The sequence below is a fragment of the Phymastichus coffea genome, unplaced genomic scaffold (assembly GCF_024137745.1).
Source record: "Phymastichus coffea isolate CEN01 unplaced genomic scaffold, Cenicafe_Pcof_1.1 PCOF00016, whole genome shotgun sequence".
NCBI classification, from domain to species: Eukaryota; Metazoa; Arthropoda; class Insecta; order Hymenoptera; family Eulophidae; genus Phymastichus; species Phymastichus coffea.
In genome coordinates this window covers 1,875,442-2,019,620 of record NW_026706827.1, presented here as the reverse complement: position 1 = coordinate 2,019,620, position 144,179 = coordinate 1,875,442, and the positions used below count along the sequence as shown (strand labels likewise).

At 43.0% G+C, this 144,179-nt stretch overlaps 4 protein-coding genes and 1 long non-coding RNA gene across 17 annotated transcripts; 3 read left to right on the top strand and 2 right to left on the bottom strand.

Annotated features, from left to right (window-relative positions):
* Positions 1 to 48,965: 48,965 nt before the first annotated feature.
* LOC131675072 (protein pangolin, isoforms A/H/I/S) lies at positions 48,966 to 109,784 on the top strand. 6 transcript variants are annotated; one of them, XM_058953913.1, is made up of 12 exons: positions 48,966 to 49,684; positions 49,988 to 50,063; positions 60,280 to 60,383; positions 92,783 to 92,930; positions 95,353 to 95,443; positions 95,792 to 95,887; positions 95,969 to 96,106; positions 98,752 to 98,834; positions 99,231 to 99,361; positions 99,920 to 100,085; positions 103,784 to 103,853; positions 105,819 to 109,784. In XM_058953913.1, exons 1-12 carry the CDS (start codon positions 49,535 to 49,537, stop codon positions 106,315 to 106,317), a joined length of 1,752 nt encoding a protein of 583 aa, XP_058809896.1. In that variant the 5' UTR covers positions 48,966 to 49,534; the 3' UTR covers positions 106,318 to 109,784. The 6 variants fall into 6 exon arrangements, with proteins under 6 accessions (XP_058809896.1, XP_058809894.1, XP_058809893.1 ...); XM_058953911.1 differs by lacking the exons at positions 48,966 to 49,684; positions 49,988 to 50,063; positions 60,280 to 60,383; positions 99,920 to 100,085 and adding exons at positions 90,962 to 92,248; positions 101,638 to 101,800; positions 104,077 to 104,416 and having other exon boundaries at positions 105,819 to 105,956; XM_058953910.1 differs by lacking the exons at positions 48,966 to 49,684; positions 49,988 to 50,063; positions 60,280 to 60,383 and adding exons at positions 90,962 to 92,248; positions 104,077 to 104,416 and having other exon boundaries at positions 105,819 to 105,956.
* Positions 109,785 to 109,834: 50 nt separating this feature from the next.
* LOC131675113 (uncharacterized) lies at positions 109,835 to 116,538 on the bottom strand. Its single transcript, XM_058953957.1, has 10 exons — positions 116,525 to 116,538; positions 115,246 to 116,455; positions 114,926 to 115,169; positions 114,440 to 114,867; positions 112,725 to 113,684; positions 112,266 to 112,628; positions 111,663 to 112,200; positions 111,291 to 111,596; positions 110,937 to 111,236; positions 109,835 to 110,628 (listed from the first exon to the last, which is right to left on the bottom strand). Exons 1-10 carry the CDS (start codon positions 116,536 to 116,538, stop codon positions 109,835 to 109,837), a joined length of 5,157 nt encoding a protein of 1,718 aa, XP_058809940.1.
* A 2,653-nt stretch (positions 116,539 to 119,191) lies between these two features.
* On the top strand, positions 119,192 to 125,173 carry LOC131675160 (uncharacterized). 2 transcript variants are annotated; one of them, XR_009303007.1, is made up of 4 exons: positions 119,192 to 119,344; positions 124,602 to 124,712; positions 124,857 to 124,886; positions 125,046 to 125,173. It is a non-coding gene; the product is annotated as an uncharacterized LOC131675160 (long non-coding RNA). The 2 variants fall into 2 exon arrangements; XR_009303008.1 differs by lacking the exon at positions 119,192 to 119,344 and adding an exon at positions 122,292 to 122,412.
* LOC131675159 (phosphatidylcholine:ceramide cholinephosphotransferase 2-like) lies at positions 122,405 to 128,539 on the bottom strand. Of its 7 annotated transcripts, XM_058954026.1 has the most exons (7): positions 127,903 to 128,539; positions 127,129 to 127,239; positions 124,830 to 125,209; positions 124,545 to 124,746; positions 124,195 to 124,469; positions 123,948 to 124,123; positions 122,405 to 123,885 (listed from the first exon to the last, which is right to left on the bottom strand). In XM_058954026.1, the coding sequence occupies exons 2-7, from the start codon at positions 127,236 to 127,238 to the stop codon at positions 123,730 to 123,732; spliced, it is 1,299 nt and encodes a 432-aa protein (XP_058810009.1). In that variant the 5' UTR covers position 127,239; positions 127,903 to 128,539; the 3' UTR covers positions 122,405 to 123,729. The 7 variants fall into 7 exon arrangements, with proteins under 7 accessions (XP_058810009.1, XP_058810012.1, XP_058810013.1 ...); XM_058954029.1 differs by lacking the exon at positions 127,129 to 127,239 and having other exon boundaries at positions 128,277 to 128,539; XM_058954030.1 differs by lacking the exon at positions 127,129 to 127,239 and having other exon boundaries at positions 128,302 to 128,539.
* A 7,725-nt stretch (positions 128,540 to 136,264) lies between these two features.
* On the top strand, positions 136,265 to 137,705 carry LOC131675111 (uncharacterized). The gene is made up of 5 exons (XM_058953956.1): positions 136,265 to 136,381; positions 136,462 to 136,585; positions 136,660 to 136,841; positions 136,961 to 137,500; positions 137,572 to 137,705. Exons 1-4 carry the CDS (start codon positions 136,265 to 136,267, stop codon positions 137,156 to 137,158), a joined length of 621 nt encoding a protein of 206 aa, XP_058809939.1. The 3' UTR covers positions 137,159 to 137,500; positions 137,572 to 137,705.
* The last annotated feature ends 6,474 nt before the right edge of the window (positions 137,706 to 144,179 follow it).

Sequence of the window (144,179 nt, the reverse complement as noted above, 5' to 3'; positions counted from 1 at the left end):
CTGATGGAGCTGCGAGTCATTTTAAAAACCGCTTTCAAATGCACGAATTCAAAAATTCAAAAATATTTAAGAAATGGTTATTTTCTGCGACTGGACATGGTAAAGGTGCTGTTGATGGTATAGGAGGTTTGGTGAAGCACTATGCCACAGTGCATAATTTACGTAGTTCTGAACTTGAAGCCATTCAAGATGCGAAGTGCTTCGTTGAACATGTTCAAAAGTACACTACGTCGATTAAATTGATTTATATGGAAGCATTTGAGGTTCAAAACTTTCGTAATCAGAAAATGGCAGAACGAATGGTGTCAAACAAATTCGAAGGCATTCAACGATGTCATATGTGGAAGTCAGTGATATCTGAAGGTAAATCGACATCGTTCATAGCTCGCACTGCTGTTCACTCTTGAGTAAAAATAGAAGAAAATAAAAAGAAAAAAAATCAAAGGAAACGTAAAACAAAGAAAGTTTCGGTTAAAGCTGGAAAAATGTCTAAGAAACCTAAGAATGTCAAGAAGGCTAAAAAGAAAAAGAATGTAAAAAGAAACAAGACAAACAATAAAAAAATGTGATATAATCAATAAAAAGCTGTTGTACTTCTTTATTCATAAGCTTGCGAGTATGAGTGCATGATTGTCAACACAAAAATTTTTCTAGTTGAAAAATTTTTTTTTTCTCAGTAACGAAGTAGAAACCGAAAATGGGACCTATACTAGATTGAAGGTAGCGTATCAGAGAATCTCCATAAAAATTATGAGCGCAAAAAAAAGTGGGGTTTTTTAAATAAATCGAGTTTTTTATGAGATGTATTTTTTTGGAAAAAGTGCATAATCTTCTCGGAAATGCATTAGTGCATTTATTTTAATGCATAGATTTGAAGGCTCTGTATTTCTCTATCGTATAAAAAAAGATTTATTCGATTCCGATGATAAATAAGCATGCGCAAATCGATTGAAATTGAATACGATATTTTTTTTTTGTTAGTCTGTTTTCTGAAAGTGCATCTTTCAAGTACGTTGTTGATGCACCTATGCATCTTGGGGGGAAAAGAAAAAATAGGGGTCGTCTTATTTTGGGCCTAGAACATTATCCAAGTATTTTGATGTTGTTTCGTTACCGGTCACCCGGTGCCCTGCATGATTTGAGGTGGAATCAGCCAAAATATGACTAGTGTTGTTGATTATGAAATATTCATTCTATTATTTTGACACTATCTTATCGATATAAAAAAAAAATTAAAATTTACAATTAAATTATTTTTTTTCTAAAATTTGTATTAATCCGTGCGAAATCCGTACATTTTCCGTATGTGTTCCGTGCGTTTTCCGTACGGAAACCGTATGGAATCCGTACGGAAAACGCACGAAAAACGTACGGTTTTTTTCGGACAAACACCGTACGGAATCCGTGCGTAAAACGCACGGAAGACGTACGGAAAATGTACGGATTTCGCACGGATTAATACAAATTTTAGAAAAAAAATAATTTAATTGTAAATTTTTATTTTTTTTTTATATCGATAATATAGTGTCAAAATAATAGAATGAATATTTCATAATCAACAACACTAGTCATATTTTATTTATTTTACTTATGTTAAGTTGTACATATATTGTGATAAATTTTGCATGTCTGTAAAAACATGTCCTACATCGCTAACAATGATAAGATGAACAGTCGTCGTCATTTAACATAAACGATATTATTATTAAAAGTTATGCAACGTTTACTCTAATCGCAACAGTAAGAAAAAGTGAATATGAATACCTTATTCAGCCTCACGTACTATCTCGCAAAAAATATTTTTTTCAATTTTTTATTTCACTAGGATTCCATTCCATTCTCGACACAATATAAACGGCAAAAGTATGATCTGTTTTAATTCCACAACTAGAATTTGATGCAAGACATGTGATTGCAGGTTCGTTTTCTATTTGAGTTTTTCAACAAAGTTAAAATGATTGTTAAAATAATGAAAATACATATCTAATAAAATGATTAAGAAGTCGCACTGAAAACATATTTTTCATCAAAACTAACATTATTTTTTTACTTTTAAATAGAATTAGTTGTAATAATCTTGAATTTCTTCTTCAACTAGTATAATATTACGTCAATATTAGCTAAGTATACATATTGTGATAAGTTTTCAGTATCTTTTTAAAATCTATTAATAAACAGTAATTAGAACTATGCGGCGATGAAAAATTAGAACTACAAACAGTTTCAATTATACAGGGTGTCCAAAAAGTAACGATACACCTGAGAAATTTTCTAAGCCGGTTATTTTTTTAACCGGGTGAAGGTTGTTCTTGAAGTAACTTTTTACGAGGAATCCGATGGTAAGCTTGGATTTGACCTTGAACCTCATTTTCAAGGTTATTTTGAGGTCAACCTCATTTTTTTAAATGGAAACCCCTATTTTTTATGGCGGAATCGGAAAGAGCGGAAAATTTTACGTCCAGATATGTATTGAGGTATGAGGTTGAGGTAACCCCTAGAGGTCAACTGGAGGTCAAAGTATGAATTCTTAAAAATCTCGCGAATTCAGTGGTTAAACAAAACAAACAAAAGGATAACCCCAGGTAACTTTCAACGGTGCTCTTTAATTTGTCCTTGAACCTCATTTTCAAGGTTATTTTGAGGTCAACCTCATTTTTTTTAATGGGTACCCCTATTTTTTATGGCGGAATTGAAAAAAGTGAAGACTCTCACGTATGGATGAGTTGAGGTTTGAGATTAATGTGACCTCTAGGGGTCAGATGAAGGTCGAACTGTGGCTTTGTAATAGTACCGGGATTTTAGTGGTACAAGGAAGCAAATAAAGGTCATGGAAACCCCCATTTTCGACAACGGCAATCGAAAGAGCGGAAAATTTCACATCCAAATATCTACTTAGATCATAAGTCAAGGGCGAACTTAAAGTTTAAGGTCAGTCGAAGGTCATCCAAACTTAAAGACGCCCTAAAATTTTTTAAAGTTTTTTTCATAATGGAGAAGGGTATTTATTTAGTAATTGCCCATCGGAGATCCGTAACCTTGAATTTAACCTTCAACCTCATTATCAAGATTTTTTCAAGATCAATTTTTTTTACTTTTAGCGTTACCCAGGAACAACGACGTGGACGTCGTAAAATCTGTCCTCTTGGGGTGCTTGATTTTCGTGAGTTCCCCTCGCCTCTCACGATCGGGGTGCTTGATTTTCGTGAGTTCCCCTCGCCTCTCACGATCGGGGTGCTTGATTTTCGTGAGTTCCACTCGCCTCTCACGATCGGGGTGCTTGATTTTCGTCAGTTCCCCTCGCCTCTCACGATCAGGGTGCTTGATTTTCGTGAGTTCCCCTGGCCTCTCACGTATGATTTATCTTACATCAGCACATCTTATTTTAAGTGCTCGAATTGTTCACCGTTCACTTCTTGACAGTAAGTTAATCGGTGGTAAAAAGCATCAACAGCATTTTGGATCATTTCAGTGGGAATGAGAGCTGATTCGTCTATGATCCTTTGACGTAATTCGTCCAAGTTTTGGGGTTTAGTTTTGTATACCCGATCCTTTAGATAATCCCAATAGAAATAATCTAAAGGCGTCAAATCGGGGGACCTAGCTAGCCATTCAATTGTGCCTCTCCTTCCTATCCACCGATTATCAAACACCTCATCTAAGTAAATTCGAACGTCTCGTCCATAGTGAGCTGCAGCACCATCCTGCTGATACCATGTATTTTCGAAGTTGTCTCCGACTATTTCTCTAATTGCTGGAACTATTTGATTACGAAGCATCTCTTCATAATTTTGAGCGTTTAAGTTACCATCAATAAAGAATGGCTCTATGATTCGATTATTCACTATTCCAGCCCAAACATTCAACTTCTGCGGATATTGCGATTTATCTTCTCGCATCCAGTGTGGATTTTCCGCAGCCCAGTACCTGCAATTATGTCGATTTAATGTTCCGTCAAGTTGAAAAGTTGCTTCATCAAAGAAAACTATGTTTGATGGAAGATTTGGATTTTCAATTATGCGTGCCATAATATCTTCACAAAACTCAACACGACGATCGAAATCGTCTTCATTCAACTTGTGAACCAGGTGTACTTTAAACGGATGGAATTTTGCTGTTTTTAAAATGATATGTACGGACGATGTACTTATGTCATGCTCTTGAGCAACTCTGCGGATGGAATTATGTGGATTTTCAGTGAATGATAATAGAACATTTAATAAATTCTCTTCATTTGTTGCTGAGCGTGGTCTGCCTGACTTAGGTAGATTTCTGACATGGCCAAAATTTACAAACCTTGAAATAGTATTCTGAACAGTAGACACAGCAATTGGAGTTCTATTAACCTGAAATGTCTCATTAAAAAGATTTCTCACTGCCTTGTAAGATCTTTCTACTCCACCCCAGCCTCTCATCATAAGAAGTGATATTCTTTCTCGTTCAGTGAGGCGTTCCATTTTAAGTCAGCGAATCGAAATTTACTCAAAAATCAATCAGAATTAAAAACAAAAAGTTTGCAACCCAAATAAATGTTTTCAAAAAATGAAAATTATAATTTGAGTACTTTTACAAAAAAGTTCTACTACAGTCCGACTTATGCACTAATGCTTTATGGAGATTTTCGAATGGTAAAATCTTTTCAAATATGTTGCTTTTTTAAATATTAATTTTTGAAAATGCAATTGTCCCGAAGAATAAGCTCAAAACGATAAAGTTAGGCATAGTACATTTCCTAAGGATAGAACCAAGTGAAATTGTTAGTGGATTTTCAATGAATAGGTATGGGATAGTAACCTTAAAAAGTTTAACCGGCTAATCAAGTTATTAAGAAAATAAGCGTAAAAAATCATTGTTGATAGGCGAGGGGAACTCACGAAAATCAAGCACCCTGATCGTGAGAGGCGAGGGGAACTCACGAAAATAAAGCACCCCAAAGGGACAGATTTTACTACGTCCACGTCGTTGTTCCTGGGTAACGCTAAAAGTAAAAAAAATTGATCTTGAAAAAACCTTGATAATGAGGTTGAAAGTTAAATTCAAGGTCACGGATCTCCGATGGGCAATTACTAAATAAATACCCTTCTCCATTATTAAAAAAACTTTAAAAAATTTTAGGGCGTCTTTAAGTTTGGATGACCTTCGACTGACCTTAAACTTTAAGTTCGCCCTTGACTTATGATCTAAGTAGATATTTGGATGTGAAATTTTCCGCTCTTTCGATTGCCGCTATCGAAAATGGGGGTTTCCATGACCTTTATTTGCTTCCTTGTACCACTAAAATCCCGGTATTATTACAAAGTCACAGTTTGACCTTCATCTGACCCCTAGAGGTCACATTAACCTCAAACCTCAACTCATCCATACGTGAGAGTCTTCACTTTTTTCAATTCCGCCATAAAAAATAGGGGTACCCATTAAAAAAAATGAGGTTGACCTCAAAATAACCTTGAAAATGAGGTTCAAGGACAAATTAAAGAGCACCGTTGAAAGTTACCTGGGGTTATCCTTTTGTTTGTTTTGTTTAACCACTGAATTCGCGAGATTTTTAAGAATTCATACTTTGACCTCCAGTTGACCTCTAGGGGTTACCTCAACCTCATACCTCAATACATATCTGGACGTAAAATTTTCCGCTCTTTCCGATTCCGCCATAAAAAATAGGGGTTTCCATTTAAAAAAATGAGGTTGACCTCAAAATAACCTTGAAAATGAGGTTCAAGGTCAAATCCAAGCTTACCATCGGATTCCTCGTAAAAAGTTACTTCAAGAACAACCTTCACCCGGTTAAAAAAATAACCGGCTTAGAAAATTTCTCAGGTGTATCGTTACTTTTTGGACACCCTGTATACAATTATGAGCTACATACAATTATGAACAATTTCAATCAATATTTTTCAAGTTTTGTAACACATACATGATCGTGATAAGATACGGTGAAAGTAGCTAATTTCAGGATGTTGCTGAAAATAACAATAGCATTCGTAAAATTCGAACAAAATATGTAACAAAAATTGAAACTCGGCAAGGATACCTTTTTCATTTCCTTCTTCGTTATTTGGTTTTGCATTTTATATTTTGAATTTGTAATTGTAAAATGGAATTCAGGAAAGTAGAGATATCTACCTATTTGCTGGCAAGCATTGAAAAAAAAAATTACTATGTTTAAATTATTATCTTTTTATGCACGTACTTGTGCTGGGCCTAATATGAACTATACAACGACAGGCCCAGCACAAGTACGTGCATAAAAAGATAATAATTTAAACATAGTAATTTTTTTTTTTTTTTTAATGCTTGCCAACAAATAGGTAGATATCACTACTTTCCTGAATTCCATTTTACAATTACAAATTCAAATTATAAAATGCAAAACCAAATAACGAAGAAGGAAATGAAAAAGGCATACTTGCCGAGTTTAACTGTAGTACAGTAGGTTTCAGAGATATCACCAACATTCCTATAGTCATTGACTTTCTTATGAATAATTTTATAAATGACAAACATCAAAGTAAAATAGAGTAAAGTTCAATGTTTCCAAACCAAATCAGTGAGACGCAGTCTAGTTTATTAAACTATGGAGGTAGGTTTATTAAACTATCTTTATTAAACATATGGAGTGAACTAGCATGACACAATGAACAATAAACTTGTGGTGGAATCAAACTACTGAGCATTGCCAATTCTGGACTACGCTTAGAATTTTCTAAAGTGCACTCACTGTCAGTCACATTAGAAATCAACGGTGTATTGGAAAATTGTAAATGGAACATGGAACATGACAGAAACACAGCAACAATATAATGTGACAGAACAAGGTTAAAAGACTCGAATAGCTTTGTGAACACCTTTTTCAGTGACCGGTACATGAATTATGTGCACTCAATCAAAGTGAAAATCTGCATAATGATGACTACAACAAAATTATCTCATAGACCTTTATTGCTTTGATCGTAGACTAACTCCAGAAATCATGATTTTTCTCGTTGAATGGTCGTAACTGCTATATGTGTACAATTTTGTTGTAGACATCATTGTATATTGATAATAGTACACATAATTCATGTAGCGGTCACCGAATAAGGTATTCACAAGACTTGAAATTGACATAATTCATGTACCGGTCAGAAAAGCAGAAAACTGAGAACGCTGCAATACTTAATTCCTACAAATCTAGTCAGCTCTTCTGGTGAATCCTTTGAATGAAAATTTTGTCACAAAAAAACACAAAAACAGAAGTGGCAAAGTTCAAGGTGCACAAGTACATTCTTGCAGCTTAGTCATCATTATATATTGATTTCCACTTTGACAGAGTGCACATAATTCATGTACCTGTCAGTGAATCATTTATTTATCAATATTTACAAATATAATTATCAAAATTCAAAAAGTCTGCATGTTTTTTAAGTTTTTCGATACACACCGGAAAGATGTTATTATTTCTTGGATTATCTTAAAATTTCTCTTGAGAGATTTTGATAAAAATTCGTTTTGCGTAATTAATTACTATAAATTAAAGTAATGAAAGTAATTTTAGTAATTAATTAATTACTATTAATTTAAAGTTTTCTATGAGATCATTTAATTATACGATGTGCTTTCAATTAATTTTAACAGTTCTTATAAAAGATCTCAGAAAGAGAAGTCATCGGCCCTGAATCAACCAAGCTTTATGAGATTCCTTATGAGATTCATTATGACAACTCCTATGAGATGGAGGCCAATAAGGATGCATTACGTCTCATAAGAGTTCTCAAAACCCCACATTAAACAGGAATTTTTAATCATAAACTTTCCATAAGCGTGGTGCTTACAGTATACTTACAGTAGAGATACCAAGTCGAGTTTCCATAGATACTGGCATGTCATCGTCGCTCAAATCAAATTGATTATCTTCTGATGTACTTATAAACTGGACTGTTGAATGGCTGGCTTCATCACTATTTATAAACTGGCCTGCTGAATGTGTGTACAATTCCTTGCTGCTGTCTGGAATGATTGCCTCTTTATACCGGGTGTCCACAACCACCCGTCCACCCCTTTTATTTCTTTAGCAACACGTTTTTAGGAAATATGATATATACGAAAGTTTTAGCAAATCAATCAAGGATTTTAGCGGTGTCCTTTAGTTTGACCTTGAAGTTGATTTTCAAGGTCATTTCAAGGTCAAATTTCGTTTTTTAAATAGGAACCCCTATTTTTTATACTGGATTCTGAAAGAACACGAAATTTTGAGTAAAAAGTGTTTCCAGTATTTTTTTTATTAGACGCATATTTAGCGAGAAAAAAATTCAGAAAGAATCTTGCCATTGGTTTATTTTTATTTTTATTTTATTTTTATAATTTATTTTATAAAAAATTTTTATTTTTATAACAAATCAAATAAATAAACTGTAATCTGAATAAACATAATAAACTAGCTTTTTTATGAAAACATAAATAATGTCCCTTCTTGTTTCCCTAAATAAACTTTTTTTTTATTGGGTTATTTATTTTAGTGTTCGAAATGCGCTCCACCTTGCAAAATGCATGCCTGCACTCTAGCTTCAAAATTATCAACAGCTCTTCTAATTTCTGCTACTTCAAGCGAGCGGATTGCTTCTGTGATTCTGCGAATCATGTTAGCCCGCGTAGTTGGACGCTCACGGTAAACTAAATCTTTTACTCTTCCCCATAAATAATAATCTAATACTGAAAGGTCCGGGGATCGAGGTGGATAATTGACAGGACCGTACTTTCCAATCCACTTATTCGGAAATAAACGATTCAAAGCTCTTCGAATGATAAGCGCAGTGTGCGAAGGACATGCATCTTGCTGGAACCACATGTCACGACGTATCTCAAGATTAACATTTTCTAATAAAGGGGCTAATTCTCTTTCTACAAGATGGAGATATCTAAAGCTATTAAGGTTTCCTTCGAAAAAAATTGGGCCTATGATTTGGTTATCGATAATGCGCACCATACATTAACTTTCCAAACCCGTTGGTGGTCTTCCATTCTCAGCCAGTGCGGATTTTGCGCTGCCCAATAACGAAAATTCTGCGTATTAACTTCACCATCACTTTTGAAAGTACATTCATCCGAAAAGAGTACGATTCGATGAAAATTTTCTCTTTGGCCACTCGCCCAGTTGCAGAATGCAAGACGTTGTTCAATATCAACATTATTCAGATCTTGATGTATTTCCATTTTGTAGGGATGAAATTTATTGCTCCGAAGAATAACACTGATAGTGGATTTGCTTATACCAGAATCACGTTCCCGGCGCCTTACAGAATCATTTGGCTCAATGATTGCTGATGCGACGATATCCACAGACCGTTCATCTCTAATTCGTCGGCGAATTTTCCTTCCCTTATTGTGATGAGGTTGGACAAGTCCTTCATTCTTGATTCTTCTAGATAGACGCGAAAATACTTTACGAGAATGAGGAAATCTGTTGGGGTAACGCTCTTGCCACAACCTTTCAGCAGCAAGGAATGACCCAGCTTCAAATAAAACTTGCAACATGTCGTGCGCTTCTTCTTTGGAATACACCATAGGTACCTATTTGAAAAGAAAATAAATCTAATTTGTCATTTAGTAAGAGAAACGCAATAAAATGGTTCAAATTCTTTCCGAGTTAAAACTTACCTCTGAAAATGATGAATTTATAATTTATTTCTTTAATGATAGATAATTTCCAACGTCGGGTTTAATTACGAAATCACCTCTGACAAAGTAAACTTAATTTTGCATAGTATTCGTACCGAACATTGCATTTTGACTACTCGAATTTAAAAAGAAAATTTTCATTTTCTTTTATTTATAATTACTACTAGGTGGTACATTTTTACAATAAAGATTTTTAAACAAAAGTTTCATACCTAGATATTTTTTTATGTGGAATCGATGTAAAATCAAAATCCACGATAAAAAAGTACTACACCATTTAAAAAAAACTGACTTCCTGTCCCAGTAGGCTACTTTCGGCCGGAAGTGAATGTTAAAAGCATCACCAATCAATAGGCACAATGCACTTACTAGCACAAGACTTCGAATTTTACTATTCGCTGAATAGGTATTCTACCTAGATTTTAGAAGAATTAGACGGATGGTATGGACACCGGTATCACTGAATTTTTTTCTCGCTAAATATGCGTCTAATAAAAAAAATACTAAAAACACTTTTTACTCAAAATTTCGTGTTCTTTCAGAATCCAGTATAAAAAATAGGGGTTCCTATTTAAAAAACGAAATTTGACCTTGAAATGACCTTGAAAATCAACTTCAAGGTCAAACTAAAGGACACCGCTAAAATCCTTGATTGATTTGCTAAAACTTTCGTATATATCATATTTCCTAAAAACGTGTTGCTAAAGAAATAAAAGGGGTGGACGGGTGGTTGTGGACACCCGGTATATTGGTAGAGCACCAAATGACGTTTCATCGTCATAGTAGGTAGAATTACTTTTTCTGTCTGGAGATAAGTTGTTTCCAACTTCATGCAGTTTGATTTTCTGGTGGCGTCTACTATAGAACTCCTATCAAAACATTAATGACAATAAAATTATATAATTGCCTTTTGAAATATGACTATTATGTAAAACAAATTTCTGATATTTTCAGTTTTTGAATAGATTCAAATTGCATTTCATGTACACATAATTTACTATATCGATGAAGTAATTTGAGCAATGCTAATTATTATGTATTAGTTTGGTGAGAGAAGACATTTAGTGAAACCAACCTCCATATCATCTGTATCAGAACTGCTGCTACTTGACATCCGCCTTTTTTTCGCTGCATGATCATATTTTGTAGATCTTGGAGGACTATCTCCTGTATCTAGATATCGTTTATACCTTTTTGGCCTATTAGCCATGTTCTTATATCAATATGATAAAAATCAGTTTGATATGGCTGCTTCGTCAAAACGAAAGACAATGAGATTATTTTAAAAGCAATGTGAAAATCACAAGCTTCTTATGCCGACTGTACCTACAACGTGAATGAAGTTTTGATAATTCAATTTATTGTTATCGCTTTATAACTCAAATACTCAATCTATCACAACAGTACCTTTCGTATTCAGGACGTTAGATGAATTAATTTTTCGAAAATTCGAATGGCGTCATTGCGTCTAATTTTAATAGCATTGGTCGTTAGCGAGCAGCGAATTGTTGGCCTGAGGTGGCCCTAGTGCGTATATAGAGGTTGCGTTCGATTATCGCTCGGTGTACTGTTCGGTTCGTTCGTTTCAACTGTTCGCTCGTTCAAAAGTCATTTCGAGTCATCGTTCCAACCCATTAATAATGTAATTAATAAATATTTTGACACGTGTACCTTGTCCTATGCACTTATTGTCGAAGCAGAATGACAGCAAGGGGTTAATTACAGTGAAAAATGTCAAGTTCTCAAAAATAACCTGCCAAAATTGTAACCGGAATGAGCGAAAGGAGCGAACCGAAAAGTACACCGCAACCTCTCTCTCTCTCTTTCTCACTCATCTTTGCTGCTGTGGGTTCTCTCGAGTCTCAAGACTCAAGACTCAAGTCCCGAACAAAGAATAAAAACAAAGAGGGAAGCCGAAGAGAAAGTCAAAAATTGCCGGTGGTTGCCGGTGCTGGTGCGTGTATGTATTATGTACGCAAGTTTGTTTATAAATGCACGGTGATTAATAAATAACTTGTTCATGAATCAACAGTATCTGTGGAAATAAGTGTTGTTTTACACAAACATGGCTCAAACAGTATCGCATGCTTTCGTGTGGATCACAAAGGAGAAAATTCTTAAGTGGTCACTGTTGAAGAGTTATGCGATTTTCTAGTACCGGAAAATAAGAATGATCTTTTAAGAAATTTTGTTCAAATGCGTGCAGGAAAAAAATCAACTAAGGACGCTATCCTTTTAGATTTAGGAAGTAAGTAGGTTATGATCAGAACTTGCAGAATTTCTTATGAACACATCAAATCGGGTATCTTTAAACAAAATGAATAAAATGAACGTGATCTTATAATCTGATATAAACTTCCCGTGTGTGCAGCATTTTTAAATTAACAATAGCAGTAATTTGTAAGATCATCTTTTCTTATTATTTTCCAGGTCAAGATGAAATGATAGCTGCATCTATTGGTAGCGAGTTATCCACAATTACACATGCTGTAGTTAATTTCTTGAATAAGGAACAAATAGCAGTTATCGATGTTCAAAATGTTCAGCATTTTTGTGATACCCTACCAAAGCATGCACTTCAATTTTTAGAGTATACTACTTACCATGGTAAAGAGAAGGATGAAGATGATTACCTATGAAAAAATATACATCTTTGCGTTAGGAGGTAAGATCTTGGAAAATTGAGTTTTATTTAGTGCAATAAAATTACAATATTGTTATTCAATTTACAGATGATGAGAAAGTATCGATAGCATTCAATGAATTCAAGCACAACATTCATCATGCACTTGTACGTGTCATTGATGATGATTCATTACAAGTAGCGTCCATTGAAAAAATTGAGGGTCTTGAACCAGAGAATAGATCAGATTACAATCAGTGGAAAGTTTATGCTGGACTAGAAATTACCGCTGAAGAATATACCAATTATCAAATCTTAAGATTAGGATGTAAGTTACAATTATTTATATTTCAGTAACCTTTTTTAATAGTTTTTTCTTATTTGTTTCTTAAAGGTTTTCTAGAATGTTCAAGTTTTATTGATATGTATAATGGCTTCGCACATGCTTTGGTTATTTTCAAACCAAGTAATCAGAAGGAAGTCATTCCAATTGATTTTGTGTACGAGTTCAAAAGAAGCCCTCCTGAAACGGCACAAGACTTTGATAAGAATAAACCTTATTCAGGTCGTTTAACTTCTTCTAGCAGATACAGCGCTATACAAATATTTGAATTGAGCCGTAAGTACTGTTGTAGAAGTATAAATTTATAAAATAAACTTATATAATAAAGAATTGTATTTTAGATGAACAAATATTGAATTTCAAGAAAATGAACGAGAAAAAAAAATTGAACATGAAAAAGTTCAATTCAAACAAACTCTACCAGGACAGTTTACCGTGAAAAATATTACACAAACGATGGAAATCGATTTCATCTATCATCACAGGATTCTGACTCTGATGATGGGACCACGGAAGAGCGTGAAGTCTTCAAGCGTTTTGATGTCCAAAATCCAAATTCTGAAGAGGTTAGTTTCAAATCAAACGTTAAACCTTGAGTTTAAAAGTAAGAAATAATAATTAATTGTTCTACAGGCTGTGGGATACATTCATTTAGGTTGGAATATCAACATACTGTATTCTGATTGGAAAAGATGTAAAGTAGAGTCTACAGATGAGTATTCTTTTATATCAAATCTATCAGACACGATGTTTGGTAAAGGAATCCTCCAATTATTTTTATAAATCAAACCTTATATGAAAGTGGCTGATGGAAAGCCTAGAAGAGAAGTCACTGAAACCGAGTTGAAAGTTATAAAACGTAAGTAAGTTTCGCTCTTAATATTCGGTACTTTCTATTATTTATCGCACATCAAATAAATTTTTTTGTAGATTGTCTTAGATACTGAATAAATACTAAATGCCCAGTATTATTGACTGAAAGACCAATGAACATTATACTAAGTACCACAAGGGTGATATTATCAAACAAGATATCAGCTGAATTCAAGAAGTATGAGCAAAAAAAAACCAAAGAATGTTTCTTACATGAAATCTACAAATTTTATTAGAAATCCAATCACGTCGAAGTATACTGAAGACTGAGTCAATCTACTTTTATAAAAATAGTCAATTCTTGTCAATCCTTGTAGCTAATATTGACGTAATATTATACTAGTTGAAAAAGAAATTCAAGATTATTACAACTAATTCTATTTAAAAGTAAAAAAATAATGTTAGTTTTGATGAAAAATATGTTTTCAGTGCGACTTCTTAATCATTTTATTAGATATGTATTTTCATTATTTTAACAATCATTTTAACTTTGTTGAAAAACTCAAATAGAAAACGAACCTGCAATCACATGTCTTGCATCAAATTCTAGTTGTGGAATTAAAACAGATCATACTTTTGCCGTTTATATTGTGTCGAGAATGGTATGGAATCCTAGTGAAATAAAAAATTGAAAAAAAAATTTTTTGCGAGATAGTACGTGAGACTGAATAAGGCATTCATATTCACTTTTTCTTACTGTTGCGATTAGAGTAAACGTTGCATAACTTTTAATAATAATATCGTTTATGTTAAATGACGACGACTGTTCATCTTATCATTGTTAGCGATGTAGGACATGTTTTTACAGACATGCAAAATTTATCACAATATATGTACAACTTAACATAAGTAAAATAAATAAAATATGACTAGTGTTGTTGATTATGAAATATTCATTCTATTATTTTGACACTATATTATCGATATAAAAAAAAAATAAAAATTTACAATTAAATTATTTTTTTTCTAAAATTTGTATTAATCCGTGCGAAATCCGTACATTTTCCGTATGTTTTCCGTGCGTTTTCCGTACGAAAAACGTACGGTTTTTTTCGGACAAACACCGTACGGAATCCGTACGGAATCCGTACGGTTTCCGTACGGTTTCCGTTGTTACGTCTCGTGCATCAACTACGAATAGCTAATGAATGAGACGTTCCAATATGTTGACTAGTGGTCGGATATGTCTCACTTATAATAAATATATGTAGAAATGTATGTCTGATGATTGTACTACCTTGATAATTGTAGCTTTTAATTGTGGATAAAATGTAGCAGGCTCTAACTGCTTGTTGGATTGTATGAGTGTAGCAGGCTCTAACTGCTTGTTGAATTGAATAGGATAGGTTGTTGAATAATGCTTGCACGATATTACTTTGTAACAGTCGTGAGTTTATTAAGTAAAATGATCACCAATTGTCGGACCAGTGTGTACGGAGTTGAGTCTTACAGGTACTTATTGACTGACTGACTACTGATCAACTGATTCGTAATGATGTTCATTGCTTTTTATATGTTAATTTTCAGGTCAGTATTGAATTGTGACATTTTGTTTTTTGCTGAATATACATTCTTGTGCTCGGTGGCTTTATTTCGGAGTGCTATTTGTTTTGCGTTTTGTCAGCTTTCTGCTGACGTGTGAATATTTTAGCAGTTTTGAATTTGCTGAATATGCATTTGTTACAAAAGAGGATGTGTCGCAAGGTGTAACAACTTTATTTCGGAGTGTCATTTACCTCGCGTTTCGTCAGCTTTCTGCTGACGTGCGAATAGTTTTAGAAGCTTTGAATTTCACGAGTGTGCAGTTGTTACAAAAAGGATGCGTCGTAAGACGTAACACCCCAGGGCCTAAGACATTGCAATATGATTGCAATGTTTTGCATAAAAATACTCCTGAAATTCAAAGCTACTAGTTTGCGGTTTATACAGAGATTTTGTGGTATGTACATTTTATTTAGTATATAAGGAGTGCAGTTGCTCGACTTTGTACAGTTCAAGTTTTTCAGTTTACGATGTTCGGGTTCCCAAGGAAACGTTATTTCATGGTCTGTGTAAGTATTAAAGATTGATTGTACTTCTTATTGCCATGCTTTTTTTTTTTTTTTTTTTTTGTTGTTATTTTTATTATATATATATTTTTTTTTCTTTTTTAGTTTGCGGATTGGCAGCATTCACGTGCTGTGAAGAAAGCCAGACGAGAGGGCTTGCCCCTTCCTGCCGGGCCGAAACCCGGAACCCGGAAGTATGTGAGGATAGATGTAAGTATTTTGCAATGTATATTGGTATTTTTATATATATGGATTAATTTGTTTTCTGTTTGCTTTGTTAGTTTCAGAGATGGCAATTGGTGCGGACTCTACGGCATTGCGACCGAGTGACGCGCACGGCTTTCTTCCTGGGGGAGTATGGGCCAGACGAAGATACTTGGGGTCTTCGTGACTTATTTTTTTATGATTTGTTAGTTTATTGCAATGGTTTCCGTAGGGTATGCGTAGAAGTGTTTAGTGATTTTTATAATGTGATTGTAGGTCCAAGTGTGGACCACCGGTATGATTGCAATTGTATCTGAGTGTGATTATATTTGCGAATATGCTTGTAATTTTGTAAAAATAAATATATATTTTTTTCTGTTTTTAGATAAAAAGAACAAATCTTTGTTTTTTTATTTCAATTCCTTTGTCATCTCAGCCTAATATCCTAGAGCGAATATCTCGCTTCCCTCCCCGCTTAAAATGTGGCCATGACGTAAAGCATTTGGGGTACTGAACGACATGACAATTAGATTTTTGTTGAAAATAGGTCATGTTTGTATTTGATTATTGTTGTTTCGAGAGGTAAGTTTTGTTGAGGAATAGGACAGTGGGTATCAGGGTAGATTTGTATCTTGACGTCTGTGTCGTTCAGGTTTGTGTGTATTGTGTCTAGTTCAATTTCTGCATTTTGTTTATTAATTTTTGTCATACTGTTGTGGTTTTGTCGTCCTAGTGTCACTAACAGGTGGGTTATTGAGCTAAAGAAGGCCCATAGTAGGTTCATAGACCAGCCATAAACCATGTGCAGCGTATATCCTCTGATGATGGTGTCAATTGTCAATTTTGTTATTTGCAGTATTATTAATATCATGATGATTACTGATGAGATTGATCCGCACATGACTAGCTTGTTGAACATGTGATTCCATGTGCTTTCTGCCAATTTTGCAAGTGTATTTTCTGTAAAAATATTCCCTGTTGTTCCTTCTCCTGATATCTCTTTAGCTATAATATTTAGCAGAGATGCTTTTTCCATGGGGAACATTATTTGTTGTTGTAGTTGATCTAATTCTTGTTGTGAGTATATGCCGCTAGTTGCTAATGACTCTATGGATTCAAATTTCCAATTTATGTTTGTGTTTGGTTTGAGTGTTTGTGGTGATATTGTTTCCGTTGGTTTCGGTGTTAGTTTTATCCATTTGTTATTTACTTTGTAGTATGTAGGTATGATGGAGTTGCAGTTCATTGGAGTACCTCTTCTTTTGAGGATATGCGTTTTTGGAATAAGAAACCAGGTTTCATTGCCTGAAATTACTGGTAATTCGCTGTAGCATTCGCTAAGGTGCTGTGCCTTCACTACAGTAGGGATGCATTTTATGATATGAACTGCTTCTCCTGCGATCCTGGCAATGTATCCAGGTCTTTTCATGATATTGTATGCGAATTCGTCAGGGGAGAGGGTTGCAAGGGATAGGGAGTTTTGTAATGTTTTCCTCTCTACTTCACACCTATCTGTAATGATTTTACTGTAAAGATCGTTCAGTTGTCTGCCCAAATGTTTTTCGACATATACAAATTTAGAATTTACGTATGTGAATAAATCGATGTTAACCTTGCTTTTGCTAGTAACCGTATCTTTATCGAATTTGTATCTGTTGAAGTTATTATTTTCTTCCGCGATAAAGAGTTTTGGGTGTTCTGTTCTAGTGAACTCTCTGTAGCATTTCAATATTTTGTCTTTAGCTGTTAAAGCAAAGGTCGTGTCGCTAGTGTTTACCATGTATATTATGTCGTCAATGTGTGTGTTAAAGTATTTTGTTACTGGACCTTTATATAAAATATCGTAAATGTTAGTAAAACATTCTTCCTGAGGTAAAATGTCCCAAAATGTATAACCCCCGTCAGAGTCTACGCAAGTTGTGTCTGAAAATTTACTTATCGTTCCTGAGCTTAAATGTAATTTATCATTATTCAGACTAATTTTCGCATAGGCTTGTATTAATGTGATTTTAATTGTGCCTTGAACAAGTACCTTACTCCATGATCCGAACCTATCTGCGTAGGCTACGCCGCTGCAGCTTCCTGCATCGCCAGCGAAGTCTATGCCTTTGGTTGTTGTGGCGTTTATTTTTAAATCAGCAATCGTATGAAAATTGTCATACTTAAAAATTCTCGTTTCGTGGATAGTTTGGCATTGTTCATGGCTCAATTCATACAAGTATTCCTGTTCTCCATTTTGTTCAGGTTCGAGGCGTCCGAATAGTCCGCATTGGTATACTGTCCGATGGATTTCAATTTTGCATTGATGTACTGGAATATTTCTAAATTCGGCTGCTTGGATAAGTTCTATATTTGCTATTGTTGAGTTTATTGTTTCGGTTTTAAAGTCGCATTCGTCAGCGTCCAGTAGAGAGAATGTTGTGATGTTTGTGTTTGTGGTGCCGCAGTGATATCCAATGTATGCATAAGTAATTTGAAAAAATGTAATGAATAACGTTATTTTTGAATACATGATTTGTTTGTCCTAAAACAGAGAAAGGTTTATCATTTTATATACTTTTGTGTAATATTAATTTATTTGCATGAACTGTATTCGGTTTTCCACCCTTATTTATTGTTACATTATGTTTGTCTGTGATATTTAATATTTCAAAAGGACCCAGGTTTTGATTCTTTTCTAATTTTCCCGGTTTAGGTTCTTTAATGAGCCACACTTGATCTCCTATTTTGAAATTGCAAGGGTTTATGTGGCAATCATAATATTTTTTTGATCTTTCTTTAGCTATTATGAGGTTTTCCCGCGCTAAGCATGCAATATCCTGCATGTTTTGTATAAGTGTGGATAGATAATTATTAAATGTTGGCAATTGTTCTGAAGTTTTTAATGGTTCACTAGATGGTAATCGTGGTGGATAAGCGAAGACCAGTTCATGCGGAGTAAATCTATGTGTGTTGTGAATGCTTGTATTGTAATGAAATTGGGCTAATTCTAATAAATTATCCCATTCAATTTTTTTACTAGAAAAACTTTTTAAATATTCACAAAGGGGGTGATGTGCTCTTTCTAGGGAGCCATTTGATTGTGGTGAAAATGCGGTGGTTTCTATTTTTGCAAATTTAAATCTACGAGCAATGGCTTTTAAAATTTTACTTGTAAAGTTTGCTCCTCTGTCGGTGAGGACTACTTTTGGTGAACTGAAAATACATATAAATCTTTTAATTAGGGCATCTGCAATTGTTTCTGACGTTTGATCACTGAGTGGAACAACTATTATGAATTTTGAGAGGAGGTCTTGGATAGAAAGAATGTATTTATTTTGATTATTAGTAACGTTTAGAGGTCCTACTATGTCCATTGCGATTTTGTCGAATGTTTTCATGGGAGTATCCGTTATTATCATTGGTTGTCTAGTTTTTATTCTTTTTAGTTTGTTTCTTTGACAAATTTCACAATTTTTAATACGGTTCTCTATATCAGTTTTCAGATTTTCCCAATAGTATTTGTTCTTTATTCTATTCCATGTTCTGTTGATTCCCGAATGTCCTCCTAGTGCGCTTGAGTGATATTGGTCGAATATATTGTCTCGGTCTGTGAGTTTTACGTAGTCGATGTAATTTAGGCAAATGATAATTTTAGTTTTAGAGCTTTCGAATGTTGTCGCTAGAATGTTTTCTATTTCAGTCCAGTGTATGTTTTTTAATTGTAGGTCTTTTGAGATGCTGAATGTCTTTATTCTCTTGCGAATTATTAATGTTCTTAATAATTTGAAGAGACTTTTGAGAGTTTCCTTTATTCTCATAGCCGACTGTCTTGTGTCAAGACAGGCTATGAAGATGTTTTTTGTTCTTGACTGTTTTATTTCAATTTCTTGGGGCTGTAGATTTTTGTCTGGTTGTATATGTTTGATTTTCATTAGACTTTCTGTTGTGTTATCTAATGATTGATGTTTGTAATCGATAAAATGTATGATGTTGTCTTTTCTTGATTCGATGGGTTTTTTCGTAAATCTTATGTTATGTTGTTTCCGTGTTGTATTTTCGTCATCTATATGTACTTGTGTTTGTGTAATATTTTTATTTCTATTTCTTTTTTCTTTGTCTTGTTTTCTTATTATTTTGATTTGTTCCTCTTGCTTTTCTTGTTTATTTGTTACTATTTCTTTTGATTCTTGTTTTGCTTTTTGTGCTCTGGTAACTGCGTTTATTTTTATATTTTCTATCGGATTTCGTGAGAGTGCATCGGCATTTGTATTTATTTTGCCAGGTTTGTAGATAATGTCATAATCATAATCTGCCAGTTTTAGTCTCCATTTTTGTACTCTTGAATTGTTGTCTGCTGATTTAAAGGATAACAATGGTTTATGATCACTAACGACGGTAAATTTGTTTCCATATATGTAATTCTTAAATGTTTTTATTGCGAATACTATGCCAAGTGCTTCTTTTTCGTATGTATGGTATTTTTTCTCTGCTGATTTTAAGATTCTTGATGCGAATGCTATTGGTTTGTCGTCACCGATCTCTCCTTGAGAGAGTACACAACCCAGCGCGTAGTTTGAAGCGTCTGTTGTAATGATGAATGGTTTTTCCATATCTGGGTATTGAAGAACTGGAGTTGTGCATAGGGCGTTTTTTAATTTTTCAAAAGCTTCTTGTCTTTCTTCGGTCCAAATAAATGGTTGTTCTTTTTGTAGTAAATCTATGATAGGTTTTGCTATTTGTGAAAAGTGTCCAATAAAGCGTCTATAATAGCTTGTTAGGCCTAAAAATTCTCTGATATTTTTGATAGTTTTCGGGATAGGAAATTTCTTTATTGCTTCTATTTTCTTTGGGTCTGTTTTGATACCTTCTTCACTTATAATGTGGCCTAAGAATTCTACTTCCTTTTGGAAAAATTTGCATTTACTCGTTTCAATTTTTAATCCTGCTATTCTTAATTTTTCTGCTATGAGTTTGAATCTTTCATTATGTTCTTCAACCGTATTTGCAACGATAATTATATCATCGATGTATAGGTAGCAGAACCCTTTTTCCAATAGGTCTCCGAGTACTTTTGTTAGTGCTCTTTGGAAGACTCTAGGTGAATTTATTAGTCCGAAAGGTAATACTTTGAATTCAAAACGTCCCATGCCAGGGATACTAAATGCCGTTTTATGTATATCTGACTCTTTCATTTTTAGTTGATGAAATCCGGAAACCATATCGATAGTGGTAAAAACTTTGTTTTTTCCTATGCAGTCGAAAATTTCCAATATATTGGGTATAAGATATGGATCTGGAATAGTTTTTGCATTCAATTTTCGATAATCTATCACCATTCTCCATTTTTTCTTTCCGTCTTTTGTTAATCCCTTTTTTGGCACAATCCATACTGGCGCGTTAAATGCACTTGTTGAAGGTCTAATTAAGTTATTTGTAATTAGTTTTTTTGTCTCATCACATGCGATTTGCTTGAGTGTATATGGCAGAGGAAATTGTTTAACATATACTGGTTTATCATCAGTTAAATTAATTTCGTGTTCTTCTATGTTGCATTGGCCAAGTTTATCTCCTTCTAACCAGCATATGTCTTCAAATGACAGTATTAAATTTTTTATGTTTTCTTTTTTTCGTTGAGTCAGGTGTTCTAAATTTATTGTATCTATCAGTTGCTTTCGTCGTATTGTTATTTCATGTTCTTGTGTCTCTTTTTGTGTAATTTCGTTGTGCGTAGTTGTAAATATATGTGCTGGTTTTAAATTAGTTTCTTTAGGTGTGAATTTTTCATTGATGTTTTTGAAGTTATTTTCTATATCATTTATAATGTGAAGGTTCGTCATTTTGTCATATTTTCTATCGATCTCTCCTGTAACGTTATCTCTCAATGTGTCGCAAAAATTTGAATAATCATTAATAGTATAGTTCTCCTTGGTTTCATTAGATTCGTCTTCCAGGGGTTTATTAATGTTTCCAATAAATTGTGTTACGCTTGAGTTATAGTTAGGTTGAGATATTTTTGTTTCTGGGTTCCCATATATTTGATCATTCGTACTATTTTTCGTTTCTTCTTGTATGTCGCTTATTATATTTAGGATTTGAATTACATCTTTATGTATTGATACTTCTTTGCTGTGTGTAATCGTATTTATTTCAATATCATTTTTGCTTACTATGTATCTTTTATCAAATGCTATGGGTTTCCATGTGTCATGATGTTCATTAATTTCTTTTGAGGTTTGTACTGTAAATGTGTTTGTTTGATTTCTGCTAGTGATTTCTTTTAATGGCACTTTTTGATTATTTATTTCCAAGTATCCTCTGTCTAATCTTAATTTGTGTTTGGATAAGGCATTTATTCCTATTATTCCATCGTAAGGAATAGAGAAGTTATCCGGTGCTACATGGAAATCAAATGGTTCATCTGCAATATACATTTGTGTTGAACCTATTGTTCTTATTGCGTTTTCTGTGATTCCTGATATAGATATTTGTTCATTTCTGTTTAACTGCTTTTGTGGAATGCTGCTATTTTTGATAATATTTAGTTGTGCTCCACTGTCTACTAGTAGTTGCAGTTTATTATTCGAATTTGGTTCGGCTATTTCTATGTACTTCAGCAGGTTTTTTAGTTTAATAATGTATATTTTGGTACAGTCATTTGTAATTTGTTGGTTAATATCAGTGCTATTTTTAGCTATATCTGTCTGTAGCATGGTACTCTCTATTTCCTTTATATTTTCTTTGAATTTGCTGTATGTATCTATGTGATGTTTTGTTTGTGTTGGGAGAGTGAGTGTTTTGTCCTGGAACGTTTTTATTGTCTGCTCATTCTTTAGGCGTTCCTTCCCAAAGGAGCTCCAGAGTTTTCCGAGTTTGTTCCATGTTTGCGACATTGTTCTGTTGTATGACCGACACCTTTACAGATTCTGCAAAATATTCTTTCTTCTTGTAATCTTTTAATTTTTTCACAGTTATCTATGTTATGTCCAGTTTCGTTGCAACCTTCGCATATGATTGAAATATTTTGAGTTGGATAATTTTTTAGTGCTTGTAATTTCCTACATTCACTTGCTATGTGACCTATATTTTTGCAATAAGCGCAGAATTTTTTTCTTTGATCATTGTTAAAATTGTTTCTGTATCCGTTGTTGTGGTTTCTATTGTAAGTGTTATAGTTTTGCTGATTTTGCTGAGGGTTTGCAGATTGTTGTGTATTCGCGATTTGTCTGCAGTACTTTGCTGTGTGACCTAATTGATCACATAATTGGCATTTGTAACTTGATTTATTTCTTTGTTCTGTGAAATATATTCGCGCTTCTTCACAATCTTGTTCTTTGTGTCCCTGTTCTTGGCATAGGGTGCATATTCTATAAGGTGATCTATTTTTACCTGTTGTGCAAAATTTGATAGAGTGACCTTTTTTATTGCATTTTTTACAAAAGACCTCAGGGCATTCTTGCGTTGAATGACTTCCTTCGTCACAAATATCGCATTTTGTGTGATCTTATTTTTACACTTAATGGCTTCATGTCCTGTTTCTCCACATTTCCAGCATTTTATGTAGTCGGCAATGTAGGGGCATTGACCTACCTCATGTCCTAATTCTTGACAGTATTGGCAATGGATATTTCTTCGTTTATTCAGTGGGCAAGCGCTTATTGAGTGTCCTTTTTGGCTGCAGTATTTGCATATCAAATTGATTTTGTCTAATGAATTTTTACAATTATTAGAAAAGTGATCTGATCCCTTACAATAGACGCATGTTGCAGAATGGCAAAATAGTGCTTCGTGTTAGGGGTCATGGCAAATTTGACATATCATGATTTTTTTTGGTAATTCAGGTCTATAATAATCATTGTATTCTGCATATGTGTTATTAATTGTTATACTATCTGTTGTTTTTCTAATATTTATGTCATTTTCAATTTCTATGGCTTTTTTGGACATTTCTTGTAATGTTGTCTCATTACCCAGTTCGTATTTTATTTCCGTTCGCATTCCTTTTTTGAAACATTTTGCTGCGTCCGCGTCTAATTCTTCGTAGAAATTCTTCCTGGCTATTTCATTTGTTTCTTGTATTTTATATATTTCTTTTATTTCTAATACCAATTGACATAATCTATTTGTGTATTAGATAATTGATTCTGTAGTTCCTTGTGTTATTTTGCGTATCCTAGCACGCAGTTCGTGTATGTCTTCTTGAATTGGGTATAGACTTCGTATTGCTGTAATTAATTCGTCTATTGTTTCTACACAGCTGTTTCCTAAAGCTTCTTCTGCCTCTCCCTTCATTCTCACTTTCAATAGTTCTACTACATTATGTTCATCTTGGTCTTCTACTAAATTTTTTACTCGTCGTAATCTTCTGATGTACTTTGCGGGTGGCATATTTTTGCCATCGAAGTCCGGAACATAATTTACCAATTCTTTAAGTGATAATTTGATTGGGTGTGAATTTGCCATGTTTATTGGGTTTGTTGCTGGACTTGTGATACGTTGGTTTTCTTGAATTTGTCTTTGAATTTGCTGAGTGTTTCTTTCACTCTCCTTTTCGTTTATGTATTGTGTTTTGTTTGTTTTTCTAATGTCTTTTTTTGAATTTTCGATGTTCTGTTGTTGGTTAATAGGTTCGTCAGAGTTTTTTGGTAATGAGTATTTTGTGTAGACAGATTCTTCGTTTGTGTTTATGCTGAATAATATATCTTTTGGTGTCCCTAATATTAGGCTTTGTTCACCTAAAAATCCTCCAATGTCTGAATATCTATCGTGTTTTTCTGAGTCAAATGTGTCAAACGTCTGGTTTAATAGTGAATATTTGTCTGAATCAGTGTAGTCGGTTTTATTTGTTTGTTTTTCTGTTAAATCAACTAATTGGTCAACTGTTGGTATGATTTTCTTTATTGCTCCTGTGTTTTTCTCTTTTCTTACGATTTCTTCTTGGGTCTTGGTCTTAATAGGCGATCTTTGCAGCTTGTTACTCTTTTTGAAAGCTATCTCATCCAGTCCTTTTTCTAAAAGGTCTTCTAATTTTGGATTTTTGTCGATTTGTGATCGCGTAAGTTTCCTAATTATGGATGATGTGTCCTTCGTTGTGCTGGACTTCTTGCTCATTTATTGCACTTTCGTAATAAACGGGATAAACAAAGGGAATTCGACAAAATCAAAATAGATGAAGTAGGAAAAATATATAAAATAAGGTAAATTATTGTTAGCAAAAAATTATGGTAGAAGTATATGGAAACACAATTTCTTATTGAGATGACAAAAATAAAAGGGGAAAAAGAAAAAAGGAAATTCTATCTACGTATGGTATTTGACCTACTGTCTGAAAATTATTTTTCGGTCACTTGTTTCTGCTGTTGTCTTAGTTTCATAATTTTGCAAAATTGCAATTTTGAAATTCGGTTACTATGAAAGAAAGTGACGTGTGCTGCTTACTTCTGTAATACGACGCCTACTCGTATATCCGCGGTTTTCGAACTCTTTCTTTTATGTTTGATGCGTTAATTCATTAATAAGAACTAAGTTTTAATATGTATAAAAATAATTTCCTTTATCTCAATCGAATGTATTTTTCGTACCGGAACCAATTGTTACGTCTCGTGCATCAACTACGAATAGCTAATGAATGAGACGTTCCAATATGTTGACTAGTGGTCGGATATGTCTCACTTATAATAAATATATGTAGAAATGTATGTCTGATGATTGTACTACCTTGATAATTGTAGCTTTTAATTGTGGATAAAATGTAGCAGGCTCTAACTGCTTGTTGGATTGTATGAGTGTAGCAGGCTCTAACTGCTTGTTGAATTGAATAGGATAGGTTGTTGAATAATACTTGCACGATATTACTTTGTAACAGTCGTGAGTTTATTAAGTAAAATGATCACCAATTGTCGGACCAGTGTGTACGGAGTTGAGTCTTACAGGTACTTATTGACTGACTGACTACTGATCAACTGACTCGTAATGATGTTCATTGCTTTTTATATGTTAATTTTCAGGTCAGTATTGAATTGTGACATTTTGTTTTTTGTTGAATATACATTCTTGTGCTCGGTGGCTTTATTTCGGAGTACTATTTGTTTTGCGTTTTGTCAGCTTTCTGCTGACGTGTGAATATTTTAGCAGTTTTGAATTTCCTGAATATGCATTTGTTACAAAAGAGGATGTGTCGCAAGGTGTAACAACTTTATTTCGGAGTGTCATTTACCTCGCGTTTCGTCAGCATTCTGCTGACGTGCGAATAGTTTTAGAAGCTTTGAATTTCACGAGTGTGCAGTTGTTACAAAAAGGATGCGTCGTAAGACGTAACACCGTACGTATATTTCTGGCGGGGAATGAATCTTTAATGAAAAAATACTATTTTCAGATTTGTGATGCGCAACCGGACGTGATGGACCATTTAGATATTTATCGTTCAAACAACAAGATCGAGTCCTTGCCACGAGTGCCTAAAAAGATCGATGAGGAAATAAAGAAGAATAATTCATATAAGTATGTAAAATGTAAAAACTCATCAAAAAAACATGTACACGTAAGTATACCAAAAACAAACGGACAAAAACATAAGACTGATGACAAACCAATAACAAAAAATGAATTGCCAAAAATAATAAGTGATGTTAAAACGCATGTTATATCCAACAAACTTACAAATATGATTGAAGCGACAACAACAGACAAAAACGTGGACGAAAATGATAAAGCGAGCGCGAAAACCAAACTTCTATCGGATAATAGCTTTTTCATGTCCAAATGTTGGTGCAAAATATTATGTATCCGTTCGCTCGAGATGCCTACAGTACTAGCAATCTCACGCACTTTCACTCTTCTGTCAGTCATCACCATATCATGGATTTTATCAATGATTTCTGAAGTGGTAACCTCAACAGGGCGTCCAGAACGTTCAGCGTCTTTTGTGCTCATATGGCCACTCCGAAAATTTTGAAACCACTTATAAACCATTCTAATCGAATGTGCACAATCACCATAATGTTTATCAAGCTTCTGTTTAATCTCCTGAGGCGTTTTGCCTTTGAAAAAGGAATGTTTAATCAATACACGAAATTCTTTTTCGTCCATTTTTTTACAACCACTCGATTTCTTTGATTGAAACGAATGTAAAACGCAAAGTAATTGGCCGATCTGGCTGAAACTTGGTGTGTGCTCTTCCAAGATATGCCACTAACTGAAAATAACCTTGATACGCACTAGTAGCGCCATCTCTCTGACTTTGCACGGACTTTTAAACGACCCTCGTAGAAAATAATGATAAGAAATGCTTTATATGGGCAATCTTAGCAGCTTTATGTAAAATTGAATATACAAATCATCCTCAAAGAGTAATTCATTACATATCACACGAGAATAAACTTCATTTAAATGGTATATTATATCCAGTCTCTTTGAGTCAAATTTCAAAATTTGAAAAACAAAACAATATATCAATTAATGTGTTTGGTTTAGAGGGTAAAAAAATCGTTCCTTTTTATCATGCACGTGATAAAAAAATAAATCATGTCAATCTTTTATTGATAAATGATGAAATATCAAATAATGATGATTATATTTATATAAAAGACCTTGCAAGATTAGTAGGAAGCAGTTTATCGCGCTGTAAAACTAAAAAATTTATTTGTGATCAGAGTTTGCATTATTTTAACACCTCAGAGAAACTCGTTACACATGAAAGGAACTGTAAACAAATAAATAAGTGTAAGAAAAGGTCAAGATATGATTGAATTCAAGAACTACGGATTCAAATTAAAATCACTATTCATTATCTATAGAGACTGTGAATGCCTATTGAAAAAACCAAAAGTTGATGAGCAAGATGTTCATAAAAATACCATTATCATTCAACACCACGCAATGTTTATCATAGGCTACTACTTGAAATGTAGTTATGATGACAATTTATCGAGATATAATTCTTATCGCGGGCCTGAGCCATCGAAATGGTTCGCAGAAGAGTTAAAAAATATTTCTTATTGCATAAAAATATTTATGATGATCCAAAACCTATGAATGATCTTACGCCAGAGGAAATCACTCAATTCGAGACAACAAATGTATATCATATTTGTGAAAAATTAATTAACGAATAAATAAAAGTTCATGACCATTGTCACTTGACAAAAATATATCGAGGTGCAACCCACCAAAGTTGCAATCTGAACTATCAAGATTCTCGTATAGTACCTAAAGTTTTTCACAATCTTAGTGGTTATGATGCTCATTTTTTATTCATGATACGAAGGGGGGGGGGGTCAATAAGTCCTTAAAAAAAGAAGGAAAAAAGTTTTGCGTATGTAATTTTTTTTGTAGTTTTCAACATAATCTCCTTGAAGTTCGATACATTTTATTAAACAACCTACCAGTTCTTTTAAGCCATCAGAAAAATATGATTTCTAAAAACCCTCAAAATAGGCATTTGTTTCGGTGATGACTTCTTCATGCGACGTGAATCGTTGTCCGGCAAGCCATTTTTTGAGGTTATGAAATAAGAAAAAGTCACTGGGAGCCAAATCAGGCGAATATGGTGGATGGTCAATTAATTCGAACTTTAAATCGTTAATTTTTGCCATCGAAACTGCACACATGTGAACTTGAGCATTGTTTTGAAGAAAGAGGCATTTTTTTTGTTTAAATGAGGATGTTTTTCTCTGATTTTTTCTTTCAGCTGACCTAATAATGACGCATAATATTGTCCAGTGATCGTCTGGCCCTTTTTCAAGTAGTCGATGTAGATGGTTCCATAAGCATCCCAGAAAACCGTGGCCATAATCTTGCCAGCTGACTTTACTGTCTTTGCCTTCTTTGGGGCTGGTTCTCCTGCGGTAATCCATTGTTTGGACTATTCTTTGGTTTCAGGAGTGTAGTAGTGTACCCATATTTCGTCTACAGTCACGAATCGATGCCAAAAGTCCTCCGGATTCCGACGTATGCGTGCCAAAAGAGCCTCAGAGGTGACCACGCGGGTTCGTTTGTTTTCAACAGTGAGCAAACGCGGCACCCATCTTGCTGATATTTTTTTCATTCCCAATTTTTCATGCAAAATTGAAATGATTGTACCCTTTGATACCCCTGTTACGTCTCACGTAACGGCCGCGAATTGTCAAGAATTACTCAAACGCGACTGTCTCTTTTCGGTCAACGCGTAAGCGCTTTACCACGGGTGTGAGACTCAAACGAAAGCAGGCAACGTATCTAAAATACCTAGTGAATAAGTAATAATTAAATAATTTACCTGCAGTTTAACTGGTCCAGAAACTCGTACCTTAGAACCCAGAGATGGACGTGGATTAGGTATAACTCTCAAATAAGTTATTATAGAAATAGATTTATAATATTTATTGATCGAATTACAGAAGGTGCGTAGTGTCACAGAGTAGGATACAGAGTCTCTGTTACAATTGTTTTGTGTTCTCTTTTATAGCACAAAATACATAAAAACTAATCGATAAAGGGTTAATCCCAGAAGGGGTAAGTGCGTCACTGAGATTAAAGTCAGCTATTAAATGACTATTGCTTTTAATTACGGGAACTCCCCTTCCATAAAAAATTCAAATTTTACCGCCATAAAATAGTTTGACTCGTCCTCGACGTAACACCCCTGTGGCCTCAAATAATTCTCGCAATTTTAATCTTCTATCACTCAACACCATATCGTGGATTTTGTTGACCATTTCGGGCGTACTCACTTCTACGGAGCGTCCTGTACAAGGTTCATCTTTCGTTGTTGTACGGCCGCGTTTAAATTCATTTACCCAGTTATAAACAGTCTTAAACACAGGGACAGACTTGACTGCCATGAACGGCGTTCAACTCAACTGTGATTTCTTTTGGTGTACAGCCTGTAAAATGAAAATGTTTTATCACCTCTCGAAACTCTGTTTTTTCTATTTTTCAAATAAACCAATAACTTTTTGTTCAACCAACGCTCACAAAAAAACGACTTAATGAATCGAACTGAAATTTTGTACGATATCTAGTCAGTAGTATTGCTTGCCAAAAACATCATAATTTAAGCGTGACGAGCGCTATCTCTTGGATTTTGTAAAGACTTATTGACCCCCTCCCCGTATATCCCATCATTTTCTGAAAATATTGAAATTTTACCTTTGACGAAAGAAAAGTATATTTCATTCATAAAGTCTGTTGCAGACACTGAAATCAAATTACGATTCATTGATTCATTCAAGTTTATAGCTTCGTCACTTGACAAATTGACTTCTTATTTGAGTAGTTATAATTGTGAATACAGAATTTCAAGATACTGAAGAAGAAAACATAAATTTGTTGACGCGGAAAGGAGTGCTTCCATATAAATACATCGATTGCTAGGAAAATCTTGAAGAAATTAGCTTGCCTGAAAAAAAATACTTTTATAGTAGTCTCATTGATTCAGAAGTATCGGATGCTGATTTCGAGCAAGCCCTCCAAGTTTGGAAAGTATTCAACATAAAAAATTTAGGTGAATATTGCGATTTGTACATAAAAATCGATATTCTATTACTCGCAGAAGTTTTTGAACAGTTTCCTGAACAATGTTTAACAGCGTATGGTCTAGATCCAGCCCACTATTATACAACTCCAAGTTTTTCATGGGATGCAATGCTCAAGTTTACAAAGATATCATCAAGACTTTTGACGGATATAGATATGCATTTATTTATAGAATTAGGAATTCGTGGTGGTTTGAGTCAATGCTCAGGTCGATACGGCGCAGCTATATGAAAGAAAAATTTGATAGTAGCATAGAAGAGGGGTATCTTATTTATCTAGACGCTAATAACTTGTATGGATATGCGATGACACAATATTTGCCACAAGATAAAATGAAGTGTCAAGAAAATTTTGATAAAATTGACTTTCTCCAGGTTGCAGATGATGCTCCAACAGGATATATTTTATAAGTCGATTTAGATTATCCGCAATCGATTCATGATGAGCATAATGATTTTCCATTTTGCCCAGAGCACATCAAGCTTCATCGTTCTAATAATGAAAAATTATGTGCTAGTCTCATGAATAAGAAAAATTATGTAATACATTATCGAGCTCTTAAACAAGCTGTTGAACATAGACTCAAGCTTGTACAAATTTATAGAGTATTTAAATTCGAGCAATTTGCATGGCTAAAACCATACATCGATCTGAATAGTTCGATGAGGGCGAAAGCTAAAAATGAGTTTCAAAAAAATCTTTTCAAATTCATGAATAATAGTATATATGGTAAAACTGTGGAAAACGTTCGCAAACATGTTGATGTAAAACTTTTGACAAGATGGGATGGACGATATGGTGTGGAAGCTTTCGTTTCAAAACCTAACTTTCATAGTAGAACTATTTTTGATGAAAACTTGGTCGCTATTCAGTTGCGTAAAACTCAGGTATATTAGAATAAACCTATTTATGTTGGTCTTACAGTATTAGACGTATCCAAAACATTAATGTACAGCTTTCATTATGATTACATGAAAAGAATGTATGGAAAAAAAGTGTAAACTTCTCTATACAGATACTGATAGTTTCATATACTCTATAAAGTGTCAAGATATTGATGTTGATATGAAAGCTAACATAAATTATTTTGACATTTCTGGCTATTCTGTTGACAACGTATTCGATATGCCAAGGGTAAATAAGAAGGTAGTTGGTTTAATGAAGGAAGAGTACAATGGAAATATACTAACAGAATTTTTTGGTTTGCGGAGTAAAATGTAGACATTAAAAAAAGACTTTGATTTAAAACTCCCACGTCGTCTTTTAACAGATTGCGATATAAAAAAGTATGCTCATGAATTACGAATTCCAAGCTTTCGTGGTGTTTTTATGAGAAACTCTCTACCAACGCGACCATGCGTCAACAATTGTAAACCTTGATGATAATTCTGGACCAGCTACATATTGGGTGGCATACCGAAAAAATGGTGAAAATGTCTTCTACTTTGATAATTTTGGTGATTTACGACCACCTCTAGACCTCTTGAAATATTTCAAAGTTGATCAAATCAAGTACAATTATAACAAATATCAAATTTACAATACATACACCTGTGGCCATTTAAGTTTAAAATTTTATGTAATTTGTAAACCATCATGACAATTATTATTTGTATAAATAGTAAGAATTGCGAATAAAAAATTCAGTTTTGTACAATCACTCAACATGGTTAAATCATTAACCCTCAGTTTGTCTGGTACATCATCTGTACTAGAAACATACTATTTTCCACCTATACAGAGTATCCCATTTAAAAAGGAACCACCCCGAAATTTTCGACGGTCGGCGTTGTACAAAAAAGTTGTTCAGACAACAGTTGTTTGGGACAATGGGGGCAACCTTTCTGTGAAATCCGATTTGACCTTGAGATTCATTTTCAAGGTCATTTGTAGGTCAAAATCATTTTTTGAATAGGAACCCATATTTTTGATCCTGGATTCGGAAAAAGCCGAAAATTCTATGTTCAGATAACGTATTATATGTGGGGTGCGGTTACCCCCCCCCCCCCCCGCCTAAGGTCATGTAGGGGTCAAATTTATGATTTTCTTCATCTATGCACAGGGATGATCGGGCAAAAGTAAGGTTAATTGTAATAACCCAATAACTCGATAACCCAAATAACCCAATAATCCAATAACCCGATAACCCGAATAATTCAATAACCCCAATATCCCAAAAAAATTGTAGGGTCAAACAACAGTGACCTTGAGCTTAAACTTCAGGTTGATTTCAAAGTCGACTTCATGTATTCAAAGCCTTCATGAGAAATGTCATTTTCCATTTTATGGGATAACATGTTATTTCCATTCTTTTTTCTGGTGTGATTTCGGACAAGCCTACAAAGTTTCAACTAAATTGTTTAATAACACTTTTTTAGTATTGTTTATGACAATAATGATTCAGGAACAGTCCTTCTCAGGATAGTTCAAGTGTAATTTTCTTAGTCGACTGAAAAGGAGGGAATATGCCGGATTATTCGAGAAACGAAATTGTTCATATTCTGTTGTCTCTCGGGGCATGTCAAGGCCGATATCTTGCTGCGGCAAGGTATAACCGCCAAAATTACCCAGGGAGGTTTCACTACCCAAACCACGTGAGAATCCGAATCATCGAGCAAAGAGAGAGACGTCGACTCCGAATACGTAGAAATCGTCGTAGCATTATGATGCCGAACAACGATGATCCACGAATTCTCGTCGTTTTAGCAATGGTTGATTTGGATCATCATATCTCGTTGCGTGAAATTCAGAGACGTACTAGAATCCCAAGATCAACAGCCGCTAGATTTTTGCGGCTGTACAGATTTCATCCGTATCACATAACTTTGACTCAAGCTTTGATGCCAGATGATCTCCGCCGCAGACTCAAATTCTGCAATTGAGCACAAGCAAGGATTCGTGAAGATCCTGAATTTTTCAGATACGTCATGTTTTCGGACGAAGCTACATTTCATGGTAATGGGCAACTCAATCGCCATAATAGTTATTATTGGTCTATCCAGAACCCTCATTGGGTACGTCGTATTGATAATCAGTATAGATGGAGCCTCGTAGTTTGGTGCGGTATAATAAATGGTTATCTGATAAGACCTTATTATTTCGATGGGAATGTCAACGGCGAAGCATATCTTGATTTCCTGCAGAATAAATTACCAGAATTATTGGAAGATGTGGACTTGGACACCAGAAGACGATTATGGCTTCAACAGAATAGTGCACCGTGTCATCGCTCACTAATGGTTCGTCACTTCTTGAACCAACGATACCGAACACGATGGATAGGCATTGGTAGTGACATTACTGAGTGGTGTCCAAGATCACCAGATCTGACAAGTCCAGATTTCTTTTTATGGGGCTATTTGAAAAATGTCGTTTATGCACAGCAACCAACAACACGGCAAGATATGATGCAACGCATCATATAAGCTTACAGAGCTATTCCGCGTCACGTTTTGATGTCCACAGTTGAAAATTTTGAACGTAGAATTCAACACTGTATAAATTTGAACGGAGGTATTTTTGAACATCTTATGAGATAAATGTTTGTGTTACAATCTTGACCATAACTCTATCTGTAGTCAACGTCTTGTCTTGATCGGCTGAGCATTCCCACCTTGCCTTCATTAGCTGGGTAATCAATACCTTGCCTTCACTGGCTGGGTAATCAATACCTTGCCTTCATTGGCTGGGTAATCAATACCTTGCCTGCACTAGCTGGGTAATCAATTATTAACCTCACCCTTGCCCCGGTGGGATAGGGGCGGGGGGTGAACCGTTCCCTCAACATAATACTTTATCTAAACGTAGAATTTTCCGCTCTTTTCGAATCCGGGATAAAAAATGGGGGTCCTTATTCAAATTGGGGTTATCGAGTTATTGGGTTATCGAGTTATTGGGTTATTACAATTAACCTTACTTTTGCCCGATCATCCCTGTGCATAGATGAAGAAAATCATAAATTTGACACCTACATGACCTTAGGAGGGGGGGGGGGGGTACCCCACCCTACACATAATACGTTATCTAAACGTAGAATTTTCCGCTCTTTCCGAATCTGGGATCAAAAATGTGGGTTTCTAGTCAAAAAATGACTTTGACCTCCAAATAACCTTGAAAATAAATCTCAAGGTCAAATCGGATTTCACAGAAAGGTTGCCCCCATTGTCCTAAACAACTGTTGTCTGAACAACTTTTTTGTACAACGTCGACCGTCGAAAATTTCGGGGTGGTTCCTTTAAAATGGGACACCCTGTAGAACTGGATAAGGATAAAACTTATACTCTTGGTTTAGTAGAATTACTAACATTTAATTCGATACTAAATATTGATGTCGAACACAATAAGTTCAAAGTTGGTGACATTGAAATTGAACTACCTACAGGTAGTTATGAAATTGGGGACATAGATCGATATTTGAAAGAAAAGTTAAAATCAACAGATATAAAAATTGAAATAAAGTCTAATAACAATACTTTATGCAGTGAAATAATTTGCAATGAACTTGTCGATTTTCGACTAACTAACTCTATAGGACGTTGATTAGGCTTCACTAAACGATTGTTGCCAACCAATATAAATAATGTTTCTGATGTGCCTCTAACCATTCTCAAAGTAAACACTTCACGCGTTGAATATAACACCTGGAGCTTATATTAATCAAAATAGAGGTCATATCATTCAAAATTCTTTCCAGCTGTATACCACCAGGATATGAGATCATTGAAGTTCATAAACAGATTATATATTTACCTCTAACTGTCAGAGTTATTGATCATTTGCAGATACGACTAATTGACCAAGACGGTAATTTAATAAACTTTCGTGGAGAAGTAATCACGATTCGTTTACATACAAAGAGAGTATAATGGGAATAGTTTATAATGCTAAAGTAGGGAGTGGCTATATAACAACACCGTCAAGCGCTCAAAAAGTCAGTCATCGACGGATAGTCAAAGGTCTAACACGTCGAAACATTCAGTTCCTGAAAAGTCTCGGGCTGAACATCGTTCGAGACGTCGCAACAAAAAGAATAAAAAGAAACATCAACAGTTTGAAAAATTAACGTGTATATTTGTATGTTGCTGTCATTTCAAAGATGGAAGAAATACTCAGTGTGCAAGCACATATCATCTTTGATGAATCTATAGCTTACTATGAAGTTCATGCACATCAACCTTACAATTCACAAACATTTAACAATAGCAATGAAATTCGTATATATTAATACAACATCAAAATGTATGTCTCTTACCATCGAAAAGTTCTCTACACATTGTAGAAAAAATAAGAAGACGAGATGGTAATGCTGTTACTGGGACAAAGTTCGTACATAATGCTATATATGCCACCTATTCGAAGATATCCGCTATGAAATTACTGCCATTGAGATATACAGATGTAAAAATGTTGGATTGACAAGTATTATGAAAGGTTTGATTTCATTGAATCAAAATCAAAGTGCATTCCTCGAAAATGCCGGATGGCTTGATATTGAAGAAACTAAGACAATAATTGACAACAATGGTTACTTTGATGTGTTGATACCACTTGCCATAATTTTAGGATTCGTTGAAGGCTATCACAAAATTGTTGTGAATATAAAGCATAAACTTATTTTTACCCGGTCAAGAGATAATTTAAACGTAGTCATACAAAATTTGATGAGAATTAATGATACTGAGCAGTATAAACCTTTTAAAATAAAACTCATACGAATCGAATGGTTGATGCCTTATGTAATTACATCAGATAAATACAATTATTTAATTTCATTCAAAAAGATGTTCCTATTTCTATGAGTTTTCGATCGTGGAAAATTTATGAGTATCCAGCATTACCACAGACATCAAAACATCTTTGGACAGTAAAAACATCCAATCAATTAGAAAAACCAAGATATATTATATTAGGTTTTCAAACAAAACGCAAGTCTGATCAAATAAAAAATCCCAGCAGATTTAATCATTGTAGTGTAACCAATGTTAAACTTTTTCTCAATTCTCAGCAATATCCGTATGGAAATTTAAATCTTGATATAAGTAATAATCAATATTCTATGTTATATGACATGTATGCTAATTTTCAAGTGAACTATTACAACAGAGAGTGTATGTATAATCCACTTTTGGATTGAAAACAATTTATTACGCATGCACCTCTAATAATAATAGATTATTCTAAGCAAAATGAATCATTGAATCAAACTGCTGTAGATGTATGTCTAGAGTTTGAAACAAAAAATGATATACCTGCGGAAACAGCTGCATATTGTTTAATTTTACATGATTGTATAGTTAAGTATAATCCAATAAGCGGTCATATTACAAAACTTGTATAAGTATTATAATATAATAGCCATGTATACTTTTTTTATCAAATAAATGTGTTTAAAATTTTAAACGTATTCAAAATTTGGTGATTTTTTTTATTTTCCAATAAACCTTATCCCATGCGCACGAGTACGCCGGTAAATCCGAAACTTTCTACGAGATATACCAACTAGACATGCCAGTACGCCGTCGATATCATTAATCATATATTTTTTCAATCCGACTCATCAATTATCGGGAGCATGGGGCCGGCGGCATCCATCCACGTCGTTACAAGAGTCGGTAGCTACCGGCGGGGCCTGCATATTGGCACACACACACACACACACACAACGGTCGGCTACAATGCCGGTCAAACAAGTCCATCGTCGATAAAAAATCTGCTGATAAAACATCCCATAGGTCGGTAACATGGGATTGATGGTATTACCGACTGCTGGTAAGGAAGGAATAAAAACTTGCATGGTAAAAGTGGTTTAGAACCCTCATAGCCCTTACTACTTACAGCTGAAAGATGTTTTTATTAATAGGAACAGCATATTAAGATATAGTTATTTGAAGTGTTTAGTTGTGCGTATGTGAGAAGCTCATAGCGACGCGCTGCGCATGCGCCATGACCTATGTCAGCTGTTAAAAAACACTAATTTTATTTCTATTTCTAAACCACTGTTGTTTTATATAAAATAAAATTATTTTTTGCATAATTCGAAATAATATAATCGTTTGTAGTTCTTAAATAAAAAATAGATCCTGTCGATAATGAGAAAAAAATTGTTAAATGTCGTCCAGGCTAAATTGGTTTTTTAACAATATATCGGCGACTAAGGGACACGGTATTTTTTTAATAACAGATTTGTAACGAGCAGATCACGCGGAATTGCTTGATATATGGTACTGCCAAATCTTTTATATGAGTGTGCTAGAGTCACGAAGGTGTGATAGGAGTCGTTACTAAGTCTTAAAAGTTAGCACACAGGATCAGCTTTTTTTAGAAAATTGATAAATAAATTATGCCATTAAATAGACATAAAATAGAAGACAACTTTTGTTATTGTCATTCGTTATTTCATCCACAATTATTCATTTTAAATAAATAAAATGAGTCTTGGGTGCTAGGTTCAGCATCCAAGATTGAACCGGGTTAAATAATTATTACAATCGAGTCTAGAAAATGTAAGTTTAAATCAATCGTTAGTTCATGAGATTGTTATTTTGTTGTTTACTATTCAATAAACTATATTTAACGGCAGAATTTATTTATCAATTTTAAAAAAAAGCTGATCTTGTATGTTAACTTTTAAGACCTGTCGTCACTGTTGTCAGAGAGATCAAGCGAAAGAGTAGAGTTTTCAACGTTTCAAAGATTAGGGCGCAAGTCGTTTAAGTTTTATTGGCAATGTGCTGCGAATTAATAGAATTGTATTTCTATTTTAATAACTTACTGTAGTGTTGTATTTTTTATATTTATAGTTAAAATTTTATTTTAATTAAATATACAGTTCTTTGTAAATTTATTTGATTTCATCAGAAATATACGCACCAACAGTATACGTAAATAGTGCGGAAACGGTAAGAATGGTTGCACGAAAACTATACGACATCCATACATTTTCATAATGGTCACCGTACAGATTTTATCGAAAAAAATTCTTACAATTTCTGTAGGTTTTCTGTACGATATCCTAAAGAAAAAGAAAAGTTGTTTTTTAATGTAGAATAATTATTCACTATCAAAATTGCATGTTGTAAAAAAAAAAAATTTTTCCGTTTTTTTACCGTAGACAAAATACTTTCTATCGAATGACTACAAATAAATAATATAAATAATGCTTTTCCATCTTCGTTTATTTTTATTATAGCTTTACGGATCTGTAATTGCGTGCGTTTCGGCATCTTGTTAACGCACTACTAATAGGTAAATGACGATTTTCAAATTCAATAATATAGTAGAAATATAAATATACTATTGATTAACTCTTTCCTACCCAATATCCCTTGGGAGGGACATGGACTGAAAATGAACTTTTTGAAAAATCAAGCAGGTTTTCGAGAATTTTAGAAAATAAATATATCTGTAATATCAAATAAGCTTTACTTATGTTTATTATAGGCTATCTGGAATCTTTTAGTCTTTCAAATGTTCAAAAACTTAAATAAATGAAAACAAATTATGATTCAATTTTAATGCAAAAATGAGTTATTTATAGCTTGAATATTAGCCGAAAATAATTTTCTATGTAATAGCATGCTCCAAGAAAATGTAGGTAGGAAAGTGTTAAGTTATTGCTCTAAAGTTCACATGAGGTCGCGAAAGAAAATAAATTGTACATAATAACTTACTGTATTCGATGTACTGTGATAAAAATTATTGTAATTCTATGAAATGTAATTCTAAGTTATGAAAGTATATGTATAGAAAGAATATTGATAAAATATAACTGATAGAACATATTGTTAAAGCGAATTTTTTGCGGATTTTATTGTAGCGAAGTGGTTATGCGAAGATAGTTTTTTTTTTGTAAGCGTTTTTTTAGAATGTAAGAAATAATGTATAAGGAAATTTTGTAAAAGGCCGTGAAGGCTATACACGAGCAATAAAATACTACTACTACTATAACTGATAGAACTTAAATAATATTATTTATTTATAGTCATTCGATAGTAAGTATTTTACCCATAGTGAAAAGCCGGAAAATTTTTTTTTTTACAAGATGAAATTTTGATAGTGAATAATTATTCTACATTAAAAAAATAACCTTTTTTTCTTTTTGGAGTTTTTTTCTACGGTGCATAGTTTCCAAGATAATCAAAGATGAAAAAAAGGGAATTGTTTTACAAAAAACGTTATAATTTTTTATCGGCTCAATAACAATGGATCATGTTGCGCTCATTTTAAAGATAATAGAAATATATTACTTTTACACTTTCAATTTTTAAAATCTGCTGAATTGTACAAAAGTTATAACCGATTTAATGTAAAAAAAATTTTTTTTTAAGTAATTTGTTTTTTTCACTTGATAAACACAATTTTTAATTTAATTAAAAAATATCGGCAGGATATGAAGGGTATTGCTTTACTCTTCAAAATGAACCTACACACGTTCTTTTATGACCACTTTAGACGGAGCTGCAAAACTTTAAATTTTAAATGATTTTTTTTTGGCCAGCAATTTATGCACGCTACTGTATACTTCATCACTTTGTTATCGATAACTGTTAATACATAAACTATTTTACTTCGATACTCCGTGTATCTTGAAAATGTCGAATCAATGTTTTGATCATACTTTCCTTCCTAAAACAAGGACATTCAACCAGATTGAAAATCCGATCCACCTTGAGTCTATTTCTGAATCCTACAAATAACAATTGAATTCTTTAAAGTAGAATGAATCTCAATCCACTTTAATGTTTTTTACCCCAAAACTAATTTTACATATTTAAACAATTTAAATTTATTATTTAATTATTATAATATAATAATTAATTAATAATTTTAAATTATTATTTGTAGTATTCAGAGATAAACGCAAAGCAGATTGGATTTTTAATCCGGTTGAATTTCCTTGTTTTAGCAGGATTTCCTTATTATAACCATGAGTTTAGAGTTCAAAAGTAATTGTTTCGGATTTTTTCGAAAGCAAGATGTACGGATTTCGTACAGAAAACATGGAAACTGTATGAATTTTTTTAGACAAAAACTGTACTGACTGTTAAAAAACGTATGGATGTCGTACAGTTTTCGTGCGACAACCCATACAGTTTCGCACTATTTACGTATATTTGTGTGTATATTTCTGGTGGAGGACATATAAAATTAAGTTTTATTAAAATATCGACTTGTAATTTTATTTTCATTTGAGTCGTGAAAAATGTATATTTTCACAATAATGTTTCCAAATCTTACAAACTATCTATCTGGAATGTGTGTGTGTGTGTGTGTGTGTGTGTGTGTGTGTGTGTGTGTGTGTATAATGCCACACTCAGCTGGATAATTATTTGTTCTATAATACCGGTCGGGCTTACCGATTACCGTCGATAACTCTTGTTATGATATAGTGATTCCTTCGTAAGGTGTCGCGCTCAACTGTATCTGTATATACATATGGTGAATATAGATTGCATAGTTAACAAATAGCTCCGTTGACTTGGCATCAGAAATGTAACTTAATAAAAAAATGACGTATAGATCTGCCAATACACTTTAATTGTGATCATCATAAAATATGTTCTCTTTTCAAAGTTAACGAGAAATTAAATTAAATTGCATGCATGGCTAACGGTATTAGATTTTTTCTGCTTTAAATCAAAAGTAAAATAAATTTTTGCCTGTACCAATGGAATGCCTTTAATTTTCTCTTTTGATTGGTATCATAATTTTTCATCTACCTATAGTAACATTGTCAACTTTTATTTTCCAATATTTTCAATTCATTCCATTTCAGTCTTTTCACAGAACTGAACTGTATCACTGTTAGCAGCTAGACTAAAAAGACTACAGTTAGCGCATGCGTTAAATACTTAATATACATCTGTATCTATATACGTTATTATGGAAAACATTGAAAAATTTTTAAAATGTTCTTATAAATAATTAAAAAATGATGATAACATTCGAACGAAAAAAATTAAGAGCATTCGATTGGCATAGGTAAATTTATTTTACCTTCGATTTAGAGGAAGAAAATATCATACCCCTATTAATGTTTTTAATTTAAGTTAATTTCTCGTTAACGGCGAAGAGAAAAATTTTTTATGATAATAACATTAAAGAGTATTGGAAGACCTAAGTATTATATTGTTTTATTAATTTTCCCTTTTGGTGCCAAGTCAATGGAGCTGTCGAATACTGGCGGCTTGTACATTGCACGTATACTCGTATCTTGCGCAGACAGTCGCGTGCATGCACGCACATGCACACACGCAATAGATATAGTTTCCGTGATGCTGATACTTTTATATCTAGAAGGAATAGGACTGCTTCGTATCGCGTTGTAGTATCGACAGTTTAAACAAATTCACGATTTTTTTATTTTTGTGAAAAAATGCGTTATGGTATAAAAATAACGTTTTATTGGTGATAATCACGGCAAAACCTTAAAATCCTATGTGTTTAAATTTAAACGTTTTAAGTGTGAAATTGTTACGTCACCCATAAGAAATACATTGTCGCTGAATTTAAACGTTTAGAAGTGTTTAAAATTGAGGACAATGTATTTCTTATGGGTGACGTCATATTAAACGTTTAAATTTAAACACATGGGTTTACCGTGAATACTACAAATATTTTAAAAAATAACTTATTAAAAAATTATTTATTCCCTAATTAAGTAATATCTGGTTATTCCTGAGTAAGTAAATCGACAAATAGCGCAACGATTCCTCCTTTACCTCCGTTTGTTTCTCCACTTTTTCAAATTTGAGTAATACTACTCTATTTTGTAAAGCATTTATAAAATGTATTCAGACAGTATAGAGATAGTCACAATTTTGAATTAATTTTGTTAAGGAACCACAAATATGATTTAAGAATCACTGTTTAACTCGTGTAAGTTTTGTTTGAAAACTTTTTCTTAAAAAGATATATATTTACTACTTTAAAATACGATTAATTATTCTCTGGCAATATCAGTTTAATTTTGATTTATTAATATTAATCCATATTATTTAATAAACGAAAATATAAAGATATTTTTATGCTAGATTAGATTGTCCCCTGCATAATCGAGGATATTGATTCGGATTGGAAAAATTTTCAATTCGGTTTGAGTCTATTTCTGAATTCTATAAATAAAATATATTAGATTAACAATAAAAAATTAGAGAAATGTATGAAAATCACTTGTAGATTCAAACGTATATTCAACTGACTGTAATTAAAACAGCAAAAATAAAGAAATTTATTCAGAACTTTTCTTTTGATTGCAACGTTTGATGTATATGTCAGAATTAAAAACTTCAGCCAATGATCGACTTTAACATTTATCTATTACGGTTATATACTTTTGGAAATTCATGTGGATTGCGTATGGAATTTGAATTGATTTTAATCCATATTACTATTTTCCTATTCTAAATAAATTATGTTTTGATTTTACTTTTTACTAAATTCGAAAAAAGCCTTTTTAAATATGGTTGCGTACTTTTCTCGTGCCGACGAATCGATTATATTTAGTAGGAAAGTTCGAAATGGTAGCATTTCGATCTTACTTTATTTATTAACAAATGGTGCTTAATTATTACTAGCCAGTCAATATAATTGTTAATTAAGATTAAAAATTAATAGGATAACTATCAGAATTTCCAGAAATTGATATGGATCAGCAATTTCTTAGAAAACTTACATAGAAGTTGATTAAAGAGACTCCCTGATTAAAATTATTCTAATGGATTCAAGAAAGAGTCAACAATATACAATTATTCCATTACAATAGAGTAAATTAGACAACGAAGATAATAAGATAAATCATGTTGAAGCGAATGTAACATTATGAAGTTAATATCGCTCAGAAAATTATTGAAAACAATTCGATGTCATTAGATTACACGAATACTAAGTATTTCATTTAATTACATCGACACACACAAAAAAATGATTTGTACTTTTGATGAAACCAAATCTGGAAGTCGTTTAGCCCGCCTACTTCTTGGATTCGAGTAAATCAAAAAATAATTACAATCATAAAAAATAGTAAAAAGTCGCATTAGTAAGCGCGATTAAATTAGGAAAAAAATTGTTTTGACCTTGAACAAGTACATTTCTTAAGTAATTAGATGTGCTTTACCTAAATTTAAATTTTATTGATATTTGTCATCCATAGTATTATGAAAAATCACGAAAAATAGATCAAAAAGTCAAAAAAACGACTAAAATCGCAACAAATCACAACAATCGTTAATGAGAGTAATGTAGCAGGTATCTTTTTCTTTTCACTTCGGTTTGAATTATGTCCCTTTTTAACATTCAACCGAAATCTGTCATCATACTAATATCCCAATGAGATTTTGAAAAAAGTAGTCAAGATGCGAGTGTAGAAAGTGCACTTTTAGATTCATCAAGCAACCTAACTATTTGAAATTCTCCAACAAATCTTCAATCAAATTTCGGTAATGGACATTTTTTTGATTTCCCTAAAAATTCTTAGAAATACTTTTGAAACTTAGCCATGCTGTTTTTTCCTTGTCACTCATTTGCTTAATAAATTTTTTATTCTTGAACCATAAACACATGCCTTCGTTCCTTTCGCCAACAAACTTTCATTCTTCAATGCTGCTGTTAAATATTCAGCTCCATACATGGGTGGTTCCAAATTTCGTTAAGAAATAAAAACTTAATATTTATAAGGATCAAGAGCGGAAACTTTTCATAGATTAATCAAAACGAAGTCTGAAAGCTGTTTTACTTCGTAACGGAAGTACATTTGCACCTAATCCAATAGCAGATTCAACAAAACTCGAAGAGAGCTACGAAAATTTACAAACAGTACTGGATAAAATAATGGATGAAAACTTATTATGCAAATAAATGACAGAGAAAAAGCAGTATGGCTATGTTGCAGAATTTGTTTAAGAAATCAAACAAGTGCCGACTACCGAAATTTGGTTGAAAGTTTGCTGGAAAATTTCAAAAAGTTAAGTTGCTTGATTAGTCGAAAAGTACACTCCTAACACTCATATCTTGACTACTTTCCTCAAAATCTCGAAGACTACAGCGAAGAACAAGGAGAACGATTCCATCAAGACATAAGTGAAATAGAACAGCGTACCAAGGAAGGTGGATATTAATATGATGGCAGATTTCTATTGGGCATTAAAAGGGTAAGTAATTCAAATCTAAGTTCAGAGGATAAGATACTCGCTACATAGATCATTCGAAGATAAAAGAGTTCGTTACAGGAGAAAAAAATCTTACGAAAAACAACGATTTTTTTGTGATTTTCGCTAGAACCTGTGGGTAACAAAGCTCAATAAAGATGAAAAGTAGGTTCAGAGCATCAAAATTCATAAATATACCTCATTAAGGTAAGAAACTTTTTTTCCGAATTTCTTTACCCTTAACGTTAATTAACGCGATTTGTTATGATTCTAATCGTTTCTTTAACTTTTTAAGCTATTATTCGCGATTTTCGGTATAATACTATAGATGGCCAATCTTAACAAACTTCAAATTTAGGTAAAGCACATCGAACTACATAAAAAATTTACTTGTTGAAAGTAAAAAACATTTTTTTTTTAATTTTGTCGTACTTACTAATGTACGTTATTGCTATTTTTCACGATTGTAGCTATTTTTTGTGATTTACTCAAAACCAAGTAGTAGATGAGCTAAATGACTTACAAATTTACTTTCAGTGGGCCAAAATAGGTGGATTTAATCAGAAGTACAGATCACTTTTTTTGTGTGCCGGTATTATTGTTCCCATTCAATTCAATTAAAATTTGCCAAATAGTTAAATTATTCAAACATGTATTTCACATATGTATATATAAGGTACATTTGCCTAATATTCGTATGCCCTACCTATGCACTGATTGTGATAATTTTTGACAAGACATGAATTTTTTGACGTAGGTGAATTTGAAAGCTACTCTCCTACCCTTTGAAATAAGCCATTTAAAAGAGGAATGATTAATTTGATGACACAGCCTGAGTTATAGCTTTTTGCAGCAAATTACTTTTCTTCACATACGCGAGTTAGTGTGTCCAATATGGTCCCTTTTGGTAAACGAGTTTTAGAAGGTAAAACCATGACTGACACTTGAAAATAAATGTTGATATAAAAATTCATCGTAATTAACGTTACAGTTATTTGTTCAATGCTTTTTAATAACAGTATAAAATATACTAGTTTTGAAAACTATCCTATGACTTAAATAAAGTAAATTTAAAATTTTGATTCTTATTAACACAGATTTTCAATTAAAAATAAAAGAAAATAATTTTATTCAAATCAAAAGTACACGAAAGTCATGAAAACTAAAAAAAGAATTAAACCAGAATGGAGTTTATAAAAATAATTGAAAAATATTTTTGAGTGAAGGCAAATATTTGAAAGTATATTGTAATAAAATTTAAATTTATTTTAAAATTAATATAAAATCTTTAAATTTGTTATCTATACGCAGTTATGGAAATAAAATCTCTGATTCTACGCCGTTTATTGCGCATGTCAAGTTTTCCTGTGTCTATTTTGCTCTGTTGGTGTTTATAAATTTAAAACTAAAATAATAACGACATGGTTGTAATTTTTATAGTTTAAAAATTGTTTTCGCAAGTAGCCATATTGAGTCGAATTGACTAAAAATAGTAACCAAGGTGATATTTAACTAATTCATAGACTACAGAAATTTTGAAAAGCGTTTTTGAGAGGGTAAAAAATAAAGAATGTAATAGTCTATAGGCAATTTAGTTTTGAGAATAATAAGATATCTTAAATTCTACATATTCACCTATAATTTTCAAAAAAATTTTGAACACTGGAATGAACGTTTCATAGCCTTCACAATTTTGACGCATTCGTCAGTTAACTGTTCTACATGATTGTCACGAAGAGGCGTAGTAGTAGCGCACTTCAATTAAAATACCAGCAAAGGAGCATATTAGAAAGTGGGACATATTAGGCAAATTTAGTTTATATACACTACCTATTATAATTTAAATTCTATCCTGATTTAAATTGATTAAATTAAACGAAAAAAGAATTCACTAAAACGAAAATATTACTAAAATTCGTAATTTTCCCTATGAAATTTGGTTTCTAATGAATTCATTTAGTAATAAAATCAAAAAGGATTAGGCTATATTACCATATGATAAAAAATTCTGTATTAGGATATTTGAATCGGTTAATCTGGTATTTGGATTGGAACTTATTTAAACGAATTGACAAAACTTGAATAAATATGCATTGGGTGCAATTAAATGCGACTTGTATTTGAAGTGTATTGAAATCGCTGAAGCCGACTTTGGATATATGTGGTTTTTAATCAAAAAAGTACAATGGATTTGGCTGAATACATGAATATGGCATTGAATTCGATTCTATACGTACCATAATTTAGATAGATTAGTCGATTGACCAGTTGTGATAAATTCGGTATTAGATTCAATGAACTTAGTTTAGATTTGAAATGGATGAGAATAGATGAGTAGATTATGAATATCAGCCACACAGGTTGCAATTATGATTAGTTATAAAATATTGTAACGTATAGCAATACTTATACCTATTCTCCTCATTAAGTTGAATTAAAGTAAGACCAATACTAAAATCAATTAAGTTAATTATGTATGATATAAATTAAAATGTAGAAGGCTTTGAAGCCGACTTACACAACTTACTCTCGCACATCAATTTTATTTTTATTTTTTTATTTATTTATTTTTTAAAGGCGTGTATTCGAAGAGAATAATTTTACCCGTGTACAAGAATCATGAATATTCATAGACCTAAATATTCAAAATTCGTCGCACCCGCACAACCCTCTTGTAATAATCTTTGATAGATACATGCGTACGATAAGAATAGTTGATTAGCTTCCATCTATATAATCAGATACGTATTTGTAAGTTATTTGATGTTACCGACACGGAGTCAGTTTCGTCATGATCATATAATTGATAGCACTGATTGGCATATATAAATGAAATACATATTCTTCTTACTAGAGACGCTTGAGACAAAAATCTCTACTGACAAAATTACAAACAAATCATAATAAAAATCCTATAATTTGAATAACTTAAAACTGTATCGATGGAGCTAAAACTTTTTTAATGTGATAGATGACATCAACTTTGCATTCCGCTAAAATAAGAATATCACGAAGGTAAAATTGAAATAGCATATTACAATATAAGCTTGTTCGAGCGTAAACGGTACACGAGATGAGAATATCTTTTTCTAACACGTGCCGTGCGGTATTTTTTTGTACGGTAACAAAGTAAAATATTTGCTTTTAATTGATCGGGAGTGCAGCGATGATCAAAACAATACGAACGGCGAGAACGGAAGATAGGATAGGACTAGGATAGGCTGCGTGTGTACAATATATAGGTATTGTATAGGTATCCTAAATAGCCTAGGGGCAAGGGAAGTTTCCGTAATCGATTGAGGTCACCTTAAACACCAAGTTTTCTAGACGTATTTTGATCTCCAGAATCTGAATATTACCTGGACGAGGTGATTTTCAATTCTTTATTAATAATTGAAATGTTTAAACACTATAGCTTTTTGGTTAATGGAATTACATTGACGTTGAAAAAAATTATGTGAAATTTTATAACGAAACCGTGGGAATTTGAAAATTAAAAAAAATATGAATTACAGATGCCGAAATATAACCATCGATTAACTAATACAAATGACGTTAGCACGCGACCAAGTAATTAAAATATTTTTTCTAATCATGTGAATGCTGATTTCAAGAGGAATTTAATAGTTCTTGGCGACTGTAAAATTATTCATTAGAACTAAAGTATAGCAAATTAGTACAAGAACGGAAGGCAACTTTATCGACGACTGTGCGGGCGACTTCCACTCTCGAGCCACATGATGCGTTGTCCGGCGTACGGACAATTGTGCCCGGTTTTATTGTACATAATAACATAGCGCAAATTAGCGTGTATCAATTCTTACACTATATTACTTTGTACAATAATTTATGTGTATAATAAAACTCTGAACAATTGTCCGCACACCCGTCGTCCCGGATTAATTTTGTTAATTAAAAATATTTCTACATAATTTTACAAATTTCAAAAATCTACATAGTCGGTGTGAAACAGAGAATTCTTTTTATATTTTACGGACTTGTGCAACGACACTACAAAGAGGAATTTTTTGTTAGTTATATGGAAATATCTCAACTATTAATTTATATTTTTTCTATTTTTTAAATTCCATGGATTTGTTATGAAATTAGACATCATTTTTCGTTTTCAAGTCAAAGTAACTCTATAAACAAAAATGCATTATAAACATTTAAATTGCTAATAAACAATTTAAAATTACCTCGTGCAGCTAAACACCCTTGATATTCAGATTCACGACGTCAATACGTCTAGAAAGCTAATAATAATAATAATAATAATAATAATAATAATAATAATAATAAAGCTAATGTTCAAGAGGACCTCGATCAGCTACGGAAATCCCGCTGGTTCCATAGATTAAAACCTTGCAGAGTACAGAGTGAACTGTGATGGAGATACGGACTGCGGAATAAGCGTGAGCGCGAGTGAGTGTGCGCGCAAGAGGGGAGTCATATGGATCGGACGGCGGTCGGCGATTGGTCGGCGCGTAGGAGTCGAGTTGGTAGAGCCGCCTGCCGGCCGAAAACCCGAAGAAAGCCAAGCCGCGAGCGACAAGCCGGCGTCCGCACTCCGCAGTCAGCAGCGAGCCACACGATCCAGCACAGCGCAGACCGAACGGCTCTGGCAGCTGCTGCTCGAGCTGCACCCGCGCGCTTTTGTGTTTCTCGATACTTATTTGGTTTAATAATTTAGTTTGATCGCGTTGCTGCAACGTGCATTCAGTGTGCTGCTCTCTCGGGATCGCGATCGTTACTGCTTCGGCCAGCATGATGGTCGGGCACCGACCCAGCCATGCTGTCTCCGTCGGGCAGGCCCAAGCTGCGCCGGCTGTGGCGGCTCGCAGGCCTCACTGCCAGAATCCAATCGCCCAGGCAATCAGTCGGACGAGCCGGACGAGTCACACGCAGCCGACGGTCCTCGTTCACCGCGCGACCCGCTGATGAGAGGCAACGAGCTGCGAGCGCGACCTATTTCGCGCAGTTGGTTATTCAGTGTAGTTCTTTTATTGTGATTGAGTGTCCATTCATCGCGAGTGCTGGTCCTCCACGAGCTGCTTTTACAGCAGTTCGGCACTTTGACTAAAATATACGGAGAGAAAGAAGGTGAAGTTACAGCTTTAAGTGAGAAGAAGAAAGAGAGGTAACCGCCGAAAGTATGCCGCACGTAAGCAGCAGCGCTGGTGGAGACGATCTCGGCAGCGAGGATGAGGTTAAAGTCTTCAAGGATGAGGGCGAGGACGAGAAGAGGTCGTCGGAAAACCTCACCGAGGAAAAGAGCTCCCTCATCGATCTCACCGAGTCGGAGGTGCCTTTTTGTCCCTTCCACGTCCCCCCCCCCCCCGGTCTCCCCCACTTTCAATTCGTTTCCCGTGCACCGGATCGCCCGACTTGTCGATATGCTTTCTCGTCTCTTTCTTTTGTTATGTTGAATTACGAATTCAATCGACTTTCCGAAAAAGTCAAATCACTGTTCAAAATATTCAAGTGCTTTACCAGGCTGCCATAGCCGCGAGCAAGTATATAGTCGTCTGTTGTCGGTCTGTTGTGTGCTCGTATTTTTATTTATAAATTTCGTGCAAGTGATACGACTCGTGCATATGTGTTACAGGAAAAGGTATCCCTCGCCAGTGGAAGCTATTCGGCCGGGAAAGCGTCGGCTAGATCCGACCTCAGCCCAGTTTATGGTGAGTAGTCTCAATTCATTATCCCATTGTTTACATGCGTTGAGTAGCTTCGATTATATATACACATTAAAAAGAATTTTAATAAAACCAACTCGTGCTATTAGAATGGACACTGTAAATATGCTCGCATGCATACGAAATAATACCGTGAAACATGTAATAAAACGGAATGTAAAAACTGCTTCAAGATGCAACAATATATAGGAATATAGTGAGTTCCCCACGATTCTGCGTATGCGTGCGTGGGTCCCAGTAAATGTACGTCACAGTAACGCGTTTCGAGCGACGGCTTGGACGCAGGCAGGTGCGGATATGTATGCGACCACGAGTTTGCTGATGTGCGATTAGACAACTAATAGAAATTCAAAATCGACTGGAGCAGGCTGTTCAACGCCACAAACGTGACTAGCATAGTTATCAGTAACAGCATACGCTCTGAGCAGCTATGTGAGTTGAGATTTAATCGTCCTTCGATTATCTATAAGTATTGTTAACAACTTGCGAGATTGACTTTCGTTCGCATTTTTATAAACTTCAAGTATCTAATTAAAGCTGTCATATAAGGCGCTAAAATGCCTTATTAGTTGTTCGGCATTCTACCGCGAAAATCAATTCTCGCAACAGACACGCTGTTGCGAGGGTTATTAAACCGGCTTCTGTTCTCCGAAAAGTATCCTATGTCCTGTACGTGAACACTTTGTTTTGATAAATAAACGCGAGCCTATACGTATTACATCCTGCTTCAAGATATTTTTACAATAAAATTTGTCATTGAATTCATTTATTACACGCGCGTCTACTTGTACGTGAGAATTCGTATTTTGACAAAAATTCCTTGCATTGTCCTTTATGGTATCCTATAGACCATTTTTAGGATATTGCATGTGTTATTAACCTCAACGTTATAAATAATAGTTAACTCACTGATACTTACCAAATATTTATTACTTGCTTTCACAATAATAAAAGCAAACGAAGCCTAGGTTATGCATCGAGAAATATGATTATTTATTACAGACATGCATGTGAACTCTTTTGAAAGTTTTCTGTACGATATAAAATTGTAAACATAGCTCCCTGTGCGGAGGAGGAAAGTATGACTTTAATCTCTTTATAACCTCAAAGATTTAACTTTGCGGGATAAATAAAGAAACAAAGTTACTAATACTGTTATTGAAAGTTAGCTATTTCTATTCCTGTAGTCTATTCTGATATTTTTATATTTCTTTATATTGTTTAGCAATATAAATTGTCTTGAATTAGTCTTGAAGAGTTTTACGCTTGAGTAACAAAATCAAAGATGCTATTGTTAAAGCAGTAATGACAGTTGAAATCATACCTAGTGAAACAGTAAATTGAAAGATAAATTAGTTAACAAACTCATTCATAATATCAACTAATATTGAAGGTCAGTGCTTTGTGCAAGTTTTATCAAAAATATTAGCAAAAATATTATTTTGCATTGCTGCTCATTGAATTTGTTAATTAATGACAAGATATGTAATTATGTGCTTCGTGAATTGAGGTATTAATTGATTACACTGAAACATTTATTGAATTATTGAGTTACTATAAACAATAAATACATCGAGTATTATAAATATAATAAATAGATACTAGATTTTTGAATGAATTTTTTTGGGTGGAGAGGCTTCTCATATATGTTACCACAATTAATATGTATTATGTCTATTCTAAACTATTATTATAGAAAAAGTTGTAGAAGTTAAGTAGCATATAAACATTTATCATTTATTTTTACTATAAATAATATCTTACTGTATGTATTAAATTTTGTGATCTTGTGTGAAAATGTAATCTTTCAGAAGCCATTTATATATAAAGTTTGATCTATGTGTAGCTGTACAGTAAAATACATACACTTTCATATCACTTTCATATCAACTATACACATAGTTTTTGAGAAAATTTTTTTGTACTAACTTTTGTATCTCATTTTAAAATAATGCATCATGCATGATTTGTAGCATATTAGAAATTAGATGAAATTGTAAATTGTTATAATTTACATTAACTTTTAAATGTACTGCAAAAATCGTTTAATCACTCATTGCAACAAAATTTCTGACGATTTCTATCTGCAGGTATTTCTGATAAAACTGTCGGCGGGCCTCGTGCCCTTCACTGCTTATTCTCAGCAAATAGAAAAACAGCTTTTCCGCATTTTAAAAAAGTCGTTGTAAATTCACATGAGATTATGACTCTGAATATACTAATCAAGCGTGATCCACATATTTTTCCTCTAAGAAATTATTTGCTCTACAACATGTTTTAACAATACTTTGACGAGATAAACGTAACGTGAATTAGTATTACATTATTATTTTCTAGCGTTAATTGGTTAGAGAACAATTAATAATCCGGCAAAAATTGAAAACTAAAAGACGGGTGGGTCATTTAGCGACAATATGTCAGTGCAGAGCCTCGTAAATAGGAATTAAGCTTCTGTCGAAATCCTGTATTAACGATCCTCATACATAGGAAAGGCAAATACATCGCTGACTATACAATAATTTCAGGTGGCCATTTGTATGTTTCTTTGTTATTTGCAGTTGCTTCCGCTATACTAGAAGTTTGTCTTCAAACTGGATTAAATTTTATATGCAAATTACGCTTATCTCGATAATGTAAACAAAATATAATTTGCGTAAATGTATCGGGAAGGATAAATCTCTAGTGTAGTGAATGCAAATGTGCGCGTAAATGCCTCCAACCTCAGGTCCTTGTAGCACTTGGTTGACGTGCTCAGGGAGCAAAGGTATAAAACAAGAGTAACAAGACTAGTCTCTATAATGCAACAAGGCTAAACTTGTCTTAGAAATCAGCAATGTCGAGGATGATTAGAGGGCAAAAATTGAAAGAAATGGACTGGGCGCTTCTGGTGTGGAGAAGCTAAAAAAGTGGTGGGACGAGTCGAGGAGATAAATCAAATAAAGCAGAGAGGCAACAAGGAGGAGAGAAAGAAAGGAGTAGAGAGGAATGAACTGAGAAGGGCAAGGCAAATTAGAGTTGGATTTGATGTTGAAAAAAGTGTTCGGCAAATCCGGCACCCTTTTCGTCGTCGTGCGTCGATTCGAGCATCACTATTTCTAGATAGATAGGTCGTGCCCCTCCCACGCCTCCGTCCCCCTTCTCCCTTACCTACCTATCCACTAACTAGACTACTTGCTGCCCTGCTTAATACGTCCGTTTATTACTTTTGAGTTTCCTTACTGTGTAATGTATGTACGAGAAAGAACTTTCGGACCGATTGCTCTTGAAACAATGACTTCAGCTGAAAATTATCGGAAAAAACGGATTGTATCCGTAGATCCTTACCTTTATTACTGAATTCGAGTCGAATGACAGCTAGATCCAAACTTATCGTAACTCGTGTTGATGATATACGTTCTCGTAATTTATTGATACTCATCGACTATATTTTCCAACTATTTGTCTTGATTAAGCCTGATTTTTAGAACCTTTTCCTGGCTGTTTACATATAGATTGACAACTCGCATACCAATTATTAATAACACGTACACATCAAGTCTTAAAATAATTCATGTATAACTAAAAACAACATTTTTATTTGTTACTGTTCTTAATTTTCTTGCTTTCTAAAAAACCTTATTTATTATTATTGCTGTGATTATTACAAATTTCTTTATTTTTTATTCGACTTTATTGAAGAAAAAAGCCGATTTTTAAAATTCACACAAAAAGTCATAAGCGCAACCGTCATTTTTAGTCATTATCGTCTTTTATTTGTGATATGGTTTAAGTCAAAAAGTGATGAGTCTAATCGAGTATTGCACACACATATTCATGGATCAATATGGTTACAGCGTGCTCGACACGTGGCAACCGTATGATGATCACACTCCGCACTTTCACAAGTTTATTTTTTCATCTGGTCTTCCATGGCAAGAGTGCAAGTCTTAGACTATGTATTTCAAATATGTCTCCATTCCATGAATGAAGAAAATTTTAGCGATTTATAGATATAATGTATCTCCACTTTATCAATATAATATGATGTTGTAGCATGTCCTTTATCCTACTCATCATCCTTAATTTCAGCAAAGAAAAGGAAAATGTTCTTAATTTTCTTACTTTCTGAAAAACCTTATTTATTATTATTGCTGCGATTACTACAAATTTCTTCATCTTGTATTCAACTTTACTGAAGGAAAAATTCAACTTTTTAAATGTTTTTAAGAAATTAAAATTTACACAAAAAGTCATAAGTGCAACCGTAATTTTCAGTTATAGCGATACGTACAAAATTTCTCATTTTAATACGTAGCTAACAGTTGTATTTGATTGGACTACAAATTGTAACAATCAACACTGAGTTACAAAATTCTCATAAGTTTGCGTCGTAACCATAAAAAAACCTATAGCGAATAGTACAACGATAATCAGCAAGGCACGCATGTCATTAATAGTATTGCTCTGCAAGTTTGCAAGTTTGCGCTGGTTAAGTTGTGTTCATTGCTTTGCGTTCTTTCATGTTGCATAAAAGTTTTTGAATTTTTGTTAGTGGATGATTTTTTGTATAGAAAAAATGAGTTCGTCTAACAAAAATGAATCGATATTGTAGGATGCGAAAAATCGAGGATGAATTTTTAAGTATTAAAAATATCGTATTCAAATACAAATTGATTATCTAAATTAATAGTTTAAAATAAATAAACAAATGTGACTTATAATGTGTAAACAATTGAAAAAGCTGTGCTAAAAAGATGTGTAGTTTGAAAAAGATTAAAAAACGTTGAAAACCATTACTATAAATTTGATCAATCGCAGGTTTAATTAATCTTTTGGATAATTTTTCCGATACATCTTAAAAGAAATAAAAGTTCATCGATTTTTATGAAAAATATATTTTCATCAAATAAAATTGCTGTTCTCCAATGAACATCGATGGGTAGAATAAATTTCAAACAGCAGGATTTATTTGTGCCGATATTAGATTCAAATAATGTAATAAATAATAGAAAAATATAATAAAAGAGCGCACGAAGTGCGTTAAATAACACTCATGAAAATAAGTAAAAGAATCGTTTACTGGGAAATGTGTGTTTAGTTATACTGTAAGTTAGCTATTCATTGATTGTAAAATTGTTTAATAATATCATGGATGAGACATGGCGAATATTCTTAAAAAGGATATGTCTGTAATAGCGTTGTAAAAATTCTTTGCTGGTGGAATACGTTAATGTCAATTTTTGCTTTCGCTAATGGAAATATCAATAAGCGATGCAGGTGATCGTAGAAATAAATATGAAGTGTGCCGGAGAAGCCCGGATCAGCAGTAATCTTACTATAATTAGAAGGCCGGGCGCTGCCAATAAGTTTGTGGCCACTTGGCATGTGCTGATACTCCTGTAAGGTTCGCTACGGCGATTCTTGTCATTTTTTGTTTACGTGCATACCACTGTCACATTGTTTTATAATGGACATTAAAAGTTTTGTTATTGTTGTGAGCATTGTTACTTCCTAACTAATGATCAATTATCACGAGAATAAATTATAAAGACAACTAGACAGGCAATAGAAGTTGGTATATCGTTTTTAAAAATGTAACCATCGATAATAAAGGCATCAGCGACAAATAAGAGCGTGGAACGCTATTTCCATCCGATTTCGTTGATTAATTGCAAAAATTACCACATGCAAAAGATTATTTTGCATGGAGGATTCGGATGTGTGCTGACGTACGTTTGTGCGTGCGTGCGCGCGATACTTCAATTCAGTTAAAACTGTTAAAGACGAAATTAATTAAAAATTCTAAAATACATTATACACATAAGACAATCCTATAATTTGAAATGCTCAACATTCATCGATAATGATCAGCAAATAAATATTCAGTTGTATTAATACACCGATTCAATAGCAGTTTCAAGTCTAATAACATAGCAGTTTCTTAAGTGTTTAGTTATAAGATAATAGGCAGTCCGCCAACTTCGTTTTTCCTTTTTCTTATTCTAAATAAATCGAACCCCAGCTGCGTTTGACAATTTAATTTTTTTAAATATTTAATATATTTTTCTATTAGCTTAAACTTTTTTTACAATGTCTCTCTAGCACTAGATATATCATTTTAACAAAAATACTTTAAGTCAATTTCAGCTTATTCGGTGCCGTTCTTTTCTCAAAATAATTTAACAAATTTTCGTTATTAGCAATCAACATAACTATCATTTGTCACCTGTTCCATCGTGATAATTAGAGGTTCTTTTTACATTTATAAGTTTAATTTCAAAAACTATTTTAATAAATTGTTGCACTGAATAAGCTAAAATGACTTTATGGTATTATGCATATTAAATAATCTATAGGTAATAATCTTCATTGTTGATGATTTTTATTCGAAGCTAAATTTTATAATAAAAATACTTAGCCAATTTATATGTTCAAGAAATAAGTGTGAACAGAGCGTATTTAAATTATTTTATTATATTATAATGAGGTTAGACTTATGAGTGAATGCGGCCGTTATTCTCTTTTAAATACCTCTAATTGTCTGACTGTTCGTGAGATAACTTCAAAAAGGAGGCTGTTTGTATTGGACCTAAGATGTAGATATTTTTTAAATGTACGTCTACTAATATCTGTAGTGCGGTTTAACCGATTTCAATCGGGTTAGGTTTATTTGAAAGGAGAAGGTTCGAGATGGCCCTATTTCTTTATTAATTTGATTGAAGTATGATTTTGGGAGCGACACGCGATTATAATGTGTCAGTTGGCACTTACGCAAACACCTACAGCCTACTTGTATATTAGTTTCACTGGTCTTGAAAGGCATGTAGGGGAGGGGAAACTTCACTGAGCGTGCAAGGATCACGAACACAGATATTGTAATTATTTCTAATTTGTCGTTCCAACGAATATCTTAGACTTGTCTTTGATATGTTCACTCGTACGAACGTGAGAGTTGGAGAATTCTGCGTCTCTGGCGTGTCTTTATAGGTTATGTATTGTACGTACATACGTGACTTATGTATATGGTCGAGGCCTGAGCATATGATTCATAATATTAGCCGAGGTATTATATTCGTTAACGAGGCATAATGATCGACAAATCAGTGAAGCGTGAGAACGTAATGATCCGAAGAAAGCTGAACTATGCATTTCAAAATGTTGTATTGAATGGCTTTCTAAAAGCTGCATCGACAGAACCAGAACATTTGTTGGATGATGATGGCGGAAATGCAGACTGTCAGTTTACTTGATATAAAGATTGATATCAAGTGCGTAGAAGTTAGAAAAAAAGATGACTTGCAGAATCCCGAATGGCTATATTACTGTACGAGTGAGTCCATCGGTTTTGTTTAGAAACCTCCGCATGGCAGACGACGCGGTGTGCTCATAGCCGTAGGCAGTGCTGGAGGGAATGCTCCAGGACTTGCGATCGGTGGGCGATAAGCAGTGCCAGCTGCAGATCTAACGCGCAATGAATGGCGGTGCGTTACGTAGGTTTCGACGCGTCGGGAACAAAATAAATAAATGCATGTAGCTTGGAATCTGGGCCCGGGATAGTCGGTCGGTGCTACGTCAGAGAGAATATAGTCGAGCTTTCGCGTAAGCAGAAGTTAAGTGTAAAAATTCTCGTTTTGCATTCGACCGATTCGCTTTTACCGCATAATCCATTGTAAGACAACGATTGCCTCGATGCAAATGGGTGGTATTGGCGACGGCGACGGCAAGCAAGCACTACACAGCTGCGCGACCTGGCTGCAGAGTCCGAGGCAAGGAGCACGCGCGCTTTGTACCTCTACGCAGGCTGATGACATTGCGCAATCGGTCTCCTCGCCTCGATAAATATCGCCGTTGCACGGTAGTAATCCGGACAGATGCAAAAGACGCGATCCAGGCTCGGCGCTGTTAGAAGCAAGCGCTCCTCCTCAGGAATTCGCATATCTTCGAACCGATCTCGCGGACGAACAATTGCCGGTTGCCAAAGAGTCTACGCTAGTTCAATTTGCAGGTCGAAATACAGATTAGTCGAGGCGACGAGTCGACTGATATCGAGCGCGAAAACCGTCAGACGGAAATCGGAAGCTGGAAGCCACAGCCGGTTATGCTGGAAACGAGTAATCGACAGGTACGGGGCTGTAGCGCGAGTAGGCCAATCCGCGAACGGGGCAGCAACGCGACCGATATAATGAAGTAGGCGCGAAATTCGTAATTGGCACCTGGAGCGGCGAATAAGCGGCCGCGCTGACAGCGGTGATCTTACCGCCGTTAGACGGCGCTAGTACGCCGAAACCTGAAAGCAGGTGAAGATTATGTCGCGTATATCTACGAAGTGCGCGCGCATCGATGAATATACGTATAATATTCACGTACTTGAAGGTTTCGGCGTGCTAGCGCCGTCTGCCGGCAAAAAGATCGCCATGGTCGACGCGCGAGGCAAGTCTCGTCAAGCCGTCTCGAAGACGATCGCGCCACTCTACAGGAAACCTCGGTAAATTTTACCGTGACGTATCGTAACTTTTAGGTCACTGGCACTATTCACAAAGGAAATCTCACAACATTTCGAAGGATTCATGATGATTTTCATAGTGCATTCTCGGAATTTTTGCCCCAATAAACGAACGGAGATGTCGGCCTTGTTCCGTGCAGAACGACCACTGCCTACTGCGTTGTCGACTACTAAATCTCAGTTAAGAAATGCCAACCTCGAAAAATCATTTGTCCAAAGGAATGTTTATTAATTAATTTCAAGGTTGATTATGAAACTGAAAATGCGACTGGACATTTCGTTATACAAATGGCACCGCCATGTTGATGTTGCTGCCTCGTAAAATTGTAGCGTGAAAATAGCACGACTTTACTTTGGACGAACATGCTAGTCTTGTGCCTGGGTTACGGTGCATCACTGTACTTTCTATCGCGACCACGTTTTCAATTTTTAAGTGAATATTTTCTCCTTACGAGCGCCGAGGTCGCTTCGCGGCGCGATTCCTCCTCCCCTTCTTGAACTTTCCGCAGGCAGCTGGCCGTTAGCTTCTCGCTACTCTCGTTTGCCACTTTCACGAGCTGCCAGCTCGGCCTTGGCCGAAGGTGACTCGTCCGCGAGCAGACAGAGAGCGAGGACCATGTTTTCGCGTGCCAACAGGCCAACAGAGCGCAACGGTTGTGGAGAGGCTCATGCGCCGGAAGAGAGTCGCTGGGTCAGTCAGCGGGATGGCGCGGCCGGTCGGGGGCCAAGCACGCTCGGCTCTGGCACTTGTTGCATCGAGCTGCCGGCCAATCGGTCGAATCCCTCGTGAAATTGATGAGTCTCGGGACTCGGGGTGCGTCAGCGACCTGCCTGTCGACCGGGGAGTCCGGTGGCTTTGTGTTGAGCGACACGCCGCGGGACTCGTCTCTTTCTCTCTCTTTCTCTTCGCTGCCTAAGTCTTGGACTCCCTCGCAACGCACTCGCTGCGATTGTTCGCTGTGCCACGACGGTTTTCCAGCCCGTGAAGCTGAAACAATCGACGCGAACGAAGCTGCGGCGCTTTTCCGACCAGGGAAAGACAGGCGAACAGGGAAATCCCTTTGTCAACCGGCGCCGCCCGACAAAGCAGGCAAGCAAGCAAACAAACGGACGTGTGCACGACCTGGCGTGTAGTGGGCGCCTAAGGCAAACAGCTCGAAATCGGCGGAACTTGAAAATTACAGTGATCGAGTACGAGCTGAGAACGAGGGAGGCAGGCGCAGGCGGCGCCGAGTGCACGCACTCGCGCATGGGGGTCTTTCACTGGAACCGATAGAGCGACGTGTTTGCGCAGAAATGCGCGTGAGCCACTGGCGTCTTGGATGGACAAGCAGCGGCTTCGCGCAGTTGCCCGACGGCATATTTTAGCAGAAAGAAACAAGGGGGGAGGTGCGGGAGGTGCTTTGAACGTCGATAAATTCGTCCGGCCGAACGGATGAGTTGGCCAGCTGGTGGCACGCGAAGGGCATATTTGCGGCGGAGATAAGAAGCGACGAGTAGAGGTGTAAGCTCAAAACCGGCGCGCGGTGCAGCAGACGAGCCTGCCGACGTTGCTCGAGTCGAATGAGCGTTGGCGCGTTAATATGCATGCCTGTAGTCCACGCACGCGGTCACCCGATCCAAACTTGCGACTCGACATTGATCAATCCCAATTTTCACCGCTACGAGCTGCGATAATGAGCCGCTTATTTTTTCTCTGTTGCATTGCTGGCCGAGCAGGGAAGGTGGACCCGACGCCGCACACCTCCTCCTTCAACATGGGCTACCTCGTGTCGCCGTATCCGTATGCCAACGGAGCGGCTGGACCTATCCCAGTCTCTATGGTGAGTACCTGCATCCTTTTGTTTCTCAGTTGGTTCCCTCCTGGCAGATCGGCCGTCCAGCTGGTCGCTCGCTAGCTTGCAAACTCGAGGCTTCCTCCGCCGTAGCGCTAACATTGCGGCATCGCGTCGCATCCCGAGGGCTCAGGTTAGGGCGCGCCCGTACCGTACTGGACGCTCAGTCAGTCGAAGCTATTTCGGTGCCGAGCAGCCGGCAGCCGGCAGTCGGCAGTCACAGGAAGTTTGGATTGCCGAGGGGGCGGCGGCCGCGAGAGAACGCGTTTTCGCCCAGCTACTTTTAGCCCCCGAGCTGGAGGGATCGGGCGCGTTCGCGCGTTCGGAGAAAACGAAACGAGAAAGTCGAGGCAGCGCGGCTCTCGGAATGCGCGTCGCGAGCAGCGCACACCCGGATGGAGCGGAGCCTGGAGTGGAGTTGGAGCGGTGCGAGGCGAGGGGCTGGGGCGCGCCTCCTGCTCTTCTGCTCTTCTGCTCCAGCGCACGCGGCGGGTCCCAGTCGCGGGAAGGCGTGGTCGCCGATCGCACGCGGACCACGACGCCAGCCGTCATATCGGTGGCCCGCCGATATTACTTTGTCCGCGAGGACGATTGCGCGCGAAAGCGGCTCGCGGCTACCAATTAAAACTTTGCTAATTGCCGTGGCGAATTGCGTAATTGCCGCGGCGGCGCGACGCCGCGCCAGGCCACTGCTTCCGCTGATTCCCTCAAAGACTACTTCGGCGGGCCTGCTGCGCTCGTCCGCCGTCAATTATCGCTTCGCGGGCAGCTTGCCGCCCGACCGCCCGGCCGCCGCGCCGGGCAGCGGCGGATAAGCGAGCCTTCCGCGCCGGCCGGACACGGCTATCGCCGCTATCGGCAAAGGCGCCGCGGCTGCTGCTGCTGCTGCTGCTGCTGCTGCCGCCGCCGCTGCCGCGAGCTCCGCCGAGGTCTCTCCTTGTTTGCGCGCGCCACTCGGCCCTGCTTATCGCGGGAGCTCAGCTGCCGACCGAGCGAGGCGGATGCACGCGTGCCGCGCGCGGGGCTCCGTCTCGGGACAGCAGGCCGCGGGGGAGGCTGACAGGGCACGGCGCTTGGATTTCCACGGCTGCCTCATGGGGGCGAAAAAAGGCGAGCGCGGACCAATCGCGGCGGCGGCGTCGCTCGATTCGTCGGCTGGCGCCGCCGAGCGGAAATAAGCAGAGCGCGATTCTCCGATTGGGCGCTCTTGCGCGCCGACTCGCTGCGACTTACGTGCGCGCGTGCATGTCACGCGGCGGCGCTTCCGCAGCGTCGGCACACCTCGGCCGCTGCTTGTCAATAATGAGGGCGATTTCGGCAGTTCCGTAAGCTGCCAGTTTGCCATTGAATTGGCACGGGTGTCGACGTCAAGTGCTCAAGTGCAGAGTGCCGGTCTTGCCGTGTGTAATTTGCGGTTGCGTCGAATGCGTAGCCGCGCGGACAGGGGCGGCGTGTCACGAGGCGCACCAGGCGTGAAGCGAGCGGAGCGCGCGCTCGGCCGTCGCCGCGACGGCGACGGAAAGACGCGAAGCGGCGCTCCGGGACGCAGCGTCGGCGGCGGAAGCGGCGCAGGACAAGAGGCTGGCGAGCGCGCGTCGCTGCGCCGCAGGTGCTGGCGACTCGCCGACGAGCTTTCGCCGTTGGCGCGCGAGCACGTGCTGTCGGCGGGGCGACAGCCGGACTCCGCGCCGAGCGGCCGCGGCGGGGAAAAGCGCAAGGCGAGCGGCGACGACGGCCTGCCGCTGCGCGCAGCGAATTAATTGGATTGCGTGGCGAGAGCGCTTATCGCCTCGCCAATAGAATCCGCCGGCAGCGACAGCGCCAGCGCTCGAGAGAGCCAGCCGGAGATAGCGAATCCGCGGCGTTGCCATGCTGCTCCGGCAGCGCCAAATATTCGAGAGGCTGGCTTACTAGCCGACTCGAAAACATCGACGCCTCCTGTTATTTGCATTCCCCTCGCAGCGCAATGTCATTGTCTCTGTCCGTTTGGCGCGATTTTTAATCCTCGTTTTTGCGCGCGGCCCCTCCCGGCGCACGGCCCACGCTCCCGGGCCCCCTCGCGCCATTCCTCTCGGCGGCCTCGGCTGTGCCCGCCCGATCGACGTCGTCGATGCCGCCGCGGTGCCGTGCTCGCGCGACCTCCGCCGCCAGGCAGCTCGGCGCATTGGCGCGCGGCGAGGGGCGTCCTGCCGTCGGAGACTGCTGCAGCTACGAGGCCTCGGCGCCTCGCGCTAAAAGGATGCGCGGACTGCCCTCGCGGCTGCGTGAGAGCCGCGCTTTGTGTCCACTTGAGGCGCACTCGGATAATGCCCCGCACTTGTCTGGCGCTTGTTCCCGGCTGCTTTGCGCACTCCATCTCGCGCGAGCTCGCGGTAAAAGCTCTGTATCCTTTTATCCTCTTGCAGGCGCGCCTCGCCGACCATTAGACCTGCCAGCGCGCGCGCGGCTGTAATTGCGCGAGTGCCGAGCGCCCAATGCCGAGTGCTCCCGCTCGCTCGCTTTGTCTGCCTAATGGGCTCGCGGCGCAGCCCTTGCCAACTGTCTGTCTTTGCTGGCGGTTCCGTCGGCCCCGTCAGCTCCGACACCTCCTGCGCCTCCCCTGTCGTGCTGCTGCTGCTGCTGCTGCGTTCTGCCGCTCGTCGCCCGCTCCTCCGTCGGCCGATGGCTCCGGGCGTCGCGGGCATCGCAGTCCTACGCGAAAATACTGCCGTTCCAACGGCTCCCAGCGCTCCGTCAGTGGCAGTGGCCAGCGGTCGCCGTCTGCAAGCTCGCGCGACACTGTGCAACCTACCATCGCGCGCTTGCCACGGATTCTCTCGACTCGACGACGCGAGCCGCGCGAGAGGAGTAACGAACGCGGTACGGTACGGACGACTAGTCGTCGACAACAGTCGGCCAGTCCGATATGGAATATCGAAGCGGCGAGGCGGCGAGTCGCTGAAAAACGAAAAAGCGCCGCGCGGCTAAATTAGGAGCGGTGCGCCTCGATGCGCGATCGCAGCGCGTCGCTGGCGTTGGCAATTGGCCACGAGGAATGCGTAGCAGAGCGCAGCCCAAAGCTCCGACGCACAACTAGCCACGGCGCACGGAGCCGCCGGATCAAAGTCGGCGGCGCGCTTCGACGTTCGCGCGAGCTTGACGCTTCTCGCGCCGTCCGCCTGCTGCGACCAGCCGACTAGCCGGGCAGCGCGCGCGGTTCGGCTCTCGGCCGCCTCGTCCTCCGCCCGCGCGGCTCGCTGCTCGGCTCATTGGCGAAATAGCTGCCCACTAGCCTGGAGGCGGGCGGCGATGGTCGGTCGGTCGGTCGGTCGGTCGGTCGGTCGGTCGGCCGGCCGGCCGCGAGCCAGAGAACCGGTATGGTCGGCGCGCGCGAGCAGCCTGGCTGCGCGGGGCCAGCAGCAGCGCCTCGCGCTCGCGGAGCCCCGACCGGCCCTCGACAGCGAGTCGCGGTCGGGTGCGCCGAGGCCCCGGCGCCAGCCGAGCCGTGGCTACTCTTGGAGGCGCGCGCGCGCGCGCGCGAGCTGATTGATGACAACCGCGCCGCACACGGGAAGGGCTCGCGAGCGTCGCGCGCCCGAGACGGAGCGCGAGCGAGGAGGACGCGGCAACGTCGCAGGCGCGAGGTGGTTAAGCAGCGATAAACTGCACGCGGAGAACGGCGAGCGCGGGGAGACAGAGGAGCGCGCGGCAGGCGCGAGTAATCGAGACGACGGCGCGTAGCGGCTCGTTACCTCTCTCTCCTGCGTGCGCCCGTGCATGCGCTCGGCGGACTCGTCCCAGTCGTCGACGACGGCGACGCGCGGCCGGCTGCGGGCGCGCTCACCGCCGAGGCACGGCCCTGCTCGCGCTGCCTCGGCTTCTGGCTCGGCGCGCCCGCGCCTCCTCTCCGTGCTTCTCTTCTCTTCGCTGCTGTCTGCCTCTCTCGCTCTCCTCTCCGCTCCACTCCTCTCTTCGCCTCTCCTCTCCGCTCCGCTCCTCTCCTCTCCTCGCCGCTCCTCTCCTCTCCGCGCCGCGCCACCGTGGGTACGGGCACGCACGCCGACACGGAGCAGCGCGCGTCTGGCGAGTCCCCACCGGACATGCCGGTGGTGGCCCCAGTGGCTCTCACGCTGCGGCCCCCGCGCTCGTGATCGCCGCTTGCCCGCGCTCTCTCCGGCGCTACTTGCGACTACCGCGTCGCGCGCCGCCTCGGCCTATCTCCGCTGCTCGTCGCGGATACGCACGGTTGCGCTAATTTACGCGCGCTCGCCTTCTGCCCGGTCCTGGCCTCCTAGCCCCGAAGACGACGCCGGCTTTTCAATCGGCGCGTGCAACGTCGATCAATCACAGGCACCGACGCGACGCGCTTTCGATCTGCTTTCGCAGCGCGCTGAGTTATGGGCTTGCCGCGTTGGCGCGCGCGCCCATGCAGATAAGTCGCCGCGCGCCAATCGCCATTCGCATTCTGACCCAATTGTGCCTTTTCTGCTGCTTCTGCGTCGTTTCTCGCTGCGTATTCTCCGATCGGCCTGCGACGATCGTTCGGCGCGCTGCCCAGCGTCATCGAGTCGGCCAACGCATCGCGAGTGCGCGCAGCGAGTCGACGCGGGTTACGCAAAACAAGGCGAGACGAGGCTGGCGAGTCGAGGCGCGGCGCGGCGAGGCGAGGCGAGGCGAGGCGAGGCGAGAAAAGCAAACGCGCAGCTATTCCGAAGGCGGCGCTCGGCCGCGCCGCGAAAGCACGATAAGCGCGCTAATCGGCTCTCGACGCGCGCAGGCCTCTCCAGTCGTGCTGCTGCTGCTGCTGCTGCTGCTGCTGCTGCTTTCGTAGTTCTTCTCCTATTCCGTTCGCCAAGGCGGACTGCGCGACGGAGCGCATCAGGCGGCTGTGGCATCGGCGCGTCAATCGTCACAGCGCTCTGTGGCGTGCGCGCATCAGAGTGCCGAGGCTCGGCTACACACGTGTAATCGGTGCACGCAGCCGAAACCAACCTCGAATCGATGCGTCGGAGATATATAGCGAATGGTCGGAGCGTAATCGCTGGTGTGCGCGCGAGAGCGAGAGAGTGAGAGGGACGAGGCGGGGGGTGGGGGGAGTGGGCGAGAGAAGCGCGAGAGAAGCGCGCGAGTGGCCGGTGGTTTCGGTCTATTAAATAAATATGATGCGCGCCTCTGTATAATACACAGCGGGCGCTACGTGCAGTGCGTTGCTGGAGTGGGCGCTGCTGCTGCAACGCAGCCCGTCAACAGGCGGCCGTCCGTGGTTTTCTGACGCCCAGCACCACCGCAGCGTAATCTGCGCGGCAATCGGTCTTTTTCGACTCTTTTTCTCTTTATTTATAGGCTGTAGTCGGTATCCAGTATACGGCACGCCCGACAGAGTCGATTGAAAACGCAGAGTTGGCGGGCATCTGGCGTGTAGTAGCATTTGTTTAGTAAAAGGGATCAAGGTATTAATGGCTGCGGTTTCCCCCGAGCGCGCTAATCGGTCGAGGCCGCCACTCGCCACTCGATTTTTCAATTGTCCGCGCGCTCTAATCCTGGGGTGGAGCGAAATATTGCCAGATCGCTCCCCCGGGGTTATATCGTGCCTGCCTGCCTGCCTGCCTGCCTGCCTGCCTGCGCGTGCTGCTCGCTTGCCCTGCCATTAACATAACAATATCGGGCATAATTGCGGCATAATCGGGGGCTCTCCTGGGCGCGCGCGCGCATTACTAGTGTAATATGTGTGCCCATTGTCAACGCCTGTCAAAAGTCATGTTCCTCGCTCGAGTGCACCGGCTCGCTCGCTCGCTCGCTCGCTCGCTCGCTCTCGCCTCTAGCAGCTCTTCCCTTTCATAAATTCACTGCTCGCAGCCGATGATTAAACCTGATACTTGATTCAAACTGCAATTATCGCGGCCTTCCAGCTCTCGCAACCGTAGGCCCGCTCGTTTAATCGTTTGATTTATTGCCCTAACACGTCGAGGCCACTCTTGCTTCGACGGCGGAACGAGTCGGAACGAGCGGCAAAGAGCTGCCCGCCTGGCAGCCCCGCCGCCGCCGCCGCTAGGGGCGAATTTATGCCCAGACTCGCGCCTTCGCGGCCTCGCTGGCCTTCGTGGGGCGAGCACTGCTGCGCCCGTAAAATGCGCTCGCGCGCGCTTCATTAGCTTCGTTATCGCCTTGGCTGCCTCTCGAGCCTGTTCGCTTTGAGCTCGGCGCGAGCGGCGGGAGGGCCCCGTCCGCCCGAGCGCCGCGATTTGCGTGCGCCCTTATGATTAGTCACGCGAGCCCCGTCGGCTGCCCGCGCCTCGCCTCGGCCGCTCCGTCAGCTGCGGCGGGCCCTCGCCGGGCGCCGGCCCGCGCGCGCGGCCCGCTCGGCTGAGCACTCGAGTGCGCGGCTCGGTGCACGAGCAAACAACCTGCCGGCAGCCCGCGCTCCGCCGTGCACCCCGCATTACGGCCGCTATTAATATCATAATATAAATATAAGTGTGCCGGCGGGGCTCTCTCGGGCAGGGCTGCGGCGGCGGCGGCAGCGGCGGGCCTCGACAGGGGGCGCGAGCGCGGGGGGCTGCCGGTGACGCCGCCAGTCCGCGACAATAGTTTGCCAGAGGGGAGCGGCCAAGTGGCGCGTGCAGCGTGCAGCGTGCAGCGACGACGACCGGGCTACTGCGCGCACACGCGGCTCGTGCGTATTTCAGCTGTGCCCCGCTCCCCGCTCGCCGCGGCTTTTCGCTATCGCCCAGCCGCGGCCGCGCGCGCGCGCCCGCACATGTCACGTGCTATCTTTATTCCGTGGCCGTTGCCGTGCCGCTGAAACGCTAATTGCTTCCGCGTCGCGGCAGCGGCTCAGCGCCGAGCGCGTCTAATTATCTCGAGAGCTGATCGCTGCGACCGAACCAGGTCTGGCACAGCGCATAATGATTATCGTGCTGCGACTAATTGGACGCTTCGACGTACGCCTCTGCCTCGCTCCTCGACGCGCGCGCTGCTGTAATGGGCGATCGGCGCCGCGAAATCGCAGCTCCATCACGTGGGAAAGCTCGCGCCAGCGAGATTGCCCGCTTGGCCGAAGGCTCTGCTTGCAGCTGCGGCGCGAGTCTGGAGAGCCGCCGTCGCGTCTTACCACCCGCGCACAGCTCCACGCAAACGCGTACGCAGACGCCAACCGTCGGCACCACCGCCGCCGCCACCCTTATTAAGATTCCAGCTCTGGAATTCTACCTGCGCTCTTTCTTCTCCGCGGCTACTGGTCTTGAGTAAATAAAACAACCGCGCGTCGCCTCTGCGCCTGCCGCTGGGCTTGCTCCTCTCCCTCCCTCCCTCTCTCTCTCTCTCGCGCCCCCCCCCCCCCCTCTCACGAGCGCGCGCGCACGCCCGCCTATCTTTTATCTCGTTTTCTGCGCGCCGCGAGCTTTCTCTCCCTCCTGAGAGGGCCTCCCTTCCACATACGCACGTACAGCTACAATACAGCTCCCATCCATTATTTGGCTGCTGCTACTGCTGCTATTTCACCTACTTTAAACTTGTCTACCCGCGCGTCCTTGTGGCATGTGCGCGCAAATGCGCAAATGAAAAGGGAAAACGGATTCTACAATCGCCGGTAGACAGACTGCTCGGCATTTAGCTGGAATATTTATTTCCAGCCGTAAACTGCGGTTGCACTTACTTGGCCTGGCTTGTTCTCCTGTATTGGCGCGGTTTAATAGCTACCGGGAAGAACGAGGAACGAGAGGGCAGGAGAAGAGCGGAGTGGCGGCTCTAAATCAATTTTACATCTTAGGTGATTTTTAGTCGTTGGGCAGCGGCGACGGCGGCGGCAGCGGCTGCAGCAGCGGCCGCAGCCTCGAAAGTTCTCGTCTTGCGTATCGAGTTATGAATGTGTGGAGTGCCTCGGCTTCTCACGACCTAGCATGCACGCGCAAGAGGGGGAGGAGGGGGAGGGGAGTGCGCGCGCGAGCAAGTGGATGGATGATGGTCATTTTCCTTGACGAATGAAGGCGCGCCGATTCGGGGATTTCGTCGAAATGCGCGCCGGAGCCGAGGGAGCGAGAGAGTCGGTCACGCGCGTCTCCGAAGGCAGGCAGAGAGAGCGAGAGAGAGCGAGAGAGAGAGAGAGAGAGAGACGCACACACAGTCTGCAGGAGCGCTTTTTAATATCGCCGGAAGCAGGCGCTGTGTTGACAATGATCTCCCCCATCTCGCGAGCAATCCGCGCTCGCACGCTTTCTCACCTACATTCTCCAGCGCCGCGGCGGGGTGCTAAGCGAACACGGGGACAAATTGGAAGAGGGTTGCTGGCGGCGCTGCTGCTGTTGGCCACCGGATAAAGAGTCGCCGAACACTTCCGGGCATAATCCCAACTGCCACGCGGCTAGAACAAATCAAGCTCGGCGCGACAGCGGCTCTCCCTCTCCCTCTCCCTCTTTCTCGCTCATTGTCTCGCAGCCTCTGGCGATCCGGCGCGATTGCCGCTCTCCTCTCTCCTCTCCCCGAGCCGCCACCTCGACAGCCCGATTGGACTCTTGGCCTGGCGCGTCTGCAGCCCGCGCCGCTCTCCCATCTGCGCGCTTGTCGCGCATCCTCGCCAACTGCACGCGCACTGCCGAGCCCCCAAACTTCCTCGTGCCAGCATTCATTGATGTTCTTTACCCCTCGCGCCTTAACAGCGCAAAGGGTAGTCGAGCTTCAGTCGCACCGACACGTCGTTTCCACTGAATTATGCATGCCTCGTTCGGCTTTTTCCACCCGTCGAGCGACGACGCGGCAGTGGCTACTCCCGCATCGCCGAGCACGAGGTTGCTGCGAGTGGTCAAGATTCGTCTGCAGGTATCTCCCGCAGCCAAATTGACGAATAAAAAAATGCAAGGAGAAACTCGACAGTAACCTTGCTCGAACGCGAGGCATCTTTATGGTAAGGAGAAAGCCAAAGAAACGGAGAGTGAAACAAGGCGGGAGAGCGAAGCAGAGAGAGCCTCGTTTCAAGAAGAAGGAGGAGGAGGAGGATGAGGAGGACGAGGAGGAGGAGGAGGAGAAGAATAAGAAGAAGAAGAACAACAACAAGAAGAGTGCAAGAGAAGGAGAGAAAATAAGCGAAGGAGAGCGAAGGATGGAAGAAAGAAGGAGCGAGAAAGAGAGCGTGGTATGTATTGTACTCGAAGTGAGATGCAGGGAGAGAGAGAGAGGAGGTAAGCAGCATAGTTTCTAGGAAGAGCGAGGAAAGAAGAGAAAAAAGGAGATGCGGGGGTCGAGGTTGAGCTGCTACGGCCCCATGGGGCCCCACGAACCAAACTTTGGAGGCTAGCACAGCCAGCAAGCGAGGCTCGTATAGGTAAAGAGAATGAATGCGCGCCGAGAGAGAGAGAGAGAGAGCGAGAGAGAGAGAGAGAGAGCGAAGCAGGCCCATTCAGCCACTTTATTTCTCGCTCGACTCTCTCTCTCTCTTTCTCTCTCTCTTTATCCTGTTAGAAAACAGTGCGCCCCTCGTAAACCTGAATGAGAGGCCGAAATTACGTGGCTTCCCAAGCCCGCAGCAATGACAACAGAGCCGAAAAAAGAAGCACAAAAAATAAGCAGGAAAAAAATAAACGAACGAGCGGGCGAGAGAGAGAGAGAGAGAGAGAAAAAGAAGAAGTAGCCAGCAGCCATTGCTGCTTTTTCAATTTCGAAGCTCTCCTCGCTCCTCGGAGCATCGAGCGCCGACGGATCCATCAATAATTCATAACCCAGCTCCGCTACCTCTCTCTCCCGTCGGCCGTTTCGCTCCGCTCGGCCAGCTCCAACCTTCAACTCTAACCTGCCTCTACAAATATTTGGAGAAGTCATTGAGGAGAACTAATTTTTGCTGGATACGGCCCAGTGAGCAGCCTTCTCGGAAAATTCCCGTCACCCCAATCGCTTTTTTCAAGACACTATATATGCGACAACGCAGCGGAACTTTATGTTGGTTGGCGCGAACAACCCGTGCTGCTTTTCGCGCTCGCCCCCGCGAGAGCTTCATCAAGTATTAACTGGTTTTTTCTCCTTTTTTTCGAGCGAGAGCCGAGGAATGGGTGCTGCCGCTGCTGCCGCTGCTGCTGCTGGCGCGCTCGCATGTGTGTTGTATGCGTGTGTGCAGGCGCGCATTGAGATGAAGGCGGTAACGAGCGACGACGGCAGCGCCAACGGGCGAGAGAGAGAGTGAGAGAGCGACTCTCTGTTACTGGTTGCACGCCAGTAATTGCTTCCTTTGAGTAGCTCCGGAGGTGTAATTTAGTCCCGAGCAGTAACTTTAACTAATTAACACAGCCGGTAGCGAGAGAGAGAGAGAGAGAGAGAGAGAGAGAGCGCGAACGAGTGTGCACGAGGCACTCCTCGCTCTCTCGCTCTCTCGCTCCTCTCTCTAGTAGTGTGCAGCTCGTACCCTCCAAACTACCATTCGAAAATCAACTACACAGATAATTATCCATCGGCCGTCAGTTCGCCTACAGACACACGTACACCCTCTCGTGGCCAATTCCTTTGTCGTCGTCGCTATCTCCTCTCTCTCTCTCTCTCGTGCTATGCAGATGAACGCGAAAGGTCAGCCGCCTCTATTGCACGCACACACTCACCCACGGCATACATGCACGCGCCGTAACCTTGAAGGAGTCTCGCTCACTCCATAGCTCGCTCCGCCGCTGCTGCGTCTCGTTGGCTTTAACCAAAAAAGGTTCGTTGCCCATGCTTCCCTCTCGCGGCTTAGATTTCATCTGCGAAACGACCAAACGGCGAAACACTCCTTTTTTTGACTCGTGCTGCTGCTACTCGCTTCCTCCCCTTTCCAGAACCTTCCTCCAAGGCAGAGTTGTTCGCTCCGTCTGCTTAATTATCGCACTCGATATTCGGAGCTCGCTGACACATTATATGCGCCTCGGTTACACACACACACACACACACACACACGCGTGTGCGCGCGTTCGATGCTCGACAGTCGAGCGTCGAGCCGCCGAGGTGGCCGATACTTTATCGCCTTATTTATGCCCCGATGACTCACTCTCCGGCTCGCTCCAATCTCATATCATTCAAATTTCTGGCTTTCTGCCTCTGCCTCTTTCTCTCTCTCTCTCTCTCTCTCTCTCTCTCTCTCTCTCTCTCTCTCGCCTGCTAGGCGTGACGTACGCACGCGCATGGCTTCGGCAAACCGGTTCACCTCTCGTTAATTCAAGCTCTAAACAGCGCATTCCACGCTGATATTTATGACACTTTCGGAAATGGAAAAAGAAATAAAAAACAGAGAGAGCCTCGAAATAATCAGCTCGACACCTATCCGAGGCGGCCAATTAATTGTGTGCGTGCGCGCTCTCTCTCTCTCTCTCTTTCTCTTCCACACACGCTGAGGGCCGACGGATTGATATTATGCAAAGTTATTTGGAGGCGGGCGCGAAATCGGCACGGAATCACTTTCGCGAGGCTGCTAAGGATGCTCGTATTTAACACCTGATTAAAGCGCTGGAAGAGGGAGTGAGAGAGTCGAGAGGCGAGAGGCGATGCCCTCCCTCGAGCGACAGCGTAATCTCACCCGACCGACAGAGAGAGAGAGAGTGAGAGAGAGTGCATGCACACTACGTACATCGTATAGCGGCCCTTTTTCCAGCGAGTATCGCGGCGGTGGCGCCCATGGGATTTTAATCTTGCCTTAATTGTCCGTGAAATCGCACCTGTCGTGCTGGCCCTTGATTCCCCTAATCAGCAGCTCTCGTCGGCACGCTCGGCCTGCCTGACTGCCTCGTTTATCGACACACATAATTCCCGTTATTTAGCGGCGAGTATAAGGTGCGCGCGCGTCTCCATTAGCGTGCAACAAACAATGGGTGCGCGCTTAAATGTCAAATGAGATTGTGCGCGAGTATGGACTAGTCGCTAATTATAGTTTCTCGGTGGCGCGCCTTTCATCGGCCCCCGCGCACCGCGCGGACAAAGAGAAAGAGAGAGAGAGAGAGAGAGAGAACTCGCACTCGAGCAATCTGGAACGCACGATAAACTGCATTGATTTGCCTGCGCCGAAGAGCATTAGCGCGGGCCGCCGCCAATCATTTAATGTTTACGCGTATGCGCCTCATTGTCGAAGCGCGCAGCGCCACGGCGGCTTGCAAAACAAATATCGCCGAATCATAGGAATTACAGCTTATTAGAGGAGCGAGAACCGACTCTCCGCGAAGCCGTTCTTGCGGACGTGAATCCTTTTCACATTCTGCTTGTCCCCGCCTGCCTCTCTTCTCCCTCCCGCCTTGCCTCTTCTCCTCCAGCACTCGGCCGTGCTTGTTTCTCTCCTTTATTTTCGCTCTTTTAGTTTCTTCTTTTTTCCCCATTCTCTTTCTCTTTTGCTCGCTCTCTCTCTCGCTCTCTTGGTCGTCGTGCTGGCAGCGGTCAAAGTGGCTCGAAATTACGACCTCCCTGCCTCGCTTTCGCTTGCGCGCTCGCTCTCGGACCCCTTGTGGTCGAGACAATGACTCTCCAGACGCGAGAGGGAAGCGTTGAGGTGTAATCGCCGGCGAGATCTTGGTGGTTCGCACTCGAGAGAGAGAGAGAGAGAGAGAGAGAGAGAGAGAGAGAGAGAGGAGGAGAGAGCACATGCAGCGTACGTGTAGCAGCGAATTTCTGCGCTGATCCTTTTCCCCGGCTCTCTCTCTCTCTCTCTCTCTCTCTCTCTCTCTCTCTCTCTCTCTCTCTCTCTCTCGGCCAGTGGAGATAATGTCAGGCACACTTGCATACTCGCGCGCGCACTTTTGTTTGCTAGCGCGCGAGCGGAGAGCCGGGTGAACGCTCTCGCTCGGCCGCGGTCCCCATATTCGTCGCGAGCAGTCGACATGCGTCCCTGGCCTTGGCGATGAGCGAGCGCCGAGCCGAAAGGAAGCCAGCCCTCGGCTATCGGCTACGGCTGGATCGCTGCCAGCGCGCGACTGGATTACGCTCTTCTAGCCTACTTTCGACAAATGGTCCGCGACCAGCTTGCTGCTTGCAGCCCACTCGACTCGACGCCAGACCGAAAATCAGTCTCTCTCTCTCTCTCTCTCTCTCTCTCTCTCTCTCTCTGCGTGAAAACATTCCAGCGGCCCATCTCTCGGACCAGTCGCTGTTCGCTCTCATCCTTCGTCCCGCAGCTCGCTGCATTAACGGGCATGACTTGAAAAATGCGCCCGCGGCTGCGCCCCTCCTTCGCCAACCTCGACCCACTAGACGCTTCCAAACTTTCGACAACTCCACCTGTTGTTGTCGCCGTCTTCGGCTTTTTCCTAAACGTACTTGTTCGAGCCTTTTCTCGCCTCGCCTCGCCTCGCCTCGCCTCGCCTCGCCTCGTCTCGCCTCGTCTTTCCTCTCATCTCCGAGCTTCATTCGAGCGCGGCTAAATCCAAATGTCGCGCCCAACTGCCTACAGCCCATGAATAAAATATCGGAGTTGGCTTATCTGCAGGCTCTTAGCCGAGTCGAGTCGAGAAGGACTCGCGGCTTCACTTGGCTCCCTCGCTGCTTTACTCTAAATGCTAGTGCGCTTTCTCGTTTAGTTCCCCGGGGGCAACGTAGCATTGCCACCTACACGCTCACGCTCGCGCGCCAAAGCTTTTATTCGTCTGCCACTGGATTACGTAGTCGCTTCTGGCTCTCGGAAGAGCAAGTGAAAAACAAAAAGAGACCGGAGCCACCGAAGGACGGACCCGGGCCGAAGGAGCCACGATAAGGTGGGGGTATTTGCTACTAGGCAACGCTCATCCGCTGCTGCCGATGCAGTGATTAGCCTCTGAAAAATGCGCGCCACCTCGGCCGGGCTCGGCCCGTCGCATTGCGTCGAGGATTAGGCGCGGCCCGCAGCCGGGATTTGCGCCAGTTTTCTCAAAGGGAAACTCGGCCGCAGCAGCAGCACCACCACCGCCACCACCACCAGCTCCCTTTTCAAAATACTGCCTTTTCTCCTTTCCTCTCCCGAGATTCGACTGCTTCGGCTTCCAGTCCCCCTCCGCGCCCCTCTTTTTCTTGGCCGTTCTCTCGCTCGTGTTTTATAAAATTCCACGTGCCGCTGCCGCTGCCGCTACTGCTCTCATTCATCGCTGCACGATCTTTCACAAAGTGCCCTTCCTGGGCTTCTACTAGCGACTTTTCACGGACTCCGGGGCCCTTTCATTTGTAGGCGCACGGAGCTGCGAGCAAAGGAATTTTTACGCGGAAAAACGAAACCAACGTTGGTCACTACGCAGTAGGTGGAAGGAGGTGTAGGTGCGCACGGAAAGAAGAAAAAACATTCCTCAATTGAAGTAGTTTCAGGTTTACGTCTGAAATCCGAAGCGGCCGCCTCGCTCGCTACTCGCTCTGCGCGTCTCTTCCTCTCGTTCTTTGTCCACCTTCCTCTCGCGCATTTATAAGCCGTCCCTACGGCCGCGTGCGCAAATTAGCTTCAGCGTGGATTCAAATCGATGCTGCCGAAGGTGAAGCGAGCCTAGGCGGAGCGCGTGGCGCGCGAACGGGGACAGGAGGAAAGCGCGCTTTTCGTCGCGCTCGGTCGTTTTCTCGCTTCCGGGGCTCGTCGCCGCAAAAACCGGAGCCGAGCGTGGACACGAGCAGGCGCGGCGAGTTCATCGGCCGACAGAGCGGGCGAGCGAGCGAGCGAGATTCGGTTTCGGGAGGGCGAGCGCGCGAGTTTTGGCCAGGCGGCGGTAAAACAAGTTTGAGGGCTGTAGCGCGCGCACAAAGAAGCGAGCCGCCGCGCGAGCGTAGGTGCGAGGGAGCGCAGGCGTCCGACAGGCGCCACAATGCACTCGGCCAGAGGGAGAGCGGGGGAGGGGCCGTCGGCTGCGAATAATGAAGCTGTCGCGCGTTTGCACCCTCGGCGGCGGCGGCGGCGGCGGCGGCGGCGCGCGAGCGCGCACGCGGAAGCGGAGCAAGTGGGCCCACAAAGGGGGGCCGCCCGTGCGCAGCGCGCCGCACCGGTCGCTCCTGCTCGCGACCTGATTTTCCGGCGCGCGGACAAACGGAATAGCCGATCGCGCCATTAAGCATACATTGCTCGAGCGCGCGGCAGTCGGGCCAGCCCGGCTCAGCCGGCTCAGCCCGCTCGGCTTATTACGCTGCCAACGCGCTCCCGAGCTTACACTTTTCACGGGCGGTATTCCGCGACATCGTCGACTCCAGTAACGAGCAGCGGCAGCCGAAATTCTCGCAGCGATCGCTGGCGCGAGCGTCGGCGGGCCGCGCGGCACACAAACGGAATTGGCGACGAGCCGTCCGATCAGTTATTCAGCGCGTGGTGGCGCTGCTGCTGGCGTGCTGGCTGCGCGCGCGTGTGTACGTAGGCCGGCGCGGCATTGTGTGCCCCCAGTGCCTCGCTCGCAGTCTCGCTGGCTCGGCAAAACAAACAAGGCTGCGCTCGCGCTCTCGGGGCGCTCGGCCGAGAGGTGCCGGCACAGCGGGCCGCGTCCGAGCGCGCCGACGGCGCGACTAGTTCGGCCGCGGACAGATGCATATCGCCGCGCAGAGCGGAGTTCTCGTCGTGCCCGATGCGGCCCTGGCGCCACTTCCAGGAACGCCAGGCGGCAGCCGCAGCTCGCGATCGGCCGTAATCGTCCCTCGCCGGCGGAGAGAGATACCGAGAAGAGCAGCCGTGGCCGTGCCGTCGTATAAGGAGACGGGGCCCTCCGGGAATCCTGTCGGAATGCCGCCGCGCCTGGCCGGCGCACTGCCGTTTTTCGCGCGAACGCACCCAGAGCTCGATACTCGATAGCATCGGCACTCGGCACTCGGCACTCGGCAGTCGGCACTCGACACTCGACACTCGACACTCGACACTCGATACTCGATTGTTTTTCCAGAGCGCGTCTTTCGGCCCGTTTCGCTCGCAATTACGCAACCGCGTCGCCGCCTCGCGCGCTGCGCCATTGTGCGCCCGACGACGAGCCGAGGACCTCATTATTTCTTAATGCACGGTTAATTGACCAATCGGCTGCACGCGGCTGCTGCCGGTGTTAAGCAGCGCCGGAACAATTTAATGATCGACGAGATGATTACGAGAGCCAGGGTCTTGGGCTCGTCGTCGGCTGCAGTGCTCGAAAAGCTGCGCGAGCTACGTGAAAGGGATGGAACGGAGGCGGGCGCCGAGAGACTCGCATTGAAAGCCCGCTCTCATCTTTTTCAGCACGCTCGCATGTGGAAATGCTGGCGCTGGCGCCGCGCTCGCGCGCGGCTGGAGTGGACCTCTTAGCCAAGCTCGCGCTCGCGCGCATCATTTCATCCGAATGCGAGGGGGTGGGGCGCGGCGACGACGCTGCACGGCTCGACGGATAAGGCAGCGGCGCTGCCTCGCGGAGGCTCGTGGTCGCGCGCGCGCGCCGCGGAATCTGCGGCAGGCCGAGAGCAGCAGCAGCAGCAGCAGTCGTGCGAGCCAGAGCCGGTGGTCCGCCGTCGATGCAGGCGCGCGCGCGACCACTGGAGCAGAAAATCGAGAGCAAGCCTCATTAGGCGCGATCCTTCATTGAAATGAGCCGGGCTCCGCTCTTTCCTCGGCTCGCTTCAGCGCCGATCGCTCGACAACGCCCATTCGGCTCTCTGCTCGCCGCGTCTGCTTCGGGCAAGTCGACCCGCAAGTGCGTGCCGAGAGCAAAGGGAAGCCGTTGAATCACCGACGAGCCGGCAACGCTCAGGTGCAATCCTATAATTTTGGCCTTCTCTGTATGACGCAACGAAGGCCGGGAAGAGCCGAAAAGCGCGCTCTTTTCTTCTTCCTTCTCCCGCTCGAGGCTCGCCCCTGCAAGTGGCGACGCAAGGTGGCATTAGCGCTCCAGATTGCGCCGTGAGTCAGCCTCTCGCGTGCGTCTGGCTGCGTCGATTGGTGCGTGCGGCGGCGGCCTCGGTAATTGCAGTGACGCTGCGAGGCGCTGGCGCACGCGCACGGTGCTCTGCCGAAACAGCCCGACGAAATAATACGAGCGAGGAAGCGCGCGGCGTGGTGCCTCGCTCGTCTCCAGGCGCTGGCGCTTTGTGCGTGGCGAGGGAGGAACGCCAGAAACGCGGCAAAAGTCCGCAGTCGACGGGGCGCCCGTTGAGCGACGGCCCTCGACCGCCGTCCTCTCTTCTCCCCCCGTTGCATCGCGCCATTGCATTCGCGCTGACGCGGACGACGATCCGATCAGCGCTCGCCGCCGCGCGTTCGCGACTGCAGGCGCGCGCTCTCGTGCGATCGTTGATGTCGAAAAAACGGGCGAAAGCGCGGCGAGTCAAGCGCCTCGGAGAAGGACGAGCAGCGAGCGCAATATCGCGGAGGTCTCGGGCTGCGGCCGCCTCGGATACTCGGATAAGAAAGCGCCAAGCTAATGCCGGTGCTGCTTGGTCAACAGGCGCGCGTACGTTCGCGGCCCATCGGCATCGGCTCTGGCTCTTTTCGCCGACTCAGCGAACTTGTTGAATTCGCCCTGGCGTCGTCCCCGACTTGGCGGCAGTGGCCCGGGGATCAGCCGGCATTATTAATCCGCGCTTCCATTCATGGCGTTTCCTTTGTCGAGGGAAATTACAAAAGGGGCTCGCAAGTTCGCTTTCGATAAGTCGGCGCTGGCTGCTTTGAATAGGCCTTATACAGCGTCTGCAGCCACTCATATTTTTATTGGTGCGCGCAAGGTGTAACGCTTGGGCCACCGACGGTGGGTGACGACAGCGAGCGGCTATCGCTGGCACAGTGCAGAGGGAGAGAGAGAGTGAGACGAGTAGGGGGCGTATAATAAAGTAGCGATGCGTAGACTGCGCTTTGTGGATCTCTTTCTCCGCTGAATGTGCTCGCTTGCTTTCGCCTGCCGAGCAAATATTTGGAGGCTGACCGAGCGCAAAAGTGCTCTCTCTCTCTCTCTCTTTCTCTCCCCGTGCGAGGGACGAGAACCCCGGGCCGGCCATTGTCCGCGGGCTCAGCTTATCCGAGCGCGATAACAGATTTATCCCGGATAAATCTTGCCATTCTTTGGCATCTTTTCCGCACGAACACTGTCTTGGCGTCTAGTTCGGTCCTTGGCGATCGCCACGCGTTCGGTCGTCGTCGTCGGCCTGCAGCGAGCTGCGGAGAAATGGCTGCTCCCCCGTTCGCTGAATGTCGCGAGGAGCGATGCGTGCGCGTCGATGTTTGCCTTAACGTCTCGCCGGTTACCGCCGCTCACGACGACGACTTTCGCTACCTCTTTCTCGCGGCTGAGGCGGCTCTATTGTTTGCTCGGCGCACACAATTTGCGTGTTTTACCTACGCGCGCGCGAATCGGGCACCAAAGTCGCGGCTGCGAGGTCTGCCTCTGCCTAGGAGCGCCAACCCCTCCGATTACGAAAACAGGAAGAATGCTCGGTCGCTCTTCGCCGCTGTAGGCGCCAGCAAAGTGCCAGCCTAGAGGCCGAGCTGGAGCTGCCATTTATTTGGACAGAGCGCCAGAGTATACACACGTGGTTCCGCGCGACTTGGCTCGAGCCGCCAGCTCTTTGATGTGCGACTGGCGCATAAATATTTAGGCCCCGCGCGCGCGTCGTCCGGGCCTGCAGCCGTGGAGGAGGCGGAGCGAGCCCCGCGCGCTGCACGGCGTTCCGCGGCCGACGAGGCGCGACGCGCGTCGGGGCTCGCGGCCGAGAAGACGCTGACGGGGCCGGCGACGACGGCCACTCGAAGCGGCGGCGCGCATCGAGTGGCGCTCATTAGCTCTGTCGGCGGCGGCGCGGCGCTCGCGCGCGTCGCTAATTGGCCCTCGGTCGCACCTGCGCCGCGCCGCCGCCGCCGCGCGTAGATACACATCGGGCGCGAGAGGCCCGCGAGCGAGAACGGCGGGGGCCTCTCGATCGCTCGGCCCGCGGGCGAGCCGAGCCTCTCTCGCTTCGCCGGCGGGGCTGCGAGCTGCAAGTGCCGCGCGGCTCTCCGGGGCCGGCTAGGCACGTAGCGCTAATCTAGCAGAGGCGCACGGCGGCCGCGGCGCTCGGCCGAGCTCTTTGCCACTCCACCAAGCAGAAATTGATAGGATAAATTCCGGCTCTGAATTGGCTGCGCCGAGGCGGAAACTCCTCCCCCTGGCTCCGCCGCCGCCGCCGCCGCCGCCGCCGCCGCTTCTACTGCCCCTGCGCTGGCGCTGGCCCCGCGTGCGGTGCCTCGCCGCCTCGCTGCCTCTTGCAGCCTGGCCGCCGCGCGCTCCCCGCCGCCTGCCACGCAGCCTCGACTGCTGGCGTATTTTTATCCGCATACACGGCGGCTTCTCTCTCGATGAACTTGCCAGGCTTTCATTAAAAAGCTTTCGCCTCGCTCGCAGCTCTCTCGCCGGCGCGAGGAGCGCGCGCTTCTGGCTTGGCTGGCTTGGAACAATACGCGCGCCGCAACCGACGCGACACAATGAGTCCGCTAATTTTCGAGCGCGGCAGCTCCCTAGTCGCCGTCGAGTAGCGAGTACTCTCTCGCGCGCCCCGGCTCCGAACAAAGCGCGCCAGCGCCCGGCCGACAGCCAGCCAGAGCGGCCCACAGCCTGCCTGCCTGCCTGCCTGCCTGGCTTTTTTTATTTTTGGCTTCTTTATTATTGTCCTCGCCGCGCGCACGGAGTCAGCCGAGTGTAATCTTGGCTCTCGCGCGGCCCCGATTCTCCGCTGGAATAACGCACGCCCTGCGCCGCCTGCTTCTTCGCCTTCTGCTGCCGCCGCGCACTTCTTTTCTTCTTGCTCGCGCGCCTGTTTTTTCCTCGGCGCGCTGCTTTTTGTTCTGGAGCGTGCACTCGCCGAAACTAGCGAGTCGACTCGGCAAAGGAACATCGCCGGTCCGAGTGGAGAGAGAGAGAGAGAGAGCGAGAGCGAGACCGAGACCGAGGGAGAGAGAAGCGCAATCGGGGCATTAGCGGGGATTAGAGGACGAGCACAATGGCGGAGCAACTGTCGCCGGCTGCACGATCCATTATCCGCACTTAATTAGGCCGCGTGGGCCGAGAGACCGAGCGAGCCCGAAAAAAGTGGGAATGGAAGGCCGGCGGCAGCGACGCTAGCGGCGGCCCCGGGGGGTAGACAAGATTATAATCTGTCCCTATTATTGTGCCATCGACAACTCGGCCAGAAGGGATTGGCGCTCTGTCTGCTTTCTTCCTGCCCTCGACGCTGCGCTCCCCGAGCCACGAGCCATCGGCTGTGCATGTGTATACGCAACGGGGACAATGTCGTTACGCCACTTTTGTGCATTTAGCAGCGTAATCAAGCTGCCCGTGCCCCCGCGCACGTGAGCCCGAGTGACACATCATTCGCGAGCCACGGGACACGAACCGGCGACGAGTAGCTTAATCCTACCTGCATATGATGTTCTCAGCGGCATTGTACTTGCTCGTGCTGCAGGGCGCAGGGGGACAGTGCAGGCGGGCCAGCCGGCATGTCGTCTCTGTGCCCCCCCCCCCTACGCTCCGACTGTTTGCTTGGCGAGGACGGCGCGTTTCCGCGAGGCCACGCAGCGTCGTGGGAAGCGCCAAATTTGACTATGCGGAATGCGCTGGCCAACGGCTCGTCGAGCCAAACAGGGCTTAATCGAGCGATTAAAGTGCCGGAGCAGCCGAACGAAAGCTCCAAAGCTCCACGCCGCGTCCGCGTAACGAGGCAATTTAGTTGCGCGCAAGCACCTCGTCCTCGGTCGGTCTGCCGACAGAGCGAGCGGCCTGGCCGAGGAGAGAGGTGGAGCAAGGTCGCCGGAATGCCTGCGACGGCGCGCTCGGCCGGGTTTCGGAGGTTTCGGCCGGATAGCCCGTCGGACAGGTAGCGCCGCGAGAGCGTGCTTGGCGCGGCAGGTCAGAGCTGCGGCGAGGAGGGGGGGAAGCCTGGGTGGTCCCGTTCCTTTGGCACGGCAGGCAGCCTGGTGCGCGCAGTGTCGGCGCTGGCGCCCGTAATTACAGGTTCCTTATTTACCGCCTGTTACACACTTCGTTAACGCGCATCAGTTATTAAGCAGTCTAGTCTTGTTTCTCTCTCCGGCGGCCCTCTCAATGAGAGCGGCCCTCGGCTCGCTCGAGCGCGGCTATTTATGAATGAATGGCGTGCGTGCCTCGCCGGCGCTGCCTATTACCGGCACTCGCACTTGCAACGATCCGGCTCTGCCTCCCTCTCTCGCTCTGTCTACCTCGTTCTCCCTTCGCCGCCCGCCCGCCCGCCTGTCGTCACATTGCCTCTTCGTTCGCGCGGCATCGACTCGTCGCACCTTTTCTTTCTCTCGCGCTGCAGCGCCTCAATGGACCAGTCGCGCCATTCAGCCAGCTACGCGCTCATTTTAGATACGCGCGTTCCCGCACCGTTGGCTGCTGGCTGCTACTGCATCGGCGCAGCGTCTCTTTCTTCCTCGCCTCCTTTCTCGTCGCGCGCTCCGCTCCACTCCACTCCAATCTCGTTCCTCTGCGCCGCGGCGTCCCCGCGCGTCGCGCGTTTTCATTCCTCGGCCCGTGCAGCCTGACCAGCAGTGGCGCGCGACTCATTATCGCGGATTCGTTAGCGTCGAGAGGATAACGAGGTTTCACGGTCGCTCGTGGCAATCGACGGAACCGGCGCTGTCTCGTCGGCATCCGCACTGCGAAGGCCGCAGAGTTCTGCCGGATTTTTCCGGCACCGCTGCTCGCGTGTGCCGCTGGCATTCAGCTGCGCAAGTCGACTGAAAGTGCCCGACGATAGGGCGCAAGGGCGGCGGGCCTGTGAATAGCGTAAGGTGAATTTAACGAGTGCGCAGTGAGTTGTTGTCAAGGAGCTGCTGGCTACGAACGCACACGTATATCTACGCGCGCACACGTATACGCGTATATCCGTAGTCGAGAAACGGGGGACGACTATCAGCCGCGCGGGCGCGTCTTTATCCCGTGCAGAGCGTGCGCGGGAGCATAATTGGAGCGGTCGCGTGCACGCCGCCGACACAATAGATTCGTCCGAGTGCAAATTATTAAGGTGGCTGCTCGCTCCCAGTTCTGCCGCCGGTGCTGCTGTCCTTGTTAGGCAAACGAGGGCGCGACGGCGCAGACGCCGGCGCGGAGGGAGAGAGCCAAATAATCGTCTAATTTGCGTGGCCGTAGCGCGAGGCGTGCGATTGGAGCTCCAGACTGCAGGCACGGCAGGCACGTCGCGCGGTGGAGAGGAGCTCGACGGTCGGTCGGCCGCGCGGCCGCGCGGCGCTCCATTTGAGCCGCGGTGAGCCAGCAGCCTGCGAGCACCGCAACGCGGCTGAAAGCCATTTAGCCAATTTGAAAGGTCTTTTCATTAGACGTTTCACTTTGTCTCCGATGCTGCTGCTGCCGCCGCTCGCTCGCTCTCTCCCTCCCTCCCCCCCCTCCCTCGCTTGCCCCGCCGACGCAGCTTTGCATTTTAAATGCTAATTGCGAGCTTTTCCGACGGTGGCGCTGGCCGCGGCGGAGGAGGCACTTGCGCACATTCGAGCCAGCTTTTCTTGTGCAGCACCGTCGGGCGCCAGGCGCGACAAGTCTAATCAGCGCATTACCAGCGAGCAGCCACGGGGCGCCGGAAGCCGATTGTCGGAGCTTAGGTGCGCGGCGAAAAGTTGAGTCGAGTCGCGGCTCGGCAGCCCATTGTGTTGTTGCTAGCGCCGCGAGAGACTGGCCAGCGCCGCGGTGTCGGTCGCGCTTTCATAATCTCGCATTACTTTTGGTCTTCCGGCTCGTTAAAAGTTTGCTTCCGCGGAGCTTGCGGCCGGGGCTATTTGCCGCTCTTCATTAAATCGTCGCAGAGAGTAGGCGGCTCTCCGGCAATCACAATAGAAGCGGCAGCAGCGCCGAGGAGGGGAGACTGGCCCACATGTACGGCAGTCGGCGCGCTCTCTCCGTGGTATCAAATCAATCGGGCGACACAAAAGGCCGCGCCGGCACAATGCCTAGCACTCGACTGCGATATGAAATGATCCGTGCGCGCATTCAGCCGGAAAAAGGCTCGATCGGGCCTGGCCGCACCCTCCGCGCGTCTAGCACTGGCGAGCGAGCGAGAGCCACTCTGCCGGATAATTTTCTGAAAACACCGAGCGCGCAGCGGGAGCAGCTCCGGCTTCATTGTGCATGCGCCCCGGACAAAATGATCATCGAGTTTATTAGCGAGAGCGAGCGCGGTCACGACGGCAAAGTAATGTCGCGGCTTTGTCGCCACTGTCGCGGCAGTCGCGGCAGTCGCGGCAGTCGCGGCAGTCGCGGCGCAGGCCTGCCTTTCTTTCAATATGCTAAGAGCGGATACGCTGCGAGCCAAAGCCGCAGTCGGCCGAGTCGCGGGTCCCCTCTTTGCTCGCTCGATCCCTCTCTGCCCGCCGCGCGTTACGCCAGCAGCGAGACGAGTACGAGCCCATTGTGCCAGCGCCGGCTCATTTACTTACGTCGCTCCCACTTTTAATCTGATGAGATCCGCGATCTTACCTGCCGCCTGCCTGCCTGCCTGCCTGCCTGCCTGCCTGCCTGCCTGGCTGGCTGGCTGCCGACGCGGCAGCAGCCTAATAAGTGCGCCCGTCCATGTAAGCGCAGCGCGCGGCTCTCGATTGCGCCAGCTCGATCGCTAATTGATCGAAAAGCCCATTTTCCGAATCGGCCCAAGTTTCGGTCGAGGTAAAGTAGCAGCGGCGGCGGCGGCGGCGGCGGTGGCGGCGGCGGCGGCAGCAGTAGCAGCATCGATCAAACGAGCTGGATAACGAGCTGCCGCCGCGATGCTGCGTACTTGTCAGATTAGAGATAAACGCCACCGCCGCTGGAAAATCCGGCTTATTCGCGTTCGCGAGCAAAAGAGAGCTGCGAGAGCTGAAAGAGCACGCGGGCGCGCGGGCAGGAGGCGAGTGAGAGTGCAACGAACGTTACGCGAACGAGGCGAGGAAAGCTGGGAGCGCGCGTTAATGAAAAAACGCCTAGCCAGAGAGAGAGAGAGAGAGAGAGAGAGAGAGAGAGAAAGACAGCGGCTGTTTTCGGCTTTGTGCGCTCGCGGGCGCATTGTTTGAAATACGAACACTTGATAAAAAACAGCGCCCACTCGCTCTCTCTCATCAGCATCAGCAGCATCAGCAGCATCAGCAGCGTGCCAGCAGACACCGACACCGCCACGAGTAAATGGACCTGAAAGCCCTAGACGCGCGTGTATGCATTTTCATAGTTGCAAGCAGCTTTCAGCTGTGTACGTAAGCTCGCTGTCACCGATCCAGCCTTTAAACAACTTTTCAGCTCTTTCGCGCCATTTCTCTCTCGCTCTGCTCGACCGAAATAAAAGTTAAAGCTGCAGCGCGGCTTCTCATCGAGATTACTCGACGATTTTCCAGTTTGCAAGCTCTCGCTCCCTCGGCCGCATTCAATACGCTTGTAGTCCTGTAGTCTGTAGCCGACCGCTCGCGTCTCTCTCTCTCTCTCTCTCGCTCTCATTGTGTAACGGCGCACTCGGGTCCAGCTCACGGACGCTGTTCACACAAAGCGATCACTTTGAGCGGATCATCGGATTCTTCCTCGTGCTCTGCCGTGCGCCTCGTAATATACATTCTCGCAGCATAATCCACGAGATTGCGATTCAGAGTTGCCAGTCGACTCGTGTTTTGGCAAATGAGTGAATGAGCAGCGACTGACTGAATGAAAGAAAGAATGGCCGCTTGGTCGGAGGCAAGAAAGAGAAAAAACTCATTAAGGGGCAACGCGACACGCCCGCGTGCTTACCACTTGAAAGTTGCCAGGGAAAAACGAGGAGGGAAGAGAGAGAGAGAGAGAGAGAGAGACGCGGTCCGGAATAATGATTCGGTGAAAAGGCGCGCAAGCTCTCTCGCTCTCTCCCTCTCTCACGCTCTCGCTGGAGTGCTGCTGTAGGCGACATAAAAATGTCATATAATAAGGGAAAGGGATTTCGAGCTTAATTATACGAGAGAGCAAGCCTGGGAAAGGGAAAGGGAAGGTGCCAGCGAAGGCTGCTTGCGTTTCGTGCGCATCTTATGCAGCGCAACGACGCGGCGCTTTTGTGCAGTTGACGTCGACTTTCTTTCATTAGCAACCGCGGCTTTTCAACGGGCAAGTTCTCAGCTACTAGGCGGTACTAACTCTCTCCTGGAAGACGAGCCCCGTCGGAAAGTACGAGTAGACCTGTATAGGCAGTGGCATAGTGATCGGTAATTGATCGTATTACACAAATGGACGATTTTCGTGTTTGCAATTTAGGCGGCTCTTTCTCTCTCACTCTCGCTCTCTCTCTCTCTCTCTCTCTCTCCCTCTCTCTCTCTCTCTCTTTCTGCGCAGGAGAGAGCAGAGGAAAAGAAAGGCCGGGAGACGCGTGAGCGCGCCGCATCGTCCCGGGGAGACCGCAGGAAATCCGCTTTGCCAAGGGCTTCGCTCTTCGCTTGGGGGTGCCACGTGAGCCAGACTACTGCTCTCGCGCTTTTATTCTTAATATTTGTAAGGTTTTTCCCAGAGCCTCCCTCCGCAGTAGCAGCGACAACCATTTCTCCGGCTTAATCTTGAAGAGCAGCTCTCGAGAATCCGTTTGCGGATGATCGGGCGATTTCGATGAAACCCGCGAAAATAAATCGCAATATGCCCCTTGGATTTGCTGCCTGTTTGGCTGGCTGCTCACGGCTGGCGCTACACCAGTACAAAGAGCTTGCAGTATAGCAGCAGCGGTCCGAGAGCTTAACTAATTTTCCGGATCCCGGGACGCGAGTACGCCAACAGCAACGGCAGCCAGCGCTTTCGTTCTCACTTGTCTGCCATTGGCGAACGCGGCGCGGAACGGGTTGCTGCGAGGCTGGGGTTGCTGGCGCTGACAGCAAAGACTTGTCTCGAGCTCTCGGGGCGCCGCTGTACGCGCGTACACGCGAGCACCTAGGCGAACGATTAACCATGGCTGGCGCGGCTCGGCTACGGTCGCGCGGCGGCTCGGCGGCTCGGCGGCTCGGCGAGTCGGAAGAATCCGAGCTTTGCTTCGCTTTGCCCCGGAATGTGGTCAGCGCCTCAGTAGGATGCCGGGCGTGTCTGCGCGAGTTACGCGGCGCTCCGAATTGCGGGGATAGGGCCCTATATATTGGCGAGCGCTCCGCGAGAGCTTGCAAGCCGCTCTCCTCGGCGGCCACGTAGCTGCTGCACTCGGGCAGCCGAGTAGGCCAGGACGGCCCGTAATACGGCGGCTAGACGAGCGCTGCGATTGAATGCTAGGAATTTCATGATGAGTTGGGCGCGGGGTACGAGGCTGCTGGCCGGGCACCAGCGGCACACGAACCCAGGAGGGAGAAAAGGAGAGAGAGAGAGAGAGAGAGAGAGAGAGAGAGAGAGAGAGAGAGAGAGAGAGAGAGAGAGAGCAAGAGCGAGAGCGTCGAGGCAAGGGGCGGTTCGACTCTCTCTCTCTCTCTCTCTCTCTCTCTCTCGGCTTAGCGCAACCGAGCGCCCGTTCCAATCATGATTCCGCGCCCGCTGCAGCGTTTGAAGTCTCGATTGAAAAGGGGCGGGGGATTGACTAAAGAACGAGTCCTAGCTATCGGCTATCCCCCGCTCACGGCCCCGCGCGCCTCCTCGCCTCCGCTTTCCCTACGAGCCGACATCGATTTCGTCGTCGATGCAAAAAACACACACGCACTCAGCCGCACACCTCGGCTCGTCTCGCCCGCCTGCCTGCCTGCCTGCCTGCCTGCCTGTCCGATGCATATACTCGCTCGCCCGGCTGTTTATGTTCGACGCGTTCGAGTGCTATCGGCCTGCCTCCTCCTTTCATATCGCTCTGCCTCTGCCCCCGATGAATATTCCGAATATCCAGCGCATACTTCCGTCGGATTCTGGCCTCGCCGCCTAACACCCCCGCTGCCTGGCCGCCGCCCGCGTCTTCGCTGGCTCACGAATCGCTTGGCCAATCGTCGCCGGAGAGCGTCGGCCCGACAGCGCCAGCAGCAACGAATCTGGCGACCCCTCTCGCGCGAGACTAATAACTTGATCTGTCGTCGCACCCTCGTAATCCTGTTTTGCCGAAATGAGAGCGCGCGCTGATTTGCCGCCGCGGCGCCATTTTCCTCCTTGGCGTGCTTCTTGGGCTGCTTCGATCTCGGTTCGCCGGCGAGCCGTGGCAAATATTTGATCGAAGAATCGACGCTGCGCGCTGGTGGCCCGCGCTCGCGGCGTTCGATCGCTCGGCCGACAAGTGGTAGCGGCGGCTCCAAAGCTGCCCGGACAACGAGTGCGCAAGGCCGATGTAATCGCCAGTAAAAGCGTGACATTAGCCGTGTAGCGATGCTATCTGGAGTGTCGGAGCGACGATCGCTGCTTTTTGATCGGGCACGGGGGTCAGACACCTGGCGCTTATCGCCTCCGCTCTGCTTCTAATAGCGGCTCGCAATAATAATATGTCATATTGAAAGAGCCGATCGCTATCGGCGGCTCGCTGCTCGACGAGCCCCGCTTGCGGAGCGTGCTACGCGCGAGCTACGCGGGAAAGTACGGGCGTCGGAGAGTCGAGGAGCGAGCGGCTCGGCTCGGCGCGACTCGGCGCGACTCGGCGCGGCTCGGCGCGGCTCGGTCCGCGGGGACGCGGCCGAGTGCGGCGCGGAAGAGAGCCCGTGAAATTTGCTAAGAGCCGCGGGGAAGCCGGGACACAAAACACGCAAATGAAGCGGAGCGGAGACGCGTATGGGCAGCCGTAATAAGGGACGGAAGACGGGGAGGAGTCGAGGGGCCGGCGATGCTATCGCGAGAAAGCGAGCGACTCTTTGTCAGATGAGATCCGGCACAATGATACGCCACTAGGTACACTGCAATCTGGCCTCTTTCAAATGAGATAGCAAACAACTATCGAGCGCCTCGGCAGCCTGCTGCCGCCTCCCTTGCTTCCCACCACGCGTCCATTTGGCATATTGCCTCCCGATACACGCATGGCCGTCTTTCGCCTCCCTCCTTGCCGCGCGGCGCCGACTCGGCGACCTTCCTCTCGCTCGAAAATCCAAATAACGAGCTTTTCCTCGCCTGGCTGAAGGCGTCGCTGGCTGAAATCGCGTAAGCTCTTTGCCGTCGCGCCGCTGTTGCTGCCGCTGCTGCTGCGCGGTTGTCGCGAGCGGGGAGGGGTGGCAGCTGTCGTGTCGGGTTGCCCGGCTCTACGGCACTTTGATCTCTCTCCCTCTCTCGGCTCCGGCAGAGCGTTTAGCAGCGCGAAAATCTTTGGCTGTACGCGCGCTTCGGCATTCCGCGAGATGTAATCAAGTTCGACGGCTGCGTTCCCAACGACGCGGCAGCGCCGATCCTCGGCTGCGAGACGCCAGCAGGGGAGAGGGGCAGCGGATCGAACGATCGCCCAGCGCGGAAAGTCGGAAAGTTTGCGCCTCGGCGTAAACTTTGCCACGAGTTGCCGGCAAGCTGCGTTGCTCGCGATGCCGGAGCAGTCCAAGTATGCCAAAGTCGCGGCGAGGGCGGCCGCGACTGGGCGCGCTGCGCTCGGGCCAAGTGAAGCGAAAATCAGATTTGCTCGTTGTCGCCTCGAGGCCTTGTCGCTGGTGTCGGCGCTGCGCCTCCCTCCTTCGGTAGACGCGACCCCCGCTCGGCTAGCGGCCTTTGATCCTGCCACCCTAGCTCCTTCCCAATGAGCGGCCCCACGTGCTGCTGCTGGCGCTGCCGCTGTCGCGGCCGGCTTGGGCGCCACCTCGAGCGGCGCCCCCCGTTTGCGACAACTCGCAGCGCTTCTCGCGGAAAAGCCGTGCGGCTTGTGCGGCTTAACGAGGCGGGCGGCTGGCTGGCTGGCTGGTGCAAACGACTGCAACTGATTAAGTCTTTGCCAGATTTCTCGGTTCAAACGAGGCCTGATTGCGCCTGTGCACACAGCCGCGTCTGCGACGTTGCCTGCCTCGCGTTCCCGAGGCTAAACTCGAGCTGTCTCCGCGCGCGCCAAATGTTTATAAAACAAAGGCTCGTTTTGCTCAGTACGCCACGGCCACCGGCATACGTTCGATGCAATCGAGCAGGCTGCCGCCGCGCTGGCGTTGTTTAGACTCCGCTCGGCATCTCCTGCTGCTCCGAACTGCCGTGCCCCCGGACGCGGCTTATCTGGCCCTCGGCCGCGATCCGCCGTCACCTTGGGCTCCGAGGCCTGCGACGGCACGCCGAATTCACGTTGTGGTGCTGACGCGACTCGTAGCCGAGGAGGTCAAGGTCCAGAAGTTGAAAGTAGCTCGACGACTGATCGAGCGCGCGCAAACTTCCGGCAGAACTTTGCCGAGTCTCGCCGCCCGAGTAAAGTCTGTGGCCAACGACCGGATCGACGACGAGCGCGCGCTCAAAGTCGCTCGTTAGCGCAACGTCCGAGCCGCGAATTATTGCAGACCGACGAGCACGCGGGTAAACAATAGCTCGCTGGAGTCTGCGCAGAGGGAGGCGAAGAGGAGATTAACGCGAGCGGGAAGCGAGACGGAGAGCGAGAGCTGCACTTGACTCGTTAACGAGATTTCCGCGAAAGCGAGTAATAAAGCTCGCGGGCAAATGGTGGGTTCGGTGTGTTTGCGTGCGAGCTCGATAAACGTTTATGCAGCTTAAACTCGGCCGGGCGCGTCGGAGCGGTGGCGGTGGCGGTGGCGGTGGCGGCTTCCACGAAGGCCAAATTACAGGTTCGCAACGCCATATGGGCGCCGAGCGGTCCGCTCGGCGGCAAGCTTGCGATCGCCGCGCTGTTGCGCTTTTGCTCGGCGGGCGCTTGCGGAGCCCGCGTGTTTGCTCCGGCTCCTCGAGTCCGGTTGGCTCGAGTTGTTGTCAGCGTCTCGCAGAAGTGGGTTAAGCCGGACCGAAACTCTTGCCAACTTTGGCTCTCTCGGTGCGCCGCGCGTCGGCTGCGGCAGGCGGGGAGAGAGGCGCGAGCGCGCGAGCAGAACGGGTGAGCGCCCCCCGCTCGCCGCGCTTTCCCGTAGCCATGGCGACGAGTCGCTGGGATTGGCCGCGCAGCTTCCACTGGCGGAGCCCCCGTCGCGCATCCCCCAGCCCCACCAGCCGCCGCGCGCGCTCGCTCGCCTCGCACTCCCGCCCCCAGCTCCTCGATCCAGTTCTCGGCTCGCCTCGCCTCGTCTCGACTCGCCGGATGGAGCCCGCGCCCCCGCGCCGGCTCCTCGCCGCCCCCTGCCCCCCCGCCGGGGCGCGTGCTCGGAACGCTCCGCACTCGCCCTCGGGCGGCCGAACGCGGCGAGGCCCCGCGCGCGGCCCGCCAGCTCGGGCGCAAGCTCGAGCAGCGCGGTCGACGGCGACTGCCGAACAGCAGCGCCAGCCAGACCGAGAGCTGGGCCGACGCCGGGGCCGGGTCGACTCTGCCGCTCGGCGGCGCGAGCCGCAGCGGCTCGGGGCCGAAGGGGCGCGCCTCCTCCGCCGGCGCCGCTGCCGTTGCCCCGGCAACTTGCCTGCTGGGCTCGCCCGGCCTCCATTCCCGGCAGCGCTCGGCGCCGGCCTGCCCCTGCTGCGACCACCCCCTCCCACTGTCCGCGGCGCGCCGGCCGCCGGCGAGCTGCCCTCGTCCGTTCGCGCTGGCGGCAGCGCGCGGCCGCGAGCCCGTGGCGGAGGCTGCTCGCGCGCGTTCCGGCGGTGCGCGGCGACGAGTTCGGGGCTGCCGGCGGCCGGCCGACGGCCGACTGGCGCCGCACTGGAGGGGCGCGCGAGCGGGAGGGAGGGGGCGCTGTCGGTCGGCCATCATAAATAGCGTCATCTTTTTATCTCCGCGGCGCCTTCCGCGCGGGCTGCGTGTGCGTGGCTGCTCCGCGCGCACGTGACGCGCCAGCGGCAGAGGCACGGGCACAGCCGGCGACCGAGGTGTAGCGTTTGGCTTTGCGCGCGCCCCTTCGGGCCGACATCAAAGGCTTCGACGGGCGCGTCGCAGCCCGGCGCTCAGTTACCGTTCGCTCGCGGGCTCCGCAACATCGGCGCCCGCCGCGCGCTCCCGGCCGTGGCATGTCGCCGAGCTGCCCCGAGTCGGAGCCGCGGGACCTCAGCTGCCGGGACCCGCCCGACTCGCCGGACTCGCCGGACTCGCCGGACTCGCCCTTGGCCGCGGCGCGGCTCTACTCGGCCCACGTGCTCGCGCTCGACTGGCGAGCGCTGCCGGGCCTGGCGCCGCCCGCCGGCGCCAGGGCCTCGCGCCTCTGGCTGCTAGCCGCGGCGGACCGCGCGGGCCGCCACCGCACGCGGCTGCTGGTGGTCGGGCGGCGCTGGCGGCCGCGCTGCCTCGCCCGGGTCAACATGCTGAGCCAGCCGGTGGTGTACGCGGGCGGCGGCCGCGGCCGGCTGACGCCCCAGCTGTTCCTCTGGTGGTTCCGCGCCGAGTTCGCGCCGGCGGTGGCGGCCCTGCACCCGGGCGCGCGGGTGCTGCTGCTCGCCGAGTCGGGCCCGCACCTGCCCAGCGAGCGCGACTGCGTGGCCGGGGGCGGCCGCGCCCGGCTGCGCCTCGTCTGCCCCGCCTCGCCGCGGGCCCGGCCGCTGCTGGGCACGCGGCCCGTGGCGCGCGAGCTGCGGCTGCGGCTGGCCACCGCGCTGCTGGCCTCGGGCCTGGCCGCGCCGGCGGGCCTGCGGCGCTTCCTCGCCGGCTGCTCGCTCAAGGAGGCCTTCGCCGAGCTGCACCGCGCTTGGCTGTCCGTGCGCCCCAGCAGCTTTCGGCGCTGCTGGCGGCCGCCCGGGGGGCCGGTGCCCGAGGGCGGCGAGCAGACCCAGCTGCTGGCTCAGCTGCGGCGACTCGCGGTGGACGCGGGCCTGCGCGTCGACGAGCGCCAGCTGGACGACTGGCTGCTCGAGGAGGGCGACGCCGCGGAGTCCGGGGAGGCGTCCTCGGACGAGGAGGAGCGGACGCAGGAGGAGGAGGAGGAGCCGGCCTCGGCCGAGGAGGTGGTGCGGCTACTGTCGAGGGTGCTCGGCTGGATGGAGACCCAGGCGCTCGAGCCCAGCTTGTTGCTGGCCGTCAGAGCGATGCGCGCGACCGCCAGCCTCATGGTAAGACGGCTGCTGCGGCTGCGGCTGCTGTTGCTGCTGCTGCTGCTACTGCTGCTGCTGCTGTTGTTGCTGCTGCTACTGCTGCTGCTGCGCGTATCGATCGCCGTGCTGTCCCCCGCCGACACCGACGCCGCCGCGCGATATGGAAACGAGCTACGAGCACCAGACTGGGGGGCGTCCTCCGCTCGCTCGCTCGGTCGCTCTCTCTTTCTCTCTCTTCTCTCCCTGTCTCTCTCTCACTCTCTGAGCTCCATCTTTTGGATCCTTTGGGCTAATTAGCTTCGTCGGGTCGTCGAGGACCGGCAGGCAACACTGCGCGTCGCTCGACGTCTCTCGATAGCTCGTTGACATTGGCAAAGCGCCTGGACGACGATTGGCCACTCCGCCGCACTCGACTTTATTCCAGTCGGAAAGCCCCATTCGATAGTCGAGGAAGCTCATTGTCCAACCCGAAGCGTCGCGCGCCATGAATTATTCCACGGGAAGCTTGCTGCAGGCAGTCTGGCTAATCCAGCGTTGTTGTACTTGTTGCAGGCGAGCAAGATGGGTCTTGCGGGGACGCATCCGAGTGGGCTGCCGTTCTTCTGCTCGAACGGCGACCACCTGACACAGCCGCCGCCAGCGCACATGGGCATACCGCCCTACGGAGCTCTCGACGCAGGCAAGGCCGCCGCGGCCGCAGGTTAGTACAAACACGCGCGTCCACAGCCGTCCCTATCGCAGACTCGACGAGCAGCAGGTCTTCCGGGCACGCAAGTGCGTCGCTGCGCGCTAATCATTGATCGCACGTGTCCGCGCTAATTTCGGCCGATGCGTGCGGGCACACCGGCTGCGGTTTGCTCGCTGGCGCCTCTCGTACGTCGTGCCGAGCATCCACTGCAAGCGTCAACGCGCACCACTGGGGGCAGCCGCTATCGATTGCCGCTGCCTCGCTAAACGATCAGCCCTGACGCGCGCGCGCTCTCTCTCTCTCTCTCTCTCTCTCTCTCTCTCTCTCTCTCTCTCTCTCTCTCTCTCTCTCTATATATATATATTTATACTGATATTCACATGACACTCTGCTTCCTCTCCGACGCAGCCCAACAATGCGGTCTTCTCTTATCGCTGGCCTACCCAAGCCTTCCGGGAGCCAAGCACATCTATCAGCCGTGTTTTGCGTTGTTATTCGCATGCGTCTCGCTGGCGCATTGGCCCCATTCGCAACGCGACGGCAACGCGGGATCGAGCCGAGGCTGCTTCGCCCAGCTCCAGCGACGATCGATGATGAAAGTCGCTTTTCGCCGGCGAATAGCGAGGAAACGGGGATCCGGCGCGCCGCGGGCAACGAAGAGGGCAAGGATAAGAGCGCTGCGCACGGCGTAGCACGGACGGGTCGCTCGGCGGGAGTGGCGATCCCAGTGGCAGGCGCGCGCTGGGTGCGGTGATTCGCCGAAGCACGAGAGACGCCCGAGCTCCGGCTATTACGGCGGCTATTGCGCTGGGCTCGTCGGTGAAGTGCCGCGACCGTCGCGGGTACCCGTCGGGAAGGAGCGCGGCTTGCGGGCAATCGCGACGAGTGGGACTAGCGCACGAGAGCAAGAAGAAGTAGAGGGGCGCGGCAGCGAGGGGCTGCAGCGAGGGGCTGCAGCGAGGAGGAAGGAGAAGCAGCGGCGGAAGGCAGACAAAGTAGTCGGTTGCTCGATCGGCGAGCTCGCTCGATTAGCCCTTTATTCGCAGCGCATTTGCCGTCGGAGCTAGGTTTCGGCTCAGCCGGGAAACGGGAGGGAAATAAGAGAAACGCGTCAGGCAGAGTCGGCGCGGGGGCGGAGCAGCCAGGGCGCTTGTTCACCGAATAAAAGAGTAATTTTCCGGCTGGCGAGAGGCCGATAATGGGCTGCTGCTGCCGCCGCGCGGAATATACCGAGTCGACTGGAAAGTGATTAAGCACACATGACAGACTCTAGCCATTCGGCGCGCCAGAAGCACGAGACGGAGGTTCGAGAGCCGAGAGCTCGGCCTTCCCGCGACGCGATCAATCGGGCGCTCGGCGCGCGCGCGCCTTGCGTCCGTCTGGCGGACGGCGGACGAGGTTGCATCGCGCGCGCACGAGTGGCCCGATCGCGGAGGCCGCGCGTTGCCCTTGCGAGGCTCCGGACAAAAGGGCCGCTGCCGCCTTGTGCGCCGCCAGCGCTGCCTCCATTGGCCTCATCAGGCTTCGCCACGCGCACGCGCCCACAGCCCCTTACGAAGCCAATTATTTTCGTAGACGCGGGCGCGCACCGCCGACGCAGCTCGCTTCGTCGCCCGCTTTATCGCCGTCGCGGCTCGAGCCCGCGCCTGCTCCAGCGCCGACCTCCGCTGCTGCCAGCGTCAGTTCGATCCGCGACCCACTAGCTCTCGGTGCAGCTGACCGCCGCGCCCTCGCCTCTCCCTTGGCTGCTGCCCACTTGGGTCGCTCGCCTCTCCGCCGCTGCGGCGTTCTTCGTCGGCTTTCGGCAGGTCGCTCGTCGATATTCAAAGGCCGCATTGGCTCGGCAGAGCCCGCACTAGTTATCGAGCGCGAGGCATGCTCGCAGCGGCGTGGACTAAGGCAAGTCGAGCGAGCGAACCGTAGGAACACGAGGCGCCCGACGGTCCGAGCAGCGAAAGCCAAAGGAGAGAGGCGTGCCGCGCACCGGTAATCAGTAAAAATAGCAAGTAACGAGCGACCGAGCGGGGTCGCGTGGGCATCGCGAGCGAGGCGGCGTTTGGTCGCGCTTGACGGCAGGTGCCGGCGAGAGCGGGCCCAGCTAGCGCGAATCGATAAGTGGCGCGCCCTCGCGGCCCCGCGACGTCCAAATATAAACCGACTTGTCCCCTTTTCGCTATTCACTCGGATCGGAGCTTCTTTGATCTCGCTCGGATGGCGTTGGTGCTGAATACGCCATGCATAATAGCTCGCTCTCCCCTGGCCGCCTCGCCGCCTCGCCGCCTCGCCGCCCACGTACACATCTACCCTAGACGTATGCACAGCGCGTATTTACCTTGCCTGCTCGGTCGGTCGCTCGCGGACATTCCGCGCAATTTTATCGTGGCGACGGGGCTCGTGCAGACGTGGCAGTAATTGTCGATGGGCTGTGTTGCAGGTCTGACGAGGGCGCCGATGTACCCGTTCTCCACGGGCCAGTACCCGTACCCCATGCTCAGCCCGGAAATGACGCAAGTCGCCGCTTCCTGGTAAGTACTAATTGGCTTTGCTTTCTCTCGGGCGCTTCGACGAGGCGCCCGCCAGGCTAGCCCCGTCGACTTGGCCATTGGACCAGCGGTCATCCTCTCAGTTCCGGTCTATTAGACCGTGTACAGCCACTCGAGCGAACTCACTTAGCAGCGCCGAGTCTCTCTTTCTCCTTATTTGCTGCTTTCCTACTCCAGCCCAATTCGGAGATTTTCACGGCCGATTACGCCCTCTTTCCTCAATTACTGGCTTGCCCGTCCGCCCGGTCTGGCTCAATCCAGCCAGCTCGCCTCTTTTTCCGCCTTTGCCGTGGATACGGCTACTAATTCACTGCTCGTTCACTTGTGCAGGCACACGCCGAGCATGTACCCGATCTCCCCGGCGAGCGCTGGTTTCCGAAGTCCCTACCCCACCAGTCTGCCTATCACCAGTTCCAGCTTGCCCAGGTCAGTATGAGCTCGCATCGGGCGACCGTGTCAACGAGCCAGCTGGCCGACCACGATAACTGGCCTCAATTTTTTTTGCAGCGATCTCTATCGGTTCTCGCCGACGGGCCTCATGCCCCCTCACCCCGGCCTCAGCCCGCACGCGCACGCCCTCGCGTCGCACGCTCTGGTCTCGTCCGCCCCCAAGGCGGATCACTCTACCTTGGACCACAATCACAGGTGAGACTCGTACGAGAAGAGAGAGAACCAATTATCCGTTGCCCTTGCTTCCCTCCTTCGCCATCCTTCGCCATCCTTCTCCTCCTCTCGGCTCTCTGCGCGTTTGTTCGGATCCCCGCTCCAACCACGTACGCACGCATGCACACACACACACACACACAGACACACAGACCGAAGACCGATCCGTTGCCCGCCTCGTCAGCTCCGTCTTCACCTGCCTCTCTCGCACGCTCAATCATCTCACTCAATTTTCTCTTGATCATAGCTTTTTTCTGCATCGCGCCTACGCGAGCTGTGCGTCCCTCGCCCGCTCCTTCCTTTTTTCCCACTTGGCCACGAGGCACCGTCCGTCGATAATGCTCGGTCTCCTGCGCTAGTCTATTCGCGCTCGGCCTAGGCCACCCCCTTGAGTTGGCACTTCATCCCCATCACCGATAAGAGAGAAAACTGCCGGAGCGCGGGACCAAGTGAGCTCTGGACAGGCGATAAAGAAGCGGAATCACGGATGTGAAGGACTGCCGAGCGAGGGTAGCACTCGTCGAGGTGCGGGATGCAGGCTGCTGACGAACGCACAGCGGCGACGGAGCCACGCCACCAGCGCGCCTGCGAGCCCGTGCATGATCGAATGCCAGACAAACGCTGCGAGCGCGCGCGCCAAACAGACACGCACAGAGCGTCTGCGCTGACTCTCTCGCTCTTTCGCTCTTTATCTCTTGGAGCGGCCTTTCTCCTCGCCGCGTATTGATCATTACCCAGCTCTTAAACGCTCTCCCTCTTCGCGGCTCTCGGCTGCTGCTGCGCTGGCCATTTGCATGGACTCGGTCGGCGGGCGGCCGCGGCGACGACCGCGACGCCGACCATGACGCCGATGCCGGGCTGACGAGCGGCGACGGGCGAGGGGGCGAGCGGGCGAGCAAGAAGCCCCATACAGGCCGGAGGGATCGACGGAGTGCGCCCTGCAGCGGTGGAGCGCCAGCAGCAGCATGAGCGCGCGAGTCGCGACGTCGAGTGTCGTCGCTCGGGCGCGCACACGGCGTCGACGCCAGCGCCGGCCCGGAGCAGCCCGCCAAAAAAATCCGATTGCCACCCCCTCCGCCCGAATTATGTAGCGGGCTCGGTGGGGAGGAAACAGACGCAGTTATATAGAGAGCGTCAGAGACAGAGAGAGAGAGAGAGAGAGAGAGAGAGAGCGAGCCAGCGGGAGAGCGAGAGAGCGAGAGAGCGAGAGAGCAGGCGCGCGCGAGGAGGGGCTGGAGAGGCATGAATTGCAATGATGGGCCGACGTGCACCCGCCGCCCACCGCCGCGGATAATCAATCGAAACATCGCTCTCGAAAGATATTGCCATGGCGCAGCGCCGCCGCCGAGTCGGACAAGTGTATCGAGCAACAAGAGACGACTGAGCCGCGCGGCGATGGCACTGGACAGCCCGTGACTTGACTTCCCTCGCTCGTGCTCGCGCCAGCCGCGGTTCCACTCGAGCGCGCCGTCCGTGTGGTGTGTGCGGTCGCCGCCGCCGCCTACGCCTACGCCGTACGCCAGTGCCCCGCGCGCGATCACCGCCACCGAGCCCCAGCGACGGCAGCAGAGCAGCGATGAGCGCGGCGGGCTCGCCGCCGCCGGCCCGGTCGCGCAGCGCCTCCTCGTCGGCTCCTCGGCACGAGCGCACAGCTCGGGTGCGCCCCCAGCGCCCGCGGCAAGTCCGAGTGCGGGTCGTCGGCTGATGCCACTGCTGGTGCCGCTGCCGCCTCTGCGGATCGCCGCCTCGCTCCGCCGCGGATGTCCCGCGAGCGCGAATCTCCTCGTTGACAGTCGCCCGCTGGACTCGCTCGGAGCAGCGAGCACCCACGGAAGATGTAGCGCCAGCGCTCCAAGCCTCCAACTGATGCCAAAGCCTCCGCGCGCGTCCTCGCCCGCGTAGTTGTCTATCTCGCTCTATTTATCTTTCCCTCTCTCGCTCGCTCACCATCTCACGGTCAAGGCTGCGAATGAAAGCTCTGACCTGAAGTGCTGGTGGCAATGGAGCCCGAATGTCTGGAGCCACTGAACCTGGTCATCAAGAAAGATTGCAGCGACACGACTGAGCCGAAGAACAGTGACGGTTGCTTGGGGCCCGACGACAAGCCCGACGAGGACAAGCTCCAGTCCAAAATCGAAGACAATATGACTATATTGCAAAGTGCACTCAAATCTGCAGAGACTACCATACCTGCAGCAGACCAGAAGTTTCTCACTGCTCTCTACATGAGCAGCATGATGCAAATGTCCAATGCATCTGCCTTCAGAAACATCTCCACGCCCAATCCCTACAATGTACAACAGAACTTTATGCAGTTAGTGGCAATGCTGGAGGCAAGGCACCGTATGTGGCAGCAGCTCTGCACGGTGCCTCCTAACTTCCTGCGCAACCCTGTTACTGTACCTCAGCCTTTTTACGATGGTGCTATCACCAATGCCAATGAACAAATGTGCAGTTCCCCCAATTCCCTCCTCACCCAGTACCCACTTCCAGTGACAAAGCCTGAACCAACCAGCCCTGACACTAAACAATCATTCTTCAAACGGTATCAACATTCACCAAATATCCATCCCATCGCACTTGTCAAGGTGGCCTCTCTTAACTAAACTTATTTTCTTTCTTCACAGGTCTTCGGTGGAGCCAAAAAATTCATCCTCGTTACCTGCTGACAACACAAAAAACCAGGATACGGGGCAGCAGAATAATCAAGGTATTTATTTTCATTCCACCAGTCTTTTTCTTCTCACTGAAACATTTACAACTTATTTTCTTTGAAATTCTTTGTCACATCATGAATTACCTCTCTCAAACTTTAAATCACAGGAAAAAGCTTCAAACATAACCTCTTGCTCTACTATTTTATTCTATCTTATTCTTTTATTACTCTCCTTTTATTTTTACTCGATTATTTTTATCTACAACTAATACTACAATCTAATAAATAGAACAGAAGTTTATTAATATCAGCTGAATCCATAATAATGATTAATGTCTGTGGTCAAAGGGGAAATGTATATTTCAGAAGACTTGAAGTAGAAAATTATTTTAGAAATGGTAGTGATGATAATGTGTCATAGCTAACCTATATAATTGTTTTTATTTGCAGAGAAAAAGAAGCCTCATATAAAGAAACCATTAAATGCATTTATGTTGTACATGAAAGAGATGAGGGCAAAGGTAGTGGCAGAATGTACCTTAAAAGAAAGTGCTGCGATAAACCAAATTTTAGGAAGACGGGTAAGCTGCAATTAATTCTGATAAATTAAGATTGATTTTACATCGAGGCAATGAAAATAAAGTTTTTCACTACAGTTGCTTTTCAAGAATGTAGCTCAGCCTTGATGTAAAAGACTAACTAGCTTTAAAGTCATTTTTTTGATTATCTCTGTTATTGCAACTGTATTGTCGCTGACAATACTAACAAACAAAAATTTGATTTTAAAGTAAGAGCTTTGTACAGGCTGAGAAGCACAAAACTTGAAGAACATTTAAACATAAGTGCATGTAGACTAACGCTTTGTTGAAAAGACATTCTTGCATAAAAATTAATATTGAAGCAACTAACATAGAATCAGTTTCTAGATACTGTAGAGCATTTGATAGATGGCAAGTAAAAAACAATTCAAAGTGGAAAACAAAAAGGGAGGGGGGATTTTGATGCAGCAAAGCATTAAGAGACACTTGTAGAGTTGAAGCAAGAGTTTGCTTGGAGATTGATAATTAAGAGTAAGAGAAGACAAAAAGGAAAAAGCATAAGTGACAAACATTCAACGATTTGGGAATATGTACACACAGTGGCATTCGCTAAGTCGAGAGGAGCAACAACGGTATTACGAAGCGGCCAGGCACGAAAGACAGCTGCATCAGCAAAAGTATCCGGGCTGGAGTGCCAGGGATAATTATGGCTATGGCAGCAAGAAGAAGAAGAGGAAGAAAGAGCGATCCGCGGATCCCACCGGAGGTACCACTTTCCAGTGCTAGAACAGCAGACCCTCAATCCATGCAAATTTCAATACTATAAACAATCACTATAGTCTTATACTTACTGTTGGTTCAATTGAAACGATCAAATTCTCTGTGCGTCTCTCTTTCATTGTTTTAGTTTCTTTTTCTCTGCTCTCTTTAACAACAGTAATGTCGATGACGATGACTAATTATAATATTACATATTGTAAGCAATTTGTAAAGCGACTCATGAAGCACTACTTTTATATATATATATATATATTTATGTGTGTGTATATATATATAGGGGTGTGTGTGTGTTACGCTGCTGCGTATTGTACATCGAAATTGAACGTGTGTACTCTTTACGTTCGCTCAATGTCAATTTCTCTCTTGACAATATTGAATTGGATTGTCTGTGGAGCACTCAAATATCCTATCTCTTTCTCTATCTATCTGCTCTTGTGTCGCGCTCTACTCATCATAAATTGCATATCTGGCCAACTCCCTAAAGCGGTATTCGTCAAGAAATATTCACAAATACGAATACTATATAAATTTAAGTATTAACATGATTATAAACAAAGGAAAAGATTAGCTTTACTGCGTAACAATAGTTTCAGCATTGAGCAGGGTAAAATCTGTTAAATTTTACGACGAAAGCTGAAACCTCTGATTCATTTGAAATGAATGCATCTTTGTCCTGACAAATACGTTATTAGATTTCTTCTTTTACCTCGTGGGTTCGTTCAAGAGAGACCTCTGGCTGATTATGTCGATCGAAACTCACAAATAATTCGCTACAGTTTTTGATTGAACGAATTCAACTCTTAACCATGTCGATTTTTTGTTTATTTTTTTGAGCGTTATAACATAACGAGTCGTCGGTTAAAAAGGCGTAATTTATTATACGCGTCGCAAAGCTTTGCTGTTATTTTTTACAGGGCTTAACAAGGTGCTCAGAAGAAAGACGAAGAAACGGCTATTGTTCATCAAAAAGTTTTCAAAGATGTTATTTCGTCCTTTTTCAACTGAAAGTCGCTGCTCAGACGTTTCAAACCTGTTTACATGTGGTATTGAGACAAACATTACGGACGAGGAGAATGTTTGAATGTATAAAAAAAGTAATAAGAAAAAAAACAAAGAATAAACTGTCGCGCGTGTCTAGGACAATAGGCTGTTCTTCTAGCACTTGAAACGGAAAGTAGGAACTCCAGTGTTATATGATAATGTTGTATGCTTTGATGAATGAGTTAACAGTAGGATATTATTTGGCAAAATAACAAATTAGATGAAAAAATAGATGCTAGTCAGTTATCTAGAGTATTGAATTGAATTCGAATGAACGCAGCCAAATACATAAGGTATGGGAGCGGGTGGCGGCAGTAGCACTAGTGGAACTTTTATCTTGATTGCCTTGATCCAAAGTACAAAAACAAAGTAACTAGAACAAACAAAAGAACATAAAAAAAAAGAAAAAACCACAAGTTGATAAGAAACCAAATAAGAAATACGCAAATGTAAAGCAAGTTTGTTTAAAGAGTTGTTTTAATTCTGTCTCTGGGTAGTGGCACGCGCTAGGGCGAGACGAACAGGCCAAGTATTATGAATTGGCACGACGGGAGAGACAGTTGCACATGCAGCTGTACCCTGATTGGTCTTCCCGCGCAAATACCAACCGAACTAAGAAGAGGACAAGACGCAAACAAGACACAAACAGTGATCCTGGAGGTACTAACAATGCCTCGACCCCTCCCCCCCACCTCACACATTCTTTAAACCCTCAACTCTCAATATAAATCCTGTGAGTCCGCCCGCCCCGGTCGACCGTCTGATCGCGCTTCCTTTATGCCTTTACCATGTATTATTATATACTGTTTACTTATTACTGTTATGGTTATATTATTATTATTATTATTATTATTAATACTCATTTAATTTCACTATACATTACATTCTATATTGTACTTATATTTATATTACACATATACCTTTCACGCTGTTTATACATAATGTTGCATGTTTTCCCCTTTTTCGGGGGTTTTGGGCCGATATGTATATTATTATTATCATTATTATTATTATTATTATTATTATTATTATTATTATTATTATTATTATTACTCTACTACTACTATCATTCTTACTATTACTCACACCATTACATATATATGTATATCATATATATATATATATATGCCATGCGTGAGCGCGTGCGCTTCTCTCAATAGCTCTAGCGCGCACTACAACAGTTATCACTTAATCACTGACGTACGTGTCTATATATGAATATAAATCTATGTATATTCGACAGAATAAGTACTACAAGTAATACACGTGCACGCACGCGCAGGCGCACATGCATATTTATACATTTATTATATTATATATTAATTATTATATACGTATACAACTTTGGGGACGCTGGCCATCTTGCATTTTACAGGGACCTTACTCCACGCAAATCAGACAATCCTCAACGTTTGATTTTTCTTAATATATTTTTACGCTCTTCACTCTTTCTCTCTCTTTATCTCTCTCTCTCTCTCTTTCTCTCTCTCTCTCTCTCTCTCTCTCTCTCTCTCTCTCTCTCTCTCCATCTGTACTTATTGTTTATTTTACATATTTTCTTACAATTTTTATTTTCAACTTGTTCCACTTTTATGACCTCATTCTATTTCTTATTGTTACTATTCGTATCTTTATAGCTATTATATGTCGAATGACAATTTCTTTTCCTTGATCGTTTCAATGCTACCATTTTGTCAACTTTATTTCCCCTTTTACGATTTCTTTCATGAAGTTTCTTTTGATGATGATTAATCAGTACATCAATCTATATTAATCATGTGGGAGAGGCTTTATGTTGCTGTCAATACTTAAAATGTGCCATTTGAGAATACCTATATACGATTATGATACATAGCAATCAAATATTTATGAGACTTTTCGATGCAATATACAGTCTCTTGTGATTTTTTTGTCATTAATTTGCCACTATTATCATATCTCGACACACACAGCATCGTTCATTTTTAATGTCTTTTAATTTTTCATAACTTCAATTCTAATCAGTTATTTCCTTTGATATTTTGAACAATTTATAATAAATTTGAGGCTTCTTTCATTTTATGCGTTTTATCAGTTCGCTTGAGCAGTTATTCAATTCATTTGAAACCGTACTTTTATTGAATTTGCAAATTTTATTAGAGCATTAAGCCTGTTATCAAAAAGCACTGTGTATGCACGTTGAAAACTTCCGCTTTTTATCTGGAAAAACACGGATTCTTCCTAACGGTTGCTATTGATATGCGTTTGGTCAATGCATATTTATATGCATGACGAAGTTTAGGAAGACCTGTAGACACATTATCGATGAACCGTAAAGATAGACAGCCAGCTTCTATTATTTTTGCTTGAATAATACAATCACAAAACCGTCTGAAAAAAAGTCACAACCTACTCCGTGAGTCTGACCTTTTCCACGACAAGTCCGTCCGTAAACTTTGCATTTTTCTACACTCCGTTGCTTGGATACCTCTTAGATAAGGAAGGATCGAGGGCGCTTGAAACGAACTGCACTCCTCGCGAACTCGTCGCGCCAGAAAGGCAAAGAGAGCGTTTTGGCCGGGGAGAAGTTGAGGAGCGCGGAGCGTTTGAAGGGCCCGTGGCGGCGAGTAAGTTTGACTAATGCAGCTGTTTGTGTGGCTCCAGGTAACAACATGAAGAAATGCAGAGCGAGGTTCGGACTGGACCAACAGAGCCAATGGTGCAAGCCGTGCAGGTACGTTGATCAAGGCCGCGCCGCCAAGGCGTCGCTGAAAAGTACCAAAGATCGCACGCGCTCTTGGCTGGCTTCGCTGCCGGCAAGCGACGAGCGCGCTCGGCGCCCGGCGAAGCGAGCCAAGCGCGCGGGCCTTGCCGGGACGGGGCTGGGCGGGCAGCGGGCAGCGGGCAGCGCTGCGACCGGAGCGGCCCTTTAATGGCTGGTGGTTGGTGTTTGGCAGCCCAGTGGAGCATGGAGCGGGGATGGGCATCCACGCGAGCATAATCCATCACGGTGTGGGCGGTGGCGCGGGCGGCGTCGGGGGGGCCGGGAGCGGGGTCGGCGTGGCGGCGAGCGCGGTGGCGCAGCAGCAGCAGGTGGCGGCCGGCCAGCAGCAGCAGCAGCCGTCGGCCGGCGCGGCCAACAGCAGCGCCGCCGCCGCTGCCGGCCCCGCCGCCTCCCCGAGCCTCGGCCCCAACTCGGCCTCCAACGCCGCCTCGTCTCAGCAGGAACCCACTTACGTTAATCTCTAGTCAAGCCTATCGCCTCCCTTCTACTGCAACACTTCTTCTTAAACAGTGGTCAGTCCTGACAATCAACGCCGACAGTGCAGGGCCTCACCTCGCTTCGTCCACCCACTCGACGCCGACCTCGGTCCTCTGTTCTGTCGCACCTTACCTCCGCCGCCACCTGCTCCCAGTTCTGCCTTCGGTTCTCGCCGAATCGAGGCAGCGGCAAGCGAGTCTTGCTTGCCCGAGTGGCCTGACCAAGCGAGGGGCCCTCACGTGCTCGCATTGTTTCTCATTGTTGTGGCTCTTTACGGCTTATTATCATTCTTCTTTTTTGTCTTTTCTACTTTGTTTCTACTTTTTTCATCTGAATTAATTAATTTTTCGTTTTACGTTTTTATTATTCAGTGTTGCCCTCAGCATGGCTCATATTTACACTTTCATTGTACTTACTGGTTTTTGCCTCTTTTACTAAATGCTCGGCGTTGTGCGTGCGCACCTCCAGTGCCCACCCACCGTCGCCATTTCGGCAAGCAACTTTCTTTTGTTTCTTTCGTTTTCGTTCTTTGAACGTTTCAATGTTACTCAGTAATTAATACATTTGTTAATTTTTGGCATGGCAGCTGCTACCACTCATTTATCAACATACATACATGTGACTCGATTGTCTCTCGTTCTTGAATAATCACGTTTACTCTTAGCTGTCAGTTACGAGTCAAAAACTGCCGGCAAGAGGATACACAGCTGAATTGTCAGTCCCCTATAAGCGCACGTGAATCTCGAGAGTGAGCGATAGCTGCAAAATGGAGCTATGGAGCTTGAGGGAAACGTCAAAAGAAAAGACGAAACGAAATCGCTTGATCGCGATCGGCGTCGATAATCGCCTGGGAGATAAATAATGAGAGCCAATGGCAGAGCGGTGAAACTGTCCCGACTGCATTGCTGCTGTGACATTCTCTGATTCTTTGATTCTCTGACACGAGATGCCTCGTCGACGCGATCGAGTCGTCGCGCGTTAGAGACTGCACTGCACCCCTTACCTCCAAACTCTCAACTCAATCTTTTCAACGTTACTAGCTGCGTCGTGTGGTCGTTACTTTTGTTTGTTAGTTTTTTTTGTTTGTTTGTTTGATCGTCCACGCACGAGCCTTGTTTGACGTTCTCTCTCTCTCTCTCTCTCTCTTTCTCTCTCTCTACCCTCTCTCCTCCTCTCTTCCTTTCCACCGCCCCATCTCGATTTTTTAAGCATGAGTTTTGATGTTGTTGCTGTTTTTGTTTAAAGTAGGACCAGGTAGCGAAAAGAAGCTAGCATGCGAGTGAGTAGGTAGAGTAGACGCACTAGGTGCATGCGAGTCGAGTGCGCGACGGGAGAGAAAGAGCGAGAGTGTGCGAATGGACGGGCACACAGTAGACTGTGATGGATGTAAGGCCGCATTGGCGGACCTCTACTAACGTTGCTGTCGCATTGTTACAGGCGCAAGAAGAAATGTATCAGGTACATGGGGGAGGGAGGAGAGGGCGGCGACGAGGGTGACGGCGATGTCGACGGGGAAGCGGAGGACGACCACTCGGAAGACAACCTGGGCAGCGTGGGCGAGGCCGGAACGCCCGAGGACGACGAGTCGCTGAGCAGCCCCGGCGGTTTGTCGGGCCTGTCCAGTCTGGCGAGCCCCTCGCTGGTGATGCCCTCGCCATCGAGTCTGGCGAGTCCGTGCCCGCTGACACCGCCGGTGGTGAGCGCGTTGCCCGTGTCGACGCCGGCGGGCGCGCACCCACAGCACCAGCAACACCAGCAGCACCAGCAGCAGCTCCAGCAGCAGCAGCAGCAGCAGCAGCCGCACCGCAACCCTGTGGGTACCAACCCACACGACATCAACAATCCGCTGAGCGTAAACCAGCTGACGGGCCAGTGTATCAAGACCGAGCCCGGGCCCGGGCCCCAGCCATCCAACCCGGCCATCAGCGTCACGTAGCCCCGGCTTTGCCAGCCGTCGGCTCGCCTCGCGCGCACCAATACTCGGCACCCACCTCGCACTCGCGTCACGCGCTCACCTTCCCTTCCGACCCTGCCGCCGTTTTGTGATCGGCCCGCTGACTCGACCAGTCATGTTCCTGTGCCAACCGAGCCCCTTCTTTCCCTGCTCCCTTCACCCCTTGCCTTCGCAACTACTACGATTATTTTTTCTACTTTTACTACTACTACTATACTTAATATTATCATTGCCTCTGCTATCCTCATTACTTTTATTAACTTTTTTATTACTACTACTTTTAATAATATCATTAATGCTACTATTATTATCATTAGTATTATTACTACTGCGTTTTTATCTATTTCTACGATCATCGCTCGCGACCATTCTCACTGTCGTCGTTTGTTAAATTTCTTTAAAGTTTATCTCTTACGCGCTCTCCTCGTATCCTTTATGATATTGCATCTGAGCGTTGAGCGCATTTACTTTCGTAGTCTTAGAAAGTCTTCCAACTATAAATTAAATTCAATTTGTCTGATGACATGGCCAAATTTTAGATTTTGATACGAGCCCTTTCAGGAAAGGCAATTTTGTTTCATTTTTATTATTCATTTGAGATTTATTCTAAAGTATTCTTTATGTTAAGTACTTCGACTAATTTTAACCAGTGACTTTCGCATTTTCGTTTAACTTTGTCGATATTAAAGTTTATCGTTCATCTGTGCACTTATTATCCAGAGGACTTGATCCTTCCTCTCCTACTTCCATTACTTCTATTTATTTCGACATTCCTAGTATACGAGGAATCTATGATCAGATATTTGTCATAGGAAATTTGCGTAACGTTGCAGGCTACCCGTGGGTTATTGCATTTCTTTGAATCTACTATGGCGCTGAACGATCAAAGATCAAAAGAAACTGTTTAACTTATTTTAATGTATTTTACCACTTTTTTTATTTCTCGGTGTAAAGTGTGCTCGTTCTGATTGTGCAGCACTCGTTACACCATTTTTTTAATGTTTCGTCGCGAGGTTTGTTCTTGCTGAATTGCACTCACTAATACGTACGAGGAGCCTGCAAAATTGTGACTTTGCGCGCAACAGGATTGTTAAAAAAACTGTAAGCTTATACATCGTTGTACGATAGCCGTTGACCGATAATTATCTGATTGCCGTTACGGGTTCTCGGTGCAATTTGTATGAATGTTTTCACTTGAAATTGTCCATTATATTTTACCATTTCACCTACCAAAAACACGCAATAGAAAGAAAGCATGTGCGGAGGCTCAAAATGCAGCTATTGTATATAATAAAATATGTTTAAGGTGCATTTATAGTGTGAAAATGGGAAAGTGCAATGGAGGACTGGTGACGCTAATAAATTCTGTACACGCTAGGCGGGTTCAAAATCGAAATTGACAATGAGTCCTTGATGTGTATAGTATTGAGAAAGTAATTTTCTCCTCTCAATATGATGTTAACATAGCGAAAAAAAATCCTAAACTATTGTAACCCGTCTCTGAATAGCAAACTAACGTGCCATAATGACATCATGCCAATCATACCGATAATTTAATTATTAGATTGCCGTCTCTCTGTCTGCGTTACAAATGTGTGAAAAACAAATGAATAAATTGCGAAGCTTTTGATAGAGTTTAAGACACTCAAGTCTTAATTGTGTTTCTACGTTTCGACAAACGATCTATTATGTTAGTAATATTTTTTTATTGACTTTTAATTCAATACGCAGTCACGCATCGACTTATTATTTGTACTAATGTGTACAGCCAACAAATAAGACTAATTAATGCACGTATAAGGACAGAACTTATTTTTAAGTGGCAACAGTTTTATAGAAGTTTTTAAAATACCTTAAAAAAGTATGTATGTTATTTTTGTCAGCATTTTCGATTTATGGTCTCTACTTACACATTTACATTTCCTCCATTTAATTTGTTTTTGTAGCTCCTTTTGCCAATTCAAAGGCAGTTGTTGACTTACCAGTGACTTGTTTTATTCTAATGCAAAGTAATTTCATTGTAGTATTGAGATCTCAGTCGCATCTGATAAACTTACGTTTTGTCAACGATTGAAAATTAGTTTCATTTCGTTATGCGTTTCTTACAGTTGCTTTGTGACTCGTTAATACAATTTTGGCATTCACAAAACTTTCAAAGTGTGATACCCAGAAAATCATTACCAGAGAAAAAAAAAGAAGACGGGCCCGACGGTTTCCTTAAGTAAACGATATTGACAATCGTGATTTAAAAAAGAAAGAGCGAATAGAAAGCGATTACATAGTCTTCCATTTTACTTTATTTTATTTGTTTTCTGAGGTTCGTGTAGAAGCATAACTATGCCGGGCCCTTGCTCTTTTTTATATATATATATAAATTCACCATTACAACATCGAACTTTAGACTCGAGACTGAAGAAGCAAACGCGTAAAGAATAATAAGTCTTCATAAGGAAATACACGAGCTTTGACAATGAGAAATCTTTGTACGTAACTTCTATATACGTAATTAAAAGTAAAACTGTAAACAAAAAGAAGTAATTTTGTTGAAAAAACAGTAAAGTATTTAAAAGAAAGTTCTCACGATGGTGGTGTATCTCATTGGTGTGCAGTGAAGACAAAAATAAATGATAAGAGATAAAAAAAACATGCAATATAAAGAGGTGGAGGGCGGCAAGCAAAAGAGAGGCAGGAAGAACGTAATCGTAAAAAAAATGTACCAATATAAAATGTATGTTTGTGTGTATATGATGTTGCCGTTGCAGCGAGAAGTAACGAGCGCGTGCCAACAGCATCTGTGCGGTGGCCTACTTAACGAAATAAATGTACCGAGAGAGCGAGATTATTTTGTTTAATTTTAATTTTATGTTTTTGGCCATTGCGAGAGGTGCGAGTTTTATAGTGACAAATCAAGAACAATTGGCAAGGCACTCATTGTTTCCTCCATTATAAAGTGTAACTCTGTAATAATTCGACCGAATCGAGAAACATGCTTTTATAACAATCGGGAATGATGTTACATGCAGAAAAAGTGAAAAAATGATTTAAAAAGTACGTGCGTCGATGGAGGGAAGTAAATTTTAAAGAATGAGAAGAAATAATTTGGAAAGGAGAAGAATAGAGAGCGAGCCTTGCGTAGTTAGAGAGAAAAAAGAGGCAGCGTGATAGAAAATGCAAAAAGAATCGCGCGCCCGAAAACGAGCCGATGCGACTGATCGAATAGGTCGCGTCTCGCTTTTGGGCGCGCTTGTATTATATGTAAAGTATGCCCGACAGTTCGGCTGCGCTGTACAGTGTTTTCTAAGTATCTAGTTCATAGCATGTAATTGAGACATTGTATTTACGCTAATAAGTGATCTGTATCAAATTCATTCTCGTATAGCTTGTACTCCTACTCATGTAGATGCTCAAAGTGATTTGTGTCATAAAACTATAAATAAAATTAGCAATTTGAGAAGGTTTTCGCTGCTCGTCGGTCATTCGATGCCCAACCCTTTATTAGCTACAGTTCGAAGAAGCGCAGCTCGTCGACGTGCAGCGCGCTGAGGACGAAGGGCGCGGGCCCGCGGAAGACGCCCACGGCCGCCGCGGCCTGGGCCAGTGCCGCTAGGCTATCACAGCGCAGCAGACAGGCGCAGCCACGCGCGTTGTCGTCGCTGGGGTCCAGTAGGAAGAAGCGGCCCGAGTGGTGCGCCACGGCCAGCGACAGACCGGCGGTGTGCAGCAGACCCGCGTCGCGCCCGGCCTCGAAGAACAGGCCGAGCGCGCGGCACAGGTCGGCCTCGAGGCTCAGCCCGGCGGCCAAACCCTCTTCGAGGCGCAGCCGCGCGCGCAGCTCGCCCAGCGCCAGCAGCCGCGGCAGCTCGGCGGGCGCGAGGTGGCGCCGCGGCCGCGCGCATTCCGCGTGCAGCCGGTCGCCGAGTGTCAGCGCAGCGCGCAGCAGCGCGGCCGGCCAGCCGGGCAGCGCGCGCAGTCGCGCCAGCACCAGGGCCGCGCAGGCGACGGCGCTGCTCTGCAGGCCGCGAGTCTCGGGCGGGAAGCGCGCCGCGGCCATGTGCCAGCCGGACCCGGCCACCAGCGTGCTCAGCCGCGCGTCGAGGCGCTCGAAGCCGGGGCCCGCGGACGGCAGCGCGGGCAGCGGCTCCACGGCCAGCCGCCGCGCCAGCGCTGAGCAGATCCGGAACGCGCCCCGGTAGCCGTCCTGGGTGGCGTTGTCGGCCAGCAACTGGCCGAACGGCTGCCTGCAGGCGAACCAGCAGACGCAGCTCGCGGCGTCGCCGGGCTCCCCTCCTCGGCCTGCGCGTGGCGCGCGTTATGCGAGGCGAGCAGAAGCGGAGCCGGGCATGTTTCGACCGGCGACGCGCTCGAAGCTCTGCCCAATCCCTTTGCAGCGAAAACGCGCGAGCAGCCGCAGTCCTCCCCTGACACTGGATTTTCCCGAATCGCAGGACTGTCGGTCCTCCGGCGCGAAAATAAGGCGTCGAACCGGGGGTCTGCGGCTTCTGACACGTTTTTACGTACGACAGGATTGTCCCAAGTTTCAAGCAGATCGGCGATCCAAACACACGCTGCTGTCTTTGCGGCGGAGCGCCGGCTTAGCTAACCTTGGTTGTTCCTCGGCCTTGGGTCGAACACGAAGTAGACTCCGCTGGCTCTCCAGATGGCGACCGTGAATCGGCCGACAGCGAGCACGCCGGCGCTATGCTTCTCAAAAAACTCGTTCAGTCCGTCGGCGAGCGTCGGAGCGGACGGCGGCTCGGGCCTCGCGCGTTTCTTTGACTCGACTCCTTTTTTCTTGGCCTTCTTATCCGTCTTGTTGTTCTTGGCCTGTCCGGGCCCCTTTCGTTGCGCAGCCGTTTTGCCGCTGTCTCCGTCCAGTTCTGCCGGAGGCTGCTCCACCGTTCCTGAACGCGCGAACGCAACCAGCCAGTGCTTTGTCCGCTCGCGCCCTAACTTACCGGTCACCGTGTCGCTCTCCACGTCAACTGCCAAGACGTTCGGGCCCATCTGAAAGATCCTCGCGATGTCCTGTGGCTTTAGCCGGGAAGACCTCGCGCCCAAGCTCTTCGCGCTCTCCAAATGCAGATTCAGACCGAAGGCCAGAATCTCATCGAGGGTCTTTCTCGTCCAAGTCACAGGGTTCTTAATCTGCGACATTGCTAGAGCCGTTATGCAGTTGGCTGCACTCTGGCAACCTCTGACCTCTTTGGGAAATACGTCCGACTCTTGGTGGATGGAAGCCCGCAGTATAGCGCGAGCTTTGCCTGGAGCACGAGCATGACGGTTTGCCGTTCACTCGCTCGATTGCCTCTATTGACGTTGTACCTTACCTGGCAATCTGCTGTAGGCGTTGAGAGGCGGCAGGTCGGATGGACGAACTGCAGGGCTTGGATCGAAGTGCCATGGTGGCAGTTTATTCCAATCGACCACCTCGATACTCGTTATCTCAAAATCACTGTTCCCATCGGCATTCGCTTCAAGCTGCTCGACCAGTAAAGCTAGACTTTCGAAGCGCATTAGCGAACGTCCAGGCTCGAAGCTGTAAAAGTGATCCTCGATCGCCCAAATGGCCTGTGTCCTTGCGGCCAACAGCGACAAACAACCGGAGCTGAACTTTTCAAAAAACGCGACGCAGCCGCTTTGCAGGCTCTGTATTTTCGAGCCTTGCCCGTTAATTTTTCCAGCTTGCACGCAATCCTGAACGTCCAACTCAATTCGGCGGTCGGAAACAAAAAATTCGTCGATCACTTCGTTGGGTCGCAAGAACCTATCTTCTCCCAGTCTAATCACGCTCTGTGCATGTAAGCTTCTTCCTGCTGCTGTTATCTCATCGAGTAGTTGCTGCGACCAAAAACGCGCTTCGTACGCCTGCAAGAGTGCAACAGTGATCCGACTCCGAAGCATGCCTTTGTTGGTAATAATTGAAAGCGAACCTTTGAAAAAACAATCGCCATCACAGAGTTTGCAGTGCTACAATTGAGCTCTGCAACGTCATCTTCTACGTTTGTTTCATCATTCATCTTGCAATTTATTTGCCAAATCCCATCTGCTATTTTCGAAAAGTTATACCAACGATCCTCCGTAACAAGGTTTTCTTCTGGCAGCTCTGACTCTATAAATTTATTCTCGACAGTGACGGTATCAATAAAGAAATTTGCGTCGGTTTTCTCCGTGGACTCCTCCAAAATATCGACTAAGGATTGAATATTGATAAACCAGTACACGCTTGCCGCTTGCTTTCCTACAGGATCCATGGTAAAGAAAGCAGCCTCCTCTCTCCAAATCGGTAAGATGATCTGTGGTTCCCATAAAACAATTCAGATGTAAGAGTATCGGCATAAGCGCCGAATGCCACGATATATGCAAGAACGATTTGTCATTGGGCAAAATACCTTATCTTGTCGAAATATTCCCATTTTGTTAGCGGCAAAAAACTCTTGTAAGGTTGCGTTAAGTTCGTCGAGTTTACCCGAAAAAGTTTCTTCCTCCACGCTCAGGGACATTTGATTAACACCAAGTGCGAAGTCATTGCCGATTTCACTTGGTAACAGATAATATCTGGCATTTTCCTCATCTTCGTTGTCGGCTTCAGGCAGATTTTTCAGATTTTCATGGGTCAATTTGTCACCCATCTTCAGTATATCATCCACAACTTCCCGATACCACAGATATGGGTAAAAAATTTTGGTCATGGCCAGTGTGACCAGAGCACTGGCTGCTTGTTGTTTACCTCTGGTTTCCCTTTTGAAAATCGCCTCATCATTCTGATTAAAATTGCCGGCTAGAGTTGCCCCGTAATCGCCAAAAGCTGCGTAATTTCGTAGGTCAGGTCTTACGGGGATGGCCTTGTCCTTTTGAATTTCTTCGTCTGTCATGGGCTCACTAATCGACACCACTTCTACTTCGTGAATGAAGTAATCCAACTGGTCTTCTTCGCTTTGAACTTGCAATAATTCGGTTAAGACGGCAACTAATTCGGTAACTTCGACGAATCGGAATACACAGGCAGATAATTCAATTTTGCCGGGCTTAGATAAAATCTTGCTAAGAAATGCTTGTGACGGATTGTCATGCATTAAATAATAAGCCATTTCTATGCTGTTGTCCTTCAGTTCTTCTTCGAATTTCCAAATGGCAAAGAACTGTCCGTTAGCTTCCACAATGCCATATTGTTGCTGTTTAAAAAAGTCCAAAACTCCGTTCTCTAAGCTTTTGGCGTCACTGTCGTTTTCTGTTTGTAAATTGCCCATAACACAGGATTCTTTCACGTTGATAATAGCCTTGCACTTCTTATAGTACAGATATTTTTTCAAGCGTTTGATGTTTAAAGATTTTTCTTCGTCACCGTCGCTCTACAAGTATTATCAATATACGAAAACCTCATTGTCACATTGATTATTATGTTTGAAGTAGTTTTAACATTAGACCAATTTTTAAACTGATAACAATGAAACCAGTAGAGTCATATACTTTCTCGTTAAGTGTCAATCTTCGTATAGGAAATATCATGGGACATTTATTTCACAGAAATAATTTGCCCTTTGTTGTGAAAAACGACCAATAGTGATAAGCTTTCCCGACTGTCTGAGCTTAACTGTTCATTCATTAATTAAGAAAAAAAATTTTTTTTAACTTGAAATTTCATAGTGGCCAATGATTGGAACGCATAATTTGCATATTTCAAAATAATTAAGATGATTTAGAGACTCTTTACGAGTAAGAAAAGTCTATATTCTGATTGTTGCAAGTTAGTCAAACTGTCAGAAGTACTCCGTCTCATGGCTTTTTTAATCGGAATAAACCAACCAAGGGTTTCTAAATTCACTCGTTATTGTTAATAATAATAAGAATTTAAATAATAAGAAAAATTGTTAATAGTAATAAGATTACAATTTCATGAAAAAAAATTAAATTCGACTGAAAATACACAAAAAATCCTTGGTTAATCCATTCAAATTGAAAAGGCCAGAAAACCTTATCTGGCTCCGTGACAGAATAGTTGTCAAGCTCGGAGACAAGTCGGTAATCCGAAAGCTTTTTTCGGCTTGGAAACTCAAAAAACTGAAAAGACTGCAAGTTTAGAGTCCACTTGCTAAAACATATTCACCTCTCCGCCGTACGGTATACACCAGTTGTAGTAGGAGTCACCCACTCGAACCGCGTCATCCACGTCCTCTTTGAACCAGTTGGATGGCTGGATAGTTTTGGCCGAGATCAAGCACACGACGGCTATCGCAAGACCCTGAATCCCGCGACTGTGATCACTGAAAATGTCGCTGTCGCCACCGATGGTCCCTTTAAGCATCCAGCTTTTACCCGCGGCGGCTGCTTCGAAGGAGTTCCACGGTCGAGTACCCGGGATATCGTCGGTAACCGTAACGCGACGTATAACGAACCGGTCGTTCGTTTCGGTGGGATCCAAGTTCTTCCGCAGATGGGTATCGAGCAGAGTGAGCTTGGCGAAACGTATTACGCAACACTTGCCGACAGGTTTTTTCTCTGTCGGGGAGGAGGCACTGCCCTTGCCGCTCCCTCCTGACGCGCACAAATCAGTGCTGCACGAGCGGTGGCGAACCGTTACTGCGAGTCCTACCTGACTGGCTAGCGACCACGCGCACACCGTTGACATCGCAAGCGCGGGAGTCGAACAGGTAATAGTAGTCGTCCTCCTTCCACAGAGCCACGGTCAGGGAAAAGCACTCGAGCACGCCCTCGCTGCTATCGAGGAAGAACTCCTGCAGGCCCTGCTTCAAGTTGGCCACCGCGCCAGTCCTTGACACGATGGTACCAACGACTGTCAGTAGGTCCACGGAGACGAACATCTTTCGCGCGTCGATCTGCGGAGGAGCAGCGAGCGACAAGGCGATAAGGATGAGCAGGGTGCGCCCGCGGCGCGGCCGCAGAGGGGCCCACCTGCAGCTGGGCGTGGTGCATGTCGGCGGCGCTCACGGACTCGACGCCGGGCTGCGCCGCGCGAACGCGCGCGTACAGCTCGTCGCCGGCGGCGAGCACGCGATCGAGGCTCTCCCGCAGCCAGGTGCGCACGGGCTGCGCCTTGCGCATGGCCAGGGCCACCACGCAGTTGGCCGCGCTCTGCCGACCGCCGGCACGGTAAGTCGCGTCCGCCTCGTGGCTGCGCCCGTGCAGGACGGCCATGGCGGGCTCGCGCCCCAGCGGCCCCAGGCTCGGCGGCACGTTGGCGCTCAGCTGCGGGAAGCCGGCGCCCTCGGGGTCCAAGCGGCGCTCGGCCAGCGGTCGTCCGCAGCAGGCGCCCGCCGGCCCCGCGCCCGCGGCCGCGGCCTCCGGGCCCGCGGCCGGCCGGCGCTCGGCCGCCCCCCCCGAGCCCGAGGTCGCGCGCGCGCCGCGCGCCGGGCCCCCGAAGGCCCGCAGCTGCCGCGCGTCCAGCCGCAGCAGGCCGGCCTCGCGGCCGCGCCAGGGCCCGCGGCCCACCGGCTGCAGCCGCACCAGGCGCAGCCGCTCCAGGCGGAAGCCGGCCGCGCCGGGCCCTAGCGCCGCCAGCCGCGCGCACAGGACGCGCAGGTCCGCGCAGCGCGCCAGGCAGGCGGCACCGGCGGCGGCGCGCCGGCCGCGCTCGTCGCAGGGCCCGGGCTCGAAGTGGAACAGCGCGGGGCCCGCGGCGGGCCGGCTCCAGACGGCCGCGCAGCGCCCGCGCGCGTCCGACAGCGCGCCGTAGCCGGGCTCGGGCCCCAGCAGCAGCTCGGCCAGCGCGCGCTGCAGCTCGCAGGGGCCGCGGCCGCGCAGCGCGGGCTCCACGCACAGCCGGCAGCGGTAGCCGCCCAGGTAGAACTCGGGCTGCAGCTGGGCGCAGGCGAGGGCGCGCGGGGCGCTCGCCGGCTGCTGGCTCGCCTTGCTCGCGCGGAACAGCCGGTCGCCGCAGTCGAGCGCGAGCTCCAGCAGCGCGGGCCGCCAGTCGGCCGGCTCGAGCAGGTGGGCCAGCGCCGCGGCGGCGCAGCAGGCCGCGCTGGCCTGCAGGCCGCGCGAGGCCGGCTTGAAGCGCGGCGAGTGTGTCGAGCTGAGGCCGCGCAGCATGGCCAGTTCGGCCGAGATCGGCTCGAACTCGTGCCACTTTTTCACGGGCTTCCTCCGCGCCGTCTGCGTCTCGCTGCGATCCGCGTGTCGCTCGTTATTGCCGCTGCGCTAACCTCGACCTGTCGTCCTGCCCTCCGCTCACCTCGCCGGCTCCATTTCACGATTGCTCTCGCGATTTTTTCTCTTTCCGTCACACCTGCATCTTGACCTTGCTGATTCTATTTATTTCTATTTTAAATCTGCATTTCCAGTTCGCACGCACGAATTTCGATATTTTATCCAACTTTTTATCTGACGATTTGTTGTGATTTTTTATCGTGACATTCCAAACGATGCAGCGCCGCTGTCTTTGACAACGTGCTTGAAATTGCTGCATATGCTGAACCATCGATATACTTCGTTACGCGTATCATCCACATTCATCGCTATTTTTCTGCGGCGTAATAACTTATTAATTCTTGAATAATCCATTTCAAATTTTTCAATCAGTTTTTTTGTTTTATTCATATATGGCATTATTCACTGAGATGTAAAGAGTTCGGTATTTTTTTTACACATTTACTATAAAGTAATTTATATGCGATAGTTGGTTTTCCCCTCTACATGATCATATCCACAAAAGTTTGAGAAAAAAATCACATCAATTTTTTGCATAGGGCTGGCACAATAACGATTGATACACTTTTTAACTGAAAACAAAATGTTCGTAAGTCAGCTTTAAAAATAAACACCTTGAAACAAGTTCTATTCGAACGATCTCATATATTTTAGCTCTCTCCTCTGTTCCCGTCTTTCTATACGAGTTTAAACAAAAATTTGGAGCTGATAATCGAATAACAGCAAAGATTTTTAATTAAAGAATACGGAATTTTCAAAAAAGTAAGCTTTTGAAATAGGCTTTAAATGAAATAAATTATACATGACCAATCGGTACAAATTTTGGTTTTACGTCTATAGATGCGAGATTTTATTAATTAAAAATGTTATTTTATTTATGTAAATGAAGCGATTCTAAACTTTTTAGTACAAGAACATAACATTTTCACTAAAAACGTGTTGAAAAAAATTTTCCATTCGACATGTCTTAATTAAATTTATTTTCCCCATATTCACCCCATGTTGCAAGAGTTTAGAAAAGAAAATTCTTCGAAGGGCAGCGCCAGGTACGCACACGCAGTCACGAAAAAATTTTTAATTACTATTTGCATGATGATTAATTCAAAGATATGTCAACAGAACCAATATGGAAACTTTCACAAAAAACAAAGTTTTATCTCTAAGGACGTAGAATTAAAACATTTCAAATTATAAAATGTCGCAGGGTACGAAATCAACAAAATTTAAATTTTTTAAAATCCAACGTTTATCCTAAAAAATCTCGATTGCCAATAATTAAATTTATGAACCCTTATAATATGAGTGAGATCCTTAGGAATACGTTACTTTGTTGTTTACTTTCATTTATCTTAACAGAACTACGTGGATGTGAAAGTTTGCTCTAACTTATAACGATGCTATTTTTACAACTAGTTTACTCAATAAACTGTTCTTGTATATCAAAATATAAGTTTAACAGTACTTACCAATGAAGCTTTATGTCAAGATATAGAATTTTAGAAAGTTCTAATATTTATCATTTTTAAATAACTTCAAATATTGATAACTTCTTACCTCAACTCTAGAATACGTACATAAATGTGGTTGAAAAATTGCTCTTTTTAATTAATGAAATCGATTAGTCATTTGACTGTTACTCATCTTGTGTGTGAGAACTACAAGGTAAGATGATGAAGCAAATAATGAGGCTTAAATCTTACAATAGTTTTCTTATTTCCATTTATGGTCAAATCGGAGCAATTTGAAATACATAAAAAATTTTTTCTTACCAATTTCTTCCTTTTTTAATTTCATCATTGATAACGTAAAGTTTTGCACGGAATCCTATGAGGAATCCCACATAAAATCCCGCATAAGATCCCATATGAGAATTTAATAAAATAAACCCCACATGGTTTCCTACATTTGGATTTCAAAAAATTAAAAATCATTACAGAATCTCACATGGGATCATACATGGAATTTCAAAGAATTATTTAACAAAATTTCTGATCCATGTGTGAACGACCATGAATAATCCACACACGTATCGGATATACATATATTTTTTTCAAAATAATTGGTTGTATACATAGTGTAGATTATTTATTTTTTATTGGTAGAACCTTGCATTTATTTATTTATCATTTTGAAATTCTTGAGAGAAGTCCAACTGAATAGTGTGTATACGAGAGAGAAAGAGAACGATATGCAAAATGGCACGGTGAATCGTTGTCGTTTTTTGCATCAGGAGCAGGTTGGATACTTTAGTGCGTATATAATTTTTTTGGAGTATTTCACATACTTGTTCATTGAATTAAGAGTTGAGTCTGTAAAAAAAAACAATTCACAGAGTATCTTTGTCGGACGTGTGGGACAGCGATTATGATTTTCGTAAAAATTAGTATAGTAAAAAAAACTCGTACACTAACCTAAGAAGCTTTTCACGGAATATTACATCGTTACGGTCGATCGAAAAATTAGAAAAAGATTTTTACTTATTTGGAAATGGTTTTTCCGGCCTCCAGTGCTTCCAAATAAACGGCTGTTCTGTAAAAAATCTTCAACGAGTGGATACGAACGTCTACGTCTATAGTCATTGAGTCGTGGAATCATATTGGTAACCTCTAGCAATAAATGATCAAAGGCACTACAATCGAACTTGAAAAGTTTTCCAATGTTGACACATCATATTTCGCTCCCTCTCTTTTTGAAGTTTTTTTACAGAACAGCCGTTTATTTGGAAGCACTGGAGGCCAGAAAAACCATTTCCAAATAAGTAAAAATCTTTTTTAATATTTTTCGATCGACCGTAACGATGTAATATTTCGTGAAAATATTGTGGGTACTCCAATCTGCTTCGTAGGTTAGTGTAAGAGTATTTTTACTATACTAATTTTTATGAAAATCATAATCGCTATCCCACACGTCCGACAAATATACGTACAAAAAAGATACTTTGTGTAATTGTTTTTTCTCACAGACTCAACTCTCAATTCAATGAATGAGTATGTGAAATAATCCAAAAAAAATTACCGACGCACTAAAGTATCCAACCTGCTGCTGATGCAAATAACGACAACGATTCACCGTGCCATTCTGCATGTCTTTCTCTTTCTCTCTCGTATACACACTATTCAGTTGAACTTCTCTCAATAATTACAAAATGATAAGTAAATAAATGCAAGGTTCTACCAATAGAAAATAAAAAAATCAACATTATGCGTACAATCAATTATTTTGAAAAACATATATTTTATATATATGAATTATTAGATATATTTATATATATATATATATGAATTATTAGATATATTTAGATATATTCATGGTCGTCAACACACTGATCAGATATTTTTTTTTTACAATTTTTTGAAATCCCATTGGAGATTCTACATGGAAATTTTTATCAATTTTCCGGGTGCGTTTTACATGGGATCTCACATGGGACCCATGTAATATCCTATATAGGATATATAGATCCCCATGCGGGATCCCATTCCGAATTTTCTGACCGGCAGACTAATATACCACCAGATCCAACTGATGCTAATGTTTTGTGAGATATGAAACATTATGAATATACTTAATCTTTTGTAAGTAGAAAAAATGCATACAAACAAATAAATTGATGTGAAATGTATTAATAGTTGTATATACAAATATGTTTATTTCGTAATTTTTTAATGAATTTTCATACGCATTGAACTATTGTAAAGGTTCCAGTTTTTCTGCTTGAACGCATATGACCATTTAAGCTTCGTGGAAACTTCGGAAACAAAATATTACATATATAGTGTGCAAACTGTTGCGTATCCAAAATGTTCCTGACACCGATTCCCTAAAAACTGGTTACGCAAGAATACTCTTTACTCTATCAGTTATTAGGGTTGTAATAAATATCCAATAGTTTTCCGGTATCTCACGGCACTTTATTTAGTAATGCAATTAATTAAATGATCATACTCAAAGATTCATGTATACATTAACATAACATGAACTTGTACATTACGATAAAAGCGGGAATATTTATAGTAAATGGAGATTTTGGCTTGTTCTTAATTTCTCGATAGAAAATCATCGCTATTTTAACGAGCAGAGTAGATCATAAAACCATTTTGTAAATCAAAATGGTTCTTTTAGTAAATGTTTTTGTAAAAAGCCAGCCAATGAAATAAGGTACTAAGTATATTAACGATTTTTGTGTTTCGAGACAGTAACATTCATCACTTAGGAAGTTGGAATCGGCATCAAACTTAAAATCTCCATTTTCTATACGCCTACAGCAAGAACTATCGGTTTAGAAATGATTCTCTGAAAGTATATATATTTTACACAAAAAATAAACGAAACAATTGTACATAAATAAATACACAGCATAAAAACTTCAAGATCGGTGTCCAGATTAATTTTTTATCATTTGATAGTCATAATCACGATCGAAAAAAATGGGATCTCAAATATTCTTAAAATCATTATAGCAGCGTTCACTCAAAAAAATTAATAAGCCCACTTATGATTTAGTTTTCAAAAAACAAAGATGGTTCTATCTATTTAACTATTTGCATAATTAACTTCAAATATAATGTTTATAAATGCAAATAAAATATATATAATATTGTATGGTGCGATCAGTAAATTATATGAATTTTCAAACGCTATAGAGGAAGACACTCAATAAATTTCATGTAAAGATGAATTTATTTTATGAGTAGAAAAATGTAAACGTTTGTAGGATAAAATTAAAATTATAAGAAAGTCTGAGGCAGTAAATCATGGCATATCTAAAATTGAAACGAGAAAAAGTGTTGGGACTTATTTGAAACTTTATATTTTTTTTATCTGCTGTTCTACAATTGAGCTTGAATTTATAAGTGAACTCATTAACTTTTTTTTAGTTAATATCATGACAGTCCTGTACAAAAATTTAGTACAAGCTAAGTTGTGTTCTTAGTATTTTTAGGTTGATTGACGAAAAATTAGAAGTAACCGTTATTTCAAATAAACAAAGATTTCGCATTTTTCCAATTATGATTCTAAAATTATTCAATTACTTGAATTAGTTGAATGACAAAAAGACGAATAAAAAACTTCTTGAAGCTTGAATAGCAAGTATTTATCATTTTGACGTGATATTTTACAATCACATCTGCTTGTAACATAAAAGAACTATCATTTCAAACTCGCGAGCTTCATCGCGGAATTATGTTCTCGGAAATCAATTTGATCAAACGTCTTCACATTTTAAAAAGTATCTACATTTAGCTCTTATATAATGCACGGAGTATACTTTCTATACGATATTAATGCGCACGCAGATCCTTAGTAATGCCATATAAAAAGCTTTCTTTGTTCTGCTTAGAGTATTTATACGTGCAACATGAATAAATTTATTGGTTGGATATACATAAGGCACACAAACTTCTGTCACAAGTGCAATGTTCAAGTTTTTTAAAGCTTTTTTTAGTTTTATGTAATCAACGATGTAAAATTTTACAGTCTTTTTATTCAACATTTACTTATCTTTTAATAGTATTACGTTTTTTATGTTTACTCTGTATTGTAAATATCCTATGCAAGCATATTTTTCCAACACTTATCTCTATGTACGAAAATAGTACATTGTCTTTATAGCTTACACACGTATGCAAAATATTTTCGAGCCACTACGTGACAAGAAGATAAAAAAAATATAAATATATGAGTGTTTACAAAATCATTAGTTTGAATTTATACTTCACAGTAGACCTACCAGTCGATCACGCGCGCGCGCGCGCGCGTGTGTGTGTGTGTATGTGTGTGTGCGCGCGCGTGTGTATAAATATGTACAATTAAAATATTTTATGAATTTTAATGTTTGATATTATTAAGAAAATTCTATAATTCTTAATTCTTGCTGTTTGAGGCAAGCCCTAAAGTATGAAAAGTATGAAGGTATATGTACATATATAATACGCTATATATACACATGCATACCTGATAATGGTATTTGAACTATCGAATGAAATTTGCAAGTATAGTTGAAATATATATTCAAGACCAACAACTTGAAAATTAATGAATTATAACTAATTAATTTTAAATAATACATGAATGTTTTAGTAAAAGATTGTAATGAAAAGATGTTCGTATATTTCGTTTCCATACTAATATTAGTATTTCACGTCATTGCACAACAAATAATACATTTAAAATACCAAACCCTTCATTCTTAACGTCATCTAATTGGTTACAACTTGTATGTAAGTATATACATAATTGTAAGCCACATTTACAAAATTTATTTATTCGCGCATTTTTTAAATCCTCTAACTTTAACTAAATCTATGTAAACAACTGCTATGTTCAAAATACACCTTTAAAAAAAAAAAGGTTTTTAAGTCATTTTTTTTGTAATTTTTTCTGGTAAATTTTACTATAACAAACGTAAAAATATTCATAAGTTTCAGTTCTGAAGTTTTATTTTTGAGCAATGTATCATATTCATTGTAAACTATGTGTTTCTGCCAACTATAAATTGTAGAATAATTAAAATACGTAAAACAATTAACAAAGTCCCCAACCAATGTCATTGGTCCCATGAAATCACTGAATTGAACTTTCAAATGAGACTTTTTATATTGATGTGTGTTTCTTATAGCTAAATTTAATGTAATTATGTAAATAGATTTTAGTGCAAATTTTATTGCATGATTAATTGAAAAATTATTAAAATAAATCTTTCAGTTAAATATTTTGGCATAATCAATTTTGAATCAAATAGTTGTGTCTAAATAACTTATTTATGAATCAATTGTCAAATCTAAAGACAATTTTTTCATGTCAATAAAAGTAAATTATTAACACATAAAATATATCACCCATGCAAAACTGTTTTCAAAATTCTAGACTAACATAATTTGATAAATTTCTACTTTTTATAAACGGCTTACTACATTGTTTACACTTTTTATGAGAATTTATTCATACTTCCATCTCTGTAAATATTGTATAAAAATCAAAAAATTGCAAAATAATAGAATAACCGTTCTATGCAACGGTTTTGAGCATAGCAGATCACAAAGTGTTTGATCTTGTGATTGGACGTTGACCAGTATTTAAAAATTTCAAACTCTTGCTCCACACATTTACATAAAATTTTACTTTGTGGAGATTTACTATTTGAAGTGACTTTGTATCATAAGCGTAAATAAGTATATACATTAAATATCACTGTGGAACATGTGCTCCTTTATGAAGCTTTGATAAATATTAACTGTCTCTGTTAGGGTGCTTGGCAAGTAATCTTCGAGGCCAGGGTAAAGGCCACTCATATTGTCGTGGAACAGTACCACTTACATTCTTTTCAAAATATCTAAATATAGGGAACCACCAAAGACGAGCTAAAAAGTTGTTTGATCCATATTGCTATAATAACATAAGATAGAAGTTAATTTTTTCCATAAAAATATTCAATAATGAAAACTTACTTTTAACTGTGAATTGTTTGCCATTGTATGATATATGTACCATAACCGCGTTGTTATATAATATGCTATTATTACATCAATAGTATAATGACCATGAGAAATTAATACCATAATCACTCCAACAAATGAAGATATTCCTGCCAGCCAATGAATAGGGTGGCATTTTTTTGGTGAATCTATAAAAATGACAGATTTACATTAAAATTATTCCTGTGCAAATCATTGAAAATGCCATTTTCTTGCTTACATTCTTTAATAATTAAATAACAAAGAACTAGCACAACTGTGTGTCCACTATATATGTTATCGCCGCAATATGTATGTTTGCCATTGATTGACAATCCAAATCCAGATATTAGTTGAAGAACTCGTTGAGTTACAATTAGTGGACTTGTACTATTTATTTTGGGACTACAATAATAGGATTTACTAGCCACTGGAAGTACAGTGACATACATTGTAATGCTTCTCATCAGATATAATAGTCCCATTAATAAAAATACACGTCTAATAACTATAAATCTGTGTAAATAAACTTTTTTAATTACTATGTCTATAAATCAAAACTATCTAGTCAATAAAGCTGATTTTCATTACCTGTGTTTATGGAAAATAATAAAAATCATTGCAAAACTGGTCATTATCATTATTAAGATTTCAGATACATCAAGAGCCCAATCTTGAGGAGCAATATTATCTAAAACTGTATCTGGGAGAGGTATTCGATCTGGTACCCGATCATGAACCATGGCGAGAGAAGTAGTGGTCAGTATAAAATTTACAACCATAAACAGGAATGCTGCAAATTTATATTCATAATGTTAGATTGAATTGTTAGATAAACCAATATGATTTTAGTTCACATTCATAAAATGTTCTAACCAATAAAGGTTTTCCACTTCTCTTTAGGGAAACGAGGTTCTTCTCTGAGTGGAGCTGGTATGTCAATTTTAATAATGCCACTGCCAGATCGATTTTGTATGTTTTGATGACAAATATGATTTAATCCATCTATTTTATCATCCTCTTCATCTTCATAATAATCACAACTAGACCCAACTCCACCCCATTTATCCTTACTTTTTGTTTGTACAACAGGAAGCAGTGGCTGCCTTTGGTAAACATCACTGGATTGCGCCATCCCACTGCTGCTGGCATCAACAGTAGCTTCAGTATCTTTATTTTGACTACCTTCACCAAGTGGTTTGTCAAAACTTCCGTAATCGTTATGAAGAGTAGTTACTTTAGGATCCAATACCATTCTAAAAATAAATAAAAATTAGCCTATAAATTTCTTTTATTTCTATGATACCATTCATTTGATGAGTTTAATAATTCTGTTATTGATTGTGTTATTAGGAGATTGAAGAGAAAATATAATCTGAATTAGAAATAAGAGTTATTATTAAAAGAAAAATTATCCAAATATTTATTTATTTAATTTTAATGAGAATAATATATATATCATGAAGAAGATCATTATAATTTATAAAATAGAATATAAATTATTTTTTGATAAGAAATGAAATTGTGGCTATATATTGTTCATTTCTACTCATAGTTAGTTATATACGATAATTGAATATCTCACAAAAATTATGAACTCATAGTCATAAAAATATAAAATAAAATGTAATATCAAACTTTATGTGTTTCTAGCCTATAAAGTTGTTTGATTAATGTACAAATAAAGCACATATGAAACTATTTTGTTAATATTTTTTTAAGTAAATAAAAATATACTTAAATACTTTTAACTAAAAGGTAAAAAAGAAAAAGTTTAAATAGTTCTCAATTCAAAATCAAAATATAAGTATGTACTCTTTAAACTTGAAACCTGAACTAAGCATGGAATGAATAAATATAACTCATTTCACAAGCTACAGATGAATCAATTGATTCAGTGTGGGTGGGATATACTTACATTATTCTATAACTATTTCTATCATTGATGGAGTAAATATTATACACAAACAGTAATTGATGACTAAAAGTACTTTATTGTAACTAACGAACTAATAAAGTAATGATAAACAAAAAAGTTAATCTTATATTGAATTCTCATCTTTAAGTAATAAGGAAAAAATTAGATATGTTTGAAATTATCACAACAAATAAAATTCTTAATATTGACATGCTGACAAGGTCTCAGAGTATACATTACGACAAACAAACAAAATATAAATCAGATATACAAAAAACACCTACGAAATTAATAATATAAATCTGCAAAATAATACAATTGCACGATATTTTAAAAGATTCTAAAAAGACATGTATTCCGTCACTTACTCTGCTGTTATAGTCAGTTGAAAAGAAATCGCATGCGGTGTAAAAAGTTTATGTATCAACCACTTTAGTACTAAAGTAGTGTATAAGATAATTGTTGACATGAAACGTAGCAAAACGTTTGACATACTTCAAAAATCATATTAAATATTTATTCATAGATTAAGATTACTTGAAAAATTGTTCCTATTGATAAACTGAACTTGAATATAGTATCACTGGAATCACAGTACATTCACAGGATTGAATAGTAAAAATTGATCATAGAAACTTATTTGTAAAAAAGAAAAGGGATGATAGTTTGTTGCAAAAAGTTATTTGAAAACATAGAATGTCTGATAACAGTGTAAAACGCGTCGAATAGAATATAAAAAACAACACGACCTACATGTAGCCAAACTACTAACTAGATGGACACAAGAACTGAATGCGTCATTGTAGTGTACACATCACATCGATACTTCATTATGCTAAGGTGTGGAAGTAAGTATAGAAATAGTTGATAGCCAGGCTTTCCGTACCTGGTTAATGCGGCGGGCAATTCGACCTTCACGGGAATTCTCAATTTATGCATTTTTACATGTACACATTGAACACCAGATGTTACTTTTGCACTTGTTCTATTCACAACTACACTCTACGACTTTACGAGTATGAGGCGTTTGAGCCTACGTAATTATTATCGGAAAATACGGCATAACGCACTCAATTATTCTCGAACACTCCTCTTTCGTTATGTTCTTTTTGCTCTCTTCTCTGTTGCGTCAATCGCCTCTCTCTTTCCCTCCCTGTTACACTCTCACTCTCTCTCTCTCTTTCTCTATCTCTCTCTCTGTCTCTCTCTTGTTTATTTTCTTGTATCAATTCACAACTGCCGGACAATGTTTTATACCTCATCAGCGCAATAAAGAATCTATCTCCTTCTCTCTCTACTTCGTTATAGTTGCCCCTATAGCACTCTTCTTGTAGATATAATTCAACGAGACGTAAATGCAAAAACATTCTACAAATAGTGATGATTAAGCTGAAAACGAGTTTCCACAGCAGACATCTTTACATTCATGCATATGCACCCAAAATTATTACGCCTAAATAAATGCAAGTGATTTACGAGTAAATTTGTGCTGTTACTACCAATACTTATCAGTTTTATCGTAATATAAACTTAGGTTAATAACCTATAAACGTGCCCACCTACTTCTATCTAATTTTCGTTGAAAATTTTTTAATAACAAATATAGTCATGAAGTAATTTATTCTTTTAATATAAATTATAACAAATTGTTAATTTGAATAAAAGATGTTAATCACTTAGAGATATTTGCATCCCTACAAAATTTTATTTGCTGCTTGATTGCGAGAACAATACCGCAAAACAATAACTTATTTTTATTTTTTTAAGAGAAGGAAATAAATAGAATATGAAAAAGAAAAATATACTAAACAGACTGGATGTACAATCAATTGGTTATATACATACATCATGTACAAGGAATACACACACATTCATATGTAAGTGATAAGAATACAGATAGCCGAGATTCAAAGCCAACAGACCAGATTAAATACACAATTAAGCAACATTCATGTAGCTATATATGTGTTGTGTATATGTGTGTGTGTTTTCATATGAATATTGGAAAATAATTGATGTAGAAAAACTAACCAAATTTCTTAGCGTTGTATTTCAAAGTGTATCGTACGTATGTCAGTGTGCATGAAAAGTAATACAATTCAAAGATTATTATTAGCTGTTTTTGTGACTTGAGATTTTACGTGAACACTGGATTTTTGTGGCTCGCTAATTTCTTGCTTCCTTTCAGTTACAGCAATATTTGCTCGACGTAAAGGCATTTCACAAGTACTAATTATTTGAATGTTAATTTTGTCCAGTCGATCGAGGACGTTTCCGTGTCAAACGAATTTAACAGTAACTTATTATCTTTTCATACCCCTCACTACTTTTCTTGTGTTTACATTAAAAAAACTATTTGATATTTAAAATTAAGAATGTTTTTAAGGTCTGAGATGTTGACTCACGCCTCAGGCTCACACACAAACGTACACACGTCTAAAGCGTCTGATGAAAACGATGGCCAGTACGAGTAGTACGACGATGAAACTATACTTGATAGCCTTAATACTTGACTATATTCACTAAATCATTTTGGCTTAATAAATGTGCATTTGCGTTTCTTTCATCCTTGAGGGCGCTTCAGTACTTTTCACGACTAATCTCTCATAATACTCTCACTCTCTTCTGTTTTTCTCTGCAGCGCAATGGCATTCTCATTCGTACACGTGCACCGAAAGTGCATATTTGGTGCACGTGCACTAAAACTAAATAAAACTACATCTGTTTCGTGCGCATGTACCTAGCACAGTATGTAGTTGTACCAGACTTGTATTACTATTAGGCTAGTTCTCCATTCTTTCCAATAAACACGGAATCTGTACGTGTAAAGCGTATACTAGAGGATTCTTAGCTGTTTCCAAGTATAATGTCAGATGCCTATTGCCTAAAGACTTAAAAAAAAACTTGGTTATGTATACTATTATTTTATTGTATATAAATATTAGTATATAGATAATATTCTGTGATTATTTTATTATAAAGGTAGATTGACATATAATTATTGCTGTTTTTATAAATAAATTAATTATTGTTATGTTTAATATTCATTACCATTAATACAGGTTAACATAGAAGAACTGTAGCTATGTGTTTAATTATCTGTATTGATGCGTATTGTATTGTATTGTATTTAATATATTTAATAAATATATTAAATATTTATTAAGGATTTTTCTAAATAAAACAGAATTACTAAGAATTGAAATAATATAGCTATAGATTATCTATCTTAATCTATATTTATAGCAATGAATATTAAATATAATAATTTATTTATTTATAAAAACAATAATAGTTATATATCAATCTACCTTTACTACAAAGTAATCACAGACAATAATAGGATAGATAATTAAAATTTGTTTTAAGTCTTTAGGCATTTGAAATTCGCAGTTGGTAGCAGCTAAGAATTCTCTGATACTAGTATCAGAGATGAATAGACCCCCCTTACCCTAGCCTGCAAAGTGTAATGGACAGTGAAAAAAAAAAATACCATTCGAAACATCTCTAATTGAACCCTCCAAAAATGCTCAATATTTTAATTGAACCCCTTCAGTTGTCCCAAAAAAAATTAAAAACTATGATGATTTTTTCGTTTTTTGCAACTGCGATATCTTTAGTAATACTTAATATTTTTGCAAAAGAAACAAGGCAAAAAATCGAACCTTTGCTCGTTTTAATTGCACCCCTCTCACTTTTTCAAAATTATTAATATATATGTCAAAAACAACAATCTAACTTTATTGTATGTTCTTTCCAAATAACCCAATAACCCAATAATCTATTTGAAAAGAACATACAATAAAGTTAGATTTTGTTTTTGACATATATATTAATAATTTTGAAAAAGTGAGAGGGGTGCAATTAAAACGAGCAAAGGTTCAATTTTTTGCCTTGTTTCTTTTACAAAAATATTAAGTATTACTAAAGATATCGCAGTTACAAAAAACGAAAAAATTATCACAGTTTTTAATTTTTTTTGGGACAACTGAAGGGGCTCAATTAAAATAATGAGCATTTTTGGAGGGTTCAATTAGAGATGTTTCGAATGGTATTTTTTATTTTTACTGTCCATTATACTTTGCAGGCTAGGGTAAGGGAGGTGATGAATAGCGAGATTGTCAAGCCGTATCCCATATTACGGAATTCAGAATTGAGCAAAAGTTGACGGTAGCGTTCCTAAATCTGTCTCCAGATAAGATCCGAGGAATAGAAAACTGCGCGGTATTTTGCCACAGTCCGCTGTTTCTCTCTGTTCCAATTCTGTACTAACAATATTTAAAAGCAATCTGGTAATAGCGTTGTGAGATGTTGAGGTTAAAACACGCAAACACAGTTGACTAGAAGAAAGTAACTAATTAATTTACTAAAATAACTCTTTTCATTGATATTGTTATTTTGTGTAGTTTTATAGATCAACATTATTTTTATTTATACATATTTTTTTCTTTTAATCTAGTGTTTACATGTTCTAATCCCGACATATCACAACGCTATTGCCAGATTGCTTTTAACTATTGTTAATACAGAGTTGGAACAGAGCGAAACAGCGGACTGTGGCAAAATACCGCGCGGTTTTCTGACCCTCAGATCTTATCTAGAGAGAGCCTATAACAATAACGGCCGGCGCTTAAAAGTCTGTCCAAGTAGCAGAGTCGAAAGTCGAAAGAGGAAAAGTGATGAAGAGGACAGAATATAGAGAATATAGTGATTACATGACGTTAAGTACAGTCGAACCCCCGGCACTTCTCGCTCTCGGGAGTAGCTCGCCCTGGCACTTCTCGGTGAGCGGCAGCCAATCAGAGCGTACGGCCAGGTATGGGCATACTGTAGCTTGCCGCGTGGGCCCTTTGGGGGACTCAAAAATAGTTAGTTCAAAATAAGCAGCTGTGCCTTATATTAAACAAAATTCATACGTTAACAACAAAGTATAATTAATATGATAGTCAACTTTTTTTTTTATAATTTAAAAAATTGAACGCAAATAAATTTTATTTATGATTTCTACATATGTATAGGCAATAATTAGTTATTTAATTTCTTTGTAAAACATGAACGAACGAAATACTTCTTTTTTTTAATACCATATTTTTTTATATTTTTGTTACATTTTTATTATAAAAATAAATCGCTAAAAATTTTGTTTATTATAAAAATAAATAGGAAAATTTTTTTTTCTTTAAAAAAATTAAAAGCATCAATTGGTTTGACGAGAAAATCTAAGACATTCTCTATCGCGTTTTTTTTTGTCAGATTCTAATTTGTTAGTGTAAAATCATTATAAAGGGGTTCATAAGTTTAAAATCGGATTATCTGCATCCATAAAACTAAAAGTTTAAAGTCAGATTATGTATGTGTATCCATAAAACTAAAAGTTTGAAGTCGGATTATCCATACATATTCGGAAATTTATTGAAATTATAAAGAGGGAAGAATAAGCCTTCCAATAAGACCGTAAGAGAAAGAGAGACCCCCTGGTACGCAAGGGGCAGTGTACGGCCCTGCCCTTTGAGAAGTGCCGCGGCGCAGCCAGCGAGAAGTGCGGGGGCGCAAGAAGTGCCGCAACGAGAAGTGCCGGGAGTTCGACTGTATTATTGAAAATGATTCAAATATTATAGCTAACCTCAAATATACCGGATCACTGCTGTGTCCAAAATTTGATGTGACCAAAAAAATCGTGCAACGACTCATTTTAAAGCTTAAGATATCTACTTTCTGATGCTGTGTGCCCTATTGAAAAAAAAACATCATTTAAAGACGTCATGAAACGACGTCTTCAAATGACGTAATTTATTGACATCGTTTATGTCACAAATTGGAACACTTGGTTCGTCATTATGAAATGACGTCATTTTCCTCCAAAAATATTTTTGGCAAATAAATAACGTCATTTTATTGATGATATACTGAAAGACGTCATTTTTGCACCCTTATTTTTGACGATAAAATAATGTCATTTTTAGAAGCACATCTTTTTTTAAATGATTTTTTCTGCAGGTAGATCAGATCAATGACAGGATTTTGAAACAGCCATTGTTTTCTTTAATGTTTGCTACTATGAATTAATGTTATTTGAGATAGGGTCGTTCTTTGCACCGAATTTGAAGGAATAATGACATCGTTAAAAAACGTAATATCACGTAAAAAAATATTTACGTCATTTTTTCCTAAGAATTCACGTCATTTGTTGTTCACGTTATTTGTAGCGCATCATATTACATTTTAATATACATACAGTAACAGAACAGAACATTAATTTTACAACGTTTTATTAAGCAAATAAAAAATAAAGTTGACGCTTGAGTCAATTAATATAATGTACAATTTTTTTTCTTTCTTGTAAATATCATCATATAATAAAAAAAACTACGAGAGAGAAAAGTGTCCTATAATAGACAAATAAACGAATAAACTATTTCTATCACTACATATCTATTTAATAAGAGAGCACATTCGGCAGAGCGCACAAATAAGATTCATTTTTACAATTCATGTGAACACAAGGTCTATCAACTGTACCAGTATCTATAGCTCGCAAATTTTGATCAATTGACAATATTCTTTTTATTTGAAAATCAGGAATGTACGTATCTATATCCATCATGTTTACAACATTTGCGCTCTTACATATGGTATATTCCTGTCTGCTTACTGTATCAACAATAAAGAACACAATTTGAATAAATGTGTTATCAATTGTCTTAGCAAATGAATTATTTGTTCGCAATCGTACTTTATTGCAAGATAAGTAAGTACACTCATTTTTGATTAATTTTAAATAAAGTACCGCTGAGCTGGATAAATTTAGTTCTGCTATCCATTGATCTGTCGGAAGGCAGGAACACCAAAATATCGTCCAATATCAGTTTTGAGAACTTTGATGCACTTTTTCTTTTCCAAATATTCAACGTACGGAAGAACATTAGAATGAGGATGGTTTTGTAACAGAAACTTTCTTAAAACTAATTCACTTTTACGCATCCCAGTAACTCTACAAAGTTGGTGCAAAACACCTTTAGCAGCTTGTACCTCTTTTGCAATTTCTTCATTCCCATTTTCAAATCCATATCCAGAATGCTGATACAAAGAACCAAAATTTCTGACACTTTGTACTACGTGAAGACACTGATGTAAATTATAAGTCATTGCACTTCTTCCATAATAAGCTTCTGTCAAGGTAACAAATATTACTAATAAACGATGTGCTTCACGTAGCTGATCGATAGTAATATTTTCTTGTAACAAAATATAGTAGGCTCTTACTAGATGACACCAATGTAACATGTAAGCTCGCATACGAGGAATCATCAACAAAGCCATAGTACTATAGAATAAAATCCAGTTTTGATATTCTTTGGCTTTCCAAAATCTTCTATCTCGTATAGAGCGAGAATTTCGAATTACCTTATAAGGCACTTTCAGGGCTTTCATGAAGTTATCAATCATATCAATTTCTACGTTAGTTAATGAGTAAGGCAAATTTTTAACATCAATCCAAGACTTCATAAATTGTTTTCCAATACCTGAATCAATAAAATGCATGGAATCAGGAACAAATCCCCAAATAATATCATAGTATCGTAAATAACACAGTACTGAATAGTTCATAACTCCCATAATGGTTTGTCCAGATTCGACAGCCTCTCGCATTTGTCGACGAGTATCCGCATCATTTCTATCAACTACTTCTTCGTCTACTAAAATATATTTAACGCTACCCCCTCTACCAAGAGCTATATAATACCCTGGATGCAAACACCAGTTGCATCCATAATAACCGTTGAACTGAGTAAGTCCCTGCATTGGAGCGCGTGCAATGGAATCAACGCAAGAACATATCGCATATACATAAATAGTCTGATCGGTACCTTTTATGTTACATCCTATTCCTTCATCGGAAAATGTATTCATTTGCATTACAAATGGCTGAAAAAAAACGTTCATGTCGATTTTTGATTTACCAAAATAGAAACCGCAAACAATCGGGTTAGAAATTCTTACTTTGAAAGGCAGATCATTAATCATTATTTGAATTGGCGTTACAGAAAACGCAGAGCTTTCGAATACAGGCGATGCATCGCTATTAAATGTAACAGTTACGAATCGGTCTTTCTTATGATTGGGTAATAAATTTCGCAGTTTTTTACATATTAATCCACTATGGAATTCATTGATATCCTCTTGATTACGTGTTCTAGCTTCAATAACGGACTCGTAATACGACCAATTTTTTTCAAGATAGTAAACTATTTCCGATTGAGGGTTTATGATACAAAAGAAATCTGTATATGTAGGATCTTTCAAAGAAAAATTTAAATTACATAGACCACAATAAGCATTGCGATCCTTCTCACGGTCAAATCTTCGTACGTAATTCTTACAATTTGGGCACAATGCAAAATAGTCGACATGACTGATATCATTGAAAATTTTGTCAATCATATATCGCGATTAAGGTAAATCAGCTGTATCGAAAAAAACATTAAGCATTTTTAATAAATCCGCGATAGCTGATTGTGGTAAATGATAAACTAAAGAAAACTTGATAATCGATATAAAAATTTCGACCTTTGAGACATCAATCCGAGCACCAATAATATTAGCTGCATCGTCGTCGTCTATTATTTTCTGCAATCGATTTCCAGCACGAAATAGGGGGTTATTCTCAATGATTTCTTGATAATCAAAAAAATCTTCTTCACTAGCACCTCCATCATCGAGTTCCTCGAGCAGTAGATCCTGAACAATGACAACGAATAGAAAATAAAAATACAGATTTATAATATGTTTGCTATAAAAAGTCAATTTTCGCGTGTTTTATTCAGCGCTTTTATAATAAAAAATCCACAATAATTTGTAGCTGTCGAACAAAAAATATGTAACAGCTAATTATTTTCATTAACATCTGTACTTGAATTTGAGCTTGCACTTTTGAAAAAATGAAAAAACTTGTTTTTTGAAAAAGTGATCCGCTCAAATTTCATTACAGATTCTAACGAAGAAAATGAGTCCTTAAACAATATTTTTCGTCCATTTCAATGTACATAATCATGTACGCCGTCATATTTTGTCGATAAAAAAGCCATTACTTTACGATGGAAAATGTTCAAAAAGGGGAAAATAGGGGACACACTTTTATCTTTGCTGACTCGACTGATAGTACAATGAAGAAAGTTTTATAAACTTACCTCTATATCATCTATTGTACCATCTGTTGATTCACTGTTGTCTTCATTTACGGAAACAGAAGCGTAAGATGATGCATTTGATTCCGATTCCTATGAAATAAATATTTAAAGTCAATCTAATATTAAAACGTATTCCTGAAAATAAAAATTATTTTCTTATATAAACTTGAATTATAACTTGTTCGTGCCTAACTTCAAGACTTTCGTTTTCCGAACTAGGAGGTTCAAGGCTTTGCACCGACTCATTATCAGAATCTTGCTCCTGCTGATGCTGGTACATTTGCCAAATTTCTTGTACTTGCTAAAATAATTGAATTACATATGTTAAAAACACTTTTTCATTCAAGCATTACATTTTTATACAAAATTTAATACTAACTGCGTACTCTTCTCTCCATCTGTTACTATTGTCGCTGGAATCTGAATCTGATTCTTCGCACCTTCGTCTTTCGCGATTGTATCTTGTTGTTCTGGGTGTGACCGCAGTGGGATCACATCGTCCTCTGTTATAGTGAGCCATTATCTACGTTTACTAAGGAAGCTGTAAAAATCAAATATATTGTAATAACAATTACTGACACAGTGAGTACATTGCCATTTTAATGTTATTTTATTTAAGAGAACTTTTTTAACACTTTATTATTTGAGTTATTAGTGAATTGCATTTATACTTACAATAAAAAATGTATTCGTGACAGTAAAACTTGTCCACAAAACAAGTTGAAAGAGAAGTTATTTTCTTCGATGAAGCAAACCTTAGAAATGTCACATAAAATCTATTATTAAAACCTATCTCAAACTAACATAAACTATGAAATGTTAAAAAAGAGGATGATTTTCACTACATTTAAAAAGGTACATTACCAAAACTGAGTTCAGCAAGCATTTCCTTTCTATCCCTCTACGTAGTCTGTCAGCCCAAACTTTGTTCGATGATCATCTGAAAAGAAATTCACAAATTATTGTAAAACTGAAAGTCTTCTCGTATACTAAATAAATTAATTACAGTAAAGCTACATATATAGCTGCTACAACATGTATGTTATCAGATATTGAGGTACACATACAAAAAGACTGACTTGAAATGAAAGAAAGATAAAGTAATAGATTGCAAAATTTACAAAATACATTACCATAATATATCATAGATGACATAGCTTTTTCATCCAAAAGTACGTTGTGAAGGTACTCTCCTCCTCGCTTGAATGCTTTCTGATAAGCCAATTGTTAATAAAATTAGAAAGTCACACTGTCAGCTTGATAACACCTGTAGCAAAGCATTTGGGCAATGTGAATACAAATGTAAATATGTAAATACAAAAGTAAATATGCAGTTGAAAATAAAACTCTTTTCGCTGCTACTCGCATTTATATTGGAAGTCGTAAAGTGCAATTCGTACAGGAGAACAAAATAAAAAATTTTGACAGATTCGACAAAAATTTTCCCTACAATTGCTTTGTAGCCAATGGTCAAAATGAGGATGGAGAAATAATTTATGAACCTGCAGTAGTTTTGGGGACATCAAGTAAGTATTATAATAATGCAATATTGTGTATATTGACTCGAAAAGAAATAATTTTATTTACTTTCATTGTATAGATTCTTTAACTGAACTCCAATCTCGAAGTACCAGATGGCCAAAACCCAACCAAAGGCGAAGTGATGTTTTAAATCAGCTAGCTAAAGAAGGTATGAATAATGAAGAGGAAGTTGTGAATAAACCAAAATCAAAACGTAAAAAAAATATAGACAATGTACAGAGGAGCCCAAAAAATAACAATGTACGTATCAAATTTTGCATGATTTTCTCACTATATTTTTTCCTAATTGAATGTGTATACTTTTCCAGATTTGCTATCTCTTCTGTATAATAATTTATTTAATTTTTTTCTTTATGTAGGTACCTTTAGCACCGGACTTTGCCAGTACTTATGAAGCTGCAGCAATAAAAATTTCGTCAATGCAGAAAACTAATTTGAATTTTGATTTAGAAGAAGATCCTGATAAAAAAATTGACATAGCAGAGGTTTTAAAAACCAAAGAAGAACAAATAGCTAAATTGCTGAAAGAATTAGAATCAAAAAGAGCAAAAAATTGATCCACACATGCATTGGTTTCTCCCAGCATCAGCTTACGTGATTGTAAGAAAAAAATTCCTCTTGCTTCAAAGTCTGCTGCTGAGCATCACAAATCTCCACATCCATCGATATCAAGCTGTTTGAATGATGCATTTCCAGATGAAACTCACACCGATAAAAAAAGAAAAACCATATCAACTCCAGAGAATATTAAAGTACTTCAGAAGAATTCACATTATGTGAGAAAGACAAAAGATGTGACTTACGATTCGGATGACTATGCACTGTCTGTTCTTGAAAAACATGAAAAATTGTCAAGCTGGACATCCACGGTTCGAGAGGAAAATGGAAAGTCAATAAAAGTATGTATATATTAATTGAAATTTATTTTAATTGTTACACTAAATGTGTACGCATCATTATCTTTAAATAGATTCACATGTTCCAAATCCATTACGGAGTGTCTGTGCCATACAAAAACTGGTGTAGTGCTCTGACGAAAGCTAAAACTGGCAAAGGATTTTTGAGAGAACTGGTGCTACATATTTGGCCACTGAAAGAATTTATCAAATTAGCTGTCGCTATAGATCGTACCAAAACTCCTGAGGATAGACAACCGGTACCTGCAAGGCAATTTGTAGCTTTAAAAAGTGAATAACTCACAATTTTTTATAAAAACTATTATAATCTTGGAAAAAGCAACTAATGTTACAAATCCCTATTTTTATTATTACAGAAGCCTATATTCAGTTTCTGTTGAAGAAGAAATTGATAAAAACTAATGTCAAGACAGCAGCAAAAGATAAACAAAGGAATGCAACTATTGCACGTTTTGGTCGTGATCTCGGGGTCATAATTAACCAAGTAAGGAACAATTATTTTAAGAGACTAAAAATTTGTGAACAAGCTGGTGTTGATGAATCTGAAGCCAATATACAAGACGCATTTGAGGAATATGAAGAGATACCATTGGAAATTGATTAACAGTAAAAATGGATAGTTGTTTGTTCAACAAAACTATCAAAAATTTATACAACTTTCGTACAAGTTTTATACAAGTTTTTCTACAAAGTTTATTAAATTTTTTTTTATACAAAAGTTGTGTAAATTCAGCATAAAATCTATATACAGATTTTCAATGGGGTAATAATTATCAAATTTTTACTGGTCAACCCCATCTGGTCCGCTTAACGAGTATTAATATTATTCTAGATCAACGATTATTAATGCGTATATTGAAATTTATCGCAAGATTTGAAATGTATTCTATTAGTTTTAAATTAATTAAAAGTTTAACAGATGTTTGATAGTTTTAATAGAAGATATTAAGTTCGTGCATTAAATTATAATATTGCTCGAGCAAATAGTTGTTGCAACAAAATTTTAATTTTTCAAATTGAAAGCATTATAATTGTTAAAAAACTTTAAATGGCATATTTATTTTTAAGCATACAATCGCTGTTGTAACAGCTGAAAATAATGATTTAATACAATACAGTACACTGTCGAATTTTCATTCAATTAGCTTTAAGTTACTAACAATACAATACATTGTTTAAAAACAATTTTTTTATAAAAATTATAGAAATGCATGATGCGGCATGACTCATTATGGGTCATACGTACTTAGGTTATTGGTGAGTTATAAGATGCCACACCTATCCCAGAAAACCGATTAATAGTAATTTAATATCATGAATTCTCAAAATATTATACGTTCAGCACCACCGGAAAAAACAGCTTGTTTCGCTGTAGCAGCGAATGTGTTAAAAATAAGTAACCAATACGAAAGAAAAAGCGTTGGTATTCATTATAATTTCGACGAATTAGTATAAGATGTTCACCCGTTACTTTTATTGTAAGTGCGACTTTTCCCTTCTTTTTATTCAAATTTTTGCTTTAGGTAATTCTCTAGCAGTTTTTTTTCTTGTGTTTTTTTTTCGCTTTTATGGAGTATAATTGAAAGAAAAACATTATATTATATCCATTTATATTGTAAAACTTGACGTAACCGTCAAATTTATTGTTTATTTTCTTAATAAACCAATGTAAAATTAATATGCTGTTCTGTTACTGTATATTCTATGGTAAAAACTTTTTGAAATATTATGTAATACTTAAATAACGTGAATTCTTAGAAAAAAAATGATGTAAATATTTTTTTACGTGATATTACGTTTATTAACGATGTCATTATTCCTTCAAATTCGGTGCAAAGATCGACCCTATCTCAAATAACATTAATTCATAGTAGCAAACATTAAAGAAAACAATGGCTGTTTCAAAATCCTGTCATTGATCTGATCTACCTGCAGAAAAAATCATTTAAAAAAAGATGTGCTTCTAAAAATGACATTATTTTATCGTCAAAAATAAGGGTGCAAAAATGACGTCTTTCAGTATATCATCAACAAAATGACGTCATTTCATAATGACGAACCAAGTGTTCCAATTTGTGACATAAACGATGTCAATAAATTACGTCATTTAAAGACGTCGTTTCATGACGTCTTTAAATGATGTTTTTTTTTCAATAGGGTGCGCCTTTGCAACATCCAACATGGCGGCTCCAATATGACGGCTACAAGAGACAAACTCGTAAACAAAAAATTTTATTTTTCAAATTTTTAGTAATAAATGTTAAAAAAATTAATATTTCATATTTTTTTATGAAAATTTGGCTCATTTCCTACAAAAAAGTAACAGAGACCATTTTCGCTAAAATGAAAAATAAAAATGTTATAATTTTTTGAAAATTTTCAAAAATAAAAAACTTTGCGATTTTTTTACTCAGAAGAAAATAACTTTGGAAAAAAAATGTAAGGAACAAAATTGCTTGAAATTCATCAAAACACAAGTGTGAATTTTTTCGAATTCCTTTGAGCGATTTTTTTGAATTTTTGTCAAAGATCTTGGGAATTTTTTTAATTTTTTTTCAATTTTTTTTCAAACAATCCGATAAATCCAAAAAGCAAAAAATCGCTCAAAGGAATTCGAAAAAATTCACACTTGTGTTTTGATGAATTTCAAGCAATTTTGTTCCTTAAATTTTTTTTCCAAAGTCATTTCCTTCTGAGTAAAAAAATCGCAAAGTTTTTTATTTTTGAAAATGTTCAAAAAATTATAACTTTTTTATTTTTCATTTTAGCGAAAATGGTCTCTGTTACTTTTTTGTAGGAAATGAGCCAGATTTTCATAAATATATGAAATATTAATTTTTTTATCATTTATTACTAAAAATTTGAAATTAAAATTTTTTGTTTACGAGTTTGTCTCTTGTAGCCGCCATATTGGAGCCGCCATGTTGGATTTTGCAAAGGCGCACACAGCATCAGAAAGTAGATATCCTAAGCTTTAAAATGAGTCGTTGCACGATTTTTTTGGTCACATCAAATTTTGGACACAGCAGTGATCCGGTTGACATGGATCGTCCCATATATATATGTTTAATTTATGATTCATGTGAAATATATTGCAATTATCATATGTAAAATTCACAAAGGTAAGGTTCGTTATGAGTAAGTTCAGTGTAAAAAAACTATAGAGGTTTCATTGAACTTTTAATTTGTCTAAAAATATTAAACATAATTTGTTATCGATAATTCAATTATTTTTACGGTTATAAATAATTTATTGGTTGACTTATCAACATTTTTAAAAGAATTTCAAAATACATAATTAGTCTATAAACAACACAATATAACAGTTTTTCCTGTAAGAAATACTAATAGCAATCTTGGTTCAATGGATTAACGCGTAACTAGTATGCTTAGAGTCGTAGGTTCGAGTCCGGTTAAGGTCAATTTCTGTAAATTCATATTTATAATTATTCACTGATAGATTAGTTGTAAAATAATTTAAAAGATATAGATATATATTAAATACAATTTTTTTTAAAAATAATATATTTTATATTTAAGCGGAATCATTAAACTCGATTAAAAATGTTAGATTGAATGGTAAAATTTCCTATTCAAAACTATTTAAGATAATAATTTTGAATAGAAATTAATCGTAACCTATCGTTTCATGGTTAATAATTTTCAATAGATTTCAATCTGCCCATCATCTGCCTCCTTGCATTCCAAAAATTTTTGATGGTAATTTTTACGATTAAAATCGAGGATTGAAAACCATTCATTTATTTTCAATGGTTTTCAATGGAACTTTTCCAGTAGAATAACCACATATTATTTAAGCTTTTTTAGTTCCGAAGAAAACATTTTTTTTTTTTTTTTAAGAAAAACACCGTTTTTCTAAGTTTAACGGGGATGAGGGATAGAAAGATACGGATGGTGCAAAACTTACTGTTTTTACATGTAGAATGACCTGAAAAAGTTAGCTTGTAATTTCCGGATTAGACGTATTTCGACTATTTTAAGGGGGGGGGGGGGCATTCATTCCAATCTTTAGTCGGAAGTAGATCTTTTGAAAAAATTAACTGCCATAGCTGAGGAAATAACAACTAAAAACTTTCCAAAATATTTCAATAAAAGTCACAGCATAGATTATTATTAGTTAAAATTATAAAAAAAAGCACAAGAGCACAGTGATGCTAGAAAATCTTTTGCTTAAAAGTGTACAGAATAACGTAAGAATATCTAATAGTCAGTAATATCTAAGTGTATAAAAAATAAAATGCCATTGCCGTTATTAAACCATGATTTTAATTCAATTTTTTTATTTTTTATTTTTATTTTAGATTTTGTTAATGGCATTTATTTCATTTACTCTATAAGGAAAAGTAATCGCTAGTGTTTGAACTTATTGTAAATATAAGCACAAATAGTTATATATTGAATACATATAAATAATATATGTATATAATTTTGTATAAGCTATTTAAACTATTTACTTATATATTATATACAAATATACACACACCCGCGCACATGTGTTGAGGTTCAAGTGACTAGGAGTGGAGACGCTATGCGCTCCAGGGTTGTAGGCGAGGATTTGGATGACGACACAACTTGCAAGAGGGAATTAGAGCCTGAGATGCACGTTGTTCAGTAAATGACAAAAACGAATTTATTTACACTAATTTGCAAACTTATACAGGCATGCTCGATCCCCCAGAGCTGAGGAGATGCGAGCATGGGGAGCTAATGTGACGCACACGTGGAAAGGCGTGCCGAAAGCTTGTTCGACGAAGCAGCGCCCGAGGTGCCAAGGCAAGACGAGTGCACTGCTTGGCAACCGGCGTCGAAAGCGAATGACGATGCTCGTGAAGAGAAGTCGCTGCGAGGGACCAGCGTCTGCTTTCGCGCTCGCCGCGCGGGTTGCTGAGACGTGGCGCCTCCTGATGCTTGCAACGGCAAGCTGGGCGAGGCCGCCACAGCCACTCCCTCCCTAGAAGTTGCCTGGTGAGGAGGCAACCCCGATGAAGGTCCTGGCTGGGCGTTTAGTAGGCTGGGTCTCGACGGTGCTGCGGTCGGCGCAGGTGTGGTTGCTCCCAGAGGGCTTGCTCGTTGCGCATGCGGCACCTGAAAAGAAACTGTGCGGGGCTGGGCAGCCGAAGTTTGCGGATGCATTGATGTTGGCTCATCTGTGGAGATGTAGGCAGGTTTCAACATCGATGTCGATACTGTCTGCGGATTCCCGCTGATGTCGATGACATATCTTTGGTCGTCCAGCCTCCGGATAACTCGGTATGGTCCTGAGTAAGGCGGTATGAGCGGAGGCTTCACTGGCGCACCCAGCTTGAAGACTTGCGTGCACGTACGGAGGTCGCCGTGCATAAATTGCCTTGTTTTGACATGATGCGAAGTAGGTGTGGGTCGTATGACCTGGAAATACTTACGTAGGCGGTCGAGAAAAGTAACTGGCGACGTAGGTAGATCCTGGCCTACGAAAAATTCTCCTGGAACTCGGAGGATTGTGCCGAACGTGAGCTCAGCAGGCGAAGTTTTGATGTCTTCTTTAAACGCTGTCCTTAGCCCCAGCAGCACCGTGGGTAGCAGCTCCGGCCATGGCGAGCTTGGCTGACACATGAGAGCTGCCTTGAAGGTCCGGTGGAAGCGTTCCACCATGCCGTTTGACTGGGGGTGGTAGGGCGTCGTGCGGATGCGCGTCGCTCCGATGAGCCTAGCCAGCGAGCTGAAAAGTGCCGATTCGAACTGCGCTCCCTGGTCTGTCGTAATGGTTAGTGGTGTGCCAAATGTTGATATCCAGCCGGAGTAGAACGCAGCAGCAACCTCTTCCGCCGTGATACCTTTTAGCGGAATTGCTTGCGGCCATCGCGTGAATCTGTCGATTAAGGTTAAACAATACCTGTACTCACTAACGAGCGGCATGGTAATGAGATCCATGTGCACGTGGTTGAATCGTGTTTCGGGCACGTCAATGCTGCTCGGTTGGTTGCGCGTGTGGCGATGGATTTTGGCGCGCTGGCATGGAATACACTCACGCGACCAGGTGAGCGCGTCTCTCCGAATGCCAGGCCAGAAATACTTCTCGCGGAGCTTCCGTGCCGTTTCTCTGCCACTCGGATGAGCGGGGCCGTGGATGACGTCGAAAGCTGTTCTTCTAAGGGCGGGTGGTAGGTACGGGCGTACCGTTCCGGTTGAGACTTCGCAGAGCAGACGATGTCCTTCAATCTCAAGCCTCTGTAGACCGCGTGTTGACTCATTCTCGTGGGCCGGTGGATCTTGGTAGGCTGCCTGCGCTTCGCTGATACTCTGCGCGCTGAGCCTGGTGGGCATGTCGATTGCGCAGATTCTTGACAGCGCATCAGCGACGACGTTTTCATCACCAGGGATATAAACGATCGTCGCGCAGAATTGGCCTATGTAGTCTAACTGATGTAGCTGTCTCGGCGATGCCTTTTCAGGACGCTGTAAGAAGGCCTTTGTGAGCGGCTTGTGGTCGGTCCTGATAGTAAACTCCTTGCCTTCCAGGACGTGAGCGAAGTTTTTCAGCGTTGCAAAAACTGCCCGCAGCTCGCGGTCGTATGGGCTGTAATTGCGCTCGGCGGCTGAGAGCTTGCGGGAAAAGAAACCTACAGGCCTGTGCTTACCATCGACAAGCTGTTCGAGCGAT

What these genes read in the sequence shown, in the direction of transcription:
- LOC131675072 (XM_058953908.1), top strand. Translation starts at nt 91,217, where the DNA reads ATGTCGCCGAGCTGCCCCGAGTCGGAGCCGCGGGACCTCAGCTGCCGG. An exon ending in CAAGGCCGCCGCGGCCGCAG is followed by an intron (nt 92,931 to 95,352) that starts GTTAGTACAAAC and finishes GCTGTGTTGCAG; the next exon opens with GTCTGACGAGGGCGCCGATG. An exon ending in ACCAGTTCCAGCTTGCCCAG is followed by an intron (nt 95,888 to 95,968) that starts GTCAGTATGAGC and finishes TTTTTTTTGCAG; the next exon opens with CGATCTCTATCGGTTCTCGC.
- LOC131675111 (XM_058953956.1), top strand. Translation starts at nt 136,265, where the DNA reads ATGCTTTCTGATAAGCCAATTGTTAATAAAATTAGAAAGTCACACTGT. An exon ending in GTAAATATGTAAATACAAAA is followed by an intron (nt 136,382 to 136,461) that starts GTAAATATGCAG and finishes CAATTCGTACAG; the next exon opens with GAGAACAAAATAAAAAATTT. An exon ending in AGTAGTTTTGGGGACATCAA is followed by an intron (nt 136,586 to 136,659) that starts GTAAGTATTATA and finishes TTCATTGTATAG; the next exon opens with ATTCTTTAACTGAACTCCAA.
- LOC131675159 (XM_058954025.1), bottom strand. Translation starts at nt 126,364, where the DNA reads ATGTCAAACGTTTTGCTACGTTTCATGTCAACAATTATCTTATACACT. An exon ending in CAACTGACTATAACAGCAGA is followed by an intron (nt 125,210 to 126,239) that starts GTAAGTGACGGA and finishes ATTTATTTTTAG; the next exon opens with AATGGTATTGGATCCTAAAG. An exon ending in ATTATTTTCCATAAACACAG is followed by an intron (nt 124,470 to 124,544) that starts GTAATGAAAATC and finishes TTATTTACACAG; the next exon opens with ATTTATAGTTATTAGACGTG.
- LOC131675113 (XM_058953957.1), bottom strand. An exon ending in GTATACCGTACGGCGGAGAG is followed by an intron (nt 113,685 to 114,439) that starts GTGAATATGTTT and finishes TAATACTTGTAG; the next exon opens with AGCGACGGTGACGAAGAAAA. An exon ending in GGAGAGCGACACGGTGACCG is followed by an intron (nt 111,237 to 111,290) that starts GTAAGTTAGGGC and finishes TCGCGCGTTCAG; the next exon opens with GAACGGTGGAGCAGCCTCCG.